Source organism: Ictidomys tridecemlineatus, chromosome 2 (genome assembly GCF_052094955.1).
Source record: "Ictidomys tridecemlineatus isolate mIctTri1 chromosome 2, mIctTri1.hap1, whole genome shotgun sequence".
In the NCBI taxonomy this organism is placed as follows: Eukaryota; Metazoa; Chordata; class Mammalia; order Rodentia; family Sciuridae; genus Ictidomys; species Ictidomys tridecemlineatus.
Genome location: NC_135478.1, coordinates 80,597,527 through 80,741,705, shown reverse-complemented (window position 1 = coordinate 80,741,705; position 144,179 = coordinate 80,597,527). Strand labels below are relative to the sequence as shown.

The following is a 144,179-nucleotide window of genomic DNA, read 5'->3' as shown; positions in this document are numbered from 1 at the left end:
ATGTCCTCACGATTAGCTGCAGGTGTGTATCACGGGCAGAAATCCTATAGCTGTGACTCTTTGACGCCTGACGGAGCATTTGTATTTTATCCTTAATCTCCTGAGAGCTGTCAGTTTTATTAGTCTTATAAATTATATTCATCTTTGTAAAGGCAGTGTAATTGTTGGCTTTATTAACACTAAATATTTGGTTTTGGGGCTGGGGCTCAGTGGTAGAGCACTTGCCTAGCACGTGTGAGGCACTGAGTTCAATCCTCAGCACCACATGTAAATAAATAAATAAAGGTCCATCAACAACTAATAAAATTTTTTTTAAAATTCAATATTTGGTTTTTAAATTGTATTCAATAGTTCTAATGCTTCCTTCTATGTTTTTTGTGGATTTATTTTTTAATTTTTTTGTGGTTGTAGATGGGTTGCATGCCTTTATTATTTTTTTTTTTACCTTTATTTGTTTGTTTTTATGTGGTGCCTGGAATTGAGCCCAGTGCCTTGCACATGCTAGGCAAGCACTCTACCACTGAGCTACAACCCCAGCCCTTTTTGTAATTCAATTTTTTTTTTCATGATTTTTGTTTTGGTTTTTGGTGGTGCCCAGGTTAAAACCAGGGCCTTAGATTCGCTAGGCAAGTGCTGGCTCTGCCACTAAGCTGTCCCCAGCCCTGATTTGCTTTTCCTTTCCACCTTCCTAGGCTGGCTGCCGTTGATTGCTTTTGTTCTCTTTTCTAATAAATGAGTTAAAAGTTCCACATTTCTTTCTAAGTGTGACTTTCCCTTTATCTCACAAATTTCAAATGTCATATATTCTTTTTTTTTTTAAATATATATTTATTTATTTATTTTTAGTTTTCGGTGGACACAACATCTTTATTTTTTTATTTTTATGTGGTGCTGAGGATCGAACCCAGTGCCCCGAGCATGCCAGGCTAGCACTTTACCACTTGAGCCACATCCCCAGCCCTGTCATATATTCTTTATGACTTGGTTTTCTGGGTTCCATATACTTTCTCCTGTTTTAGTTATTTAGAGGACTTTAGGTATTTTTTGTTACTGATTTTTTAAAAATTATGATGAAATTGATCACACACACCTGTCATCCCAGCAGCTCGAGTGGCTGAAGCAAGAGGATCAAGTTCAAAGTCAGCCTCAGCAATGGCGAGGCCCTAAGCAATATAGGCACTGAGCAATTTAGAGGCCCTGTCTCTAAATAAAATACACAATAGGGCTGGGGATGTGGCCCAGTGGTCAAGTGTCCCTGAGTTCAATCCCTGGTAACCGCCCCCACCCCAAAAAAGTTATATATATATGAAATAAATTTATATTAGTTGTAGTTGGACACAACACCTTTATTTTTATTTATTTTTATGTGGTGCTGAGGATGGAAATCAGTGCCCTGCACGTACCACAACCCCAGCCCTCAAGTTAAACTATTTCAAAGTGCCATTTAGTGGAATTTAGGACATTTACAATGTCTAATTTGTCAAAAGGGAATTATATACCCATGGTTACTAATGTCTACCTCGATTGCATTATGGACTAAAAACATTTTCTGCAGTATCTAAATTCTTCAAAATTCATTGAAATTCGCTTCAGGGGCCCAAGTTACTTTTCTGTGAAAAGTGAACATGTTTCAAAGATTTTTTTCCATGTTGGTACATATTGCTTAGTTCATTTGCTTTGATTGCTGCATGGTGTCCCCTCGTGTAAACATACCATATTGAGGTTATTTCCAGTTTTTCACTGTTCTAAACCATGGTGCAGTGAACATTCTGGAATGTGTCTCCTTGCTCATGAACTTCTCAGCATTTAAGTAGAAGTGGGCTCACTGTGCCGTAGGCGTCTGGCTTCTTTACCGGATATCGCTAAAGTGCCCTCCGGGCTGATTGGACCAGGAGGGGTCCCTCTGACAGTGTTCAAGACTGTCCCTACAGGTTTTCTGCAGTCTGGTGTGACTGCACATCGTCTCAGTGTTAGTTGACCATTCTGCGGGAATTGCCATCCGCGTCTTGTGTTTCTTCCTTACTGATTAGCAAGTGTCCATGGGTAGACCTGAACTCATTTCTCAGCTGTAGAGTTGCAAAAAGACCTAGAGTGTGGCTTTCCCTTTTTAAAATGTCTTTTTATATGGGAATGTTGACTTAAAAAATTGTTTTACAAGTTTTTCTGTGCGCTGCAAATGTTTCAAATACACGTTTCATGGTTAAAAAGGTCAGTCACCTTATTGGGGGTGGTCTGGGGGTATCCTTCCAGACCTTTCCTGTGGATCTACGAGCATCTCATTTATGAGCCCCCTGCAACAGGACCAGAGGACCAGTACGATATTACTCGGCTCCCTGTTTTCTACTTACATTTTTCTGCGTCAGTGTGTTCTAATAACAGATTCTTTTTAACTGTCTCGAAACCCTCAGTGGTATGGCTGCGCCTTCAGTTCTGCCAACTTGCTCTCCAGTGTCCACTCCCACCAGCTGCAGGGACTCCCCAGTCCCACATCTTCTCCAACACCAGACGTTATCAGGTGATGCTGTTTGGCTCTTGAGTGTCCCCCAAGGGCCCACATGTTAAAGGCCTGGTCCCCAGGTTGGTGCTCTTGGGAGGTGAGGGGGCCCAGTGAGGGGTCACTGGAGGTGTGCCTTCACTGGGGACTGGGCCCCACCCCTCTCTTTTCTGCTCTTTGGCATAAGGTGACTACAGGCCCCTGCCTTGCCACAGGCCCAGAAGCAATGGCATCTATAAAGCCAGGAACCAAAATCTCTGAAATTTTGTGAGTCAAAATAAGCCTTTTTTGTTTTGTTTTTGTTTTTGGTACCAGGGACTGAACCCGAGGGCACTTTAGCACTGAGCCCCATCCCTGGCCCTTTTTATTTTGAGAGAGGGTCTCCCCATGCTGCCGGCCTGCCTTGGCCCCTCGAGTTGCCAGGATCACAGACACGGGCAGCGCCCAGCTATTACACTTGGGCTTCTTTTGTCATGTGATCTTCTCTTCTCCACTCCCCATTTCCTGTTGTTCTTTTTCTTTCTTTGGGCCATTGGTTAGAGACATTGGATTTTCTTATTTTTAAAGGTATGCACACTAATTGTATTCTTCTGGTGATTGTGTCTTAAATCAGTGCTTGTGAGTTTTTTTTTTTCCTACCAGTTTATTTGAATTATGTCTGTCTTTTCCCAGGAAGAAAAGAAACCCGCCATGCCCTCACCTTCTGTTTGTTGGTCTCCCCGTCTCCAGCCATGTTCAGAGCCAGGGTTTGGTTCAGGGTGGGTGGGTGTTTCTTCTCCCTCTCAATCCCAATAAACTACTAAGATACCTTCTTTATTTCTCACATGTCTCTATATTTCCTGAACTTATTTACATTCTTACTCAAGTACTTTATTCATGATTGTTTAATGGAGGTCTTTTTGTACAGTGATATTCTAAAGGCTCAGAATCTTTTTTTAAAAGTCCATATTTATTGACTCATTCACATTTTTTGGATATTTATGAACATCAGTAACTCAATAGATTTTCCTGAGGTAGCTGTATGGATTTATTAAAATATATAATTGTATCTGTGTATATACTCAATCATATAAAAATCATATTGGGCTGGGTGGTGGCTCAGTGGTAGAGCCCTTGCCTGGCACCAGTGAGGCACTAGGTTCGATCCTCAGCACCACAAAAAAATAAAGGTATTGTGTCCATCTACAATGAAAAAAACAATTTTTTTAAATTATATTAATGGTTTTCCTTAATGTGGTGAAATCCCCCAGACTCCCAGAGATATCCTTGTAGGCCAGGCACAGTGGTGCTGAAAGAGTAAAAGAAACTGAAGTTAAAATGTAAAGGACCCGGTATTGTTAAGTTTCTAAGCTACATTCAAAGCTCAAAATTCCTGTAGCTGTTAAGACAATTCCCGGGATGCCCATTAGATATGTGTAGGAATCCCCCCTGACCACTTAGTTGCTTAACAACTTGGACCCAGTGCAGCTCAGCACGTAGGCACCTCAGGGCCTAAACCAATCAGTTTGAATGTATGCCTCGCCTTAGGACTGACCTATCAACCCCGCCCGACATGTTCCCGCCAATGAATGTACTAATCATGTTTGAGAGTTGTTGTTTGATTTTCCCGTGGTACATGGTGATTTGTTAAAGGGGACTATGATGTATGTAAAGTCCCTGCCCTTTCTAAACAAATGTATATAAACCCTGCTCAAGTTGTTCTCGGGGCTCTTGGCCACTCTCCCTTCTTGAGTGAGTACGGAGCCCCAGCACACTGGATCTGCAATAAACCCCCTTTTGCTGTTGCATGAATCGGTCTCTTGGTGGTCTCTTCCTCCGTCATTCGCCGGTCCCTTACAGTGCTTGCCTATAATCTCCACCACTTGGGAGGCTGGGACAGGAAGATTGTAAATTCAAGGCCAGCTTGGGCAACTTAATGAGACTGCGACAAAATAAAATAGAAAAAACCTGAAGAGGTAGCTCCATGGTGAGCACCCGTGGGTTTAATCCCTAGTACTATTTAAAAAAAAAAAAAGAAAAAAGATACACGTATGTGACTAGATTTCTATATGCATATAGAAATGATTTTATGTTTTATATATAATCATATATATATGATTTTATATTTATGTTCCATCAACAGATATATTTGTGTATGGTGTATATGCAAATATTTATCAAACAGGGCCTACTTTTACCCAGGAGGCCACAGGGACTCAGCCTAGCATTGATTGCCTTGGAGACGCTGATTCAGAATATCTGATTGTCTTCTGGTTTCATTATTGGGAAGGCTGATATCATCCTAGTTTTTTTCAGCCCGAGTTTTATCTTTGATGGTTTTGGTGCCTGGAGTTGGAGTTTTCATTGTTTGGTCTTTTTTTTTTTTCTTTTGAGGGAGGCACAGGGGATTGAACCCAGGGGTGCTTAACCACTGAGCCACATCCTCAGCTGCTCCTTTTTATTATTTACTTCGTTATATACATTTTATTAGTTGTCGTTGGACCTTTATTTATTTTCATGTGGTGCTGAGGATGGAACCCAGCGCCTCACATGTGCTAGGCGAGTGCTCTACTGCTGAGCCACAACCCAGCCTCCCAGGCCTTATTTTTCATTTCGAGGTAGGGTCTCACTAAGCTGCTGAGGCTGCCCTTGAACTTGTGATCCTTCTGCCTCGACCTCCCGAGTTGCTGGGATGACAGACAGGCACCTTTGTCTTTATCTGTCTTTAGTTTTGTTATATTCTTGGGTTTTACTTCTTTCAATATTTTCTCTCTCTGTCCATTTCCCTTGGTAGACACTATTGTGTGGATGTTGACATTCAAATTCTAGCTCTTTGTTTTACAGTGCCTCAGGGGAGACTGGTTCCACCCAGGCCTCCTAGGTCACTGGTTTAGGTCACTTGTTTTCCTCTGGCTGTCCTGTGACACTGTTGATCCAGTCTGGTGTGCTCTTTATTTTCAACTCTTCTATTCCCAGTTCAGTGTTTTCACTCAGTTCTTCCCTGTGATAGTGGGTACGGCGAGCCCTTGATCTGGCCCTGTCACCCTGGTTCACTTCAGGGGGTCGGCTGGTCATCTCTGCTCCTGCTCAGTCAGTCACCTTTCCTGGTGGTGTCGGCGATGGTACAGTGCACATTGTCCCTGCCAGGCTTAAAGGGGGGAGGTTCTCCCCAAGGTGGGGTGGGCTCAGGAGCAGTGTAACCAGCCTTGAGGAGCCCCAGCCACAGAGGGAGGCTTGTCTCGGGCTGGAGGCCCCCCGCGTCTGCCCCTCACTGAGCCGCCCTCTGCGCACCCCTTTCAGATGAACTACCCCCTATAGGCAACCCCAGAAGTTGGCCAGTGCAGAAGGGAGAGTGTGGGCCCACAGTCTGCACCTGTTCTTTTTAAATTGTGTTAAAATTTGTATAACTTAAAATGTCCTGTTTCGGCCATTTTTTAAGTGTGACTTTCCGCGGTATGAAGTACACACTGTGGCGCTGCTGCCTTCTCTCTCCAGAACATTCTCATTTCCCCAGACAGAAACTGTGTCCACAAACTAACTCCCCATCCTCCTCCTCCTCCCTGGCCTCCACCGTTCTGTTTTCAGTCTCTGTGGATTCAGTGACTCTAGGTATCTCGATAATAATCATGTTGTTATCGTGTGTGTGTGTGTGTGTGTGTGTGTGTGTGTGTGTGTGTGAGACCGGCTTATTTCACTTAACACTCTTTGGAGGGGAGGGGAGGGCAGTCTGGGAATCAAACCCAGAGCCTCACCCATGCTAGGCAAGTGCTCTACCATCAGCTACTTAATGTTATAACATTTCATCTATGTTGTAGCGGTCAGAAGTTCCTTCCTTTTTAGGGCTGAGTAATATTCTTTGTATAGACACACCACATTCTGTTTATCTAGTTGCCACTGGCAGCACACAAGTGTTTCAATGTCTCCACATCCTTGCTAATGCTTGCTATTTTCTTTCTTTTAATATTTATTTTTTTAGCTGGGCACAATACCTGTATTTATTTTTATGTGGTGCTGAGGATCGAACCCAGGGCCTCTCACTTGCCAGGCAGGTGCTCTACCACTGAGCCCCAGCCTCAGCCCTGCTATTTTTTTTCCTTAAAAATAATTTAAAAAAAAAATTTGGGCTGGGGTTGTGGCTCAGTGGTAGAGTGCTTGTCTAGAATGCATGGGGCACTGTGTTCGATCCTCAGCACCATATAAAAATAAAGATACAGTGTCCACCTAAAACTAAAAATAAATATTAAAAAAATATTTTTTGAGGGCTGTGGCTGTGGCTCAGCAGCTCAATGGTAGCGCACTTGCCTGACATGTGTGAGGCACTGGGTTCGATTCTCAGCATCACATATAAATAAATAAAATAAATGTCTATCAACAACTAAAAAAATAAAATAAAATAAATTTTTGAGACAGGGTCTTATTAAGTTGTCCAGGCTGGCCTTGAATTTGGGACCTTCCTGAGTTGCTGAGATTCTAGGTGTGCACCACTGTGTCTGGCTAAGACTTGTTATTTTCTTTGTTGTCTGTTTTAAGAATAGCCATCCTAATGGGTGTCAAGTGATAATTCATGATTTTTTTTAAACTGGGGATTGAACCCAGGGGTGCTCTACCACTGACCTACATCCCAGCTCTTTTTGTTTTTATTTTTTAAATTTATTTTTTAACACCTTTATTTCACTTGTTTATTATTATTTATTTTTATGTGGTGCTGAGGATCGAACCCAGGGTCTCTCATATGTGAGGCAAGTACTCTACTGCTGAGCCCCAGCCCCTGTTTTTATTTTAATAGAGTCTTGCTGAGTTGTCCAGGCTGACCTTGAACTCTCAATCTTTCTGCTTCAGCTCCTGTATTACAGGTGTGTGCAACGAAGTTCAGCATTTTTTTTTTTTACTATATAGTTTTTTTTTGTTGTTGTTTGTTTTTTATGGTGCAAGGGGGGGGAACCCAGGGCCTCACATGCCACTCTTATCTACTGGTCACCTGGGCGTTTCCTGGCAGCGCCCTGCGGTTTGGCTTGGCTCGCTGTTTCCTGGTGCTCTGGTGGTGAAGGGGCAGCTCATCAGCCACCTACAGCAGTGTGACCAGGAGATAAGAAAATTACTTGCCTCAAGTGTTGTAGCTTTTCCAAGTGGACAACCTATTGAAAAACCAGAAAGCTCTTCACCATAACCAGGTGCGCACCCAGGAATAAAAACACAAACTCACGATGTTATCAACAAGAGGCAATTTTTATCAAATGGGTGATCTCGGGTTTCCCCCAAGATGCCAGCAAACAGTACGGGCGATACCCTCTCTCAGCCAAGCCTCGAGTGCAGCGGAAATTACAGGAGACTATATGGATTTAAAGGGAGGTGAGGCTGGGCCAGAGGAGCCATCCTATATCCCCAGCTGCTTGGGAGGCCGAAGCAGGATGGCAAGTCCAGGCAGCCTGGCAGCTTGGCCCACGCCAAAAAAGGTGGGGGGATGGGACAGGGTGTGGCTCAGTGGTCAAGCACTCCCAGGTTCAAGCCCCAGTATCAGAAAACAAAATAAAACAAAAAATCTCTCAGGTGAAGATTGTTAAGAAAATTCTAGAGGAGAAGGCGATGGAGGATCAAGCACGGCAGCCCAGGGCGGGCGGGTCCGGGCACCAGGAGGTGCCCCAGGGTCCTGTGCTCATCCTACTTCAGCAACCCACTAGGAGATGGATGTCACCTGCTTGCAGGACACGTCGGAACCTAGGACCAGCTGGGAAGGATGTTTAGAGGCAGAATCCAGGGGGTCAAGGGCAGGACCTCTTCAAGGGTTCCACAAAAATGTGTTTTCTTTCCAACTGTGACCCACAGAGTTGTGAGACGTCTCAGGCCAGAGAAACCCACTCGGGTTTGGAAACCAGTTTAAGAAGATGGTTCAGTAGGCATGTTCTTTCTGTGTGATCAGCCATGATAAATTAACTGTAGGACTTTATTTATTGTCAATGGATCTTTATTTTTATTATTTGTATGTGGTGCTGAGAATTGAACCCAGTGCCTCACACATGCCAGGCAAGCGCTCTATTGCTCAGCCCCAGCCCCAGCCCCGGCCCCGGCCCCGGCCCAGGCCCCAGCCCACTGTAGAACCTTGGAACAGCAGATACACACGATTCCTAATCTTTACATTGAGCCTCTGATACCTGACACCCTGTGGCATGTCCTGATGCCCAAGGCCCACAGCCTAAAATCGTCTGAGCAGTAACTGTGAGTATTCCGGGGGTTGGGTTCTTAACGCTTGTCATGGTCAGAACCCTGGCTTCAGGACCCCTGGACATCAGCTGAGAGGGAGTAACCAGGTTGCTTGCAACAGAAACCCCGAGGAAGAACTTTGGGCTTTGCTTTTATTTCTCTCTTAAAACTGTTTATAAAACCATCTGTGCCAGAAGCCCTTTTTTTTAATTTAAAAAGAAATTGAGCAAGGTACATACATTTTAAGTGTGCTGCTTTAGTGATTTCCCCCACACAACTGTGCTTGAATAAGAATCCTCCATATCAGAATAGGAAATCCCTGGTGCCTCCTCTCAGCCAGTAGCCCCCAAAGTAACCACTAATTTTTTTTTCTGATGCTAGGATTGAACCCAGGCCCTTGCACGTGCTAGGCAAGTGCAGTCCCCTGGAGCTGCACCTCTATTCTGATTCCTATGGCCATAGACATGTTTTGTCTGCATTTGAGCCTCACATAAACAAGGATATAAATTTGTGTGAGACTCTTGTGAGTCTCAAATTTTTTGATTGATATTGTTTGTGAAATTTATTCACATTATCAAAATATGGTCACTAGTTCATTTTTTCATAGCTGTATATTCATTGTACAAATGTGCTATTTTTTAAATTCCGTGTTTTTTATTTGTTGATGGACACAATACCATTATTTTATTTATTCATGTTTATGCAGTGCTGAGAATCGAACCCAGTGCCTCACACATGCTAGGCAAGCTCTCTGCTGCTGAGCCCCAGCCCCAAATGTGCTGTTTTACTTATTCTTTTGAGGGATCCAGGGTTCTTTCCAGCTTCTCTCAATACAGGTGAAGCAGAGAACACTCTTGTCCTTATCTTCTGGTGGACACAAGGCTTCTGTTTTGATGAACATATTTCTAGGGATGGACTTGCTGCTGTTCATAGGGTATGCAGCACCCAAGATTTCCATAGTGGTTGTACCCACTTATCCTACGAGAGAGAATTATACTTGCCCCACTGTGACACTTTTTTTGAGGTTCCTTTTTTTTTTTTTTTTTTTTTTAACCCTGGGTGCTTAACTACTGAGCCACATCCCAGACCTTTTAATTTTTCACTTTGAGACACAGCCTCGCTAAATTGCTTAGGGCTTTGCCAAGTTGCTGAAGCTGGCCTTGAACTTGTGATCCTCCTGTCTCAGCCTCCCGAGCCACTGGGATTGCAGGTGAGTGCCACCACACCTGGCTGAGGTTCCTTTTATGGAGGGCAGATTTTTTAACTGCTTTCTCAATCTGTTCTAGACTGGTTTTTTAAAATATCTTCTGTAGGATCAATTGTGTTAATTTCTTTTTCTAGAGAAGAGGCCACTTATATAGATATTAAACCTCACTAGCACAAGCATTATATAAGTTTTATGCTATAGCATTTAATTTTATATTTTTTCTTCAAACGTACAAAGATTAAATAGAACTGGGGAGGTAGTTCAGTGGTAGAATGCTTGCCTAGCATGTGTGAGGCCCTGGGTTCAATCCTCAGTACTGCCAAAAAGTATATATATACATATGTGTGTGTTCAGTGTTGACTTTACTATGACCATATCGATGACGTCATAGCTGAGCCATAGAGTAGATATTTTTTTTCTTTCTTTCTTAACAATGTTGTTTCTTCCTGGAGTTAATTTTTTTGCCGAGTTCTATGTACTTGTCTTGGATTTTTCTAATTTCCTCCGAGTGGATAAAACCCTTTTGATTATCTCTCTATCTTTGGTACTAAGGATGGAACCCAGGGGTGCTTTGCCCTTGAGCCACATCCCTAGCTCTTTTAGACAGGCCTTCCTAAATTATTGAGGCTGGTCTTGGACTTGGGATCCTCCTGCCCCAGCCTTCCGAGTGAACGGGGTTGCAGGTGTGTGTGCCCGTGCCCTGCTCTGATTGTTTTCTCCATGTGCACAGACGTCCCACGAGCTCCATGTTTTTCTTGGTGCCATTCCACAGGAGGCCTCCTAGGCCTTTCAGATACGATGCCAGGATTCAGTGAATGGGGAGCCATTAGGGAAATCTCTGTGTGAGGGGGATTAGGGGAGAGCCATCAGACTGGGATGCGAGGACACCAAGAGGGACAGCGTGAGGAGGGGAGGGTGGAGGGACAGTCCTGACTGCTGCACTGTAGGGAGTCCCCGGAGCAGGCTGGACCCTGGGTTTCTCAGGAGGTGACTTGTGGTGGGGCACCTTGGCTAGGACAGATGTCAACTCTGCTGCGGGGACTCCTGCGGGTCCTGCTCCCTGCAGGGCGTCTGAGAGGCACGTTTTCAGAAGTTCTCTCAGCCCTTCTTCTGAGGCCCTTCTTCCCTGGGAAGCTGGGAGGCAGCTAGAGGGTGAACTACAGCCTCTTTCTCCGCCCTTGACCTTGGGATTGCCGGCTCTCTTCAGGCATTTTTTTTCTCTGTTCTAAATTCCTCTTGTGCCCAGCACCTCACCTGGTGGAGTGACCCAAACTCTTGATTTGGAAGGGCCTGAACGCTGCTGATCATCACCCCCTGTCTGTGGTCGCTGCACATGTCCACCCAAGGTCACAAAGGAGGTATCCAGGCAGACGACCTGGGATTCTACCTGTAGGAACGATCCTGTCTTCTCCTGATCAATTGCTTCCACCAACTATGATTCCTCCTTTCCTCTGGCTGGTCCTTGGGCTGCGGCACGCTAGCTTACGAGGATTCTTGCTGGTCCCTTTGCTGATCAGGATGTCCAACCCCTTGGTGCTCAGACTTGGGGCATAAGAAACGCAAGCTGGGGGCAGGGTTCGTGGCCTAGTGGTGGAGCACACGTCTAGCACCGTGAGGCCCTGAGTTGGGCCCTCAGCACCATGGAAAAATAAATACATAAAGTAAAGGAATTGTGTCCATATACAGCTAGAAATATATATATTTTTAAAAACCTCACCCGTTGTTCCTATGGTGCATAGAACAAGATAGACAGCCTTGATTTCATAAACACGGTGTCGGGTGGACAGCACCTGTCCTTTCGGGTCACTTCCTCAGCTGGCATTTCAGCTGTGCCTTTAGAGGGCCATTCCAACTAAATGCCAACTACCCTGATCTCTCCCATTGCATGCATGTGTCACACTAGCACCCTGTACCCATGAGTGTGTACTACTGTATCAACTCCACAACATAGAGTCAGGTGCAGTGGTGGGCACCTGAATTCCTGGCTACTCCAGAAGCTGAGACAGGGGGATTGCAAATGGGAGCCTAGTCTTGGCAACAGAGTTCGAGCCCCTCTCAAAACAAAAAACCCCCAAAACGAAACAATCAGGAATAAGTGTGGATGTAAACGTCTATGTGTTCACACATATTTAAATGTACATATGCACGATTATACGCTCATATATTTCCTTTGATGAGGGGTCCTGGAAGCAATAGCACCCCAATAGCAATAAATAGGACTAGCACCAAATAAAAATTTGTGTCCATATGTACATACGAATACATATATGTGAATATCTGTGTATTCATATAACACATGCTTCATGATTTGTGTTCACTCTGTGCAGAGACCCTGGTGATCATTCTGGGTTTGTTCCAATTTTAGTAAATGTGCTGCCCCAGAGAGCACTCGGTTCCTTTTCTGCCTTTTTAAAAAAATTAACACATATTTTACACATTAGTGGGGTTCAGGGCCATGATGGCCATGCTGTTCACGGAGGCCTTTTGCCAGGGCAGGGTGACACCTGTGGGGACTTCCTGCCACCTGGTGCTGAGGCCTGTCCCTGGTGGGCATCTGGGGGTTCAGGGCTCTCCCTGCACCCTGCTCAGCAGTGGTGGTTAGGGTCCTTGCGCTCACCTGTTGTTCTACAATGTGAATTTTCTGCTCAGTGATGTTAAGGAAGTTGAGCGAAAGGTCTTTTACATTTAATCCACATGTTCCCAATTGCAGGTGCACTGGTTATCTGTTGTAAAACATATTACCCTGTAATTTAGTGACTTAAATCAACAAACCACATGTATTGTCTTGCACAGTTTCTTTGGGCCAGGAATTCAGAATTGACCTTGCCGGGTGACCCTGGCTCATGGTTTTTGTGAAATTGGAGTCACTGATGGTTGGGGCTGTGGTCACTTGAAGGCTTGACTCTGGCTTGAGGGCCTGACTTGCTGGCTCCAGTGTCTACATGTGGACCCCCAGACAGCTGCTGAGTGTCCTCATGACCTGGCATCTGACCTCCCACCATCATCTAAGACAGGAAGACGTGTCATTCTTTTTTCCTGGTAAATCAAGACATAATTCACATATCACAAAATTCACCCTATTAAAGTGTACAATTCAGTGGATTTTTTTTTTTAGTATGTTCACAAGTTATAATCACTATTGACTAAATTGAATTTTTTTTTGAGGTGCAAGGGATCAAACCAAGGGCTTTGCACATGCTAGGTAAGCCCCCCACCACTGAAGGGTATCCCCAGTTAATTCTGGAATATTTTAGTTACCCCAGAGAGAGAACCTGTGAGCAGCTACTCCCCCCCCTCCCCCACCTTGCAGCACTGTTTCTTTTCTGTCTCTAGGGGATTTGTGTTTCCTGGACATTTTATGTAAATGACTTAGGGGCTCCTTTTACTCATATTGTCTCTTGGATACATAAGTAACTATGAGTGGACTTGCTGGCTTTGGAGGTAACCATGTTACTTTTTGTGCAAATGCCAACTTGTTTTCTAAAATAACTGCAACATTTTATAATCCCACAGGCAATGCCATGAGGTTCTAATCTCTCTACATTCTTCTGACTCTTGTCTTTTTGAAAAAAATTAATGTCATGCAAGTGGGTGTGACGTTGTACCTCTTGTGATTTTGATTTGCATCTCCCTGGAGAGAGATGGTATTGAGCATCTTTTCGTTTCCTGCTTGGATATTTGTATGTTGTCTTTGGAGAAATTTCCATTCAGATCTTTTGCCTACTTTACTAATTGGATTTTTTAAAAAATAATTTTTAGTTGCTGATAGATCTGTATTTTTTTAATACGTGGTGATGAGAATTGAACCCAGTGCCTCACAAATACCAGGCACGTGTACTACCACTGAGCCCCAGCCCCCTAATTGGATTTTAAAACGATTTTAAAAAAATATTTTTTAGTTGTTGATGGACCTTTATTTTATTTATTTATATGTGGTGCTGAGACTCCCACCCAGGGCCTCACGCATGCTAGGAAAGCGCTCTGCCACTGAGCCACAACCCAGCCCTAATTGGATTTTTAAATTGTTGAAAGAGTTCTTCATTCTGGATACTAAATCCTTATCAATATAGTTTACAAATGTTTTCTCCCATTTTTTGGTCTACTTGTGGCAGTTTCTTTTATGACCTGGTCCTGGAAATCATCCCATATTGCTGCTGCTGCTGTTATTACTCCTCCTCCTCCAAGGACCTTACAAATGCTAGGCAAGTGCTCTACCACTGAGCTACGTCCCCAGCCCTTTTATTCTTTTAAATTTTATTTTGAGGAAGGATCTGATAAGTTTTCCAGACTGGCCTTGAGCTTACAATCCTCCTGCCTTAGCCTCTTGAGTACCATATTATTCTGTCACATGCTTGTGGTCACACAGGCCAGTCTGATAATGACATGGGAGGCAACCGTGTCTTGTACTGCCTTCCCCTGGAAGATGATCACCAGGGAGTGTTTTGATATTACTAGACTGATGGTCTTATTTTGTGTGTGTGTGTGTGTGTGTGTGTATGTGTGATGAGGGATAGAAGCCTGGGATGCTTCACTCCTTAGCTACTCCCCAGCCTTTTTTATTTTTTTAATTTCTAATTTTGAGACAGGATCTCACTAAGTTGATCAAGATGGCCTTGCACTTTCGATCTTCCTGCCTCAGCCTCCCGGGTGGTTGGGAAATAAGCCCAAATAAGCCTGGCTGTTTTATTTCTTTTTGTGACTCTGAATTCTTGTTTGGGGTCATTTTCCTTGAGTCTAAAGAACTTATCTCCAGTGGTTCTTGTCATGCAGATCTGCTCCCAGTAAGTCCTCTTAGTTTTAGTTTTTCTGAAAATGGTAATATTTCGCTTTCATTTTTGAAGGATTATTTTTGCTCCATATCCAGATGTGGGGCGATGTTTATTTCTCGTAGTTTTAAAGGTGCCATCCCATTGTCTTCTGCTTGGAGATTTGAATGTGTAGAGAGTCATGTAACTGCATCGTGTTCCCCTGTGCAATGTGACCTTTTTTTCTTGTTCTTTTTGAAATTTTCTGTTTTTAGTTTGGAGACTAACTTTAGTGTTTTCTTCTCTTGATTCTGCTTGGGGCTTGCTGTGCTTTAAAACTCTTTCTCCAGATTGTCCTCCATCCTCCTCCTTCTCCTCCTCCTCATCATCATCATATTTAAAATTAGTACCTGTTGAGAGCCGCCCGTGGTCCATGGTGGACTGTGTTGTGCTTTGCAGTCTAATGAGGGGCTAGGTCTGGCACTGGGACCCTCTGGTGACCCCCACCCCAGGGATGCAGGTGAACTTGCCCCTCAGGCTCTGCCAAAGATCCCTCACAGTATCCGAGAAGGGTGTGACCTGCCAAGATGTCACTCGACCTTCTGACTGCAGGACATCACAAGCAGGATTCTGCCCTGGAAGCCTTATCCCTGCCTTCCATGTACCCCTTAAATAAGCCACTGGAGCCATCTTTCCTTTGTCTAGTCCAGCCCCCAGGCGGACTAGATCTGTCAGGGGCTTTGCTTTTGTAAATATATTTCTGACTATTTGTGTTTTGTTCTTCACTAATTATTTGAGATTTTAAGTTTTCTGGTGGCTTACACCCTCCTCGGCAGGAAGAAGAACCCCCAGTTAAGAACCCCCTGTTAAGTACCTCTTCCTGGACTGGCCTCTTCTCATTATTTTGGTTATGAAATCAATGGTTTTCAGTTCTGTCTCAAATTCCCTTCTTCCCAATCATTTGTTGTTATCCACCTGTGCACGTGTATATTTGCCTTTATACTTTTATTGGTGCATCATTGTTATACATAATAGTTGGTTCCATCTTTTTTCTTTTTCTTTGGTACAGGGATTGAACTTGGGGCACTCGAACCCTGAGCCATACCCCCAGCCCTGTTTTGTGTTTTATTTAGAGACAGGGTCTCACTGAATTGCTTAGCGCCTCATTTTTGCTGAGGCTGACTTTGAACTTGAGATCCTCCTGCCTCAGCCTCTCAAGTTGCTGGGATGACAGGTGTGCACCACCGCACCAGTTACTTGGCTTCATTTTGATAAAATCCTATCTGCATGGAATTAGATATACTCCACTTCAGTCCAGGTGCCCCGCCTCACCCTTCCCCCTCCTTCAATCTCTCTCCCTCCCTCGTCTTATTCCTCTTTCTCTATTCTACTGGTCTAGAACTTCTCAGTTCTAGAGGAAATTATATATTTGGTTCTCTTTGTAATATTTCTGCTAGCAATTTCTACTGGTCATTATTATTATTAAAAAATATTTCTAGTTGTAGATGGACACAGTGCCTTTATTTTTATGTATTTATTTATTTATGTGGTGATACGTTTTGAACCCAGGGCCTCCCATGTGCTGGGCAAGTGCTCCTCCACTGAGCTCCAGCCCAGCCCTTGTTTACTTCAAGACATTTTCTGCCCCATTCTTTCTTCATTCTGCATCTCCAGCCGTTTCTGGGTTACACTGCTTAACACCGTCCCACAGGTAACTGAGGCTCTGGTCATTGGCCCCATCTCTCTCATCTCAGTTCTGCAGCTTTGACGAAGTCTGTGGGTGTATTTCAGGGCTTGGGAACAGCCCTCCCCAGGCTGACTCTTTGTATCCCTCTCCGTCTGTTAGGGTCGCCCTCACTCTGTAGTGGCAGAAAGGAGTAGCTGGTGAAAATTTTGACCCACGAAACTGAAACTATTTACTCTGATCCTTTAGGGAAGAGGTTTACTAACATTGGCTCTGTTTCATAAGCTTGCTGATTTTAAAGTCTGTGATCTTCAATGTGCTGTTAATCTTATCCAGTGAATTTGTTTAGAATTGACATGTGATAATTGTGATTTTGGGGGGTACGGAGTGGTGATTTAATACGTGTATTCAATGTATGATGATCAAATCAGGGTGCCTGGCTTTAGCATCTCTTTAAACATCTATCATTTCTTTGTACTGGGAATCTTCAAGCTTCTCTCTTCTAGATTTTTATAAACCCATCTGAATTTACTTCAAATATGGTACTTCTCAGTTCTAGAATAAATTCTATATTTGATTCTCTGTAAAATTTCTGCTAGCAGTTCCTATTTGTTCATTCACCATGTTCATTCATATATTCCTTTATACCTTTGGGTGTAGTTATAATAGTTACTTTAAAAGTCTTGAATGCTACTACACAGTGGTGGATGCCTGTGGTCATAGCTACTCAGGAGGCTGAGGCAGGAGAATCACTTGAGCACAGGAGTTTGAAACCACCTGGGCACCACAGTGAGATTAACTCATGTAAAAAATCTTGAATGTCGGTTCTAACATTTCAAAGTTGGTTTCCATAAATTGCCTTTTCTCTTGAGCACAGATTTCATGTCTTCCTCTTGGTACAGTGGATTGAATCCAGGGGTCCTCTAGTTCTAACTCCGAGCTACATCCCAGGACTTTTAATTTTGAGAAAGGATCTTGCTAAATTGTCCTGGCTGGCGTTCACTCTTTTTAAACAACAACAACAACAAAAACCCCCGAGGGATTCAACCCAGGGGTGCCTAACCACTGAGCAATGTATCTAAACCTTTTTTATTTTTTAGAGACAGGTTCTCACTAAGTTGCTGAGGCTGGCTTTGAACTTGTGGTCCTCCTGCCTCAGCCTCCTGAGCTGCTGGGATGACAGGTGTGCTCCACTGTGCCTGGCTGGGATTTTGTTTTTGTGCTCACATATATGTATAATTATGAATTGAATTTTAGGTCTCATGAATAATACTGTGTAGAAATTATGAAGAAGTGTGTGGTGTTTTTGTTTGTTTGTTTGTTTTGTGCTGAGGATTGAACCCAGGGCCTTGTGCATGTGAGACAAGCACTCTACCAAGTGAGCTATGTCCCCAGCCCAGGAAAGTGTTTTGTTTTGTTTTTTAAGCATGAATTTAACTTGCCTGAAAACTGATTCCTCTGTATGGGCAGCAGCTGAAATTTCTCTCTTTCTTTCATTCTTTCCTGGGCTGCTTGGAGTCTGGGCATTCTGGGGATCAGGGATTTGGGCCCAGCTTACCCAGAATGTGAGGCTTCTTTCCTTTCTGGGATTTATCCCCTTACATATTAAGTGCTTTCTTTTGGTACTTGAAGCCAGTGATACTGTGTGTTTTTTCTTTTTTTTTTTTTAATATTTTTTTCTTTTGGTAGTTGTAGATAGGCACGCCTTTATTTTATTTGCTTGTTTTTGTATGTGGTGCTGAGGATGGAACCCAGAGCCTCACTCATGCTAGGCAAGTGCTCTGCCACTGAGCCCGAGCCCCAGCCCAATACAATGGTTTTCTGTGCAAGTTTGAATCACACCACCAGGTGCCACCAGGGCTTGTCCTCAGGCAAAAAGCCACACAAATGGGAAACTCGGCCAGCCCATTCCCTCCAGCTGCAGCTCCCTCCCCTGTGCCTCCTGTCTGGTCATTCTTCACCACCTCAGGTAGTGGTCTGTTTATTTTGTTGAGAATTTATAGTTGTCATTTGCAGGAGGTTTGGATGGACAGGAGCTCCTCCGCTATCACCAGAGGCAGATCCCTCTTTGCTGCCATTCAGAATATGTGCTCTGCATTTCACCCATATTTTGCCAGGGTTAGCAGGAAGACTGGAGATAGAACCGCTATTGATGGTGGCTTTCATGTCTGCAATTCAGACACTGAAATTTGCTTTGAAAACCTCACAGATTCTGCTTGTCTAGTTTTGGCTTGGCGGGAGGCATGTATTCAGGTCCCTCCCCCTCGAGGCTCCCATTAGTAGGTAGTGGTCAACTGTGTTGCAGAAATCCTGGAGAGGAAGGTCTCTCTGGACAACAGCTTAGTGGGCACAGAGTCCGGGCGGCCCAAACCCCAGCTCTTCTCTGCCCCTTCTAACAGGGTGAGTGGTGTCCCACCCCAAAGGCATCACTTGCACAGGCCTTCCCTGTCGACAGAGACCCCCATGGCCATCTGGGGATGCTGATCAAGGCATGTGACCACCTTCTCCTCGTGTGGCCAGGAGGCTCACTGGAGGCAGGAAGAACAGGGACAAAGGAGCTGATGGTGAAACCCAGTTTTTTTGATTGATGCCTCCATTTGCTGTAGGCAGTGGATGGATTTAAAGTTTGAAGCCGACGGCCTTACCCTGTAGCTTGTAAGAACTCTGAATGTTTCCAGGTAGTTCTGATGATGGTTAGTACATATTGTGGATGATTAAAATTGACATATTTTGGTTTCAAAAAAAATAAAATAAAAGGAAAAATTTGGAGCTGGGCATAGGCCACGGAGCCATTACAGTGTTTAGTGACTGACCTGTGCTTTGGGGGGTGGAGGTCATTTGTAATTCTGTGATGAAGTAATTCAATGGTTAAGGACCCAGGCTGGTGATCAGAGTTTATTCTGCCGCTTTCCACTGATGACCTGGAAGGTTGGTGAGTCCTCTGTATATTGGTGACAGAAATAGCACCTACCTCAAAGGACTCTTGAAGGTGTTACTAGTATCTGGTCGGTGGCTACCATTTGCCCAGACTCTCCATCAAATTTCTCCAGGTGTAATTCTGTCCTAGCTCCTAGGCTGCCAGCTTCTCCTTAAAAATATCTTTGTTGGTGCTGGGGACAGAACCACTGAGCCACGCGCCCAGCCCCAAAGCTTACTCTGGATCATGGCTGTGTCCTCCCTCCTTTCTTCAGATCTTCTTCTTGTGTGCTCACAGTTGTTTTCAGCTAAATTATTGAGTGTTGGACGGGCCAGGCTGAGGACAAAGCCCAGGGACATCTGTCCAGGTTAACATCAGGTTTTAGAGAGGTTCATTCAGTCAGTTTTTCTTTTTAACTTTATTATTTTTTATTTTTTAGTTGTTGATAGAACTTTATTTTATTTATTGATATGTGATGCTGAGAACTGAACCCAATGCCTTACACATGCCAGGTGAGCCACTGAGCCACTACCCCAGCCCACTCATTCAGCTGGTTTTTAATCCACTTCATTGAAGGATCCCTTGACCCAACGTCTTCCCTTTGTCCCAGAGGTGGAGGGCCCTCCAGGTGCTCTGTTGGCTCACCCTTGCCTTCCATGAAGTCTACTCCTTTCCTCTTCTGTGGATGGACAAGCTTGAGCCAAGTGGCTGGGATGGCACAGCTTTTATCTTAACATAGGCCTGGAGTCGGCTCATTGAGTCTTCTCTTCCAAGGTGTTAACAAAACAACAGAACAGAACAGAACAAACCTCTTGGAAGTTCTGAATTCTAACACAAATGACTAGCAGGGAGGTGGCTTCACGGTCCGGCAGCTCTTTCTGTTCTTCAGAAACAACATCAGGGTTTTAAGATCCACTGAAGTAGATGAAGCCACAAAAAGCGTTTACTGTGAAAGAAAATTTTAAAAAGTTTAGAAAACTGAAAGCATTAGTTTGTTTGCCACTCTGGTTCCAGGATGATACCTGGGCGTCTGCAGCCAAAATGCGAAGGGTCCATGAGGTGGGTCCCATCCCACTTGAGTCACTTCGGGAGTCAGCTGGGGGCCTTTTGCAGCCCTAGCTCTGTACCGGGCAGGTTAGGCCTCTGCTGTGAGCATTCTTCTCTGTGTTAGTTGCAAAACACACACAGCCTCATCTAGCCTGTTCCTTAAGCATGACAGGGTGAAGGCCACATCTAATGTTCCCTGAGGGACTGTGGCAGAGGAGGGCTGCTTGGACATCCAGGGACATGGTTCCATGACAGGCTCACCCGTCCTCCCTCCTGTCAGGTCCTGTGGCGGCAGGAAGCCTTAGCCTTCCACCGGCCCAGGCTCGGGTCCAGACATATGATCTGTTCAGGATTCACGATTGGAAACCTGGATTAGGACTCGAGCCAGCTCTGCCCTCAGCCCTCAGCCACGGAGAGGAACCAGCTTTCATGAATGGAAGCGCTACAGGGAGCCGTGGCACTTGAAGAATCAGCGTATGGATCTGCTTGAATGTGGTCACTTTGTCTCTGACTCTCCGAGGACTTCGGACTGTGCGTGGAGGGTGTGAGACCCGGGACCAGAGCAGGGGCTGAGGAATGCTTCAATTAAGGCACCGTCATCCCTCTTCAGATTGCGGAACGACCACACAGGGGGCTCTGTCACTAACCCAGGGCCTCAGGGGGCTGGACGAGGGGTGAGCGCTGATGGGCACCTCCATCACGCGGTCCCTCCTGCCTGTCACTGGAGATACCCTGCAGGTTCCCTAGGGCTCCAGATGCCGTTTCCATGCCTGCGACTCGCAGTTCTTAAGTTTCATCTGTTCTACTGCCTAAAACAGAATGCTTCTAGCCCCACTTTTTTCTTAATCTCAGTTTTGACAACTAATTGTTCAAGTAAAAAAACAAAACAAAACAAAAACAGTGGAGCCACCTGAATTCCCACCTTCTGCCTCCAACTTAGCAGCAAGTCCTGTTAGTGCTTCCAGTTGCCCCAGTCCACCGCCATCTCTCCAGGACCACCCAGGTCAAGTGTCTGGGCTGCCAAGGGAGGGCCTGTTGGCAACAGAGCCCCAGGAGGGCGGCATGGGGACCACAGGGTGTCCAGGACAGACTCTGAGAAGCTGGCAGCAGGGTGCAGGGGCTGTGGAGAGGCCAGGGCCAAGGCATGTGGGTGTGGGACTCCAGGCAGGCGTGGCACGGCCACTCAGTCCTGGTTCAGCCTGCTGACCATGAGGCCACCTGCCAGGGACACCCACAGAAGGCTCTATCACTAGCACCTCGCCAGGGCTGCTCCCCAGGTTCTGGCCAATCTTCAAACTCATTTTCTGAAACTGGGTTCCTGTCCTCTCCCTGCCGTGGGATGGCTACCCAGGACGTGCCCAGGAGGGAAATCAAGGTGTATCGCACCGGTGTGGGGTGAGGACTTGCTGCCTCCAATGGCAGAGGTTCATTGACTAAAGCTGGAATGAGGCTCATGCCAGCCCCAGACTCGGGTGGGCAGAGCAAATCTCTCATTTGGAAGCTGATGGTCTTTTGCTGGCGAGGCAGAGAACTGGCAGAGTCCCTAGAAGCTCCCGTCACCTTCTCTGAGTCTCAGCGTGGGCTGCACAAACCCTTGGGCTCATCTATTTCAGGCCCCTAGGCGAGGCTCTTGCCTGCAAACCAGTGGCAGGTTGTACAAGTTCCACCAGACAGGGAGGAACCTCACAGCCAGAACACAAACGAAAGGAACCACAGATGAGGCCCAAGTTGCACCTGAGTTCGCCATCACCCAAACATCAGAGACCCCACGACGCATCCGTGTGACCTTTAGTAAGCGCTGCATGGTCACAATGGCCACGAGCTCCTTGCAGGAGGTTAGATGGAGCTGTTGCTAAATGGTGACCTCCAAACCCTGTTGTGACTCAAGACCAGCATACCAGGTGCTACACAGGGCTTGGCTCTTCTTGGGCCATTTATACCCTGGGCACTCGCTGGTCTGTGCCATCAGGAGCCCCGGGCTCCTGCACTCACCTGTCTTCAGCCTTCTCTTGGCCAGTCCTGCAGTGAGGGAGTCCTGCCCGGGCTTCACTGTTACATAAGGCCCAGGTCACAGCAGAGAACTGTGGCACCCACTCCTGAACTCAGTGTGGTACCAATGTGTGATCTCGTGCATGGGGACAGCTGCCACCTCATTCTGCCCACAGATCAATCAAAGTGAGCCACAGCAGCCCGTGCATAACCTATGAAAGCAGGGGACCAGGGTGTGGTGCTTGGTTCATTCAAGCATCCAGGGCCTGTCACGGCCCTGGCACTGCGCGTGACTGAACATCCTCTAATGACAGGAGAGGGCTTTGGGTTTCCAAGAGAAGGTGAGGAAGAAACAAAGTGTGACTGAAATGAGTCGAGGAGAGTGCGCGGCTCCCCTTGGGAGGTGGGGGTGGGAACTGTGGGGAGCTGCAAGTAGAGGAGGCTCTGGACATTGCCAGGTGTGGAAGTGACCCTGATCAGTCTTACCTGGCGCATCCTGTCCAGCAGACGGCGGAGGCCTGAGCGCTCTCACAGGGATTTGCTGCAATGAGGCCAACTCCGGGGAGAAGCCACTGTTCCTGAAGTGCTGTCCCTGCTGGGAAAGTGCCAGAATGGGCTCAGTGATGAGGCTGTCCCAACCACCAGTAGGGACGTGGGGAAGGAGGACTGCTGCCTGGGCGTCCTGAGGAGCAGATGCATGCTCACATGGAACTGCTCCCCAGGCTACAGGGAGGGCGGGGCGGGGGCTTATAAGATGGCAGTGTCCCTGCACAGCACTGCAGGAGGTGGTCAGAGGCGAGGAGCTGCTGTGGAGGAGTGCCTCGGCGCTTCGCCAGGCCTTTCTCCCCCGCCGCCTTACAGAGGACCAGTCCTTCACCTCTTCCTGGCAGACCCCACTGTCCCTGTCCCCTGACCGGGGGTGGGGGGGCCCACTTCCCATGTTCCCAAGGGGCGCTCAGCAAAGGCACGTGCTGTGACGACAGGAATGTGGGCAAACCATGTCGCGTCTTCACCCGCTCAAATGGGAAAACCGTCATCACTGTGAGTTCGTTCCCATGTGGCCCTTTCTTTGGGGCCAGGGGGAACCTCGGGACTCTTGAGGAAGGAAGGGACAGGGTCTATGCGGGAACTGCAGACATGCCGTGAGGACTTCCGGACCCCCCTCACTCCCACAGCATCTCAGAAACCACCAAGAACAGAACAAGGACAGATCAGGAGAGGGAGGACGGAGGACCAGCAGAGAAAGCTAAGGGACGTTCTTCCCGTACAGCCCACTGCCATCTCCATCAAAAGGCATGACTTTGAGAACTAGAGGAAACTACTGTCTACCATGATTATTTAGAACAAGTATTTGCAGTTTCTCTGAATTCTTTTTTGGGGGGTGCTGGGGATTGAACTTGGGGGCACTTGACCGCTGAGCCACATCCCCATCCCTATTCTGTATTTAGAGACAGGTCTCACTGAGCTGCTCAGGGCCTCACTGTTGCTGAGTCTGGCTTTGAACCCAGGATCTCCTGCCTCAGCCTCTGGAGCCAGGCGTGTGCCACTGTGCCTGGCCTCTGTCACAGTCTTAAGGACTTTGAAGATTAGCAAGTGGAATCCAAGTGTCAGTCCTGAGTGCCATGCAGATATTCCTTACCCCAAACCTGCAGAGAAGCGAGGATGGCCAAAAAGTTACATTCCTTCTGTCTAGAACTTGATTTTTTAACTGACAACAAAGTCAAAGTGACAGCCAGGATGATATTTCTACCCCTTACAGGCTCATGTCCTCAATCTGAATCCTTAGAGGGCTGCCCGCCCTGTGGAGCCACATGGATCCTTGAGGGCCCAGGACGCCGCAGCTGATGAACACACAAGCACGTCTATTCTTGACGTCCACGAGTGGCTTGAGTGCTGTGCACAATCGCTATGACCAAACCAGAGCCCCAGGTGAGCAATTCTGGAGAAAGACAAGGTCTTCCCATTGGCCTTTTGGAAGAGGCGGAGCAATAGGAAGTGATGGGACGCATCTGCTTGGTACCAGCCACCAAAAGTGAAGATGATGTGACAAAGGCTAGAAAGGAGTCATTTATTAAAAACAAAACAAAACAAAACACTCCAAACCCCTCAGCAGGATTTGAAGAAAACAGAAGAACCCAGCGCCCTGACTGCGGGAGTCCCACCCAGTAACTGTATGCCACAGAGATGACGGCACACCAGTTCAGTGCACGGGGAGGACAGGCAGGCCACAGAGGGGACACTCTACGGAAGGAACTGGGGTGTGTGGGCCCTTCTCCAGCCTCTGTCGTCGGGTCTTTTCAGGACAATGCCAAGCTGAGGGTCACCGAGGTAAAGCACGCGTTGCACCAGGTACCACCAGAGCGAAGACCCCGCGCAGGGCTGGCTCCTGAAGGCAAGGACGTCCTGTTCTTTCTCTGGTTCCTGGAATTTTGGGTCCGTCTCAGACGGCATTTGTTCCCAATACCCAGTTGTCACCACAGGTAAGTCAAGACTATAATCACAACAGCAAGGACAGGATTATGTTGCTTTTTTCCTTTTTTTTTTTTCTTAAGGGAGTGAGGGCATGGAAAATACAGCACACCAATGAAACAAAATGCCAAAAAAAGAAAAAAATACAAAAAAATACAAAATAGAAAAATGTATTTACAGGTAGTACATTACTATGATCAGAAAGCACAAAGACACCTGCTGCTATATTACATGCACTGGTTCAGGAAGAAACTACTAAAAACCCTGCAGGGAGAAGCCTGTAAAAAGAAAAGGACTTTGTTTTAACTTTTCATCCCTAATTTGCTACACTGATCAAACCAAGTTAAGAGTCCCCCAAAGCCCACAGTCTGTCAGTCCAAATGCTATCCTGGTTGGTAACTGCAGGGTCAGTTGTGACGGGGAGATGGCAGCTTATACAAGGAAGCCACAGTAAACTGCTCTACATGCTCAAAATCACAGCAAGCCCCTGTCTGCTACACAGCATGATCTTAGCAGGTTTTAATTTTGTTTATTTGTATATATCTATGTGCGCATGTGTGTATATATATATATGTACGTATGTATAAAAACCGTGCCCTTGTTCACCGCCAATACGACATCTGGGTGGACATGAACTCATTACAACAAATCCTTATGTGTATGTTGTAAGAAGTCACTCAATGTCTGTGGATTTAATAAGTCACTTCACACCACAGAAAATATTTAATAAATCCAAAAAAAGGAAAGAAGAAAATAATGACAGAAGAGCTTCTGTCTCAGTTCTCTGAAACTGAGTCCCCCACAGGAAACTGGTCCCAAAGTTCTGGAGGGTTCACTGAAGAAACTTCGGTTTGCTAATTTTTTTTTTTAATCCTTTTAGTGTTCAAAAAGTTCTAAAACGACTCCTTGCCGTTTGCAGTTTTTAAATAGTCAAATCTCCATCTCCCTGCACGTAACAGTCCGGTGCAGATCCCCAAAAATGGGAGGGAGGGCCTATTACTCTGAAAGGCTCCACCCTACCACTGCAGGAGGACCAGCAGGGCCAGCACCCTTCCCTGCCAACCGGCTTCCTCAGGTGCAGATTCCAGTCACATGCCTGTTCCTTAAACAGGTGACTTCTGAGTACCAGGCCAGCTCTAAGAAGAGGAAACAAAACCACGCGGTGAGAGAAAAGGATGACACCGGCCATCCTGGTCACTTCCCGTGGGATCCATCATACTTCCAGGAACCGGGAGCTACTGGACTTGGAGTGGAATGGCTCAGACCACATCCGCCGTAGGTCACCCTGGGAACGAAGGGACACAGTCAATCCGAGTTAGATTTAGACAGAGGCACACAAAGCCACAAGTCCTTTCTGATTCTCAATCTCAGATTAAACTGCTTCTGTGGGGGCCAGAGAGCAGTCAATAGCTGTGAGAGTGATCTGGCTGTGACATCTGTTACCTGATTGCCAGGGTTGATCTGGCTGATCTGTCTGGCTAGATGGGTGTGTCCCTCCTGAAGCTGCACATTCAGTCCTTGATAAAGGAGGACCGTTCTTCCATCAAGGGCATTCAAGTAGCTGCATCGCCCCCCCCGAACCTCCAAACAGGCTCTCAAAGAGCATTAAACCAAACATAACTTGATTTTAAGGAGAACCTGCTAGAAGAGATGATCTCAGGCTCCTTGAGCAAGAAAGATTTTTAAGAACTCTGTTCCAATTCTAGCCCGATACAGGTTCTAGCCCTGATAGTAACGGCCTTAGGCAGGTTAAGGAACCTTGGCCTGTTTCCTAGCTATAAAAATGAGATGGTGATTCAAATTTGGAAAATGAAGTAATGTGCTCTCTGAATTTAGTTTTTACCATATACTGCTTCAATTCTATTAAATCCTTTTTAATTCTTCCCAAGCCTTAATGCAAGATGATTTAAAAAAGATGTTAGAGTACTAGGGGACTGTTCTTCTTTTCCTTCTGGTTCTGGGGATCAAACCCAGAGCCTCACCGAGCTACACTCCTAGCCCTAGGTACTGCTTTAAGAGAAGTAGTAGGAAGTCCCTGTAGTTGGGCTCTTGGAATTTCAGTCAGTCAATTCATGACCAGCTGGTATAATGGTCTAATCAATCCCATTTTCTACTAATGGCTCTAAGAATCCAGAGAAGTTCACCAATGCCAGGCCAGCGCCCATGACAGTCGAGATCAGGGGCTCAAGCAGAACCCCCTCCAGTGAGGAGAGTATGTGCACAAACCCAAGGTCAGTGCCAAGTTACTGCTTTTGCAGGTTTACATCCACTTCTCTCACCTCATGCCCTGTCCTGGGGATCAAAACCCAGGCATGTGCTGGGAAGACCCTCTACACTGAGCTACAGTCTTAGCCCTCCTCTCACCTTTAAATAGGCCATGGTGAGGAGTGGCAATAAGGTAAATGGCACCAGGTACAGGAGGGCAGGCTGGGCAGCTCGGTGGATGCGAGACGCCACAGTAGCAGTGAGCAGACCTGGAAGGAAAGACATTGGTAAGTGATCCTGAAAGAAGGGAGGCCCTGTCACCTGGGAAACAGGATGTGACACAGTCCAGTCCACAGATAGGGTATGAAATGCCCAGCTCCAGCAGTTAAATGTGGAGCAACTCCAAGGACATGTGACTGGCCCAAGTCCCACTCCTCGCTCAGTGCCTGGTTCAACCCTCCCTTCCACCCTGACTGGGGCTGTTCTCCCTCTGCCTCCTGTGGTGTGTGATGCTGGACTTGAAGGCAGAGCCCTGGGTTCAGGTTCCAACTTTACTATACTTACATGAGCTGTGTAAGGCTGGGGAGGAATTCCCCCTCTGAGCCTCCTATACTGCCTCACGGGAGTAATGCCACTTGCCTTGTCCCTGTCAGGGTTTCTGCCTGGAAGTGAACCCATGTGCACGCAGTGCTGCAGGTGAGCACAGTGCTGATGTTGGGAGGCTTGGGAGAGGTGCTCTTCCCTATCCAATCTACTGTAACGGTCACGGGCATGGAACTGGGCTGTCAGTAGGGGAGCTGGCTGGAGAAACACTGAGCCTGGGGAGAGTCTGAGGTCAGGGGTGACAGAAATATTGACCAAATCAAGGTAAATCTCTGCCATTTACTAAATTCTGTGGTGATTTATGCTGAGCTCAGGGTGCGATCTTGTGTACTGCGTCTGTGGCTCTCAGCTGTGCTGTTCAGTGGGGAGCTGGTCCCACAGCAGAGACGGTGTGCATCATCTCACAGGCTGGGCGGGGTCCTTTTTAGTTATCTGAACAGATAACAGAGTTCCTGCTCTCTAGGTCAGCACCTGCACTTGGAAGACCTGATGTGATCCCAAAGATTGGAGGCCAGCCAGCGAGAGGAGCAGCAGCTCCCAGCACTCTTACCTACAAAGTATCCAATGAGGGTGCAGTGGAAGTAGGAGACCTTCTGCATGCGCCCGGAGATGTTGGCGGGTCCAGAGGCACCACAGGAGTCACCGCTGGCTTGTTTTTTATAGTTGTCATAGCGAAGGACAAAGCACAACAGCAGACCGGGCATCACAATGTCTCCAATGCCCAACATAGAGAAGTGACTGCCCGTGGAGCTGAAATGTGGAGCACATGTTAGGAATGCCACACTCAATCCAATTTCTACTACTGTATAAAGTCTTTTTTTGTGTGGTTGTAGGTGGACAGAATGCCTTTATTTTGTTTATTTCTATTCAGTGCTGAGGATTGAACCCAGTGCCTCACGCATGCTAGGCAAGTGCTCTGCCACTGAGCTCCAGCCCCAGTCTGTCAGCTTTTAAGTAGTCAAAGAACTCATCCAGAGGGCAGAGAGCAATCTCTACTGGTGGACACTAGTTTTACAGTTTAAAGATTAAAAGCCCCTTAGGAACTGGCAGTAGAGGTCTCCAATCCGGGGCCTCAGTGTTTCAGGACAGCAGCTTGTCATGACTGCTGAAGTGATGTGCCCAACACTACCTCCTCTGGAATGTCGGGCAAAGCATGATTTGAGATAGATGCTTATTTGCAGTGTCAATAGTGACCGACTACTCCCAGACACAGGAGATAAAAGCAGCACATTAATTTTGCCATGATTATATTTCCAGGAAATGTTCAATTTTACTATTGGAACATTTATATGAGTGTCTTAAAAGTAAAAATGATCCTGATTCTATTAATATTAGCCAACTTTAGAAAGTGGGAACAAGCTGGGGACAGTGGCACATGCCTATAATTGCAGTGACGTGGGAGGCTGAGACAGGAGGATCGCCAAGTTCAAAGCTAGCTTCAGAAACTTAGGCCCTAAGCGACTCAAATCCTGTCTCAAAAAGGACTGTGATGTGGCTCAGTTGTTAAGGGTCCCTGGGTTCAATCCCCAGGACTAAAAAATTAATAAAACAGGACTAGCAATGATGTTCAGGTGTTTAGTAACATCGATCAAATATAAAACACAACATCCATATCACTCGGTGATGCATCTTGGAAAGTCAAGTCGGTATTCTCAACCTCACTTTTTAGAGACAGTGGCCTCCTAGCTCTTTTCAGTTTAGGGCCAGAATGCTGAAGAGAAGACACACAACCGAGGAAGGAAACGGGATGAGGCCCAACAGCCCAGTCCTACCTTGGGAAGACCAATTTTCCAGGCAGAGACAGGCGAGGAACATCACGCCCAACATTTGGCCCCAGGTGGAGCTTCCGGGATAGAACGTCAAGGGGGTTATCGGCCGGCTGTGTGGCCACCTTCACCATGACATTGCTATTGAAGATGTAGGCTGAGAAAAATACCTGCCAGGGTGGAGAGGTGCCTTTAGTGAAGGGGGCTGCAAGCAACTCGCTTTCAGTATCATCCTTTCTGTTCTCAGAGCAGAGCTCATCAATACTTTCTTTGACTGCATGCTTTGAAGAAAATCTTTGCTCTTCAAGTGTGCCTCCAGGTTTCCCAATGTCTCTCGTGCCCGGAGACTCCCCAACAGTAGAACTGGGTGCTCCCACGCAGGGAAGCTCGTTTGCTGGCTGCCTCCTCCACCCTGAGCTACTGTACCACAGCTCTACGGGGAGAAAGCTCAACCAGCTGTCAGCACCCTGTGAACATGCGCAGGGCTGCAGGGAGTGGCCCAGGGAGCAGGCTCTGGGTACTTGGAGTGGACGGCTTTCAGCAGTGAATGCGTCAACTGCACATGAGGAGAGCAGGGGCTTTCAGGAAACAGATGCTTACCCAAAAGACATCGTAGATGAGAAGCCCTGAGAGGAGCAGGCAGGAAACCTTGAGGCTAGGCAGCCGAACAAAGGCGATCATGGCGACACAGAGACCCATGGCCAGAGCTGGGGAGGAGAGAGCAGTCAGGTTTGTGACTCTTTCCACAAGCTCTTCGGCTTATCCACCCAACAGTCTGTGGTTCCTTCTGAAGTCTGGGGGCCCTGAACTATAATTTTAGGCACTTATACCCACACTCTTGTTGCTGGGCCCCGAGAAGCATCCTGTCTCCCGCTAGATATGGTGCTGGACCATACAGCGGCAGGTCAGGCTCAGTTGAGACCTCCTTGCTTTCATTCCTGGCCATCCCCTGTTGCTGTGGCTGCACTGTCCTTGCTCTAGAGTCAACTGTGCCCTAGACTACATCCCCTTTCCTCCACTCAGGATATCCTTCCAGCCAGTCACTCTTCTCTCTTTACAGGATTTTCCTTTATTAGAAATATTACACATTCGCATTGTATTTTAACACTCACATAAAGATCCCTCCTCAACAAAAAGGTCCTCTGAGCTGTCTCCAAATCCTTCTATTTTCCTTAATACTTACTACAAAAGCAGTAGCTACATTATAGAAATATAGAAAACTAGAGAACACTGTTAAGGTTTCAAAACCTACATTGCCACTCTCCAGAGATAAATGGTGTAAAACATCTTCCCAGAATTTTTTTACACATGTATTTTTATACAGAAAATAAATTTTATTTCTCGGTAGGGAGACTGAAAAGTACAATGTGCTGTCATCTGTCAAGGATTATTTTGCTGTATTGTAACATGGAGGGCATTACACGGTGAGCAAGCCATGTGTATTTTTAAAATACGAGATCACAAAATCATCTTTCCGTTTGGTACTGTGGATTAAACCCAGGGTGCCCTGCCTATCACATAGCTACACCCCCAGACCTTTTTATTTTGAGAGATGTAGTGGCCAAGGCCAGCTTCAAACTTTCGATCCTCCTGCTTCAGTCTCCTGAGTAGCTGGGACTACAGAGGTGCATCACTGCTCCTGGCTAAAAAATTTTTTTTATATACTAGGGATTAGTCCAGGGGTGTTATATTCTCTAGCCTTCTATATTTTTTTGAGACAGGATCTTGCTAAGTTGCTGAGGCTGGCTTAAAACTTGCAATCCTCCTGTCTCAGCCTCTCAAGTTACTGGAATTTCGAGCACCTGCCACCACATTCAGCTAAAATCTGCTTTAAAGCCAACAATTATGAGTTTCCATTTCAATGAATTTTCATCTCAATCAAACGTCTCTAATAGACTCCAGAGTGTCTCTTATATACAGTTTGTCTAAGCCAGTATCCAGTTCAGGATCTTTATGTTTTTTAAATCTTTTTCAATCAGCAGGTTTTTTTTTAAAAAATATATTTTTAGCTATAGTTGGACACAATACCTTTATTATTTTTATATGGTGCTGAGGATCGAACCCAGGGCCTTCCACGTGCTAGGCGAGTGCTCTACCGCTGAGCCACAACACCAGCCCCCAATCAGCGGTCTTTTTAATGAGATGGGAGCTAAGATGGGAACTATGTGTCCTACAGTATGTTTTACTTTCCTGGTTTTCCCCTTATTGTGGTAGTTGGTTATTTCCCCTCTTCCACTCGCTTTCTGAAAGTCAGACATTATTACCTGAAGATTGACTAGATCATATTCACCTCTTTCACCCGTTCCTCAAAGGCTTCATCTCTGCTACTTCAGAGTTTCTTGGGGCTGCTAAGGACCCTCCTGTTGTTAAGCGCAGCAAGGAACCCTTGTGCTCATCTCAGCTGATCTGTACATGACCATCGATGGCTTCCGGCTCCCTTTTCACATGGCTTTCAGGAAAGTGCACACTCCTGGTTCCTCTCCTGTATCTGCTTTTTAGGTTTTGCTGTAGCTCTTCCTCAGTTCCCAGACCCTGAACCTGCCCTCTCAATTTTGCTCTTACCTCTGCTTCACTTCCTTGATCATCTCCTCCAATCTCAGTCTATCACACATTTTTATTTCCAGTCTGTATCTCAACTTTCAACTTCTGATTCATACAGACTAGGGCTAAGTGAAATACTTCCTTGAATGTCCAACAGGCCTCTCACATTTAATCTATCACAAGTTCTTCTCCAAATTGGTTCCCACCAGAGTAGAGTGTCTATATTTATTCTCTTAGTTGTGCAGACCAAAATCTGTGGGTCATTTTGGAATACTCTCTTATAACACTTGGTACAAGCTACGCTATCTCTAGCCTGGACTGCTACAGTAACCACCTGGTCTCTCTGCCTCTACCTGGCCCTACATAGTCTCTTCACACAGCAGAGGTTCTTAAACTTGAGCACCAAGAGAAGCTCCTTGAGGACAAGGTTCACTGCACACATATATCTATAGTTTTTCAACAACCGCAGCACTGGCTTTTCCAGATATAATAAAGAAGCTCCATATTGTTTGAAAACTTCCCAAGACTCCCTGATAGCTGAAAGTTAAGTTTATTTGTAAAGCTAAGTGTAAATTAACCAAAAGTGTTAGGGAAGTAAATTATAAATTGTAGTTATTTAGGTAGTCATTTTAAATTAATTACTGACATCTCTGTATCACCTTGTCTTCCACAACGAGGAAGGTCAGGGGTAAAGACAATGATATGTTAAACTGAGCTACAAGTGTTCTCAACAAGGAATATACAATCTGTGGGGTCTTAAGCAGTGCCCCTGTTCTTAGAGGACCTTGAGATATCCATACCTATGCAGACTAAGCACCAGAGTCTAGCATTTTAAAATAAAATAAATAAAAATATCAACTTTTCGATTCCTAGCACTAAACATTTCTTGGCGATAGGGTAGTAGCAACTGCTTTAAAATGAGGGGCTGGATTAGATATGTATCAAGATTCTGTTAGTCCCTAAACTGGTCAGGGGATGCACACAGTGAACCTGGTTCAACAATCCTTGAAACACTAAGTTGTGTGGACTCAAGATTCATCAGCTACACGTCTGTAATCCCAGTAGCTCAAGAGGCTGAGGCAGGAGGATTTCAAGTTCAAAGCCAGTCTATACAACTTAGTGAGGACCTAAGCAACTCAGTGAGACCCTGTCTCTAAATAAAACATACAAAAAAGGTTGGGGATGTGGCTCAGTGGTTAAGTGCCCCTGGTTTCAAACCCCAGTACCAAAACAAACAAACAAACAAAACATCAGCTTGGGCTGGGGTATAGTTCAGTGGTATAGCGCTTGCCTGGGGCATTCTAGGCCCTGGGTTTGATTCCTAGCACCTCAACAGACAACCTATCAGCTTTTAGCCAACAGACCACCATGGACTAGTCAAATAATTCCAAGCTTTCCCAAATTTAAAAGGTTAATTTGCCACATGAAACTGAGAGTAGATGAAGAGTAGATGAAGTTCTAGGTTTCAGTTTAAGAAAATGCTCAAGTCCACTTTTAGTATGAAAACTTCATATAGCACTGCAAAACATCTATCAGCCTATTTCCACTACACATTAACTTCAAAGGATAGCTGTTAACTAAAAATGCTCATTTAAAAAACCTCACTCCCAAATCTCACTTGTCCACAAGATAAACTGATTCTGCAGAGGATCCTTGGAAATTTAATTTCCATGCTGACAGCAACCTATTTCAGGATGTTACAGATCAGGGCAAGAAGCTACACTCTTGTAGTAGCAGAAAAGAAGACAAACACGTATCAAATACTAATCCGAGAAACAAAAACCTCAAAGGCTTTCTTAAAAATTCTACTCACAAAAGCAGCTTAGTGTAAACTGGTTAAAAAAAAACAGGTTCTTGTACAAATAGAGGGAAATTGCAGCAACAATTGAAAATGCAGAAAAAAATCTACTGGGTAGGCCAATTAGGGCCTAAAAAATAAATTTATAATCCCTTTTATCAGGTTCTGTCCAAATTTGATCATGAACAGAACATCTTTGGTTTTGAATAAATTCTGATAGTTGATGCAAGTGTTTTAAACAAATCATAAATATAAAAACACCTAACCCCCAATATCCTACTCAGCACACGTAAGGTCCATCATAGAAAGCAGACAGATCCTATCAGCGTAACTTAGTCACTCCTGAACTTGAGGCCTGGATGGCAGGTATCACTTTGGGTGGTTCTGTGCTTAGAGACCCTGAATGACAACTCATGGTAACTGGCAGAGTACAGGCTTGGCAGCTGGATTAACCTCGCGGTTGCTTGGAATGAAAACAGGAGTAGATGCCATCCATACCTGTAGTTTTCTGATTTTCAAATTCCTTCATTAAAAATTCTTTAGATAGTATTACAAGTAAGTATAAAGCTGATTATATTTAACCTGCTTCCCTTCTCAACCACCAAAGGAAAGGAAAAGGTGAGCAGATTTTATGAGACAGACAAGAGTCATTAGAAGTTTCTTGAGATTAAGAAAGTGAACTGAGAAAAACGACAGCAGGGTCTTAAAGTTTTCTAATGTTACCAGAATGACTTGAAGAAGGATAAGAGATTTTTGGAAAGGTATTTTCAAGGTGGTTTGGTAGTTAAGTAAGAAATATACACAGAAGCTCTGTAACTTAGAGTCTAAGTCACTTGTCCGAACACAGTTACCTCATATGCAAACTGGGAACCATAACTGTTCCAACTTCCGAGAGTTATATTAAGGATTACATGAGGTAATTCAGTGGAGCACCCAGTGCATAAAAAACACTCAATGAATTTTAGTTGTTATTATCATTATTTCATCATCATCATCATCATCATCAATGAAGGGGAATTCTCATATGCTGTGCACAGGAGCCTAAACTGCTATGGCTTTTCAAAACCCATATGTTATAGTAACTCCACGTCTAGGAATTCATCTTTAAAAAATTAGCTAGGTTGGGGATGGGGATATAGTTCAGGGGCAGATAATGTATTAGGTCCTCAGGTTAATACCCAGTAGAGCAGGGGAAGCGGGGGGAGAATCTAAGTGATCTGAAATATACAAGAGGTAGAACAAGTATTTTTACCTCAGGATTATTTATAACAGGAAAAGATTAAAAAACAATCTAAAGATAACAGCAATAATAAAATAATTCACACATTATTCATTAACAGCACAAAACAGGGGAAATAACTGATGAATGAATTAAAAAACTCTGGTAATGGAATAATATTCAGTCATAAAAAAAAGAGCACCCATACAGGTTATGAAATATTTACAACTTAGAAAACATGTTGCTAAGTGGAAGAAGTCAGACAAAGAAGGCCATGTAAGTGTCCAAAATAGAGAAATTCAGACAGAAAATAAGATGCCTGGGGCTATGGAGGGGTGGAGTCTGACAGCTGTGAGTATAGGTTTTAGGGTATGAGGAATAAAAATGCTCCACAACTGACTGCAATGATGGTTCTGCAACTGCACAAACTTAAGTTATCCACAAAATCATGTTAAGTCAAATCAGTCTGTTTACATTTAGTTACTTACCATCCATGAGAAGCCAGTGGCCAGTGAGAACCCAGATGAGGACAAGCATGACAGACAAAGAGAAGGACAGTAACTCAGCAGCAGTGAAACGCCCGCAGCAACCAAAGGAAATCCTGGAAAACACACAGCATTTACTAGAGGGGCAGGCACACTGCATTCAGCACCCTGGCGCTTCATGATCAGAAATAAGGATGGCTGGATGAGAATAGTAGGCAACACCTCGATACCTGGAAATCTAAAAGACCCAAGGGTGAACTATGAAAACTCAAGAGGAACTGTACTTTTCCGATTTGATAATATTATTATTATTTGGTACTGGGATTGATTGAACTCAATCACTGAGCCATATCCCCAGTCCTATTTTGTATTTAGAGGCAGGGTCTCACTGACTTGCTTAGGGCCTCGCCACTGCTGAGGCTGGTTTTCAACCTGTGATCCTCCTGACTCCGCCTCCCAAGCTGCTGGGATGACAGGCATGTGCACCACTGTGCCGGGTGATAATGTACTTTTGAGACCAAATTATCAACATGGGAGTTTAAGAGTTGTGACAAGCTAGGCATAGTGGCACATGCCTGTAATTTCAATGACTCAATGACTTGAGAGGCTGAGGCAGAAAGATCTTGAGTTCAAGGCCAATCTCAGCAACTCAAAATATAAATGAATACTGACTGGGGATGGAGTCAGTGGTAGAGCACATCTGGGTTTAATCTTCAGTAGTATAATAAACAAGAACTCTGGAGAAGCTAAGAGGGAAAATTCTATTCTTAAGTGGAAAACAAACTGAAGAATGCCAACAGTTCAATTCATTTAATAAAGGCAAATAAATATCTGTATGATGATAAATATATTTGGTTATCACTAAATATAAATATATCACTAAAATAAATATATTTGGTTATCATCTGGTTATCCTGGGAAAATCAGCTGCTCCCAGTGAACATTTCCACGTGCACACATAATACACCACATCCCCATTAGCATAAACTTAGTTCCCACAAGCAATGATTTTAGGAGCTGAGGTGTGAATGCTATCATTATGCCAAAGGGCACCCAAAAGGAAAGGCAAAGAATATCTGAATTGAACCACTATGCTCACACCCGTTAGGTCACCAGTAAAGGAATGGAAGTGTTCACCAAAAGAAAACTGCTCCTCTTTCAAAATCTAAGCAGGGGCATAACTGCAAGGACTCCTAATTTCTAAGATTTGTTTTTATTTTCTTTGCCATGAAAAGGTACAAAAGGAAGTACTATATTCTAGTTTTAAAAGATCAAACATCTGGCTTCTCAATCTCTTGATATTACTATGCTTTGGTCAACACTAGAAATTTAAAACTCCTAATAGTGCTACCAAGCATGAAAGAAAAACACAAATTTATAACTAAGAGCAAAGTTCCAAGTCCTTACTTGTTCTGAGGTGAACAGGGTCTTGTTAAATACTGGCACATCGGGAGAAGAAGAAAAGCGAAAGCTATCGTTGCAAGAACTAGAGAAAGAAAGGGTATGGTTAATTTTTGTTTAAAGAAATCTATTATTTAAAAAATGGCATTTTTAGAAACAGTCATTTCCCAAAACAAGTGGAAATGATTTAATTGACCAGAGAATCTTTCTTTACTATTGAACAAATAACTTCCTTAAAACAAAAATACCTGGTTTGAATTAGGGATAATATGACTAGATTTTCTCATTCTCTCCTAACTCAGTAAGAAAAGATAAATAATGGTTTGGGGGATGGCCTAATAAGTCTTGCATTTTTTTTTTTTTTTTTTGGTATTTCCATCATCTCTTAGCTTGAAAACAGATCAGAGAGTTGACCCTTTAATTATTTTAATTAGCTAGCAATGTTTTTATCTACAGAAGCATTTGTAGAGGCTGCCAATGATCGCTACACCAAACTGGACCTTCTGGTAACCAAACCAATACTGTTCTGGTGTCATAAAGCTCATGAATATTCAAATCCCTAGCATTTTTTTCAGACTGTGTTGACAGGTCTGAATATCAGGTGGTTCATGAAGGAGGTCTAAAGGGTGTAAAAAACTGAAATATAATGAAGAAAAACTTGCATAATTTTTGAACAATTATCTTTAAAAAGGTGAATTTTTTTCCCCCTTTCAGTGTGCTAAGAACAGACAGAGAAACTAACTTACCTGCTGTACATATTGTAAAAACTACTTGAACTGAGTCAAAGAAGAAAAACATTACTAGGAGAGAGACGGATGCTCCAATTGGAAGAAACAGAGCCTGGGTAGAGTCAATTGTTTGGATACCTGAAAGACAGAAAACAGGACACGTTAACCACTTACTACACTATGCTCTTGCATTTTATGTGTAACATGCACTATGCCCTTGCATTATATATACATTAACTCATTAAAGTATGGTTCTTGGGATAACTACCTCATGTATGGACTACCGAGGCCCCAGTGAGATTAGGAGCTCTCTGCTCTCCTCGGCACCTTCCCTGTAGGGATGCCCAGGAAACACTTGTTGAATTACACAGTATTACAGGATGCAAAAACAAAACCAAACAAAAATCCCAGAATCAAGAACATTAATAGGCAGTGCTGGGAACAGTGGTATATACGTGTGATCCCTGTTACTGAATCTGAGGTAGGTGGATTACAAATAAGAAAGACTCTGTCTCAAAATGAAAATATCTAGGGATAGAGCTCAGGTGAAGTTCCTGGTTCAATCCCCAAGGGGAGAAGGAGGTACCATTAAGAGGTAGTAAAAATCCAGTTTAGTCCATTTGAGTGTATTTGTGGTTCTGCGTACAGGTTTGGTTAAAAGAGGTGATTTTAACCCAGTGACTAAAGTAATCTATGGATTTAATATACTTATATTTACTCTGGTGGGGAGGATGACGAACAAGACTTTGCTGTAAACAGTGAATCAGAAAAATTATTTTCTAAGAACACTTTAAGGTACTAGAATGGGAGATTAATGGGGGACAATGTCTTGGGATAGAACAGGATTTAGCCCAGTGGTTCTCAAATTTTGGCTGCTGCTCACTGAAATAACTTGGAGAGGTTTTTTTTTTTTTTTTTTTTTTTTTTTTTTTTAAATCAAAATGCCCAGGTTCAACCTCAGACCAAATAAACTGAAACCTCTGGGGATTACACCCAGCTGAAACACTCCCCAGAAAACTTTAATTTGCATCCAGGCTTAAGAACCACTAATAAAGTACTTGGTAGAGAAGGAAAACACGGGAAAATATGATAATCACTGAACGAAGAGGAAACACTATGGGTTTTGTCTTATATGCTGCCTACTTCCAAATTAACTGTCTTGATGTCATCAAGAAAAGTGTATGAAAGGGACCTAAGAAATAGCCATATGACTATTACAATAGAAATATTAGAAATAGCAGTTTCTCTTCAATAAATTAAGGCTACAAATAAAATATGCAACAGGGATGAACATAAGTAGATATGAAAGGTTGCAATGATGAACCAACGTTTAAAAACTATTCTGGGACTGGGGTTATGGCTCAGCAGTAAAGCACTTGCCCAGCAAGTGAAGCCCTAGGTTCAATCCTCAGCACCACATAAAAATATATTAATTACTTAAAGATAGTGTATCCAACTACAACTAAAAAATAAATATTAAAAACAAACTATCCTGAAGCATTTAAACTTGTCTGTTCCCCAAAAGCTACTTAGGGATTTTTGTGAAATAAAATACTAAATATTTCTTGGCAGTTAGATAAATGAGTCAAACAATTCATTTAGGGATGAGGCAGTTCAATTTAGGAAAAGTGATCTAGGTGTCATGACAAACAGAACTGATCTGGGAAATGGTTTGTCCTGAGCACAAGTTTGGCTTGTGTGCCACACTTGGGCTGGGATGGGGGTGCTCTTAATAGTAGTTCAAAGAGGAACTAGAGGAAACTACAGATTTTCAGATGCCTTTCACAACAGAAAATAATGTTCCACAAAAGATCATTTACTACAAGAAACAAATTGTTTTATAAGAATCCATACATTTAAAAACACATACCCATATCTGCCTCTTTTGTAAAACAAAGCATCTTATAATCTACAGATAAACTATATTAGTTCAAAATATGAACAGAAAAATTAATTTCCTGGTAGAATATAAAGATTATAGTGACTAGGGTATATAAGGTATGCTTACAATCTAAATTTTAGTCTATAATCAATATGTAAAACTAAATACAAAGAAAGAACCTTTCTAGAATGTTAAAAAAATGCAGATTTTCATTTCTGAAAACAAATTTAAACCAGGAGGCAATGTTACAAAGCAAATAAAGCTCCTTTAGTTGCTGACAATATGCCACTTAAAATAATATACATGACTTCAATACTGAACTTCATAAAGGATAGGAGACAATGGTACTGAAACGGAAAGAGTGAATTAATCAAAAATTCTAGCCACACTCGTTGACTTAAAAAACAAACAAAACAGAGCAAAGTTAAACAGAGCAGCCATCACTGGGAAGACTTCCAAAGTCCAACTATGTTATTTTTAAAGTCCAAAATCAACTTAAGTGGGTGTGGTGATGGAATTAAAAATTATATATGGCGGGCTGGGGCTGGGGCTCAGTGGTAGAGCACTTGCATAGCATGTGTGAGGCTCTGGGTTTGATTCTCAGCACCACATATAAATAAATAAAATAAAAGTCCACTGACAACTAAAAAAACTTTTTAAAAAATTATATGTGGCAACATTATTTTTAGTATCCAATGGAATAAATTACTAATTTTATACCTTTTACCAAACACTTCTTATACATTAAGCAACAGGCGGGATTAAAAAAAAACCTTTCTAGATCTTATGGAATTTACAGTCTAAGTGGAAAAATTAAACAGATGTATGCCTACTCATGAAGAGAATTTCAATTGTACATTTCCATCAATCTTCATAGTTCAAATATAAGTGAAGTAAAGGACCTTAAGATGTCACATAATGTGGGGTACGTGGCCTTTTCTTAAATGAAGGAATGACATGCTGGGGGAAAACTATACAGGCCTCTTGGGGCAGATGCAGGAGTTAGAACAAGTCAGCGGAAATCAGGAAGGACCTGGAGGGAAGTCCCTCCCTGCTGCAACTTTCTGTTTTTATTTTAACACTCACAGATAAGTGAAAAAAACCCAGGGACCTGAGTGGATCATCACATACCTAATACCAACCCTGGGAGCCTTTGTGGTATCCCTCCTGTCACCACCCTCTCTCTTTCCCCCAAAGGGAACTGCTGTACTGACTTTTGATAATCTCTTCTTGCTTTGTTTTCCACCCAAGCAGGAACACTTAAATATATTCATGTTTATTTTGCCTGTTTTTTTAAGCTTCATATATACTAGATCTGTAGTATGTATTTTTGTGTCTGGCTTATTTCATGCAACATTATTTCTGACAATCATGCATGCTGTTGTATCAGCTCAATTTCATTGTATGAATGTTAAAATTTATCTATAAATGTTTAACATTTGAGTTGTTTCCAATTTTTTGGCCTATTATAAACTGTGCTGCTTTTGAGTGTTCTGGTTATGGTTTTGGTGCACATGTGCTTATATTTGCAGGTATATAATTAAAAATGGGGCTGGGGCTGTAGCTCAGTGGTAGAGCGCTTGCCTAGCGTGTGTGAGGCACTGGGTTTGATCCTTAGCACCACATAAAAAACAAATAAAATCAAGGCATTCTGTCCATCTGTAACTACAAAAACAAACAAAAAATTTAGGAGCAACACTGCTATGTCAAAATGTATTTATTTATTTATTAATTTTTAAAGGGAGGACAAAGGGCTTTTTTCTTTTGGTGCTAGGGATTGAACCCAAGGCCTCATGCATGATAGACAAGTGCTCTTCCATTGAGCTAAATCCCCAAGCACCCCTGGATGCTTATATTTTTTCCTTTAGTAGATAATGTCAAAATGTTTTTTCAAAGAGATTGAGCCAATGTATATTCTCATTAGTAGTTCAAGAGGGTTCTCATTCTATATCCTAACATTTGGTGAGATCAGGGTTTAATTTTAGATATTCTGGTGTGTGTGTAGCACTATTTCATTATGGGTGTAATTTCGGGTTTTTTAAGGAGCTGAGTGGTGCCTTGTTCTCCTCTCTCCCTGACTTCCCTGTTGAGCTGCCTAGAGGGGTGACGTATTTCTATAACATGAAGTAGTAATTCCCCAGTCTGGTCCTGCACTCTAGGGAACCCTGTAGGGATCAATATGAAGTAATATGACCTCCATTTTGTTAGTTCTGATAGGAATCACATGGTCCATCTAATCCATCAAGTCATCATTAACACTTCTTCTTCTAGCTTGTTTTATAATCAAGGCCAATTGAATCATTTCTGATATAGCCATAGCATGTGACCTACACATAAACCTTCAACCTCGACTCTCCACCAATGATGCCGTCCTACACTTCTACTTTTCCTTACTCTCAAGCTTTTTTCACTCTTGAGTGGGCAACTGCAATGTTTTAAAGAAAACTCTCTATGTGGTCACTTTGTCCTCCAACAAGTCTGAAATACTCTCAGGAAAAAAAAAATTGCTGAGGCTGGCCTTGAACTTACAATCACTGCTGCCTCAGCCTCTGGAGTTGCTGAGATTACAGGCATGTGCCACCATGCTCAACTCTTAGAAAAATCTTAACACCAACACACCTTCCTTTTTTTAGAAACTTCCCACCAATTCTTCTGTGTTGTCAATCATTTTGGATTCCAATTTCCTTAGCAATCTCTTGTGTTTCTCTGTTCATTTTCTGGTTGCTATCTTATTTCTTTTGATTCTTGATAAATGTGACCAGTTTTCCATGCTATCCCTTCAATCTGGAATGTTATATTCCATAATCAAGTATTGACATTCTTTGCAAGGGCTAATTCTTTCATAATGTTACTGATTATGCGGAAGTAGATGGCATTTTTATCCTAATCTGTCCTTATCCCTTATGAAGGTATAAGTGGTTGGAGTAGGTACTAAGGAAATCTGTGTCATCAGAGATAATTTAGTACAATACAGAAGGAAGATCTAAGAAAATGACTATTTAAAAAAGAAGTGTCCTATTCTATTTAGACTCTGATTTATAAAGAAAAAAAAAAAAGCAATGATACCCAGGTAACTTGTTTCCAATGCAAGTTGAAAATAAAATTGTACTTAGATATATACTACTTATCTCTCAGGTTTCTGTGATGCAATGTACAACAGATCTATACTCTGGTTTAACTACATATCTGCATATATGCTATATAACATAGGTCTTTTAAGAATAGTTTCATGAGCATAAAGTGATTTGGCTTGAAATGTTGATAGAAGGTATGCTACTAGGTAGTAATTTAATTACAATGGGTTTAACCTTGTTCCAAGTTAAGTTATTGGTATATAATGATTTGGGTCAAAAGAAAAGACTCGCTATATTTAAATGATTCTACTGACTGTCTTTATCACACCCACTCTATACTGCTTGGGACAATGAAACACATTCAACTGAGTTAAAACTAAACAAGTATAATTTGTTGACAGGGTAATACTAAACACTAAATACCATGGATATTAAGTGATCTTTTTCAACTTAATCCATTCATATTCTACCTGAATTTTAGTAGACTTACAGTGTTTCTTCCCCATTAGGTGGTGACTTTAACCTGTCATGCTCACTTTCCTCTCTGTGCCTGTAATTATATGCTCCTGTCTCCAGCAAGCCAAGTTCATTGTTTCAAATCAAGCTCATCCTTCTCCTGGAAAGAGACCTCACCTGAGCCAGTGTTTCTCTCCTGACTTGGCCCTTTACTCTTCGTACATGGATGTTGAAATGATTTCACCTCTAGAGCTTACTCTGACCCAGTAAGTGGCTTGTTCAGAAGAATTCTGAGGATCAGTGAAAAAGAAAACCACAAAACACCTGACCTGGGTATGGAAGGTGAAGTGGTATTTGCCCTCTTAGCACTTTAAAAAACACTTTGAAAAGAGCTGCTCTTATACTTTTGCATCTTTCAAAATATTTAATAGAATACTGAGTACTCAATACAAACCTGTCATTATCAAATCAGGTGCTCTCCCTGTTTCCTTCCCTTGGGATCAAATCCAGGACCTCACACACGGTGGGCAAGTAGTCTATCCAAGGAGCTCCACCCCCAACCCCAAATCTCCTTATTTCTAATTTAATTCTTTCCATAATAAACATCATACCTTTTCTATATCTATTGAGGTATAATTTATCTTATTTTTTTATTGAAAAAAAATTTTTTAGTTGTTGATAGACCTTTATTTATTTATATATGGTGCTGAGAATTGAACCCAGTGCCTCATCCATGTAAGGCAAGTGCACGCTGAACCACAGCCTCAGCTCAAGGTATAATTTATATACCATAAAATTCACCCGATTTGTATAATGTGTATAATTCGATTTCTGAGGGGTGGGGTAGATTTTTCAACAGTGAACCCATCACCACAAACTAGTTTTTGAATATTTTCATCACCCCAATAAGACTCCTCAGTTTACAGTTACTTCTCCTTCCTATCTCTAGTCCCAGGCAAATCACTAATCTACTGTCTAAATCTATTTGCTATTTTTGAAAATTCACATACATGGACTCACACAATAGTTATGTCTGGCTTCTTTCACATAACATTTTGAAGTTCATCTCCACTGTAGCAAGTATTAGCATCTCACTCTTTTTTTTTTTTAAATGCTACATAACATTCCACTGTATGGATAGACCATATTTTGTTCATAAATTCATTGGTTTATGGACCTTTGGGTTGTTTTATTTTGGGGTTACTAATAAGGCTAATTGGGTTGGAGTAGTGGCTCAGTGGTAAAGAGCTTGCCTGGCATGTGTGAGGTTCAATTCTCAGCACCACATATTAATAAATAAAATAAAGGTCCATTGAGAGACAGACACACACAAATAAATAAATAAATATAATGCTGCTTATCATTTGTCATACAGCCCACTTTTTTTTAAAAGCAAATATTCTCATAAGATCTTAAATCTCAGGAGAGATACACAAAATCATACTTATTTTCTTTTTGTAACTTTGTAAGTTACAAAAGAGTTAAATGATAAAGCCTTCAAAAAATAACATACTTATTGTCTTATTTATCTTAATCATTGTGTATTTGTTTGCCTTAAACTGTGGATATTATAAAATATCGATTAATTTGTAAAATAAGCATTTGGTGACTTTTTCAGCTCATTACGTACTTCAAGTAAACATCTTTGTTTGTTCTTTTTAGGTATACATGACAGTGCAATGTATTTTAAAGGCAGACATCTTTTAAGAGTAACTGAATGAACTTATGATTAACACAAAATTATCAATCTCATCAAAGCATCTAAATGAAGTCATATGCTGCGTGTAGTGGTGCATCCTTGTAATCCCACTGACTGGAGAGGTTAAGGCAGGAGGCCAGCCTGGGCAACTTAGTGAGACCCTTGGCAATTTAGCAACACCATTTCTCAAAATAAAAAGGGGATGTAGCTCAGTGGTAAAGCGGTCCCAGGTCCATCTCCAGTACCCCCTACCCATGCCCGGCCAAAAAAATCTACCCTGCACTAATCTCTCCTGCTTATTTTTAACAAAGACTCTCAGCAGCAAGCTTTAAGGAATGAGTTTCTTGCATGCAAGAAATCAGTAGTTCAAACTCAGAACATAAAAATTTAACAGATTATAGCACAGAGTTTAGATTTTATTACAGTACCAAATCCTGACCAGTGAATGATTAACTGAGGGTTTAGAAAGAATCAAGGTAATTACATGGATGAAAATTAACTGATATAAAATGTCTTACTATTATTGGTGCTGTTGCCATTGAAAGACCCAGAAGAACTGTTATTGTCTTTCTCCTTATCTTGATTTTCAAAGTCCATATTAAGGGACCTGTGGAAAAAATTTTTATAGGTAAGTTTCAGTTTTGGTTTACAAAGTAGCAGGTCAGAAAATCAACAGAGACAATATTTTAAAATGCATAGGCATTAGAAAAGAAAAGAAAGATCTCTTCTTTTAAATGTGGCAACTAGTTCTTGTTGCCACATTTAAAAAAATAACCTTCATTCCTTCCAATGTCAGCTCAAGAGTTTTCCTGACTGCACACAAAAGCATTCCCAAGTGGGTGAATCTCCTAGCAATGTTTTTGTTCACATCCTTAATTATTTCCTTATGATAAAAACCTGGAAAGAGAATGTTAGGTCAAAGGGCAAGCACAATTTTGAGACTTTTAACATATCACACAAATGCTTCCAGAAAGGGTGCACCCAACTGACATTCCATAGCAGCATATGAGAACACTTCTTTTTCTGTCTCTAACTTGTCAGTGTGGATTCAACAACAAAGACTGAATTTCTTCTATTATCTGAAACTGTTCTAGTACTTATACACAGGATAGCACTATTAAATTTTTAACAAAAGAATTTGTACATTCAAAGGAGGAAAAAGATGATATGTAAGAAAAATAAATTACATATATGAGAAATTAATAGCATGTGTTGAGGAGAAAAAAGGAAGAAACAAAGAATTTGAAATAAAGTCAGATAATAACTCGGTATGGCCAAGGATATACAACTGGGACCTTCATACACTGCTTGTGGTAACATAAATTAATGTAGTCACTTTGGAAGACAGATCTGATTTCTAGCAACCAAAACTCTGAGAAAGTAAATTTCTGCCGTTTAAGCTATCCATTCTATGGTATTTTGTTATGGCAGCCTACACTAAGAGAGATTAGAGATCATACTTCATATATGGAGACTTGTTTTATGCTCCCAAGTGTGTTCTATATTAGTAAATATTCCATGAACACTTAAGAATAATGTGTTCTGTTGGGGTGTTTTATAAATGTCAATTAGGTCACACTGATTAAGAATATTGTTGGAGGGGCTGGGGTTGTGGCTCAGTGGTAGAGTGCTCACTTAGCATGCACAAGGCACTGGGTTCGATCTTCAGTACCACATAAATGTAAAATAAAGATATTGTGTCCACCTAAAACTTAAAAAAGCTTTGTCTGATATTAATATAACCACTCCAGCTTTCTATTGATAAGTACAAGCAATATATTTTCTCCTGATCTTTTGTTTTGGCTTTATATTTGTAGTATGCTTCTTATAAGCAGCATGTAATTGGGTTTTATGTTTTTATTCAATCTCAACAACTGCTGTCTTTTCATTTGGTTGTTTAAACCAATTTCATTTAATGTGATTACTGATATGATTAGGTTTTAAGACTATGATCTATTATTTGTTTTCTACCTGTCCTTTTCTTCGTTTCCCTTTACCAGTTTTTAGGATTAATACAATATTTTTAAAATTTCATTTGACCTTCCTTGTTATTATATTGTTCTGTGTCTCTGCTTCTTATTTTAGGGGCTAATGAGGGGTTCATGGCATCCACCTTTAACTATGGTCTTTGAGTTATACGACTTCATGTATAACAAACCTTACAATAGTTCACATTTTCCCCTTGCAAACTTTCTACTATTTTGCAAAGCATTTTTTATTACTTTTACATGTTATGAACTTCAAATTATTTTTGTTTATATAATCAATTTTCTTTTAAATAAGAAAAAAGTCATATTTATTAATGTGCTTGTTTCTAGTGATCTATGTTCCTTTGTGTAGATAACTGATTTCCAACCAACACCACTTTAATTTTGCTGGAAGGACTTCCGTTAATATTTCTTATAGTGCAAACTGGCTGGTGATGAATTCATCCAGATTGTGTATGTCTGAAAACATCTTTATTTTAGATTTCATCTTCTGAAAGATATTTTTGCCACAGAATCCTATAGTAATATACATTTTGAAGCTGTTGTTCCACTGTCTTTTCACTATTTACTTATTTTTGGTGGGGGGAAGTGTAGGGGAAACAGGGGATTGAACCCAGAGGCGCTGAACCACTGAGCCACATACTCAGCCAGCCCTTCTTATGTAAATTAGAATTTTTTAAAAAATTCAAGACATGGTCTCACTAAGTTGCTTAGGACCTTGCTAAGGCTGGCCTCAAAAGCATGATCTTCCTGGCCCAGTCTCCTGAGGCACTGGGATTTGTGAGCCACCATGCCTGGCTCACTTGTATTGTTTGTTTTTAATGATAGGTCTGATGTCATCCTTACCTATTTACCCCCCAAGTCCCTGCTGCTTTCGGATTTTTCTCTTTTTTCAAATATTTTTTAGTTGTAGATGAACACAGTACCTTTATTTTATTTATTTTTATATAGTGCTGAGGATCAAACCCAGTGCCACACACATGCCAGTTAAGTGCTCTACCACTCCAGCCCCAGGATTTTTCTTTTATCACTGGTTTTGAGCTACTGATAATGATATACCTTGGTGTAATTTTCTTCAGATTTCTTGTGCCTGGGGTTTATTGAGTTTTTTGGATATGTGGGTTAGTTTTCAATAAATTTAGAAAAAGTTGGCCATTATTTCTTTGAATATTTTCCTGTCTCTCCCTTTTCTCTTCACTTTCAGGAATTATAATAACCCATGTATTAGGCCACTGATAATTTCTCTTTTCTGTTTCATTCTCTTTATTTCCTTTTGGATAGTTTCTTTTGCTAGGTTTTCAAATTCACCAATCTTTTTTCTGTAATGTCTAATTGCAAAAAAATTGTTAAAATTCGTTATTAATTATTAATTCCACCAGTGTATTTAAAAAAACTCAGATATTTTCATCTTCATTTCTATATATTTCATTTAGAGCTTTTAAAATATCATCCATATAACTAACTTCTATTGTACATGTGGAATATAGTTATATGTTTTTAAAAAATATTTATTTTTTAGTTGTAGTCGGATACAACACCATTTATTTATCTATCTATCTATCTATCTATCTGTCTATCTATTCTCATCATGGATCGCATCTTCCTTCCTCTTTGCTTGTCTGACAATGTCTGGTTATACCAGATATTGTGCATTTTACCTTGCCTCGATATTTTTATGTTTATATTGGCTGCTTAATATTTTAATACTTCTGTAAATTCTGAGCTATCATCTGAGATGCTGTTATTAGGAAATACCTTTATTTGTTCAGGTTTATCTTTTATGATTTAAGTGATTCCAAAAAAGTGCTTAGTAAAGGGTAATTAATCTCTATCAATGAGGCAAGGTCTGAATCAAATCAATGCCATGTAAATCATAAGTTTTTCCAATGTAGCTAATGGGAATAGGCATTCTTCCCTCTCATTTTCTCAAATTATTTTTCTTTCACTATAGGTAATTTGCTCACATGCACACACTGATCAATACTATGGTAAGTGCTCAAAGGATTTTTTGGCAGACCTCTGGGATTTTCTTTCTTTCTTTTGTACTCTACACTTTTATAAGCTCTAGTAGCTTCGGTCATTCTCGACTCTCCTTGACTTATAGAATCTGCCTGCCTCCATGATCTAGAAACTGTCTTGAGATAGCAAACCAGGAAATTATTGTTTCATGTATTATATATGGTAATTTTTTGTGACGGGAGGTTGTTGCAGGTGGCATGATAATCCAGTTCCTGTTACTATATCTTGGCTGGAAGCAGACGTGCCATTTAGGTAGTTCTTTTAAACATGATCCAAATTGAGCTGACTTTGAGTGAAGGAGAGGCCTCTTTTCACTTCTTGTTCATGCCTTTAACAGTCTCTGGGGTACTGGAACACTGATGAGTTGTATCCTTCTCTTCAGAAAAGTAAAGAATGTTATCCTGAAGAGGTCACAATCTGTCCTGGGACTTTTAGCCAAACTACTGGGCTAAGGCTACACTGATAATGTGCTTGACTCTACAGTGTGCCACCCCTCTCACCCCAAATCTTTTGATGAATTCAAGAGATCTGTCCCATTACTCTCATAGCCTGACTTCACCTGCCACTTGGTTTCATATACATGGTAAAACTCTTTTATTTGTTATTGGTATTGAAGAAGCCCCAGTTGACATGCCTGTAATTAGAGGGTAAACTGAGCCAGGCAAGGTGGTACCCCCAGGTACTTGGGAGGCCGAGGCAGGAGAATCATGAGTTTCAGCTTGAGATCAGCCTGGGCAACTTGGGAAGAACTTGTCTCAAAAAGTGTGCAGAATACAGATTGGTTAGGTATGCTTCACACTGGTCCCTCAATAAATTTGACTAATCAGTTATTTGACAAACTGACCTGCTAGAGGGCAGTCCCCATGGATGACAATTCCTCAAAAGGACTGAAGGAGAAATTTTGGTAGATGTGGCCAACTTCCTAAACCATGGCAGAAATATGGTTAAGACAACTCTACTAGAATATGGTCCGGACTCTGATGTGTTAGCTTCCCTGGGGTTTTAAAACGATGAGGATAAAAAACAGTTTTGGATTATTTCTCTACCCATCAGAGGAAGATACTTTGGCAGGGAATAAAAACATACTAATTGCTTCTACCTCATTTAGTCCTAGAGCAATTGTTATAGTGACTGGCAAGGGAGGAAAAAAAAATTTCTCCTGTCAATTTTGATTAGTTCCAGATACAGATTTTGCATATATTTCCCTTGCCAAGACACCTGTGGGGTTTCAGTGCATGGTTTCATTTCTATGGCCTTTTAAACTTTATTTCATGTGTTCTCATGGCAGAGCTCAACATCTGTGGAAACTAAAGTCTAGGACTGGTGATTCATTTAATTAGAACATGTCTGAAGTCAATGGACATGAAGATTGCTTCTTCCCTTTGGAAAGATAAGTATTAATTTAAATTGAGTTTTCCAAATTCATTTATGAATAAAAATAATAACAACAACAATAACAACTATACTTGTTATGCCTACTCAGCTTCTCAGAATCTGGTGACAGCTTGGTAAATTTACAAGATTCTTTATGCACAGCTCTACTCTGGGGGCGACCTACTACAGATCATTAACTTCCCCTATTCTAGAATTTTTAAAAAATATTTTTAATAATTTTAATATTATTATATTATAATATTTAATAATATTTTTAATAATAGTTTTCGACGGACACAACATCTTTGTTTGTATGTGGTGCTGAGGATCAAACCCGGGCCGCATGCATGCCAGGCGAGTGAGCTACCGCTTGAGCCACATCCCCAGCCCAACTTCCCCTATTCTTCTTGTTGGCATTATGTTGATATTCCGGACTAGAAAGTTGTCAGTCCTCTCTGCTTTTACCCAAGGCACAGCTTTTATACACTCTCCTTCATAAGACTGGATGAATGAGGCTGAGTGGAAATGGCAAGGCAGCCTAGGCTGAAGGGTCATACAACTCCAATTCAATTTATTACCTGACGACTACTAATAACTCTTGGTTATTTTGAGGCAAGGGTTTCCGCCTTTTCAAATACTAGGTAGTTGTGCTTAACCTAAAACCTGTTTTAGCTGGTCCACTTTCTTAAAACCTAGTTGGTAAGAAGTGCTACAGAGATAGGAAAGCCTTATTATGTAGGACAATGAGGTTCTACAGGGCAAGAGAGCATTCTTTTTATTACTGGTCTTTCAGTAACTGAAAGCTGACTCTGAATTTCTCATCACTTGAACAAGCTTAAACCAAGCTTCGTCTGATTATTAGAAGTAAACATGGGTCACCATTACCAAAAACTGACATCTGGCAAATGATAAAGTGGGGTTCCACATATTAGTTGAACCTGGGAAGAGTCAAATCTCCCAGCTCTACAAAATAAGATCAAACAGTGGGAATAGGTTTAGTAGATCCCTGGCTACTGTTACCCACACTGACAGCTAATAGCCAACTTAAGTTGTTTAAATATCTTTGCAGAAGATTCTGTCTTCAGGACCAATTTTATTACAGGTCTTTATCCCAACTTACTTGGTAATTTATTAACTCTACAACATCAAACTGCTTGGCTGGACCTGGAACAATTTGTTCTATCTTCAGAGATGATTACCCATCATCCTCCCTGCCAACCTCACCATCATAGTTTTTATTACTGCTATACAATGACATATAGTATGACGATACATCACAATGTTATTACTACACATTCTACCCAAATTGCAACCTGGTTATTTGCTTAGTAAACAAGTCTGGGTTACTAACATGAATGATTAAATGACAAAAAAAAAAAAAAAAAAAAAAAAAAAAAAGGACTTGAGGTATGGCTGTTTCATTACAGATAACCATTTAACACTGTTAAGGAAAAAAAAGATCCATCCAATTACAGCGTACTTGTTTTTCCTGTCATTTACTATGACTGAATGGAAGTAGTTGTGGGTCGTTACAGAACATAAACAAATTTCCAATTATTGATACATAAATATAAAACCTCCAATGAGAATTAGCTACTGGTCAAAACATGGTAAGTAGGCTTCCTTTGTAGCATTAGACCAGTGGCTGCATACTATTCAAAAATAATATTTTAATGTTGCAGGATTCAATGGGGTTCATGCAAGATAATACAAAAAATATATAAGAATGAAGATGTGGGCTGGGGATGTGGCTCAACTGGTAGCGCGCTCGCCTGGTATGCGTGCGGCCCGGGTTCGATCCTCAGCACCACATACCAACAAAGATGTTGTGTCCGCCAAGAACTAAAAAATAAATATTAAAAAAAAAAAAGAATGAAGATGTAAAGTAAGGCATTAAGAAGGCTTCTTGAGAACCTTCATAATGACAGGGTGTTTCACATTTGAGAGAGTACTGGGCCTGATCATGAGGTCTGAAGACCAGTGGATAAAACAAAAACAGAAGGATCAATTCTGCCTTGAATCACATCTGAAAAAAGATTATTCAGAAAAGAAAATAAAGGAGAATGGGTCAAGAAGTAATCAAGTAGTTGCAATCTGTGGATGTAGCTGTCCTTTTATGAAGCTGGTTAAACCTGAAACATAGGCTTTAAATATTGTGCTATGAGCACTGTTATGAGGTCTATTTTCAGCAGGCAACAAAGTACATGTCCAGAGTGCTTGCCATTCATATTTATCAAGGGCCAACATTCAGGAATAGCCAGTTGAAGAATTAACAACTCATTCACTTCTCCAGATATTGTAAAATATAACCTCAGGACATACTTAGCAGTGAGCTGACCATCTGGACTACAATTCCCTGCTACCTGCTGTACACCTCCAATTTTGGTGAAACTGATTTTGCTGAGATACATTTTTGTTCAATACTACCAGCTTATATTAAAGGATATCACAATTCATTCAACAGACATTTACTTGAATGCCTACTATATGTGGCCTCTTCATGTGGGTGTTTGAGATAAATGTTTATCTAATCTTAAGACCAAGAACAGTTATGGTTCACCTGCACAACTGGGTTCAGGTTCTATTTACTGAAGGACACTGAAAGTTTTAAATTTCTTTCTTAAAGTTGGCTGCTAAAGTTTACCATGGTATTTGTGAAACACCAGTATTAATAGTGTGGGCATGTGATTTTAGGGTCATTTTTGGCTCTATTTTGTCTCTACTTATACTTTTCTTTAGCTCCATGTTAATTTAGCTTATCCTCTCACTTAATGAAACTTGGTAAAAGGTCTGAAATCCTTTTTAACAGGGTAGAACAAAAATGAACAATTGCAGGAAGCAAAATGGAGGTGAAAACACATTAATTTGTTCCAAGTTATACTTGTTCATTCATTTTAATTCTGATAACTGAGTATAATACTGGAAGTGAACATCATGAAGGGGAGAATTCACTGGCCAAAGTAAACATTACAAGGCTGAACTTAATTTTGAGTTAAATATGTGTTCCCAGAAAACTTACAGTAGGTTTTTAAAATTAAACATTTTTAAAATACATTGAAAATAAATTGTTAAATATATAAAGAACTTGTTCATATACATCATAATGGATATAATCATTCCCTACATCATCTAACAAATTAAATGATATTTTTTTATGCATGACAGATTATGAAATGACAAAGAGCAGCTCCAAAGACAGTAAACATATTGCACACCATTAGATCATCATGACATTAATGAACAACAGTGACTTCTTTTGAATAACCTAGCCTATTATGATTATATGCATTTAGTATGGAGGGAAGTAAAAGCAGATAAAGTACAGCTTTAATTATCTCTGAAGTCTTATTAATCTGATGACACCATATCCCACAGAGTTTTGAGTATAAGCAAATAAATTTTCCTCACCATTAAAGAATGTAAAGGTAGAAAATGCTTTCCTTAAAAAAAAAAGTGTATTTACACTGAAGTTATAAAAGTCTTATCATTCTGTAATACAGCAGCTTAAAAATAAATACACAGAGGGTGTTAAGGGAGACAAGGTATGAGGGAGAGGGGAAAGAAAGGGAGGAAGCATGAAGTACACCTTTCTTTTGGATTTATTTCAAAACTGTTATTTCTTGTCAGAGACTCCTGCTGGGACAGAATATCAAGTCTTAAGTTAGTTACAAGCTAAGAAACACCAAACCACCTTCATATCTGCATAAAGTATATTTTTTCTTTTAATTTCCTTTTGGATTTATTTCAAGCTTTGTCGTTTCTTTGTCTGAGACTCTAGTTCTCGGTGGACACAACATCTTTGTTGGTATGTGGTGCTGAGGATCCAACCTGGGCCGCACGCATGCCAGGCGAGCGCGCTACCTCTTGAGCCATATCCCCAGCCCCTTGTCTGAGACTCTAAATGGAACAGAATGTCAAGTGTCTTGGCAGTTACAAGGTAAGAAATTCCAAACCAGATTCACCTTGTAATTCTTTGGCCAACCTGATTGTAATAGTTCGTCCTATTGTATTACTTTTATTTTTCTGTTCAGTTAGTTTTTTGTTTTTCTTTCTGTTAACAGTCTCCTGTAGATTTGTCACACTCTTCAAGAACATGCTGATTATGATAAATTATTCCACATATATATCCACCCCATCAACTGGAAAGATTAAGAGGCAGAAGTGAGCTTCAAGTAATACAGGAAGACTTGCAAAGCTCAGCCAAGGGATGGCAAATGTATTAACAGAAGGAAATTTATACTAGTTTTAAATGTATACATAAAAAGGAAAAGGTTTCAAAATCAATAACTTGAATTTCTACCTTAAGGAATTAGAAAAACAAGTAGAAATAAAATCCAAAACAAGCAGAAGGGAATAAAAAGATTAATTAATGAAAACAAAACAGAAAAAAAAATCAGTAAAAACAAAAGCTGCTTTTTTGAAGTGATCAACAAAACTGATAAACCTTTTTACACCAAAGACATATATGACTAAAATTTAAAAAAAAAATGAAAGAAGAAACATCACTACCTACATTAGAAATTAAATGAATTATAGCTGGACATGATGGTGCACACCTATTGTACTAGCTGCTTGGGAAGCTGAAACAGTAGGATCACAAGTTTGACGACAACCTGGGCCACTTAGTGAAACCCCGTATCAAAGTTTCAAAATAAGAAGGGCTGGGGATATAGCTCAGTGATAGTGCTTCTGGGTTCAAGACCCAGTATTCGAGGGGGAAATGATAAAGAACACACAAATGCCAACAATTTAAGACACTTCAGAGGAATTGAACAAATTTGATAAAGACACAAATTAGCAATATTGATGAAGGAAGAAATTGGAAATCTAGCCTTTCAAGAAGAAACGGAATTAGAAGTTAAAAATCTTCCCATATGCAACCATAAGAGACTTGGAATGGAGGCTGGGGATATGGCTCAAGCAGTAACTAGCTTGCTTGGAATGCGCGGGGTGCTGGGTTCGATCCTCAGCACCACATAAAATAAAATAAAGATGTTGTGTCCATGGAAAACTGAAAAAAAATATTAAAAAATTCTCTCTCTCTCTCTCTCTCAAAAAAAAAGAGACTTGGAATGAGCATAGTAATATCAGATAGTAAGACAGATATTGTTACTAGAGGTAAATAGAAACATTTTTAAAGGCCAGTCCATCAGTATAACAATTATAAATATAAAGAAAGTGAAAAACCAAACCTAAAGATTGAAAGAAATTTTTTGCAAGCATTTATCTGGTAAAGAACTTGTCTTCAAAGTATAAAGAACTCTTTAAAATTCAACAATAAAGAGGAGAACCAAATTTACAAATGGGCAAAATATCTGAATAGACACGTAACCAAACAAAGTACACAGATAGTAAATAAACACTTGTAAAGGTGCTTTGACAGTGTTAGTCACTAGGGGAAATGCAAATCAAAGCCATAATGAGATACCACTTCATACCCACTATAACAGAATAGTTACAGTCAAAAAGACATAATATCAAGTGTTGGTGTGGATTTGGAGAAACTGGAATCTTCATACATCACTGCTGGGGATGTGAAATGATGTAGCTACTTTGGCAAACAGTAGAACTTCTTAAAATGTTAAACATGGGAGTTACCATATGACCTAGCAACTTTCCAAAAAGAAATGAAAAACTGTACATAAACTCACAGAATTTATGTAGATAAATTATATAAAATATATATATTCATAAATGCACAGAATTATTAAAAATAGCCCCAAAGTAGAAATAACTCAAAGAGCGTATTACTCATCAATAAAAAGAAATTAAATAACCATAAATGACATATTCTTGACATAATGTCAAGAAAGCATTATGTCAAGTGAAAGCAGCCAGTCACAAAAAAGTTACTATATGTAATATTCCACTTATGAAATGTCCAAAATAGGCAAGTCTACAGAGACAAAGTAGACTAGTGGCTTCTGGGGTAAAAGGAATGAGGAATTGCGGCTAATGGGATGATACTAATGTCTAAATTGGATTATGCACTATGACTGCACAACTTTGTAAATATACTAAAAACTGAACTGCGTTAGTTTAAACAGGTGAACTTTATGATATGTATTGCATATCTCAATAAAATAACTAAAAAAGGAACAAAACAGTGAGCCAAGAAGGGAAATCAAGCCAAACCAAAAAATGTCCCACAAAGAAAAGGCTAGCATTACATAGTTTCACTACTGAATTCTATCAACTAGTTAAAGAAAGAAACGAACAACAATAACAACAAAAAACAACAATGCAATTCTCTACAATATTTTCCAGAAAATAGATTTACTCTATTTCCTAACTTATTCCATGTACTAAAACTTTAAGACATAACAATAAAGCTGTATATTCCTCATGATTGCAGACACACAAAATCTTTAACAAAATGCCAGAAAACCAAATGCAGCACCATGTAAAAATAAAGATTACTTACCTTGACCAAGTAGCATTCATTGCAGGAAGGCAAGGTGGACTTACCATCCAATAATCTGTTAATGTGTCATACTAATTGAGTAAGGACACAACCCATATGATCATCTCAATAGATGAATAAAAAACATGTAACAAAATCCAACACACATTTATGAAAACAATTCTCTAAAACCTAACGAGGAAACTTCCTCAACTTGGTAAAGGACACTTATGAAAAACAATCTGCTAACATCATACTTAATGATAAATGCTTTCCCCTAACACTGCGAACAAGGCAAGTGAAGATATGTGTCCTTGTCACTTCTAGTCAACACAACTGGAAAAGCTAGCCTGTACAATAAGGGTGTGGTGGGAGGAATTAAAGGCTTTCAGATTGAAAGGAAAAAGCGGAGCTGTTGTTATTTGCAGACCACATAATCCTGCATGTAAAAACTCCTAAGGAATCCAACACACAAACAAAAAACTTACCAGCACCAATAAGTTCTTCAAAGCAATAGTATACAACATTAATATACAAAAACCAATTGCATTTCTATATTCTCAGCAATAAACAACCCAAAAATTAAATCAAGGAAAAAATTCCATCAAAAATAAGATCAAGAGGCTAGGGATGTAGCTCAGTGGCAGGATGTAGCTTAGTGGTAGCTTAACATTCACAAGGCCCTGAGTTCTATCACCAGTACCACATAAAAACCCAAACCAAAAAGAATAAAATACTTGGGAATAAATTTAACAAGAGAGGTGCAAGCCTTGTATAATGAACATTACAAAACTACGAAGAGAAATTAAAGATCTAAATAAATTCAAGCCCATGGATTCTAAAGAGTATTATTAAGAAAACAATTTTGCTCTAATTACTGGTCTACAGACCCACTGCACCAAGCAAAATCCCAGCAGGGTTTGTCTGTTCTGGTAGAAACTGACCAGATAAACCTACAATTCCTGTTTAAAAAAAAAAAAAAAAGATTCATAGTAGTCAGTCTTAAACTACTCAATTTCAACAAGCTATAGTAATCAAGACACTATGATACTAGCATAAGAAGAGATATAAAGACTAACAACAGGAATGGGAAGTCTGGTGACTAATCCTTACTTTTACAGTTAATGATTTTTGACAACTGTGGCAAATTAATTCAATGGGGGCAAAGGATAGTCATTTTTAACAAATGGTGCTGCAACAACTAGATAGCTATATTCATGAAACTGAATTTAGATTTGTAGGTAACAATATACACAAATATTAATTCAAAATGAATCATAGTCTTAATATAATATAACAATGAGCAAAATGAGAGAATTTCTTAGTAGAAAATCTTTGTGCCTGGAGTAGAGGGTATTGATTTAACATTGGAGCAGCCATCTTAAATGTTAACCACCATCTTATGAGTTAAGTTTCGCTTTCCTATACTTCCTCTTACTGGAACTCCCCCACTCCCATTAGTGACCTACCCCATGGTGTCATCAGCCAAGCCAATCCCATGCTATTCCCATCAGCCTAGCTCTGATGCAAGGACCCTGAGCCTATCCCATAGCGCTACAAGTACAATTCCAAACCCCTACCCCACAAAAGCTGAACTCCGAAACATCTCAGGGCCTCTCTCCTCTGTCTACAGAGGGATGGCCTTTATTTGTCAGCTCCCTTTTCATGGAGATTAGGCAAAGAGCTCTTTGGTACAATCAATACCAAAAGCATGATCCACAAAACAAGAAATTGGAAAAGTTGGACTTGACCAAAATTAAAAATGTTTGACCTTAAGAAACACCATTAAGAAAACAAAAAGGCAAGCCAGAGAACAGGAAAATATTTGCAAATCATAGGCCTGGGAGAGTTTTTGAATGAACATTTCACCAAAGAAGAAAACAAATGGTCATTAAGGAAAAGATTCTCAAACTCTTTTTAACATCCCTACTTCAGGGAAATGCAGTGAAAACATTATAAAAATACCACTTCACACCCTACTAGAATGGCTATAATGACTATAATAAAAAGATGTTCAACAGCAGACACTAAAGAAAATCCTCACTGCCACTGAACTGTACGTTTAAAAAGTTTAAATGGTACATTTTATGTATCACATTTTGTTTACCACAATTATAAAAGCAAAAACAAAGCTAGGGACAGTGTTACATGCCTGTAATGACAGCAACCTGGGAGGCTTAAAAAGGAGAATCGAAAAGTTTGAGTCCAATCTCAGCAACTTAGCAGGACCTTCTCTCAAAAATAAACAGGGTTAGGGTGGTGGCTCAGTGGTACAGTGCTCGCCTAGCATGTGCAAGGCCCTGAGTTCAATCCTCAGCATCACATAAAAATAAAGGTATTGTGTCCAATTACAACTAAAAAATAAATAAATAATAAATAAATAAAAAATGGCTAGAGATGTAGCTCAGTGGTAGAACATACCTGGATTCAATTTCCAACACTGAAATTTTATATATATACACACACATACTATAGACATATATACATGTATATGAAAATAAAATTTCAGTGTGTATACACATATATGTCTATATCTCACATACATATGTCCCACAAAGAAAGCCTAGCTTTATATGGCTTTGCCAGTAAATTCTATCAAAACTTTAAAGAATAACAATTTCACATAATCTGTTCTGGAAAACAGAAGAGGAGAAAACACCAACTTATTCTATGAGTTCAATTTACACATGCACTTAAAGGCATCATTATTTTTAGAAAATGCATTATATTTAAGTATAGAAGACATAAAGTACTAGGACCTTGAGAACTGTTCCAATTCAGACTTTGTTACCAACTAGTTGTGTCATCTCTGTCAAGTTACATCATCTTCTTGGGCTTCATTTAGTCTTCTCATTTGTAAACAGGGACGTACATCAAAGAAATCTTTTCAGCAATATATACTAAGAGTCCATCCATACGCTGGTGAATCATGTCCACTTTTGGATATTTATCTCAAGCATATCATCCAATCAAAGTGAAAAAAACACATATGATGATGGTCACTTTAACAACCCATATGTCCAGCAAGAGTGAAATATCATACACATCTTTTCTATTTATAATTTCAAACTTTCATAAAGTATATCAGGAATTTCATAAAAAAATGTTTTCAGTGAATTATTCTTTTTTGCTATGGTAAGTCATTAAATATAGCATTTACTCTTACAAATGGAAATGTCTGAACATCTAGAATATTGACATATTTCAACTTGCAGTCCCCTTTATGTTTTTTTGGACTGGGTATGTCAACCAACATTATTCTGAATGGTATTAAGTGATGACTCAGAAGAGAAATTCTTTGAAATTATATAATATTTATTCATAATGATCAATTAAATTATTTGCTTAGAAAACTGACTACTGTGCACAACTCTTTCTCAATTTGTATTGTGACTTTGAATTTGACATGAGTTGACAAGAGAGAGTCTGAGTCTACCTGTGGAATATGTTGGTTTATTTTCAGTACTTGAAAAACATGCAAAGATAACTGGTTTGGGAAGTTACTATAAAATTTTTAAGTAAACATGCATGCTGTAAATGTGTTTTTATGTTTCAATAAAGAGGAATTTTTTTTGGGGGGGGAGATATTAATACAAAGAAACATCAAAATTAATAAAAGCTAGTATGAAAATAACTACAGAAAATATTTTTTAGGTGAAAGAACCAGAATATAATTAATTTGTATTCTGAAAATGTACACATTATATCAGTATATGTCAAACAGGCAATTTGCATGAATGAAAGTCGTATTAGGGTTGTGAATCTAAACTGTTTTATTCTGAAATGTTGATACATATTATTATACATATGTATTCCCCACCTACCCAGTGTGGAAAATAATATACAAAATATCAAGGGTAGATATTCCAGATATAATATTAGAGAGGTCAAAAATCCTTAAGTCTATTTAATTGATCATCCTCATTCCCCTTGAGGTGCTCAATATTTCTCAACCTTTATTTTTAAGTGTGTCAATCACAAAACTACTATTTGAATTGTACAACCACTAAAGCTTCTCTCAATTAAGAATAGTGGTGTGAAGAGTGTGTCTAGTTTCTTGGTTTTTCTTCCTATTCCTATGGACGCCTGATAAATGAGAATTTCACCAGGATCCAGTCTTAGTATTTATGAAGTGAGCACAACTCTAATAAAAGTAGGTTGGACCCTATGAAATTATTTGCAGGTCAAAAAAGTTCATCAGCAATTTCATATGGTTCAACCTATGTCAATATCTTTGTATTAAAAAAAAAAAAAACAAGGAAAATTTCCTAAGGATATAATTTACTTGCTTAAAGGCATTTTATGGTGAAATAAAAAACTTCATGAGCTTCTTAGATACAGTTTTATTTTGGTTTCCCTGGCCTTTTTAAGTCTTCTAAAGCTTTGTGGCTATGCTTTTTAGGTTGGGGGGGGGGAAACATGAAATTTTCTTTATCATATATTTTATTACAGGAATATCTAGTAATTTTTTTTTGTATGCTGGAGTGTCCTTCTATGTATTTTTTTCCCTTTCGAGACTCTAGAACTCAAGAACTCTTTTCATAACTTTCCCAACAGTGAGTACTCTTAAATCAGTTGTTTTCATAATTTTAAGCAACTAGTTTTTGCCTGTTTGCATTAGTAAGATAAAGTCATAAGCAAAACCAAGTGTTTAATATTGGCCAACTAAAGAATATTAACATCACCCTGTTCTAACTCAAATTCTGCTGAAGTCTTGTTTCTCTTCATAAAAAAATGAAGTTTTGGTGTCAACACTTCTAGAACAATGCTCCTTCCACATCCAATTGAAATCAGCCCCATTTTGAGAACATCTTACCTGAAACTACCATAGACTATAAGAAGAATGGATATCAGAAACGTAGACACTTGACTGGAATCCACCAGGGAATAGGCCCTAGAGAAATAAAGAGGGAAAAAAATTAAGTTATATGCAGCAAATCCTCATGAAGCTTACAATCTGTGGTCTTCAAGATGACAAATATATGCAAATTAAAACTAGCAAAATAACATTAAAATTAAAGTGTGATTTGCTAGTTTCACATGAGGAATAAATAGTAAGTTCATAGCTATTATAGTTAACATTCACAGGATATTAAGTGATAGATATGTAAGTAAAAATTCCATCTCTTTATGATATACAATGTATTTGTAACATCCATTCTCAATTTTAAAGGTATCCAAATATCTACCAAATATATGCCGACAGAAAACTCCATTTACACTGGAATCACTAGTAGCTAAAACCATAGCCTTTTTTTTCTTTCTTTCTTTTAAATTGCTGATAGACTTTTATTTATTTATACGAAGTGCTGAGAATCAGACCCAGTGCCTCACATGTGCCAGGTAAGAGTACTCTGCCGAACCCTAGCCCTAGCCCTAGCCCCATTCCTCTAGGCCCACTTTTTAAATTTTGCGCCAGAGTCTCAGTAAGTTGGCCATACTGGCCTCCAAACTGAGATCCTCCTGCCTCAGCCTCCTGAGTCACTTACAGGCGTGCATTTTTCCTGTTGCCTTGTGCTTTGACTTACTGCCCCTTTGCTGCAAAAATTCAGACCCAGAAAACTTCATGATACAGAAAGAACTCCTTTCTTTGTGTTAATTAAAACTTCTGGTTTTAATGAACACAACTTTCAACCTCATTCTTGATATTCTCATTTTCTGAGTTACTAACTACAGCAGTATTTCCCAATGATTCATACTTGTTCATCTTATTTGACTTGAACTTTTTGAATTAGGAGTGAAATAGAAATAAATGGATGCCTTTACTCTTGCTTTTGATTAAAGATTTAATGAATAAAGGAACATTTGAAACAATCTTTTATCACAGGTAAACCACGGGATCTCACAGGTAAATATTACACATGCCATGCCAATTGAATATTCAAGACTTCTCTGAAAACAGCATTAGGAAGAAATGCATTTTGCAATTTTGGCAGATACACTTTAATAACTTCTATCTAGCCTAAAGGAATCATAAAAACATTGATATTTTACATTTTAAGTGTGCAGAGAAACCATTCCTAGAAAATAACAACTGCCTGGCAAATGTGAATACGTTAGCACAAACATTCTGCTATCCTGCAACAACTTTATATGTTTCTTTCCCCCTATTTACCAGGGAACTGTCAGACACTTAAATTCTCTAAGTTTAGCGGCTTCTTGGCATCGATGCATTACATTTTCTGAATCACCCAAGCTGATTTCTTTAGTGGTTGCTCATAAGTTCAAGTAGAAATATATATACTTTCCTATTGGGTCTTTTAAAAGTTCTGGAGACAAAGAAACTATTAGCTGATGCTAAGCTAATAGTTAGCCTAGGAGGTACTTAGAAACACAAGTTGTTCCCTTCACATTGACTTTCTTAGCTAGTAGTAATTTTTTCAGTCATTTTTATAGTAGGGGAGATAATTACAAAAAATAGCAAAACTGGATTCTGAATGGAATACGAACTCAAGTGAATTACAAAGAGCTATGTTGTCCAACACTGTAGTCACCAGCCTCACGTAGCTATTTAAATTAAATAAAATGAAAAGTTCAGTCTGGCAGTTGCAATAGATAAATTTCAGCTGTTCAAAAGCTGGTGGGTACTGTACTGGACAGCCAGGGAAAGAACATTTCCATCACTGCAAAAATTTCTAGTGGACAGCACCGACATACACAGGAAGACAGACATGTTATATTTCAAAACTGAGGTTCTGGAGCTTTACTGGTGGTAACACCAAAAATACTTAACATTTTTAAAAATTATTTTAAGGAAATCTTTTTTTAAATTTTTAGTTTTAGGTGGACACAATATCTTTATTTTATTTTTATATGGTGCTGAGAATCGAACCCAGTGCCTCACACATGCTAGGCGAGCTCACTACCACTTGAGGCACATCCCCAGCCCCAATACTTAACATTTTACTGAGCATTTAATTCTTACACCATTCTACAAGGGAAGTACTACACTTTGTTTAGGTAAGAGATTGTACCTAAATCCTTATCTAAACAAAGAACCTTGAGAACAGATGTGTATAAGAACTAAAATAATAATAATTTTTTTGATTTTATAAAGAAAATGGGCTGAGGTTGTGGCTGGAGCAGTAATCTGTAATAACATTATTAATAAATAATAATTAATAAAGATCATAAATAGCCTTATTAGTTTAAGTCAGGTTTTGTTGAAAATTAATTACAAAAAAATTCTTTTTGAGTTTTTATAGTTATGGGTTTAGAGAATTACCCTTCTGTTTTCTGAAGATCTGGAGCAGGATGCAGTTCTGAATGTAGGCAGCCTAACTCCAGAGTCTCCCAAACTGATTTCCATCAAATTTGGAGTCAGAAAATGTGTGAGTTTCTATCTTTAATTAACACCATAACTCGTGGTCTAAATTATCTTTTGGCCCCAAGGAAATGAAGGCCTAATTAATTTTTATTTTCAAGGGTCCAAGTTTTTACATTGTAATTTTCTTCCAAAACCCAGAAATGTTACCAGGTTTACCTTCTCTTTCATTTTTCTGGTCACTCATTAAATCAGCTCCAATAAAGATGACACTGTTTCCTTGCTATTAAAAATTGGCATTTTAAAAACCATCCAATATTTATAGATGTAAAACAGCTTATATAAATTCTACGTTATACCAGCAGAGAGAGATGAATATGGGGGAAAAGTATGAAGTATTTGGTTGGTTTAGTCAATTCATGGGAAATTCTTCTCTTTGGTCACCTTTAAAAAGAGAGTTTTTTATTTGTTTGTTTGTTTGCCAGCTATATAGTCTAACCTACAAGCTTCTCACCCTGTACCAAATAGTTTGCTTTGATATTTGGATATAACCTTGGTCTCCTGGAGTAGGCTTTTTTTTTTTTTTTTTTTAAACTCTACAGGCTCATAAAAAGAATAGCTGTTTCAAATGTCTAAGGTTTTTTCTTTTTAATTTTTTAGTTGTAGTTGAATACAATATTTTTATTTATTTATTTTTAATGTGGTATTGGGGATCGAACCCAGGGCCTCGCCTGTGCTAGGCAAGCGCACTACTGCTGAGCCAAACCCCAGCCCCATAAGGGTTTTGTTTTGTTTTTAATATTTATTTTTTAGTTGTAGTTGGACACAATGCCTTTATTTTATTTCTTTATTTTTACGTGATGCTGAGGATTGAACCCAGGGCCTTGCACGTGCTAGGTGAGCACTCTACGGCTGAGCCCCAGCCCTAGCCCCTGTCTTAAGGGTTTTCTTGCTGGTAAGAATGGGGAGTAAAAGGGCCCCTCTGTTACCTGTCTCTATTCTTTTCATCCATACAAATAATTGAAGTAAGGGTCATTAGCACTTTAGAAGTACTCATAAGTTTTAGGACTTTTACTACAGGAATCAAAATCTGGGGTCTGGATTCTGAGCCCTGTGGTAAGACTAAGATAGATGGGGTAGATGGGGAGGAAAAGGAAGGTAGTCTAAGGAAAAGGATGAGCAATCTGTCCAAGTCTAGGATTCAAGAAAAGCCTAATAATTGTATTTCACACCTTCTTTATTCTACACTTTAGACTCTACCAAAGCATCAACAGAAATGGGCTATTCTTCAGATGCTCCTACTGAGGTTGTCTATTCTCAGAAACTCTGAATGCATATTAAAAACAGGAACAAATGCTATTTTCTGAAATAAAAAAAAATCCTTACTGAAACGTAAAAAGAAACTAAATACATGCATTACAGACATACCAAAACCAGTTAGCCAAATGTACTTTAAACCGACTTGAAGACTTTGTCAAATGATGTATCGGTATAGGTTGAATGTTGAAGTGTTTTAAGTGGTCATTATGGAAATCCCAATTTTTTACTATATTCCCCCAAGCTTTACCTTAATAGACAAATTCAAAAAGCTACCAGAAAGTCCTCTCATATCCAAAACTATACTATACACCCTATGATTTTTAGAACCAGGCTGGATTTTAGTAATGCTACAGTCAAACATCTATTTCTAGCTGTTTTACCAGCAAGTGCTTATAAAACATATCCTGCTAAAAATCATGCCAAACTGAGACAGACAAAGTACTGTTTTAGAACATGTTCTATGTGTCAGTCTTCCAGCTATACAATGAAGGCATTATTGTCCACTCAACAAACCAAGCTACTACTATTCCAACCCTGCACAGATATTGCCCTTGACCAGCACTCCTCAAACTTTTTGGCTGTGGAAAAACTGAGACACCCTAAGAGCTTTTGTTCATGTGAGTTACAGTCAGTGATATTTACCATTTAAAAAATTCAAACTAAAAAAATTTAAAGATATTTGTTAACTTATTTATTTACAATAAAACTACTGTTAACATAATACTTCTAAAGGAAAAATAATCACACTTAAAAAAATAGATAAGCATAGAATTCTTTTATAGTTCTGCAAACTTTGAAAAATTTTTAGTTGTATAGACACAATACTTTTATTTATTATTTAAAAAAAATTTTTTTTGTCATCCATGGACATCTATTTATTTATTTATTTATTTATTTATGGTGTTGAGAATCAACTAGTGCCTCATACATGCTACACAAGTGTTCTACCACTGAGCTACACCCCCAGGTCTGCAAACTTCTTTAATATCTGATTCTATATTCAACCTGTTGTCATGTTGCTCAGGTGAAACTTTATGAGGTAAAATATGGCCTTACAATTATGGACAGTGGAAAACAGAGTATTTTAATAACACTTTCAACTAACTAAGGATATTCTTTGATACTACACTAAAATCCAAAAAGGGATAATTTCTTAAAGGTGGAATCTGTGGAATCTGAAACCATATGACTAGATTTTTAAAAATCATATTACATTAAAATCCACTGGACTATTCTGTACTTTATATGATACTTTCACCCAGGAATGATTCCATAACATTGTACATTGGTAATCTGGAAGCAAATGGTTCACTGAATCATTCAGCTCTTCTAGGTGTTGTCACTTTTCACTATATAATATCTGGAAAATCACATTTGTTAATCTCGTTCCGTTGGTTCATGGGAGCAGATTTAAATTTTCCAAAATTTTAATTTTCATTTGAGCTCAAATTTTCCCACTGGCAAAAAATAATTTTTCCCCCTTGAAGCGATAGGCATACTTTATTCATTTTTGAGAAACGAACTGCTAAATACCCAAGTCTGACTAACTCTAGCTTGTCCCCCAGTCATTTCAGAGAAAATGGTGTCCAACCCCTGCCTCCTATATATATAGATGCAGCTGTTTCTAGCTCAGTCAGCATCGAGTAACTACACAAGTATTTTCCTCAAGGTTCTTAAGGTAACCCGAAGGTACTTTGGCATACACAGAAATCTTTGTGGAAACTTTTCATTTTATCATAAAAATGTGTGCTTTAGAGTTGAGAATTTAAATAAAACAAACTTACTGCTTCATCAAGAACATTCTCAGTGAAACTGGACGGCCTATTTATTTATTTGTACTGGGGACTGAAACCAGAGGAGCTTTACCACTGAGCCACATCCCAACCCTTTTTGTTTTTTTGAGACAAGGTTTCACAAAGTTGCTTAGGGCCTTCCTAAGTTGCTAAGGCTGGCCTCAAACTCATGATCCTCCTGCCTCAGCCTCCCAGGTTGCTAGAATTACAGGTGTCATCATACCTGGCTTGAAACTGGCCTTAAAACAAACAAACAAACAAACAAAAAAACTGTACTTGGTGATGAATACCATGATCACTAGTACAGAGTGATACACTGCCATGACTCACTGATAATACATCAGTGTTTATACAACCAATGCCTTTTTATCATGAGCAAAAAAATGCCAAGATGAGGTGTTTGGGGATGTGGGTCAGTGATAGGGTGCTTATTTAGCATTCACAAGGCCCAGGGTTTGGTCCCTAGCACCAAAATGGAAGTCAACATGAGAAAGACAAATAACTTTATTAATATTATCAAAATAGTTTGATCTCATGTACCCACTAAAAGGATCCCAGGAATACCCAGGGATTCACACTGGCCAAAATATCTACTATCTGAACCTCTACAGGAAAAGTTTGCCAACCCTGTTATAACACACTTTGAGAATTGCTGCCTTACACCTTTACCTATAAACCCTGGAAAACTTCTAGCATGTCCTCCAATGTAATCTTTACACAAACACATCACAAAATACCAAAAAGTAGTTGTAATTATTCTGCTATCTAAGATTTTTGGATTCAAATGTTAAGTGCAGAAAATAATTTGTATTTCAGGCCTAAAGAAATGCTAGTTTTCCCATTATGGGAATATGCTGAAATAGGATTCAATTTTGTATTTTTAACTAAAAAAGTTAATAACATAATGTGCACAATAATTCTCTTCCACATCTTTCCATATTTTAAGGAGAAAAATAAAATATGACTCATGATGTGTCACATAAAGATATTTTGGTCAACAATGATGGCCTAAATATGGGTGGTCCCATAAGATTATATTGTCTAGTGATACTGTAGTCAGTTTATGTAAGTATCTATAATGTTCACACAATACCAAAATTACCTAACAACATATTTCTTGGAACACATCTCTTATTGTTAAGCAACCATGACTATATTCTAATCTTAATACAATAGGTACCTTATCAAATGAAAATTTAAGAAATTAAATTCAATTGTTTATGTGCAAGATACCAAAAAAAGTCACAATTCTATAAGAAGGACACAACATATAAGGTGGCAGAATGAAGTTTTTACCAGGGAAATAACATGCTCTGGGAAATGCCATGAACTGCTACAAACCAGGAACCAGCAAACAATGGTCTACTGCTATAAACACAGCCAAACTCAGTTCTTTAGGTATTATCTATGGCTGCTCTAGCACATTAACATTTAAGTATTTGTGACAGAGAACTATGGCTCTCAAAAGCCAAAATATCTACTATCTGAACCTCTACAGGAAAAGTTTGCCAACCCTGTTATATACTATTGTTTTGGGTTTTTTTTTTTTTTTTTTTTTGTACTGGGGATTGAACATGGGGCATTCAACCACTGAGCCACATCCCCAGCCCTAGTTTGTATTTTATTTAGAGATAGTCTCATTGAATTGCTTAGCTCCTCGCTTTTGCTGAAGTTGGCACTGAACTCACAATCCTCCTACCTCAGCCTCCTGAGTTGCTGGGATTACAGATATGCACAACTGTGCCCAGCCTAAAAAATGTTTTATTAGTACATTATAGTTATACATGATATACATTATGATTTGACATAATCATTCATGCATGGAATATAATTTGCTCCATTTCAGTCTCCCAGTACTTCCTCTTTCCTTCCCCCATCCACTATCCCCCCCCCCTTCCTGTATTCTAACTGGTCTTTTTTCTGTTTACTTATTTTTTTAAAAAAATATTTATTTATTTATTTTTTAAATTTTCGGCGGACATGACATCTTTGCTTTGTATGTGGTGCTGCACACATGCCAGGCGAGTGCACTACCGCTTAATTTTAATTTTAGGTGGACATAACATCTTTGTTTTGTATGTGGGCTGCATGCGTGGCAAGTGAGCGCACTACCGCTTGAGCCACATCCCTAGGCCATATTTACTTATTTTTAATTGGTACTTTATAGATATAAAGGTGAAATTCACTGTGGTATAATCATATGCGAAGGTAGAATATTTTTGTCTACTTCATTCCACAATTACTCCCTTTTCCAGTCCTTGCTCCTTCCACTCCATTGATCTCCCTTCTCTTTTCATGGGATTCTCCCATCTCTCCCCTCTATTTTGCTGTAGCTTTTGCATATGAGAGAAAACATTTAATCTTTGACTTTCTGGTTCTGGCTTATTTCACTTAGCACGAAGGTCTCCATTTCCATATATACTATTGCTTACTGCACAACGGTACCTGGCTAAGAGGGCCAGTGAGTGTTAAAGTACAGTCCACCTCCTTCCTCCTAGAGGATGCATATTTATCAGTGTGCCCATGTTTGGTGATCAGAGTCATGTCTTAGAAGATAGGTATAGTCAACTGAAGGGAGGGGTAACTTTCCATTCATAAAGATGGCATTTATGAATTGTGAGTCCACCTGGCCAGAGGACCCCATTTCCTACTGTGCACAAAGGTGTGTGTGTGTGTGGTGTGTTTAAGCTATCAATATTCTTCGGCATCTTAAGAGCCACACCATAAAGATGGGTGAATTTTTCAAACATCAAAATATTAATATCCCTTCATTAGAATCAAATATTTTATTTTTCCTTCATTAGTATAATGTTTTATGAAAAGAACAAATATGAAATGCTCCATATGTTAATAGCTATATTTTACCAAGACTGGTATAGTGAAAAATGATTATTTCTATCAGTGATACTGATGACTGAGCAAATTCATATAAAAGAACAGTATTAGCCTCCAAGGCAATAAAGATGATCTATAATTACTTTATCTTACATTTTTTATTGCCTATGAAAGACAGGATGAATTTAAAGGGTGGGGAAACAGAAGACCCCTTATTTAAAGGTTTCCATGGCAACATGCTTTAACTCCTTCCCATGAATGACATTCTCATCTCAAGATTTTTTCAAAAGCATGTGCATTTTATTGTGATTTGAATGTTCATCCAGCAATGTTAACTGCAATTCCTGTGTTAAAACACCAGAAGCCAGACACAGCCCTATTAAGAGACATATCTCCAAGGCACAGGGAAATATTAGTCAATTGTTTTCCTCAAAGTAGACAAATAGCTACGAGCTATTTGTCTACTTTGAGGAAGTTTAGTTTACTAAACTTCCTTTTGAGGAAGTTTAGTTTACATACTAGTTTATGGCCAAAGGACTATGTATGGGGAAGAGGGATATATGTGTGTGTGATATATGTAGATATGTATTTAGATATATATGTAATGCAGTTTTTAAAAACATCTTAGTTATCATTATCAAAACCTGCTTTAGAACTGAAAACAATCCAAATGCCTATCAGCTAGTGAATGAATAAACAAATTGTGGTATCTTTACATTAGAGAAAAAAAAACACAGGTTACCAAGATACAATACAATAGCTGACTCTCAAATGCATGTATCTAAGTAAAAGAAGGCAGATTCAAAAGATTACAAATATGATCCCATTTGTGTGACATTCTGGAAAAAGGAAATTACAGATAGCATCAAGTCCTATACAGTGTACTATGATTTTTCAATACGTACATGACTATGATAAAGTTCAATTTTTAAATTAGACACAGTAGATTACCAAGTTAATAATAAAATATAACAATATGCTACAATAAAAGATATACAGATATGTTATCCCTTAAAATATCTTATTGTACGTACCCATTTGACTGTGGGAAAGTAAAACTACCAAAATCAAAATCAAAAGCTCCAATAAGGAGACACTATTGTAAAATGTTTGTGAAACTGGTTATCAAAAAGGAAGGCAGAACCAAATAACATATTGTTCTAAACTCAGATGAAATTTTCATTTCTGTATATGAAACTACACTTAACACTCATCTCTATGACTTATTAAATACCATAAGCATGTGCTCCTCGCTGAACAATAACTTTAATTATTTCTCATTCCAGAAATCTGTACAAGTTTATTTGTTATAGTGTAATAGATTATCAAGAATTCTGCCAAAAAAATCTGGGACCTAACTTTTGACTCACTCTACTGCCACTCTCACAATGAAATGAAGCTTAACATTTCATAGGCAGAAATCAATCAATCTCTCTCTCTCTCTCTCTCTCTCTCTCACACACACACACACACACACACACACACACACACACTTTTTGGTATTGTAGATTGAATCCAGGGGCACTTAATCACTGAGTCACATCCTAGCCACTGTTATTTATTTTTTAAACTTTTGAGACAGGGCCTTACTAAATTGCTGAGGCTGGCCTTGAATTTGCTTTTTTCTGCCTCAGTTTCTAGAGTCCCTGAGATTACACGCATGTGCCATCACAACGGGCTCACAGGCAGAAAAATCGTAAGAGAAAATGCTTTCTAGTTTCAATTCCTCAGCTGAAAAGAGTCTTTCTTTTCTTCTTTTCTCTCTTAAACAGTCTCTTCTGTGAAGTTGAAAATACCATGAAAAACAATATCCTTATGCCTTACCTAAAACACTGAATGTCAAGAGGCAAATCTGTGTGGTCCCTTAAAGTTAGTATTATAGAAATCTTGAACTATGTATACAAGGCCCCTGCTCTTTTAAGAGCACAAGAAATGGTCAGTCTGGGAAAAAGAAAAGGAGGTGAACCATTCCTAACATCTTAAGAGCCACTTCAAGCAACCATTTGTTCTGTAAATACCACACGCCCCTGGGGAATCCTTAGATTTGGCTGATAACTTGAACTCTGGCAACTTGCCTTGCAGCAGAACTGCTATATTTGAAACTGGCATTAGCGAAGAAAAAAAAAGATACCACTTTATCATGTTCAACTTGGTCTCCTCTTTTTTTTTTTTTTTTTGAAACTGGGTCTTGCTACGTTGCCCAGGTTAGTCTTAAACTCTTGGACTCAAGGAATCTTCCCCTCCTTGGCCTTCCCATGCTGGGACTACAGAAATGTGCCATACTTTGTGTTTTGTATGGAATTCAAACTACTACAGATTTAAAAACTGAAGGTAACATTTACAACAGAACCAAGCAGACACATGTACCATCACTCATATATTCAACTATCTTGTCTTAAGTGGCAACACGAAAGAGAGAAGCCCTTTACATGAGAGGAGCCACGAGAGACATTTAAGATGCCCAAGCCAAAAGCAAGTACAAAGGCTCAGTCATGTCAACAAGACTATCTTGGATCCTCCATTCCCAGGAGAGTCCAGCAGATATCACGCAGAACAAAGATAAACCATCCCAACTGAGGCCTGCCCCAACTGCAGATTCACAAACTCATGGGGAAAAGAAAAAATAACATTGTGTGTGCATGTATATATGTTACATTTCTGAAAGAAGAAAACATTAGAAATGGCAGAAAGATTCCCAATTGCCAGGGGTTAGAGATCAGAGTGAGAATGGATGGAGGTCAGCACCAGGAGGGAGGTGGGTGGGCTTACAAAATGGCAACTCAAAGGATACTTTCAATGCTAGTTCTGTTTATATCTCCACTGTGGTACTGGATATACACACATAGGAATAAAAATATATATACTTAGCACATGTGCACACACAAGTGGTAAGTAACTGGGGAACTCTTAATAAAATCAGTAGTTTGTATCAACACCAACATCCTGGTAGTGATAACATTGCAAAATGTTATTCACCAGCGGGAGGAACTAAGCAAAGGGTGTGTAAACTACAATTATTTAAAAATTTCAATTAAATATAATAAATTAAAATTACTAGGTTTTGAAACAGTCTGTTATACACAATAGATAATTGATATTGATCAGTATCAATTCTCCATTTTCCAGTAGTTATTCCTTCAAATGGCTGGAGAAGCAGGAGACAAAAGCCAATCATGGAATAGGTTGGCTTTTGTCACCTACTATGAAAGACATGCCTTCCCCAACACTGTAACAACTCTGAAATTAGAATGCAATTTACAACTGGCAGCATTTTTACTTAGTGGCTCAAAAATGAATGTTCATTCAAATTGAAATCAATTAGTAGAAATACATATTAAAATCTCAGTCCTTTTTTTAGTCCAAATATGTATTTAGCTGCATTTCAAGAAAGATTTTTGGGGGCTGGGGTTGTGGCTCAGCGGTAGAGCGCTTGCCTGGTGCGTGCAAGGCCCTGGGTTCGATTCTCAGCACCACATAAAAATAGAGGCATTGTGTACAATTAAAATAAATAAAAATTTAAAAAAGAAAGATTTTTAATTTTGAGGGGGAATTCTTTGCTATATAATCACTAAAAGTGAGAATCAGCTCATATTTGAACTCACGCTTTAATTTATACAGTAATTTTCCATTTACTGTCAAGAGGGAATGGGATTCCTACAAGTCAACAGAAAACTCAAATTATCACAATCTATTAAACAACCTGCCTATTTATCATTTGCCAAATACCTAGAACATAACGATATAATATCTTTGTTTTACAAAGGAAGAATAAAAACTATAATATGAAAGAGATTGCAAACTTCCTTCCAAAATATATTATACTTGGTAACAAACTCTTGATTTGTGAGTGTTTGTGTGCACCCATGTGTATGTTGGGGATTGATTCTAAGATCTTGTGCATGCTAGGCAAGCACTCAACCATGCAGCTATATCCCAGCTCCACTGATTTTTTTTTTTAATGTATCTCCCAACTTTTCTTGCAGTTATATGTTGCAAGGTGACGAAGTTTTGACAATATGAAGACAGTCCAGTAGAAACTGTACTGTATGAGACTTAACAGGAAGTCTCCTCAAAAGAAAGCATGCCTTTCTTTTCCCTTTCCTTCTGCACAGAATATACAAACAATGCACTGAACTTGGCCCCTTGAGGATGAGGGAATACAGTAAGGATAGTGGATTATCAGGATAGGATCCTGAGTCATTAATGGTAATGAGGCATTATACCATGTTGCCTACTTCTAGCCACATTTTATATAAGAAAAATGAACTACTTTAAGTGGCTGTTGTCCTGGATTTTCCTCATTATATAAAATTAAACCTATTCCAGGTTACTAACATATAGGGCCTACAACAGTGTCTAAAATGTATACCATGGAATCTTATTTTTTCAAATGTCCCTTTTCTTGGGGAAAAGACTTCTATCATTAAAATAGCAGGGGAAAAAAAAACCACTAACGCATTTAAACCTAAATTCCTTAAAGTCTATAAAATCACTTTCCTACAACCTTTGGAAATGCAAGACAAAAAAAAAAAATCTTTCTAGGCACACTGCTGGAAATATTTTTTAGGTTACCTAAATGTTTCTAAATAAAATGTTAAATGCCCAACGTTTTCACTAATTCTGCTTTCTAGATATTATAAAATCCTTGTAAAAGTGGATATGTAAACTAATTAGTTTGTTAAGTTTTAGATGATCAGAGTAAGATACTTTACACAAGAGGCTAGTATTAAGAATTACCATGCAAATCAGCAAATGTCTTCAGATACTAAGAGGAGCTGAACACAATATTACTCAGTGGTAGCAATAAATATCATTTATTAATTTTATCTGAACTTTATTTTTGTACTGGGAGTTGAACTCAGAGGTACTTAACCACTGAACCACTGTTCGACTTGGTCCCCCTTTTTTTTTAAACTGGGTCTTGAACTCCTGGACTCAAGAATCTTCCCCTCCTCAGCTTTCCCAATGCTGAGACTACAGAAATGTGCCATCCTTTGTGTTTTGTATGGAATTCAAACTACTTCAGATTTAAAAACTGAAGGTAACATTTACAACTGATCCAAGCAGACACATGTGCCATCACTCATATGATTCAACTATCCCCAACCCTTTTTTATATTTTATTTAGAGATAGGGTCTCACTGAGTTGCTTATGGCCTTGATATGTTGCTGAGGCTGGCTTTGAACTCACCATCTTCTGGCCTCATCCTTCGGAACAGCTGGGATTACAGGCATGTGCCTACGTGCCCAGTGAACATTAATGGTTTTAATCAGGTTTTTAATATTTATTTTTTTTGTTTTACGTTGACACAATATCTTTATTTATTTTTATGTGGTGCTGAGGATCAAACCCAGTGCCTCGCACATGCCAGGCCAGCGCGCTATCACTTGAGCCACATCCCCAGCCTCTTAATCAGGTTATTAAAGTGTGACCAATTATACTCTTCCATAATCTTAATTTATTCAGTCTAAGGAGAAAACTGTTTTTGTCACACAGTCTTATGTACCTTTATTCTTACAACCATACACATAGCTAAGTAATATTCCCAATTCTTTACTACCTGCCTTATTAGAGGTATGCACAAATGTTCACTGTTGTGTGATTTTGCAATGCCTCCCACTGTGGGAACAATGTATTCCCTGGTTATGTGACTTGGTGATATTACTGACTTTCACTAATAAAACTGGGGGGAAATTCAGTGTGCAAGTTGCAAGCTAAAGTCATAAGATACACTGTATGTTTCCCACTCATTCTTCTTCTAATCCTGTGATCCTATGTGAGAAGACATGCCCAGGTAGCCACAGCCTTTCAACCTAAGCTCCAGCAAAAAATTATAAAATAGAGTTGACCTAGTCCAAAAGTTTAAAGTCCTGCCTGGCCTAGCTCAACAGAACTGCACCAACCTGCAGGCTCATATGAAATTGTTGGCTTGTGATTCACTGAGATTTTGAGATTGTCTGTTGTGCAGCTTGGAAAAAAAAAAAGAAATAAATTAAAATGCATTTTAGCAGATATACAGAGAAAGTCACTACAGTGGACAATTCAGACAGTACATATGATATGTAGAAATTCACTTAATGCTTATCTATATTCTTCTTATTAATGCCCAAAGAATATTTAAACCCCCTTTTGTATACTCCTTTGCCCTGTTACTTATTAGAATGAATTAGAAGAGTCACATACAGATGCCACTTCAGACAAAATCCAGGTTGTACTAAAAACCCAACCCTTTTATTTATCGAGCAAGGGACTATCGCTGAGCAAAAATAAAACATTCTTAACTGTGACAGTCTTTTTAGTATTAGTGATTATAAACACAGCCTACCCTTATCACTTGAAACAAAGGAAACATTTTTAACCAAGTTATAAAATACTTTGCCAAAACAAGTACTTCAGTATAAAAAGGCACAGACATATAAAGGATCCTCAGGAAAATTTAGAAAAAGAAAGGGTTGATATCTAGAGAAAATCACTAGGTTATCAGATTCAGACTTAAGTACAGTGAGTATTATTTTCCTTTATCAGCTCTACAACAGGAGAGGTGTGACTCTGGAGTAGACTGTTGTTAGATTTCTCTCTCCAGCGTACACTTCTCCTTCTTCTACTAGCAGTACCCTAACTTGGATTGCATCTGTTCTCAGCAGCACTAGCTTATCTCAAACCTTGACAAAGATAAGCACACATCCTATGGCAGACCAATCAGGTCCAGTAATATTTGATTTGGGGGTTTCTATTTAAGACATCAAGGAACCCTGTCCTATTTAAAGTGAAGATCAGTCTCGCCTAAACCAAGGTCAGCTTGGTCAACTTAGTGAGATTTAGTCTCAAAAGATAAAATACATAAAAAAGATAGGGCTAGGGTATGGCTCAGTGAGAAGGCATCCCCAGGTTCAATACCCAGTGCTAGGGTTGGGAACCTGTTACTCATATGAAATTAAAGTTTCTTTGTTTTTGTGGTACCAGGGATTGAACACAGGGGCACTTAACCCCTGAGTCACATCCCCAGCCCTTTTTATTTTTTATTTTAAGACAGAGTCTCACTAAGTTGCTTGGGGACTCACTCAATTGCTAAGACTGACTTTGAACTCCTGCTGGTGTGATCTTCCTGCTTCACCTTCCTGAGCTGCTGGAATTACAGGTGTGCTACCATGCCCGGCTTAAGAGTCTCTTTAAATAACCAAAGGAGGAAAAGAACATATTAAAATCTCTAGTTATGTGGCTAAGTGATTTTTTCAGTATGTGATATGTCCTGTTCGGTGAACTAGTCAACAATTATATTATTCAAGAAACAGTAAGATGGACTGTTCAATGATAGCTGTTTTGGAAAACAGTCTGGCAGTTCCTTAAAACATGAAAACACAGGACCAGGGTTGTGGCTCAGAGGAAAAGTACTTGCCTGGCACCTGTAAGGCACTGGGTTCAATTCTCAGCACCACATATAAATAAGGAAAACAATGGTATCAAGTCCATCTACAACTAAAAATATTTTTTAAAAAATAAACAGAATTACATATGACCCCAGCAATTCTACTCCTATGTATAGTTAAAAAAGGAAAAAGAAAGAAAAAAAAAAAAACCCTGAAAACCTATGGTCTCACACACACACAAACACATATTTGTAAAATAGCAGTATTCATGATAACCCAAAGGTGAGAACAACCCAAATGTCTACCAATGAAGAATGGATAAACACATTATGGTATATTCATCTGATAAGAATATTCTGGACCATTAAAAGGAATGAAGTACTGACGTGTAATAAAACATGAATATACTCTGAAAACATTATGCTAAGTGAAAGAAGTCAGATACAAAAGGCTGCATATTATTCATTTATATGAAATGTCCAGAATAGGCAAATGAACAGAAAGAAAGTAGATCAGCTGTTGCTTAGGACAGGGGTAGAAGGATGAGGGAATGCAAAGTGACTATTAGCATATACGGGCTTCTCCTTACAGGATTAATCAGATAACGATGATGGTTGTACAACTAAAAGCAAAGAAATTGTATACGATAAAAGAGAATCTTAGGGCATGTGGAAAGCTGTTGTTATAAGAAGAAACAATAAGACAAAGCTTTAAACTATTCAAATCTTCATTATTCACTTTTTGGGGGAGTGGGGTAGGCTACTGGGTTTTGAACTCAGGGGTGCTTTCCCACTAAGCTACATTCCCCAGCCCTCTTTAAATTTTGAGACAGGGCCTTGCTAAATTGCTGGGGCTAGCCTTAAATTTGTAATCTTCCTGCCTCAGCCTCCCCTAGTCCCTGGGAGCACAGACCTATACCACCTGCCCCAGTTTATTCACTGGTTTTGTTAGTGTACTTTTAAGTGGAAGGAATAGTTCATATGCAAAATATTTGGGATGTTGCCATTTCTACTCAATTTTTATTATGGATTCTTAAAACCCTTATTTTATAGGGGGATGAGACATTCAAGGCCAAGTTACATATTTTCCCTAAAAGAGTGAAAAGAGAAACAACTCCAGTTTGTTCCTTCATGTAAACTAGGTTAAATTGCTTGACTGTGTAAGTTAGAAATTCTGGAGTATGAAACAAAATGTATTAATTGGGCAAGACCCAGTCTGTGCTTTATACAATCAGCCCAATGTTATAAAAACAAGTATCCCTTGTTATCCAAATCTATTCAGTTTCTGAGTTTGGGAAGTGAAAAGGTCAGACACAAAGTGATAACTGAATTTTCTTCTGGTTACAGAAGCTCAGTATCTGACTAGTTAGCTAATGTTCTCCTATAAAGTAAAATTAAGTATCACTATAACGTGGTTTTCTGTTTTTACCACTGATCAACAGACTGAATCACAGAATTAATGGCTCGTACACTTAAATGTGCACCATTGCATTTAGGAAAGAAGTATTTAACAACTTATGTTCAAAGCTTCTATCATACCACAGTTCATTCTTATTATCTGGAACTAGTATATCTGAGGATTAGCAGGCTGAACTAATTTTGATCACAAACATAGATGGTCTTCATACAGCAGTTCAGAGAAAATAAAGCACAGTTAAAAATCATGATGGCAAGAATAAAAAAGGGGTTTGATTTTTGCATCTATGGTCCAGAAGCACACAGGAAACTGATACTGTTAAGGTAGAGTATGAAGAGAGAAAAATAGTTATAAAAGTCCCTTGATACTCTACTTGATTAATGAAAGTTAGTTACTAAGGTCAATAGGCATTATGAAATGAAAGAAACCCACAAATGCTAGAAACTTTGCTCATCAATCTAAGATAATGGTAGAATATTATACTATATACCAGGAAGCTACAGATAAGAGGAATAAAGGTTTACTGAAAGCTTAAGTTACTATAAAATAATGTTCCTGAAGGAATTATTTTCAAAAATAGTGCAAAGGGAAAACAGTGTCTTAGACTGTTTAGACTGATAAAACAACTTAGAACTGGATAATTCATGAACAACAGAAATTTACTTCTTATAGTTCTAGAGGCCTGGAAGACCAAGATTCTGTTTGGTGAGGGCTCATGCTCTGGTTCAGAGATGGCACCTTCTTAGTCTGTCTTCCTCACCTGGTAGAAGCAGCTCACTAGCTCCTTGGGGACTCTCTCATAAAGGCACTAAACCCATTCATCACAACTCTGCCTTCCTTATTTAATCACCTCCCCAAAGGCCCTACTTCTTTTATTTATTTATTTGCACCAGGGTTTGAATCCAGGGGCACTTAGCCACTGAACCATATCCCCAGTCTTTTTTATATTTTATTTTGAGACAGGGTCTTGCTAAGTTGCTTAGGGCCTCACTAAGTTGCTAAACTTGGAATCCTTCCTACCTCAGCTTCCCAAGCTGATGGGATTATAGTGTGCCACAAATCTCAGCAAGGCCCTTCATCTTAATACCACCACACATGGGATTAGATTCCAACATATGAATCTGGGAAGAGGAGGTAGACCACAAATATTGAGGTCATAGCACAGAGTATTAGAAAGAACCTTAAACACTACAGCTGATAGGGAAAATACCAAAGAAGACAATTTTTTAAATGCAGAAAAACCTGCTAATCTATTACTTGGAAGCTACAGTGAGTTGTTCTCTCTCCCCACCATCTCCATCTCTTTCTCACAAACTTACACATTTTACATCATTTCTAGCTTGAAATAGATTAAATTATAGCCTCAAAGTAGTAGAGTGAGTCTCTTACCACACTCCCAGGAAGGCAGATACACGAAAGACTCCCTGCCTACGTTCCATTCACCCCAGCTGCTGGAATTATAGGTGTTCAACACAGCGTCCGGCTTCTTCTTCTTCTTCTAACCAGAGAAACTTGGTTTGTTTATTTGCAGTGGTGAGGGTTGAACCCATAGCCTCATGCACACTAGGCAAACAATCTAGCACTGAGCCACATTCTTGGCCCCTCTGCTGCTTAACCTTAAAATCTATCTATAGCCCTAACCTCTCTCTGGAACTCCAGAATTACATATTCAATTGCTACTCTGATTTCTCTAATCAGTTTTCTAATAACGGTTATCTTAAACTTAAAATGGACAAATACAGGGCTGGGGTTGTGGCTGGGTGGGGTGGTAGAGTATTTGCTTAGCATGTGTAAGGGCACTGGGTTCGATCCTTGGCACTACATAAAAAAAAATTCAAATAAAGGTATTATGTCCACCTACAATTAAAAAAATATTTAAAAAATGGACAAATGCAACTCCTGATTTTCCTCTTTGTATGGATGACTCTTTGTTACACAGACATCAGCATAAATGTCACCTAAGGTGTTTCCTGCCTAGCCAATCTCAGAGCCACTCCACTATATCACCTATTTGAATTCTCTCCTTAGAATTCATTATTATTGTTGTTGTTGTTTATTTTTTAGTTGTAGTTGGACACAATACATTTATTTTATTTGTTTATTTTTATGTGGTGCTAAGGATCTAGCCCAGGGCCTCACATGTGCTAGGCGAGCACTCTACCGTTGAGCCACAACCCCAACCCTGATTATTTTCTACTTCTCCCTACAACATCAACAGGTAAACTCCACAGGAGTAGGTGGTCTGAAGCCTTGTTCACTGCCATATCCTCAGCAGCTAGAACAGTGTCTCACACATAACAAGAGTCCAGTAAATATTTTAAATGACTGATAAAGAAATGTAGAGAGGGGCTGGGGATGTGGCTCAAGCGGCAGCGCGCTCGCCTGGCATGCGTGCGGCCCGGGTTCGATCCTCAGCACCACATACAAAGATGTTGTCTGCCGAAAACTAACTAAATAAATAATATTAAAAAAATAATAAATGTAGAGACACTGTAAGGAGATAAATAAAATAAATTTCTAATTTTATAAATTCATTTCAAATACATGCACAGGATGGCACATTTGTTTAGTGTACATTTAACTTTATCAAAGACACATGCTGAATTCTTCAAATACATCTTTAATTATTTTAATGAATGCCTGACAAGAAAAAAAACAATGGAGTAATATTTGGCTTACACAGATGATAGCTATTTCAATTTAAAATCGTTGTCTTCAGGTTCTAAAGCCTGAACATGTTTTGTTCCATAGTGGCTATGGAGAGTAAAATCAAGAGATAGGGATGTTGTTTTTTTTTTAGTGTAGGTTACTTAAAACTGGAAAGAGAAGTCTTAAAGTTGGAGTTTTTAAAACTTGCAACAAATTAGATAATATTTTTTATATAGTAATAAAGTACTCAAGAAAACAAGCAGTTTTTCTTTTCCCTTTTTTAAATAAGTAGCTTGGAGAAAGTGGCAAAATGGAATGGAAACAGTAGAGTTTGGAGCATTTTTTGTAGACATTCACAAAATTTCTAAACTAGTTTCACAGAAGCTCTTGGAACAGATTCCTGTTTCTGTTTGCCAGACAGAGGGCAGGAACAGAAAGCCCAAGGGAGTTTGTGGAGGTGGGGGTGGAGGCTTCTTTCAGGCCCTCAACTTGGGTATGATTTTGTGACAGAAACTCTGTGGTTAAGTTTGGGCTGTAATTAAATAGTGTGTTTATTATAACTTAAACCTCCACAGACTTTTAAGATTTCCTCTAAGGCTAAAGAAGAAGAAAAATAGCACTCTGACTCAATAAACACAAATAAGTGAAGTTTTATGTTACAAATTTCTGCACTAATAGTCTCAAGCTTCATCATATACAGAACCAAACATAAGCAGAAGAGGAGACTCAAACAAAATAAATGGAAAGGAAGATGTAACATTGACTTCAACACTAACTAGAGAGGGAGGTAGGGAAAGAGGGAAAAAAATAGGTCTCTCTGGGGAGCCTGGAAATATGAATTAGGTTGGTTTTTAAGGTAATCATTGAACTGACTTTTAATCTAATAAGAAACAGTGCTGACATTCATAATTAATATTCCCCAATAGAGCACTGTCTTTCTGTTCTCTTGGACCTGGGTACCATAACTACCTTAAGGATGTCCCCTTACTTTTAAAATGCTGCAGTGAATATGAGCTGTGTTCATCTTCACTACTGAGATAAAGAGGATGGCTCTTTATCACTGGCTTAGGTAGGAAGTGATTTTTGCAAGCAGTTAAATAGTGACAGAAAAAAGAGAAGTATGGCATTAAGCAAAATTTAAACAATTAGTTTTGAGATGAAAAAATGGTGTACATACACAAATGAGAACAGATCCTGTCCTAGACTACTACTCCTGATAAGCTAAGCAGTCAGGACCTATTACAGGAAAAGTATCAGAAGTATAAGTATGTGAACAATAAAGAAAAATATTTTTGAAAAAATGTGTGAATAAACTACTCTTTATCACTACTATGGGTAATAACAATGATCAATGAGGGAGACAGATGATTTGTGTGACATTCAACTGTTGTTTCTAAATACTTTTCAGGGTCTGGGACATAAAAGGAAATTGATTAATGTGTAACTGTTTTGGTAGTACTAAAACTAAAGACACATATAGATTCTTTCCCTCTAACAGTTACCAGAGATTGGATCATTAACTCTAAAAAACATTATTGTACATTAAAGCTTTCTAAAGGTAAAAAATAATTTAATTGGTATTGCAAATTGGTGTATACAAAGTTATAGTCAACTAGTAGGACAGTCTGCTAAACTATTAAGTAGTTATTAATGAACTAAGGAGTCCTCACAAAGGCAGGTGAAATAGAATAATCTGTCTATACTAGAAACAGATGAAAAAATCCTGGAGAGTTAGGTAACCAATAAAAGCAAAAACAGGTAAAATCATGGATTTTACTTAAAATCCAAATAGCTCAATAAAAACAACAAAACCCCAAGATCAACCTGATCTTGTGATTTTTGCATAAGGCACCGGAGAATCATATCCAAGAAAATGTCTAGCTTGCATGAGGCATACCAGTTAGCTCATATAATCGAACTAGCTTGACTAATGAATAATACATGTCATCTCTACTTTTGGGATTAGGAAAATCCTATTTAGCTGAGATTCCAGAAAAATCACTCTGGGTTATAGGTTCTTGTTCTTAATGTAACTATTCTAAAGTTTACATGACCGTACTTCTTTAGGACAGCTGCAGCTTTATATATAATCTGTATTCAACTGTGAAATATTTTTAGTTGAAAATCTAGGACTGGAAGGCCCATGACAAGGATGCCTCAGAGAATACACAGATAAATACCTGCAGACCCGGGTCTGATGCTTTCCTCTGCAGAATCACCAGGCCATGGAGAACCTCAAGTTTGCACCTCAGAGAGGTTTTAACTACTGCCCTCTGGTGTGAAAATATAAAGCACATTAGGCTTCAAGAAACTTTTAAAACAACTTGCCTGGCAAAGCCACATTTGGAAATATGATGGATAATCAGTGAAGGACAGCTCTACCACAGGGATTCAGTTCCAGGAACTCTTTCCATAAAATTAAGCCCCCAGACACTCATCTAAGATATTCCAAAGGTTTGTGAGTTCTTTTCAATGCCCCTTTCTAATCTAATTACTTTCTCAAAAGTCTCTAGAGCCATCTGAGAGTTAAGGCCAAAGGAAAGTTCAACATGTCCACACCACAGAAGTTAATGCCACACTGCAGGGAAGTCTAAAAATCCAAATGCTGCTAACCCAGACTTCACACTACAAAAAAGAATGTTGGGTCTTGACAACAGATTAATAGTTTCTCAAAGAAACTTTCCTTTTCCAATTTGAAGAACACCCTGTATTATTTTCTTATTGTTGCTATAAGTGCGCGCGCGCGCGCGCACACACACACACACAGACTTAAAACAACACCAGTTTATTCTCTTCCAGTCCTGGAGGTCATGAGTCTGTAAGAGTCTTACAGAGCTGGTTCTACCAAGAGATTCTGAAGGAAGAACACATCTCCTTGTCTTTTTCAACCTCTAGAGGGCCATGGCTCACATGCACATTGAAACATCACTTCAATTGCCATTATCAAATCTACTAACGTTGATTTCCTGCTTACTTCCTCTATGGGTCTTCTGATTTTTTCTGGCCCACTTATATGATATCCCCTGTGCCCAAGTGAGTTTGCTAGTGCATCCAGCCAGTTACTTGAATCTACGGGCTTACTCTTTTCATTATGACCTATACACTCCAATTCTAATAAAAGTGTGCTCTTTGAATGCAAAGTGCATAGCTGTGCATCTAAACAAAAAGCTAAAACAAATTAATTTCAAATAGAGAAATCCCAGTTTGTTATTGCCTGCCTATTTTATATTTTCTAGTGACAATATATTCTTTACTACCACTTGTTTAGTCATCCACTATTTTCTCCTGAGGAAGGCAAAGAGATGAAGGAAAATGTCTGTCCGTAGTGTTTCACTTATTAAGTCTAGGACCATATTACATCTGCAAGCAGAGAATTTGTATGCTGGACAAATAAAACACATTGACATTTTTATCTGCCCAAAGGAAGTGCATTTACTTTTTAAAAGTCACATTCACTGGGCTGGGGTTGTGGCTCAGGGTTCAAGTGCTTGCCTCACATGTGTGAGCACTGGATTCAATCTTCAGCACCACATAAAAATAAACAAAAAATAAAAATTAAAAAACAAAATAAGGGTTTCTATAACTAAAAACAAAAAGTCAAATTTACTCATTAAAATGACAAACCTCTGACACCAAATATATTATATATATATATTTATATATATATATGTATATATATTCCATTAACTTTCAAAAGGTACACAATAGTAGCATAGCAAGAAACTATTCATTTTAAGGTTAAGGTTAGCAAGGAAAATATGATGCAAACCAAAGTAGGTAAAAAATTTCAGAGTTTAAAATAAAAAAGTTTCACAGTTTGTCCAAAATGATGGAAATTCGTGGGTCTTCTAGATCAGTGGTTCTCAAAGTTAATGGTACATCAGAATCACCTGCAGGTTTCATTAAAACAAATTGCTGGCTCCACCCCAGAGTTTCTGGCTCAGTGTATCTGGGGGCAGAGCATTTCTAAAAAATTCCCAGGCAATGCAGATATCTCCCAGGACCATAAAATTTACATTTTTATAGCAATTCAGAAAAATTACTCAGTGTATTATGAAAGCTGGTGAGAAGACTTTATACCTGAAATAGCAAAACAAAATACAAAAAGAAAAATGAAATCAAAACAATAAACAAGGGGAAAAACCCCAAAGAAAACAGTAAAAGTTCTTCACTCAGAATAGAAATGAACTACTCATGGTTTGTGCAACTTATCAACTTACCCCTCATTTACTGCTCTGTGAGAATTAAATGTGGTAATATGCCACTGTGAGATAGGTGGGCAGAGAAAACAAAAACTCAGAAAAGTCCAGGGTTCACCATGAAGTGCCCGAAAAATTCTAAATATTCAGTGGGAGGGTGTAAAATTTGGAAACATGCTCTGTAAAATGGTTTGTAAACTGTTTTAGGATGCTGAAGAAACTAGGAAATTTTGGTGATGTTGACAAATTGTATACTCTAACAGTTAGATGTAAGTTAATCTAGTCTTGCTGATATAAAATGGAGAAGCAATCATCACCTTTTTTTTTTCTTTTTAAATCCGGGACTATGTGCTGTGGTCACTTACCTTTTCAAAGCCAACATCTCCAGCAGTCAACCAGTAACTGGTGGACAGGAGTCTGAAGTGCTATCAAAGCTCTAACAAACAAATTTTTAATTTCATTCTGTATGTTTTATAAAGGCAAAAAAATTCTAAATGTACTAAAAATATTTTCTGAAGGTCTCATAATAGCTGTTGAGTCCATCTAAAATTTAGTCAGTCTCAATGCCACCAAGTCAAGGCATCATTACATTACAGAACTTTGCAAAAAGGTTAATAATAAAGAGCTGGACTTCCTGTTATTTCTTTCAAATAATAGCCATTATCATGTGTTTGAAAAGCAGGGCATTTTGTTTTTAGTATAATCAATTGAGAGAAAAGGTTCAAAAGTAAGAACATTCTTATATTTATGATATTCAGGATATTTACTAGAGCTTATGGCAAGCCAGTATTTGCAATATTCATGCAAGTTACTGGTGACAACTCTGCAAGGGGATGGGAAGGGAGAGGGCAGAAAGAAGAATGCAGAACTTGCCTGAACTTACTGCTACTATAAAGGAAAGATGAGAGGAAATCATTACCCTTCCAGCCACTGTTACTTCTAGGTTCATTAGACCCCAGAGTGCAAGTATAACGAAAAAAATAAATAGAACTATAGATGATTATTACCCTTTTTTTCCTGCCACATGAAGAACAATAGAAGAGGAAAAAACAATAATTAGTTTATGGAAAGCCCTAGAACAGTTCTACCCATATCCATATTCATAGCACTAATAATTTATGAAGTAGACCACCCAATATAGGGACTTCCAAATAGCACAACAATAAACAGAAATAACATACTTACTGACACTTTTCAACGACTCATTTAGATACTGACAAATGTATACAAAACAATTTTTGTCAGGTAAATCACAGCCCCTGTTATTTAGCATTATGACTTTAAAGTTTAATTTCTAAATGAATCTACTGGTCTTGCTTCACAAATGCCTTAGGTATTCTTTTTGGGTAGTGAAATATGTAGCTCATGTAAAGGAATGGCAGTGTGATTCAAAGCCCAACAGCCATACAAAAGAAATCTCATTGTCAGATACTGTGCCTGTTCACCATGTGGATGTCTCCGGAAACTATAAATTAACCAAAATAATCCACTTTGGGGGGACGGTTATCAGGGATTGAACCCAGGGGCGCTTAACCACTGGGCCACATCCCCAGCCCCCCTCTTTTTATATTCTATTTAGAGACAAGGTTTTACTGAGTTGCTAAGTGCCTCACTAAGTTGCTGAGGCTGGCTCTGAACTTGTGATCCTCCTGCTTCAGCCTCCTGAGTTGCAAGGATTATAGGCATGCGCCATGGGGCCTGCAAGAATCCAGTCCTAAAGTGAGACTGTAATTCTGAGAAGACCCAGGGATGAACCATGATTAATGTAAGCCAGCACTATCCAAGAGAACCTTCTGTGGCTATTGAGCACTTGAAATGTGGTTGAGTGTGGCTGAGGAAATGAATCTGTAGTTGTATTTAATTTTAATGAATTTAAATTTAAGTAGCCTCATGTGGCTGAGGTTACCTTACTGGACAGCACAGATCTAAACCAATCCTGGAGATTCTAGTCTGCTTGGTAGTGATTTGCACAAGCTTATGATGCAATAATTCTGGCCAATGAGATAGGAGTAAATGGTTTCCTTTGATTTGAAAAAAAAAAAAAAAGACACCAGCAAGGGAAAAAAAGGTTCATTTCTCTACTTTTGGATGTGGTCTTTAGGATATGATGTCTAGGATGTGTTGCATCCATCCTGCAAATAGCAGGACAGGGAGTCTACAGATGGAGCCAGTATGCTACAGAAAGCAGAGCAAGAGAATGGAAAGAACAGGACCCGGGATGCCCTCAATGTCTTTTATTTTCATGTTTTATTCAGATTTTTTTTTTAAGATGGGTCTTAATAAATTGCCCAGGTTATTCTCAAACTTAAGGATCCTCCGGCCTCAGCCTCCCTCCTTGCAGGAAGTTTGGATTACAGGTGTGCCACCACACCCAGCTATTTAGATAGTTTTGATTGTTCAGCCTTTTTTTTTTTTTTAAACCTGTGATTGAACACAGGGATGCTTTACCACTGAGCCACATCCCCACCCTTTTTTGGTATTTTATTTAGAGGCAGGGTCTCACTGAGCTGCTAAGTGCCTCCACAATCTGCTGAAGCTGGCTTTGAAAGAGATCCTCCTGCCTCAGCCTCCCAAGTTGCTGGCATTACAGGCGTGCAGCCACGCACCCAGCAGATATTTTTATTCAAATAGTTCCTAAGCACTGACTGGGAATACAACAACAAACAACAGACAAAATTCACAAATTAAACAAGTTCTTATTGTTTAAGTCAGGAGTTTTTTATTACCTGCAGCTGAAGGTGCAATAGGAAGCGAAACAGAAGTGGACAAAGTAATAAATTTTCCTTGGAATGGAAGTGAAATAAACCTAGGCATTTACAGAATAGATATTGATGACAATCCCAAAGGAAGTACTTGTGGAACAAATATAACATAATAAGGAGTCATAAGGACTTAGGTAAAAATCATTTATTAACATATAGTAAGGCCAGACTACTAAGATAAATAAGTACGGTTTATAGTAAAACTGACCATCTGCACTGTCATCCAAGAACTCATTTAAAAAATTGTCATTAAAGTTTAGATATGTACACACATTTTTCCCTTAATTTCTTGTCTATTTACCTCCTTCACATTATGAACTTTCTTTAATTATATACACAGACTAAATCATGTTACTAAAGTAAAAATAATTCAAACCTGTCTGCTACTCCTAATGGACTGAAAAAGTATATTACACAAGAACTTTTCCATTATACTATGTGCACATTTGAAATAAAAATAAAAACACTATCATGTTCAATTTTTACCATGTTTTTGCCTTTTTTTTTTTTTTTGTACTGGGGAATGAACTCAGGGGCACTTAACCACAGAGCCACATCCTCAGCCCTTTAATTATTTTTTTGAGTCAGAATCTCACTGAATTGTTTAGAGCCTTGCTAAATTGCTTAGGCTGGCTTTGAACTTGTAATCCTCCTGCCTCAGCCTCCCCAGCTGAGCCTGAAAGAAGTTTTGCATATTCCAACTTATGGACTGTAGCTATCCAAAGGGAGGGAGTAATCTGGACCCTGTACATTCAAAGCTAACCACCTGAAGCTCCTTTCCAGGATAAAGTTGTACAACTGAGGAGAAACTATTGAGAACAGAATCTAAATGATGTAGAACAGACAGGAGATGAAATGGAGAAGGCCCAGATCAAGGATGGAGAGAAGACATGATCAGAAGACGTCTAAAAGTCCAAGGGTGACCACCATTTCCACCAGAATTCAAAAGGAGCTCTAGAAGCAGGAAGCTAGAAAAGCTTTCCTGATTCACCTCACTCTTCTAATAGTTCAGGAAAATTAATTCCACTTAAAATAATTAACAGGAAAACACTGTCGTTATATCACAAAGTCACTAAAAGTTTTTAAAGAGAAAGATTAAGAGGAATACAGAATCCCTAAAAAACAATGGAAGTCAAACCTTAAAATTAGATGAAAACTATAATGAAATATTATCTCAAAATTAGCTAAAAATTTTAAGAATATGACATAATATGAAGGGGCAGCATAATCAGAGCACGAATTAGAAAAACTCAAAAGGGGTGACAGAACTCAGGAAACAATTAGAAATAAAAACTAATTTGGAAATAAAAATTAAAATAAAAAAAGAATGTAACATGTAACACAATGTCTTAAGAACACTTAAAAACTTAACATCAAAAAGAAATAAATAAAAAGATCTTTTCTAAAGAAAGGTTAAAAAGGGTTGCAATCTATAAATATAGGAAAGGAAGATCCAACCTGTGTATAATAGAAGTCACTAAAGAAGAACATCAAAGTAAGGGACATAAATACTAAAAAGCATAATATAAACCAATTTAAGGTGAAAAAAGTAAATCAATTGAAATTACATATTGAATCAATCTAATGATCAATTCTGAAAAAATTCTAGTAAAAGTGCTAGAAGGTTTTTGTTGTTTTTTTTTAAAGGAGGTAAAGAGAAAAGCAAGAAGTTCTAGTATCTAGGCAAAACAAAACAAAAAACCCCAAATCACTTGTAATGAATGGAAAAACTCTCATTTTTTCATTTTTAGTCTTTGCAAGCAACATAATGGAAGAAGGCGACCCAAATGTAAGCCAAGAAGTAACAGGGAGCCAAATCAGGAAGGAAACTACAGGGTCAAGTGGTAATTTGCTTAACTTTTGAAGAATCTATGTCTTTAACTTGTTTGTGTTTCTTTTACTCTACTTGGGGTCTTTTTAATAAGTAGTTATGTTTTCATTTTTTATTGTCTCATCATATTGTTGGAGGCACAGTAAAAAAGTTTTCTGTGGAGAGATTTTATATACAAAGATAATTTATAGTGTGCTGTAAGTGAAATATAGAAATAAGTGTTAAGGGGCTGTGGTTGTGGCTCAGTGTGAGGCATATGTGAGGCACTGGGTTTGATCCTTAGTACCCCATAAAAATAAATAAATAAAATAAAGAAATTGTGTTCATCTACAACAAAAAAAAATGAAAAATAAGTGAAGGTATTGTATTCATATACAACTAAAATTTTTTTTTAAAAAAAGAAGTGTTAACATTCCTAAACAAGGTAAAGATTGCCAAATCCACATAAATTGTTTCTTTTCTTTCCTTCCTAGAACTTTATTACTAGAGCTATATCCCCAGCCCTTTTAAAATATATATTTTTAAAATATGGTCTTGCAGTGCAGGGCTGACTTCCAATTTGTAATCTTCCTGCCTCAGCCTCCCACGAACCCAAAATACAGGCATGTATCATTATGCCCAGGTAATCAGTCACTTTTCAAGTAATATATGAGGTAAGATTTGAGATACGAGTGTATGTACTCACTGGTTTAATGGAACAGTATTTGAAACAGAAAGCCTACAGGAACCATTAATTCTTTTTGAGCACATATCTATAGCTACATTGTCCCCATCAATAGGGGAGTGATGCTAAGTCTAAACAAAAGGAAAACCACAAGAGTCAAAAAGTCTATTTAGTCACTGAAGAAGATACTTGAAGTAACAAAGAACACAGTACACTATTCAGGAAGAGCTTTGCTCACTGGAAGATTCACATCACTGACAAGTGTGTATCTTCAAAATATTTGGTAGATGCAATAAAAAAATACACCACATCTACAAAAATACTTGCAGGAAAAAGGTGAACAAGCTCTACAAATATAAGTTTTCTAGTCATAAAATGCATACAAGAACAGAGGTATTCCAAGTGTAGTTGAGTATGGTGTTGGTTCATAAACAATTGGCAACTGATCCTATCAAAGTAGGTACAAAAATTGAGAATAAATGTCAGAAATCTTAAAAGCAATTCAGTAAATTTCATGTTAGCTATAAAAAATTGAGTGCATCATTTTTATGGTAATTTATTTTATTGGCTTATTTCATACAAACACCACTCCAGCAAAACTTGTTCATGATAAATGGGGAGAATAGAGGAAGGAGGAACTGGTACTTTACCATAAATAGTATATAAAGAAGTTGGCAAACTTTTTCTGTAAAAGGGTAAACAGTAAATATTTTAGGCATTTTAAGTCATACGGTCTCTCTTGCAACTACTTATTACGGCATGAAAGCAGCCACAGATTGAATGTAAACAAATGGGCACTGGCTGTGTTATAATAAAAGTTTACTTACAAAAACAGAGTTGGCTTGCAGGCCAGTTTGCTTATTCTTACACTACAACATTCAAGAAAAACAGAAAAAGGGGACACAGAATTCTCTAAAATAATAAAACCTTAAAAACAGTGCTGGTAACAGAAGACCAAAAGGGTAAGATTTTTTAGAATTCAATCCTGAAGATATTGTTACCTATATAATCTAGATTTCATCCAATTACCCTGGCAACCACCATTCTAATTATATGGTAACCAGAAGTGGTGAATCCTTGCTTAATTAATATCAACTACAGTGCCCTTTGTGACAATACACAAGATGTTTTCATTTATATACATCATAGCAAAGTTTATTTAGCAGGAAAGGACACTAATACAGTCACATCTCTGGCAGATTTATTTATTTATTTTTTAAAAGAGATACATTTCTTCTTTTTTTTTTTTTTAACCTTTATTTATTTTTATGTGGTGCTGAGGATCGAATCCAGGGTCTCACATGTGCTTAGGCGATGGCTCTACCACTGAGCCACAGCCCCAGAACCTCTGGCAGATTTAAAAAAAAAAAAAAACAAAAAACCCTTCCTTGAAATCTTATTACAATTAAAAGAAAATCTAATCTACTAACAGGATTAATTTCTGCTAGAACTTTGATTAAAGGTATAAATATAAAATTTTGCCTTTAAAAGTTATATCCTAATGATGAAAATATAATATATCCACAAATAATGAAAATGCAGGGCAAAAATGACATTACTTTGGGCTGGGGATATAGCTCAGTTGGTAGAGTGCTTGCCTTGCATGCACAAAACCTTGGGTTCAATCCCTGGCACCACAAAATTTAAAATTAAAATAAAAAATGTTATTTACAAATGTTTTAAAAAATGATATTACCTCTCTTACTAGACCCTAAATTACCTGAGATTAAGATTTATGCCTGAAGGGACTTGGGGATGTGGCTTAGTGGTTGAGTGTCTCTGAGTTCAATCCCAAGTAACCACTCTCCCCCAAAAAAGATTTATGCCTGATTTTTCCCTTTTCATCTTTTACATATTTAAACATTTTTTGCTATTTGCTGAATGAGCAAAGATATAATGGTAGGGAATTACTGTCTGCTTTTCACAGATGCAGAAACAAAGGAAAATAAAAAGTTTCATAGGTGGTTAAAAGCAGATTTAAGATCACAGTTCAGATTTCCTAACCTCAATTATTCAGGATTTCCCACCAGGCTAAGACATCTCATTATATACTATACATAAAGAACAAAACACCACCAACAGTCAGATCATCTGAAACAAAACTATATAACTTAAAAGACACCCAAAATGGAGTGATGGTAGGGATAGATCTCAGAAGCTAAGTGTGTGCATGAGGTCATGGGTTCAAAGGCCAGGTCTGCAAAAATAAAGTAAAACACCCCAAATCCCTCTGAAGAACAATCTCTCAATTTTAAATTGAAGGTCAATAACCATACTATAGGAAAAAAAGGATAACAGACCTGTGGCTGACAAGGAAGAGTAGGAATACATTCTGGATCCCTGATACTTAGTTCTGAGATACCAGAAACAGAACATACATTGTAAAACACAAAGGAATAAGAAAGAAAACTCCAGCTGGGCTTGGTGGGACATACCTGTAATTTGAACAACTCAGGAGACTGAGGCAGGAAGATCACAAGTTCAAGATTAGCCTCACAACTGAGCAAGATCCTGTCTTAAGATAAAAGGGGGTGGGGATATAGGTGGGGATGAAGCCCCACTGGGTTTGATCTCTAGGACCTCAAAAATGGAAAAAGTAAATGAAAACTCAAAGGATTGAGAACACTGTTTTGAACAGATACTCTCAACATCTTCATATTTACCACATGGTTTCAATTTTAGGCAATATACTTGAAGCGATTAAAACCAAAAACAACATAAATGAATTAACAGCAATTACAATACCACTTATAATACAGAAAAATATGTACAGAGTGTCTACAGAAGAGGTTCTCAAACTTTTTGGATTATGGACTCTTACTGAGAACTCCTTTGCTTCTGTTTGTGTAGATTACATCTGTTGACAGTTACCATATCAGAAATTAAAACAGAGGGCATTAAAAATGTATTCATTTAAAAACAATAAATCAACTATTCATAACTATACACACTACCATGATCTGTTTTGATTCATAACATTTCTTTTTCATTTTTTATTTCTTATTTTGAGACAGGATCTTGCTAAGTTATCTAAGGCCTCACTAAGTTGCTGGTACTAGTCTTGAATTTGTGTTCCTCCTGCCTCAGTCTCCAGAGTAAATGGGATTACAGGCGTGCAGCACCCTGCATGGCTGATTCATAACATTTCTAACACCAAATGTGTGGAGTTTTCCAACCAACAACCAAGGATCCAACTCCCCAGATAATAAGTGGATGTTTAATGATTTAATTCAATTCTGATGCTAGCTATACCAGTTATTAGCACAGACTCCACAGATTAAGGGCTCAGTCCTACAAGACTGTCTACTTTACATCCCAGCTGTAAACAGGGTGCCCATGCTACTCACACTTCTACCAGGCTATCTACAAATTCAGGGGATCCAACAACATTCCTCCCCTCAGGTTCAATAATTTGCTAGAATAACTCAAAACCCTCAGGAACTCACTTTGTTTACATACCAGTTAATTATAAAGGGTACAACTCAGGATCAGCCAAATGGAAGAGAAGCACAGGGCAAGGCAAGGTGGATGAGGCTGGAGCTCCCAAGCCTGTGCCAAGTGGGACATCTTAATAAAAATACATGATTAAATTTTGTCCTTTCTCTGAAAATATGTCTTGGTAACCTGTCTTCTTGAGGACAGAAGAAAAATTTTTCTTCCCTGATATTGTCTATGAACTCATCTAAAATATACATTGAAAAGTGAAAGTACTAGATTATCATCAAAACAATTCTGAAAAAGATAAAAATCAAGAGGACCCATATTACCCACTGTAAAGCTTTAGTATAAAGATGCAGTAATCAGGACAGGTTGGTCCTGGTAAGGGGATAAACAGATCAACGGAGCAGACAACATAGCAAAGACTCAAATACAGTCAACATATTTTTGACAAAGGTACAAATGCAATGGAACCAAGAAAGGACAATGTTCTAGGACTTAAACTGGGAATAACTGGTAGATTCTGAGTAGAGGAGAAGTAAAACATTATTAGGTATTTTTGATTTGCTTTGCTTTTAAAAGACTCACTCTGGATCATTGATGGAGAAAAATTGTAATACAGTAAAGGTAGGCATGAGAAAAATGCATGCTACTGTAATTATTTATAAGGAAAATGATGGTGGCTTGGACTAGAGATGTAACAGTGGCAATAGTAAGATGTGATCAGTCTAGAGATGTATTTTCAAGATAGAGCCTAAAGAAGGAATTAGAGTGTGAGGTATAAGGGACATACAGGAGTCAAGGAAAATTTCTACATTTCTATTCTGAGTACCTGGAAGAAAAGCAGCATGGTGGTTTCTTGTAACTTTGATAAGCTGTTTTGGTGCAATGGACTAAAAAGAATGGGAGGAGACTGAGTATAGACAACTCTTGGAGGAGAGTGGAGATGATGGGGTGGTAGCTAAAGAATGCATACGTAAGGAAAGCATTTTTTTAAGGGGTAGTGGGGATTAAATCCAGGCAGGGATGCTTAACCTGAGCCACATCCCCAACACTCTTTTTATTATTATTATTATTAGAGACAGGGTCTTGCTGAGTTGCTAGGTGCCTCACTAAATTGCTGAGGCTGGCTTTGAACTTGGGATCCTCCTGACTCAGCCTCCCGAGCCACTGGGATTACAAGCATGTGTCACGGTGCCTAAGGGAAGCACTTTTAAAAGAATATTCCAGTATGTTTATATTGGAATAATCGAGTAGCTAGGGGAAATGGATGATGCAGGAGAGGAAGAAAAGTCAATCACAGGTGTGAGTAGAGATGGATTCAGGGACAGGAAACAGCCTTAGGAGCAGGAGCAGTTCACATTAGAGGCACACACACAGATGTGGGTGGGCAGATACAGGGAGTAAAAGAATAAAGTGATCTTTTTACATTGTGTCAGAGAATCATTCCAATTTTGTAAAATAATAAAAATATTATAAGCAGAAAAAATCTAATTTTATAAGTCATCTTTGAGTTATAGATTACTAGGAATTTTCTCCTTCAGATTCTAAATTTCTGCAGTACTTGGCTTTTCTACAATGAACATCTATTACTTCAGAAAGTAAAGAGGAAAAAATCTTTTTATTTTTGAAAGATATGGATCAGAATTGTTATAATACTGAAAAACCGGAAGCCACTAACTGTTGTACAACAAAGAATTTTTTTCAAAACCTCACAAATAGAAAAAAAGTACTAAGTATGAACAATGAAGAAACTTAAATATTATGTTGTAGAAGGCTTAAGTATTCAGAAAATCAAGTAACAGAAATGATACATAGAGAACACAGTGTTATAGGTATCATGACAATGTGTGTGTGTGTATGTATGTATGTATGTATATATACATACATACACACTCATACATACACACAAAAAAGATTAAGCATATTTAGGGGCAAATGTTATCTCTGTATAGTTAATATTTGTAATTTATTCTTGTCTTTCTGTACTATGAGTACTTTTTTTTAAATTTTTAATTAAAAAATGGATGTCAGGAAAGAAAACTGGTTAAAACCCCTGTAAACATTTCACAAGTGGAATGGTTATGACATCAAGTCCGAGAATGGTCCTAGCTGCTTGCTTATTTTATTTTATGGTGTGGTGGCGAAGGGTTCATAAATCCAGGAAGGCTGATTTATATAAGTGCAAGTGGAAAATGGACACAGAGGCTCTGGCCAGAACCACCTGACATCCTGCTAGTGCAGTAATGAATGCTACACCCCTGGAGCTTCTGGGATGAAGCAACTCCTGGGGAAAAAACATGTTTTTATTTCAAGTGTTAAGCTCTGGCTTTGGGATCCCCAGATGACAAGTTTAGGATACCAGGACTTATGCTTTTACTGAGAACAACTTTGGGCACCTCCTCCTCACCCCAAGAGAACCAGGCCTTGCAAAGGCTGCTGACAGTGGGGGGCTGAGACTGAAGCAGGGACCTCCTTCCTCCCTGGAGTCTCCCCAGGCCCCGCTGACCCACGCTCCTCAGGGGATCTCTGATCATGTGGGCCCCACCTGAAACCACAGGGCAGCTGGTGGCTTAGGATGAAGTCCTTGTGTGTTAACCAGGCTCACAAGCCCCAGAAGGTCTCACTGATGTCCACCCTCGGGCCTCATCTCTCCCACACTTGCCCCACAACTTCTCTGTAGTCCAGGTGGCCCTTTGGGCTGCCAACCTCCCTCCAGCTTCAGGCCCTTGAACGCACTGCTCCTCCCTGCACATCCCCTCAGCCCAGCTCCCTGCTCTCCTGGCTCCTCCAGTGTGACTTCTAGAAAAGCCTCCCAGACGCCCAGGCTAGAGCAGAGCCCCCAGCAATGGCCTCCCTCTCCTTTGTTGCCTCTGGCACAACTGTAATCACCTCTGGTGTGCTTTCTTGTTCAAGGGCTGCCTCTCCCTGAGGATAGAGCATGTGTGACTAGTTCCCCTCCATGTCCTTAGTACCTACATGGGGACTATTATATCAAGAAGGTGCTCAATAAATGTTGGGGGAAAAAAAAGTGACTAAGAGGCGGGGCACAAACTCTGAAGCCCATCCTCTAAATGGCCCAAGCACCTTGGCAGGAAAAAGTCAAGTCAGTACTGGGACTCCCCTTGAAAAGATCCCTAGGGAAGTGCATCTGTACCTGGCACTCACTCAGGGCCTGGTCCACAGCAAATGCTCAGAGAAACCTGTGAGCTGAATAAGCATTTCCTCTTCCATCTGCCCGTACTCCTCCCTCAGTGGTGATCACATCCCATCCCATGGTTTTAAATGTCATCTATAAGCTGATGACCCCTCCCCCCAAATTAGAGCTCTTGCCTGGAACTCCTTCCTAGAACTCATATATCCAACAGGGTATTTGACACTTCCACTTGGAATGTCTAAGGGGCACCTCAAACTAAACATGGCCAAAACAGAACTTTTTGTTTCTCCTGCCAGCCTTCCCGTCTCAATCTCTGTGTGTTTGTGTGTTGCTGGGGACTAAACTCAGGGCTCTGTACATGCAAGACAAGCACTCTACCAACTATATCCCCTGCCCTCAATCTACTCTTATTGTTCACGCCACGCCATTCCACACTGTCTAGAGCCATCCTTAATTGTTCTCATCCATTCCCATGTATTCTGCATCCAATTCATTAGCAAGCCTATCAGTTCCACCTTTAGAATACAGTCAGGCCCTGACCATCTCTGCTACTACTGTCCTGGTCAAGGCTACCATCACCTTCCTTGGATTGTTGCAATAACTTCTAACTGATCTCACTGCTTCCCAGATTGCAGCCTCTACCAATTAGCCAGGTTATCACATTTTGATTCAAATGTAGCCTCTGCTTTCTGAAATTTTTATTTAAACAAGACTCCTCACCCTGTCACCTTGATTCTCTTTATTTTTATCCACTGAACTTTATCAGAGTCTCAATTTTTGCCAATTTGTTATCTTTACTCTCCTGCTAGAATATGAGCTTCAGGAAGAAGGGACTGGATACTTTTTCTCCTTTGTATCCCCACACCATATACAGTTCTCTCTCTAAAATCTCTCAGACATCCTGAATGAATATCCAAAGGAACTCTTAAAGTTCTGGAGAGTCAAGATTTTCTCCCAATTGTGAATCAGAATGGAGATCAGAAAGCAATGCTAACCTCAGTCCCTTTGTTTGAAGCCCTAGAGTAATTGAGAGTTAAGTCAGGACCACTCTTCATACAACCAAATAGTGGACAATGAGGTCACCTGAGTCATAGAAGAGTTCTTAACTCCTAAAACACAGTTCTTGGCTTGTGGTATACACTGGAGCCAGTCTGACCTATAATTTCTAGACATTCCACCCCTTGATCTCTAAGTAGGGAAGCCTTTTGGTATCCTTTATGTGGGGCTGTGAGTGTGAAATCTGTAGGTCCAGACTGGGTGGTGGTTCTCAACTAGGGGTGAGTAATTTATTTCATTCCCTAGAGGACAATTTTTGTTGTGGATACTGAGGGTACAGCACAACTGACATCTAGTGGGGTAGAGGTCAGAGAGGGTATTAAATGTTATTAAGTAAATTACAGAAGGTCATTGTTTTGAACAGTGTACCTGTACTAACAGACCAGAATCAAAATAAAAACACAATCACTCATACTAAAGTTCCACTTCACCAAATTAACTTATTCTCTGACTTTCCTAAAAGTCAGCAGATAACAACCAAATTTCCCCAAAAGTCCAGTTTCAATGGGCATGAAAATATGAAAATGAAGTTCCCTCTACTTTAATCTTTACAAAAAAGTAATATGAAGTAATGTGAAGTTAACCAATCAGTTATTTTTCTATTGTTCTGTTTCCCTGCCCATCACCTTAAAAGAAACGTAAACTTTGAAATGACCAATCTGGTTTTTGTACTTTGTTTCTGCTTCCTTCAGTCTCTTTCTTTCTATAAAACTACCTCCTCTGTTCAGCTTATTGGAACACTCATTCTGTTTTATGTAACGAAATGCTAATCTCAGAATTGCAAAAAAAAAAAATTGAGATTGTTAAATTAAATTTGTGATATTCTGTCCTTTGACAATATCCTCTAATGCACACAACAGTACACTACAACAACAAAACATCCTGTTCCAAAGTGTTAACAGGACCAAGCCAGGCTTGGTTATTGGCCAGATTAGAAGTTCTTCCTCACCCTGTCTGGCCTCACTCTGCACTGCAGTAAAATCCTGGACTCCAAAGTTCAGTTTCCCTGACAGCCCCTTTTCCTGGGATCAACTCCACACACGGGAAACAACCTCCAGGGAAGTTCTTAGTGGTGTCCATGAATGGATTTCAAATGTTTCACAAGTCCGCTAGAAATTTACACAAAAATGTGTGCAGTGCTTACAAACATTTTTTTTTCAGGGAAAGAATCCTTAGTTTCCGTCAGATTCATGGAGAGACTCCAAACCCAGAAAGGATTAAAAATCCCTCTTCTAAGAGAAATTCAGAATCCTGGAATGCAATTTTGTTGGCTTCACCAGATGCCACTGCATTGACCTACCATGCCCCTTGGCAACTCACTTTGTTCAAATACTTTAAGGTTACCTTCTATTTAGGGCAAGTGAGACTAGTATTCCATTTATGGCAATGAGATAATTTTGTCTTTAAAAAATGTGCTTATTTTTAAAATAAAGGGGGTTTAAAGAAAACAACAAACATTATATAAATACTATCAACATTTTATATTAATTTGTAACATCATAAAACTATAAGTAATAATAATAATAAATTAATAATGGTAGGGGTAGTATAAGGACTAGAAAAGTCAGGAGGTTGATTTAGGAAATCTCTCTGGCATTTCTACTTGGTAGAATCACAGAGGCTTTACAGTACTTCCCAGAGGACCCTAGAAATGACCTATTCTTAGTTTCTCTGAATCTGATGGAATAAGTCTCATTAAACAAAAATAGAAGGCTTCTGAGCCTTCACTTTCTTTTTTTCCCATGCAATCCCCCTACTGCCCACAACGAATGGAACCACCCTGGTGCCAATCAACACAATGCCAGATATAGACTTGCAAGGCATTCTGATGCTGTACCTATTTTTTTTTCACAATTTATTAAGAAAATACCATGTGTCAACTAGTGTAGTCCACACTCCACTCACTCTCAGAAGGTATTCAGTACCCAAGGTTAAGTCAAATTGTGTGATGCACAATTTCTGCACAGATTTGGAGTCAAACTGAATTTAAAGATTACAAACTACAAGCCTGTTTGCCATAGACTATAAAATGATTTTAAAAATTTTCCATTTTAAAATGAGGATATTTACCATAAAACAACACAGATTTCTCATCTCTCTTTAAAATCAGAAGTAATAACACTGGGCCAACATTTTTAAATGGCAACATCTGCTTGGTACCTTTAAAGGGACTTCTCCATTTGTCATACTCCCTACCACTCCCTAGTGTGCCACCTATCTTGCTCTGCTCACTGTTACCCACTAAGTCCTTGTATTCCTAAAATCCCTTTAAGCCCTCCAACCTATGATGGTACTAGCAGGATTAGCTTATTGTGACTAGAACCTTTTTGAGGATAGGCACAAATTTCATGCATCCAAATGTTCTACAGTACTTTTCTCTGATAATCAGGGGATATTTATTTTCTGCCCCATTTGGAATAACTAGAGGCAATGAACAGATCCTGCAGAAATGAGTGACAAAGGAATGAAAAAGGCAGAAAGGTTTTTTTTAATTCCTAAAAACAATAACCCCAAAAAGGTCTTTGAGGGATAAACATAGACCTGAAAGGCACTGGTGCCTGATAGCATCTTTTTTCACATTTAAATAATTCAGATTGACAGGAATACAAAGACAGGAGATGCCAGGGAATATACGGAGGAAAACCTACTATACTCATTATTTGTTAGAAAACCTTAACATCATTCCATTTCAAAATTCTGTTCTGCTGGGGCTGGGGATATGGCTCAAGTAGTAGCGCGCTAGCCTGGCATGTGTGAGGCACTGGGTTAGATCCTCAGCACCACATAAAAATAATATAAAGATATTGTATCCACCTAAAGCTAAAAAATAAATATTTTTTAAAAAATTCTGTTCTTCAAAGTTTCAAGAAAAAAAGCAAACTGACTACTCAGATATATGTACAAAAGTCACACTGAGATTGAGAGAATGACAGTAGGTTCATTCAGACCTGAAATTGATTCATGTCCTTGGGAAAAGCAATCTTTCTAATTGGTAAAATTGGGACATAAGACCTGGTAAGTTTAACTCAATTAATACTTATTTAGTACCTATTTACTGTGCCAGACACTGAATTTGATGCTGAAGATACAGTTGTGAACAAAACAGGAAGGGGCAAAGAAATAATAACCAATCAAATCAATACATGAGATAATTCCTCTGAAGGAATAAATGAGGCAAATACAATGGAGGAAAACAACATGTTGTAGATAGTTACTGAAGGGTGATGGTGGAGAAGTAGAGAGGGAGATTCAGGGAAGTTGACATTTAAGCTGAAGTCCACATGAGGAGACAACTTTGCCAAGAGGGCAGTAAAAGGAAAAAGGTCTCAGGCAGAGCTGCTGTGCAAGGGGCTGCACTCGGTGCTAAGCAGCCACTCAGTGAACAGCTGCGATTATTACCTCATTCATGTTAAACACGCCCACCTCCTCTACTTGAAGAAGGCAAAGTTGGTCCAGCCATAGATGAGAGGGAGATCCCCACACAAATCGCCCAAGAGAGGCCCAGGTTCTGGCATCATCAACAGATTCCACCGCTCACAGGCCCAAGATGGGAGGGGCACTAACCCAGCCTCACTTGTCAACCCGTTCCTTCCTCAGGACAGACACTATATCGAAATATTCTCAAATTCATAATCCCACCATTAGAAACATAAAGCTGAAAAGAAAAGGCTTTTGATTTGATTTGACTGATGCACATTTGTTGTACCTGAGGAAGGCCTCATTTTTCCTGTTTTTCCTATCATTTGTGAGAGCAGGTGGTCAAGAGAAAAAGCAAGAAATGTAAATAGGAAGCTCCCAGTTACATGATCAACCTAAGATGCATGGAGCTTCAAAAATACACAGAGACTCTGATGTGGCCTATAAGATAGTCCCGTAAGTGACCATTATTGGTAAGATTTATTTACTATATGCCACATGTTGTGCTGAGAACTTTACATTAGTTCATTTCATACTCCCAACAAACCTATGCAACTTCACATTTATTCACTTTACAGATTAAAAAACCTGAGATTCAGGGGAGGAAAGAGAGGGGAAAGAGGACACAATGGGGACTAAATGGAGCAAATGATATTCCATGGTTGTATGATTATGTCAAAATGAAACCTACTGTGGATATGTATAACCACACTGCATGAATAAAAACATTTTTAAAAAAAACCCAAGGTTCAAAAAGCTAACAAGTGACTCTGCCCCTGAAGCCCCAGCACCTTCTTTGATTTAGCCACTTAGTTATCAGTTTCTCTAAGCCAGAGATACCTCTGAGGACCACTTTCTGGTTTATTAAAGTAACTTTCCCCAAGGGATAAATCCCCAATCAAAAAACTTGGGGGGGGGCTCGGGCTGTGGTTCAGCAGTAGAGCGCTCACCTAGCATGTCTGAGGCCCTGGGTTCAATCCTCAGCACCACATTAAATAAAGAAATAAATAAATGTATAGTGTCCAACTACAACTAAAAAATAAATATTAGAAAAAAGATGGGCTGGGGATGTGGCTCAAGCGGTAGCGCTCGCCTGACATGCGTGCGGCCTGGGTTCGATCCTCAGCACCACATACAAACAAAGATGTTGTGTCCGCCAATAACTGAAAAATAAATGTTAAAGTTCTCTCTCTCTCCCCCCCCCTCTCTCTGCCTCTCTCTCTCTTTAAAAAAAAAAAAAAGAAAAAAGAAACTCACACAGGAAAGACTACCTTACCTGAGCAAGAAGCCCAACCTAGATACACCAGGTGCTCAACACTCCCAAATCTACCTGGCTGTCCTGTCTGACAAGAGACCCCACTCTTGGGAAGTGAATCCCCCTTCTTTCCTGAAACTTTTCTATCCGTGCTGTTTCAGGGTAGGAGCAGCTACCCAGGGGATCCCTATTAACAACTAGGAATTTCAGGAGTAAGGCAGCAGAGCCTGAAACCCAGCTTGTATGATTTCACTGGTGGCTTGCCCAAGAAGCCAGCCCCTGCTTCAGAGATGCCCTTTCAGTGAAGAAAGAGTTTATGATCAGTCAAAATCCATAAATCCTTCTAATAACAGGGTGGTGGTAGTCACCTAACTTCTCAGACAGTCATTTGACAACATGCCCTGGAACAATCTTAGTGGACTGAGAATTAATTTCCAGATAGCTGAGTGGTCCTCACAACCTAACCCCAGCTCCACCTTCCAGATGCTTGGGCTTCACCATGCTGGAGGCACTGGGTCTTGCAACAAAAAGCAGGAGAAAGATCCTGAGAGAACCATTGAGAGTCCACAGACAAATTGGAGAATTCTGGGGGTTGTGTTAAGCCAACAGACTTCTCTGTGGGGGCGAGGCAAGGCTGGCGGGGGAGGCTGGCGGGGGAGCAGGGCCGGGCCAGGCTACTAGGCAGCAGGGGCTACTGGCGTTTTTCACACTGAATTTGATGTGTGGCTAAGTCTGCCTAACTTTTCACCTCACATTGTCTCTTAAAGGATTACCTTTGACCCCCTCCTACAGGATAACCTAGAAAAAAAAATTAACACAGATATCATAATGCCTAATGACCTTAAGGTGAGGGAAATAGGGAAAAGTTGTTCCTAACAACTTCTAGACTTCCTAAATGGTATAGAATAGCACCACTGAGATATGTGGAGGGCTGGGGTTTTAGCTCAGCAGTGGAGACTGTCTAGCATGCGTGAGGCACTGGGTTCGATTCTTAACACTGCGTACAAACAAAGGTCCATCAACAATAAAAAAAAAATTTTAAAAAAGATGTGGAAAGAGAGCCATTTAAATTATCATTAAGGATAACATTTGGCCAGTTGTCAGATCCTGCTTCCGATATTTTTTAAAATATTTTTTTTAGTTGTAGGTGGACACCACATCTTTATTTATTTATTTATTTTCATATTGTGCTGAGGCTCAAATCCAGCGCCTCACACATGCTAGGCAAGCACTCTACCACTGAGCTACAACCCTAGCCCCCCAACATTCTTTTTATAGGAACAGTGAAGTATTTAAGTGTCTTGCTCCCTTAAATTTAAACTTTGATACCAAGCTGTTTAATTTAGATGCTAGCTGAACTAACTGAAAGTGTGGGATTATTTGGTTTTTTTGTGTTTGCTTTTGGTGGAAGTGCTGGGATTTGAACAGAGTGTTTCACTCATGCTAAGCAAGTACATTTACAACTAAGCTATGCTCACAGCCCGAAGTCATCTTTGCAGTATTGTAGAAGTGCAGATTAAGGTTTGGGGGATGAAAAATGGGGACAAATGAGGTATTACATCAAATTTTTACCCCCCTCTTTTTTTTAATATTTGTGTTCATTACAAACATAGTAGGATAGTTTTGTTTTGTTTACACAGAAGAACATGATAAGGTTTGGGGTTGTGGCTCAGCAGTAGAGTGCTCACCTAGCACTTGCGAGGCCCTGGGTTCGATCCTCAGCACCACATAAAAATAAATAAAGGTACTGTGTCCAACTACAACTTAAAAAAAAAAAAGCTAAAGTAAATAAAGAAAGAAAGAAAGAAATAAGGTACTGACAACTACAACTAAAAAATAAATATATAAGAATGAACATGATAAACCGTGACTGTTGGTGTCACCTGCTGTCAGCAATAGAATATCATACAAGACAAAAAGGTGCAATTATAAATAAGTGCCCTATCTTTGAGGCTGACTTTTCTGCCTTTGGTCACCTCTGTCCCCATTTCCATCTTAGCCCTAACTGCAAACATGTTTACATTAGTGCACTATGTGTAGGAAACTCAAAGCCAGGGAATATTATTTGATTCTAAGAATTTGCAGATACTAACCATCTTCTTTTCTGTCCTTACAGGCTAAGGCTTATCCAAGAGGTAAACGCTGACCTCTCTGGTTTAGTATTAAAATTCTAGTGTTTTCCTTGTATTTTAGTGTGCATATATGTGTGAGATTTCTTTCTTTCTCAGGAGTTTGGCTTTATAATCATACCTGTCCTTCCTGGCACTGAAAAGAACTGCTCATGGTAGGAACATGTAATGGGCTTACTGAAGGACTAGAGGGGAGTATGTTCCTAATGGAACAAGAAATCGTGTCAGTTTATAAAACCAAAGACACATTTCTAAGCCAAAAATCACTGTCAATGAGGCATTTAAAGCCATTTAACAGAATGTCTCCCCATCTCTAGAGGACCCACTTCATGGTCCTCAACTGTTTCTTACTTGTCCCTAATTAAAATATATAATATATATAATATGTCCCTAATTAAAATATATATATATATATATATATATATAGTAATCTTTTAACCAAAACACAACACTGCAGGTGGAAAATGAACCCTGTTGCTGTTGCTGAGGTTTGACAGCTGACATAGGTGTTCTCAGGATGTTACTACTTACTGGGTGGTCTTTAGTTTCCTTGAATACATCACTGGTTCACTGTAGACATGGTATGTCCTGTTTTTCACTGTTTTTATATATGTATAAGTGTAAGAAAATGACTGCTTATCAGCTGTGTATAAATTCAGAGTCAAGAATGATGGTGATGCTTGGGCTGGGGATGTGGCTCAAGTGGTAGCGCACTCACCTGGCATGCGTGCAGCCCGGCTTCGATCCTCAGCACCACATACAAAGATGTTGTGTCTGCTGAGAACTGAAAAATAAATATTAAAAATCTCTCTCTCTCTCTCTTCTCAAAAAAAAAAAAAAAGAATGATGGTGATGCTAAACCACAAGCTGTCACGTAGGTGGCTAAGGTAGTGATAACCTTTGCTTTCTGAGGGTTCAGTGTGAACAAACTTTGTTTTGTGCACAAATTTATTAAGAATATTTTATGAAATTGCCTTCAGGCTGAGTTAGGTATATATGAAACAGAAACTAATTTCATTCTTAGACCTGGATCCCACCTCCACAATATCATTATACACACAATTATTCCAAAATTTTAAAATATCCAAAATCTCAAACACTTCTGGTACCCAACACTTGGGGTAAGGGATATGATCTGTGAAAGTTCCTATAATTTTTTAAAGTCCCTTTATTATCTTGAGATCATATTCATTGATTACCTATTCACATAATTTAAAAAAATCATTACAATGCCCTACCTTTAGTTTGAAGACAGAAAATTCATAATATTAAAACACTTTTTATATGTGAAAACTTGAGCATCCATACACTACATTATTATAGTAAGATGTTCACACCAATATGAAGAATCACCATAAATGTGAGGGTTACAAAGGCAGACTCAATCAGGTGTGCTGAATAGTGACTAAAATACCAAGAGGAATACTGACGTAATAGCAAATTCTTGTGAAAGCTTAAGTGAAATGTCTTTACTCACCCCAATGTACATAGCAAATTGCATTTCCAGAAAATATAATGCATCACACAAGAAATATTTTGTTTTTACAGAATTACTTCAGGCCAGTTGCAGTGCTGCACACCTGAAATCCTTAGCTACTCAGAGGCTGAGCCAGGAGGAACACAAGTTAGAGGGCAGGGATAGCTCACTGGTAGCACGTCCCTGGGTTCGATCTCTAGAACCATGATAACAACAAAAAATTTCAAACTTGGGTAGTTAAAGGAGCTCCAAATGATAAACGAGACAAATTATTTACTATACAGCACTATAGTGTACACTGCAAGGCATCTAGTAAACCTAGCCCCTTCCTATTAAATGTCTGTAACAACCTCCACTACGGTGACAATCAAAAATGCCCCCTAGATAATGGTACCACTCAAGCTGAGAACCACTGAGTGAAGTGAAATGTGTGTGTGTGTATGTGTGTTTGTGTGTGTGTGTGTGTATATATATATATATATATATATATATATAATACAACTACACTAGAATATTTAAAATCACTGGCATGCTCCTGCACACCCAAATTACATTTTCGTATTTCTTTGAAGCTGCAATTCACCATAATGGATCAACATAGAAGTAATTATGAAAATAGAAACACAACATGTAAGCATACTATAAATATATACTTAAGCATGATTCAAGTTCAAAAATGGGGAAAATATATGTATTACAACAAAAGAATTTTGAATGTGATTTCAAAAAAGCAGCTAAGAAAAAAATGGGATTACTTGAAAACTAGATTTTACTAGAATAGGAAAACTGCTCACAATCAGTACATTGTCCTAAGTGAAAAATCTGTTAGTGACAAAAAGCCACTGAATCCTTTATACTGTTCTCAACAAATGTAACCCAACAATGTCAAACTAGTTTACTACAAAAATATTTAAGAATTATTTTAAAAGCAATAAAATGATAAATGATTAGAACTTCAGAGTAAACTACAAACATCAATTTTAGGACATATAAAAGAAGCATTCTACTTTAAGTTATTCCATGGGACTACTGTTCAGTATGATGAGTAGAGATTAACAAACATACTGCACGTTTCAAATATCTAGGAGAAAGGATTCTGAAAGCTTCCACCATAAAGAAAAGGTAAATGCTTGAGTAGATAAACATGTCTAATCCGATTTAAACATTACAATACACTGCATGCATATATCAAATATTACATTGGTTCCCCATTAGTATGGGGACCAGTATGTACAACTTTTATGTTTTTTTTTGTATTTCAGAATTCAAAATTAATTATTCTATTAACAAAAAAGAACACAGATTCAGAATAATAGCAAAGTAACAATCTTTTCTTTAAAAAAATCAGAAGCAAAGATAAAGCTGGAAAGAACTGAAAGCAAGCACAGAACACAACCCAAGGGTCTCAATGAAGATATAACATAGTGAAAGCTGAGGCAGCTAGAATTTATAGGACAAGGGTACTTGGAGAGGAAGGAGCTGCATGCACAGTGAGGTCTGTAGAGGGGTGGGTTCCCTTGAGTATCCAATTTTCAAGGGTGAAAAAAGAAACCTCCAAGGTCAGAGAACAAACTGCTGAAAGCAATAGGCCCAACAATTCCCAGAGCTCATAAATGGTTGGGAATCATCTGCGATCCATTGGTCAGAAAGAAGAAATCACAGAGTCCAACCATTGTCTCTATAAGGATCATAAATTAGTAGTAGGGCTAAATCAACCCTAGGACAATGTTAACAAGGATCAAACTGATCCCAAAGTTACTTAAATGTGTAACAGAATAAATCTGACCATCTTTAAAGGAATATGGCAAAATCCAGTGTCCAGCAATACAAAATTCACAAAGTCCAGGCATGCAAAGCAGGAAAAATGACTCATCTGTAAGAAAAATTGATAGAAACACAAATGATAGAAATAATGGAATTAGAACAAAAAGATATTAAAAACAGACATCAGAAATACAGTTCATATGAATGTTACATAGAAAAGAACCCAAACAGAACTTGGAGGGGTTTAAAGAATACCTCAAATGAAAAAAATACACTGGGTAAAAATAACAGCAGATGAGATTTGAAAACATCACTGAACACAAACTATCCACGGCAAAAAAGACTAGAGTTAAACAACAACAAAAAAAGCAGCCTCAGTAACCTACGGGAGACTATCAAGTGGTCAACAAGGTTAACTGGGCTCCGAGAAGGGCAGAAGGGAGAGAAAAAGTGTGTTATTCCAATATAGATGTGTATTTTCTTCACACAGAAAAAAAATAATGAAAAAGAAAAATTGGATATACAAAAAGAAATGAAGAGTGAAATGTAGTAAATACATAAATATAAAAGACATTCTTAAAACAAAAATACTGTGGCATTTATAAAGATGGGTGGATATGGTCAATTTCATTTCCCAAAGACAGCTTCCTAACTGAACCCACTACTCTGTGCTTCCAATGTGACATCAATTTTTCCAACAAGATGTGTGTGATGGGGGGAGGATTCTCTTTCCTTGAATCTGCAGGGCAGATCTTTGTAACTGCCCCATCTAAAAATATAGTGGAAGCGATGCTGGTCAAGACGAGGTCACAAATGGCAATACAACTTCTATTTAGCTCTCATCTATTTAGCTCTCATCTCACTTGGCTTTGGAACTCAATTACCAGACTCAGAAAATGTGGACCACGATAGGGGCTGGGTTGGGGCTCAGAATGCTTGCCTTGCATTCATGGGGCATTGGGTTCGATCCTCAGCACCACATAAATAAATAAAACAAAGGTATTGCATCCATCTACAACACCAAAAAATATTTTTTTAAGGATTATAAAAAGAAAAATGTGAGCCACAATAAAGAGGCTCTGTGTATGGGTTCTGCTGACAAACTAATCTAAGCTCTAAGCCAGCATCGGCTGCAGAATATGTAGGTAGGCAAATCTTCAGATAATTCCAGACCCGAGCTATGAGCTACCTCAATAGAGACCTCAGAGATCATGGAATAAAAACAGACCATCTCTGTCTGCTGTGGCCAAATCAAATGCTTTACCCACAGAATAGGATGACAATAGTGTTATTTTAAGGCACTAAATTACTGTGGTTTCTTATGCCATAAAGCAACCAGAACAAGGAAAATACAAAATTTTTAAATTATAAGTACACCAATCTTTAAGTTACACTTTAAGTTATAGAAAAAGCAATATAACATTATTCCTGATGGTGATAAATTAAAGATGTATATACTGTATAACCTATTCTCAACCACTAAAAATCTAAAACAAAGGTGTGAAGTTAGTAAACCAAGAATGAAGATAAAATGGAATTATAAAGAAATCAACCTTTTTTTAAAGCAGTAAAAACAGGAAAAGAGGAAGAAAGAAAGAATGAATACAAAAAAAATTGCAAGAAGGAATCTTTAAACATAAGCACTTACATCAAATGTAAATGGTCTCCTATTTTGCCAATTAAAAGGTAAAGACTGGCGAAGGGTGTAGCTCACTGGTAGAACACATGCTTATTAGTATGTACACAGCCCTGGGTCCAGTCCCCAGCACCAAAGAAAGAAAAAAAGATTGTCAAATTGGACAAAAAGTAAGACTCAACACATGGTACGTACAAGAAACATTTAAAAATATAAAGACACAAATACCTTAAAATTAAAAAGACTGAAAAATATATATACATAATAGGCCATGCAAGCATTAAGCTGGAGTGATATAAACATCAATAAAGTAGACTTTGGAACAAGGAGTTTCAGGAGGAACACTATAAAATGATGTGAGAAGAAAATACTCTGACCTGAATGGAAATGTAATATTAACACTTATGAGATGCCAGCCAGGTGTGGTGACTGACACATGCCTGTAATCCCAGCAACTCAGAAGGCTGAAGCAGGAGGATCACAAATGCAAGGACAGCCCTGGCAATTTAGTCAGACCCTGTCTCAAAAATAAAAAGGGCGGGGGGGGGGTGTAGTTCAGTGCAGAATGCCCCTGGGTTCAATCCCCAGTATAACAGGGTGAAAACAAAATTACGAGAAATAGTTAAAGAACTGCTTAGAGGAAAACATAACTTTAAACATTACTGGAAAACAAGAAAGGTTTCAAATCAATGACCTAAAACTTCCACCTTAAACTAGAAAAAGAAAAGCAAATTAAAGGCAAAATAAGGAAGTAATATGGAAGCAGACAGAAAAATACTTGAGAAAAAAGCAACAAAACCAAAAGCAAGTCTTTGAAAAGAGAAAATAAACCTTGAGCTAGACAGATCAAGAAGGAAAATACAGGTGCTAGGGCTGTGGCTCAGTAGTAGAGCACTTGCCCAGCATGTGTGAGACACTGGGTTCGATTTTCAGCACCACATAAAAATAAATAAAGTTAGAGGGAAAAAAAGTCATCTTTGCCATATTTTTTTTAAAAAGAGGGAAAATACAAAGTTATCAGTATTAGAAATTAAACAAGAAACATCACGTTATAGACATTAAAAAGGTAGGAAGAAAGCATGATAAACAATTTATGCCAAATTAAGACTAAATTTGGTTAAATTACAAGAAATGGAAAGACACAAACTACCAATGTCAACAGTGATCAAGATGTACACTATAACCAAGTGCAGTGAGGCAAGCCTATAATTCCAGCTACTAGGGAGACTGAGGCAGGACAATCCCAAAATTGAGACCAGCTTAGGCAACTAAGCCAGACTCTGTCTCAAATCAAAGGGCTGAGGATAGAGCTCCATGGTACAGTGCTTGCCTAGCATGCGCAAGGCCCTGTGTTCCAATCTTATAGCAGGAGAGAGAGAGAGAGAGAGAGAGAGAGAGAGAGAGAGAGAGAGAGAGAGAGAGAGAGAGAGAGGGGGAGGGAGAGAGAGAGGGAGAGAGAGAGATCTTGTCCACATAGCAGAAGATCAATACTGGAAAGATGTCAATTCTCCCCAGAAGATTCACTACAATCCCCATCAGAATCCCAGCAGGTTCTACTAGAAATTGATAAGCTAACTCTAAAATGGAAAATTCAAATAATTTTAAAATAGCAGAACAAAGTTGGAAGACCCACATTAGACATTTTCTGACTTCTTTTGGGATTTGATGGTATAGCTCTCATATGCCAAAAACCCAGTATCACCGCAATGTAATACTGATATAAATATAAAGACACAAAAATCCACAAAACAGAGTCCACACATTTATAGTCAATTGATTTCTTTGATTTCTGACAAAGGTGCAGTATTTCAATGGGAAAAAGGATGTCCCCCCATAAAGGTGTGGGGAAAATTGGATATTCATATGAAAATTAAATAAAAACATGCTATTACCTCACAACATATGAAAAAATAACTAAAAAAATGGATGAAAGAGCATCCTATGAATCAAAATGTACTCCTTTGTCATGTATAACAAATCAGAATAAATTAATTAATTTTGTTTTAAAAAAATGGATGAAAGACCTAATCAAGAAGTGTAAACTTTCTAGAAGAAAACACAGAAAACATAACTTTAGTTTAGGCAAAGACTTCTCGGGACACAAAAAGCACAAGGGAGAGGGAGGAACCCTGCTAAACTGGATCACATCATAAAGTTTAAAAACCTTCACGGGGCTGAGGATGAGGCTCAAAGGGTAGCGCGCTCGCCTGACATGCGTGCGGCCCGGGTTCAATCCTCAGCACCACATACCAACAAAGATGTTGTGTCCGCCGAGAACTAAACAATAAAACATTAAAAATTCATTCATTCTCTCTCTCTCTCTCTCTCTCTCTCTCTCTCTCTCTCTCTCTCTCTCTCTCTCCTCTCTCTCTCTCTCTTTAAAAAAAAAAAAAAAAAAAAAAACCTTCTTCACTCTTCAAAAGATGCTGTTAAGAAAATGAAAAGGCAGGTCACAGAGAAAAATCTTTGCCTAGTACACAACTGACAAAGAATATAAAAGAAACTTTTACAACACAATAACAAGACAACAACCACCATAAAGAAATAGAGGATTTCAACAGGCATTCAACAAAGATATATTAATGGTAATTAAACATGTAAAAAGATACTCAACATTTGCCAGGCATGGTGGCACATGCCTATAATTCCTGCTACTTAGGAAACTGAGGCAGGAGGACTGCCAAGTTCAAAGCCAACCTCAGGAATTCAGTGAAGCCCTGAGGAACTTAGTTAGACCCTATCTCTAAATAAAATATAAAAAGGACTGAGGATGTAACTCAGTGGTAAAGTGCCCCTGGGATCAATCCCTGGTACCCCTTCACCCCCAAAAAAGGCTCAACATCAGTCATGATGGAAATACAAATTAAAACCCAATAGTGAGAGGTGGGGTTGTGGCTCAATAGCAAAGCACTTGCCTAGCATGTGTGAGGCACTGAGTTCGATTCTCGGCACCATATATAAATAAATGAATAAAATAAAGGTTCATCAAAATCTAAAAAATTTTTTAAAAACCCAACAGTAATCACAATCACTACACAATCATTACATGACTAAAATTAAAAACATTGACAATATCCAACAACGAGAATGAAGCAACTGGTATGAGAATGGAGTGACTGGAACTTCACCCACTGCTGGTGAGACATACTAACTAGACATTCCCTTATCATTATGCACCAAGCAAGCCTAGGGAAAATAAGATCATGTGGCCACTAGAAGATTTATACTTAAATGTGCCTAACAGTTTTATTTATAATAGCCCAAAATGAGAAACACTGTCCACCAACTGGTTGTGATACATCTATACAAGAAGTATTACCCAGCAATAAAAAGAAGACACTTCTGAGATACCCAACAACACGGATGACTTCAAAATCACCATTCTGGCTGAAAGAAGCCAGGTTCAAAAGACTACATTTAGTATGATTCAATTTATATAAATTCTAGAAGAGCAAAATTGTAATGACAAAAAGCAAATCAGTGGTTACTATGTGCCGAGAAGTGAGAAGAGAGCATTAAAGGAAAATATTTGGAATGATGGGGGAAATGTTCTATATCTTGATTGGTAGTTTCACAATAACATACATTTTCAAAAAAAAAAAAAACCTCATTAAATGCTGTATATGGTGATAAATACCTGTAATCCTAGCTACTGGGGAGGCTGGGACAGGAGAATTGAAAATTTGAGGTCAATCTCTGCAGCTTAGCAAGACTGTTTCAAAATGAAAAATAAAGAGTGCTGGGGTTGTAGCAGTAAAAGGCCCCTGAGTTCAATCCCCAGTACTGCAATGACTCATTAAATTATACACATAAAGTGAATGGATTTGACTGTTGGCAATTATATCTCAAAAGAAAACTACACCTTAAAATTACAATAATTTAGGTTGGGATATAGCTCAGTAATAGAACACTTTACCTAGCATGCACAATGTCCTGGATTCAATTCCCAGTACCCAGCTACTTGACCCCCAACAGAATGTAAATATTAAAAAGAAAAATCTCAAGGTTAGAAATGAGAAGGAATAAAAAGGCAAAATAAGAGAGAAATATTATTAGAGAATACAAGGAACATTCATATGTAATAAATTTAAAACTGAAGTTCAATACATAATATGCTATTATAATATTAAGCACCAAAACTGACACAAGAAAACATGAATCAACAAATTTATAACAGAAGACGCTACTGAAATTACAGAAACAAAGCAAATGCCAACCACTCTTTATTTACTCTCACAAGTGCACTAAAACCCAACAACTTTACACGGTAATTTAAATTCTTCTAACAAAAATACTGATCTAAGAATATTCTAGAGAAAATTTAGGTCTTAAAGTTGATTAAATTAAAAGAAAATTAATCTTTAATAAACTGAAGCAATTAAAAGGAATACCTCAAGAGATCTATTTAAAATGACTAAGTAAGCTGGGTATGATAGTACATGCCTGTAATCCTAGTGGTTCAGGAGACAGAGGCAGAAGGATTGCCAAGTTCAAAGCCAGCCTCAGCAATTTAGCAAGGCTCTAAGTAACTTAGTGAGACCCTCTCTCCAAATAAAAAACAAAAAGGGCAAGCCCTTTTCAGGATGTGGCTCAATTGAGCGCCCCTCGGTCTATCCCTAGCACTAAAATAAAACGACTAAATAGTTTTTATTCTAAGAATGCAAGGTTTTTTTTTTTTAAATAAAACTACTGATATACAACCTGTAAAAGATACATGTAAAATAAAATGACTTTATAGTAACAATTTCTGTGTTTTATAAAATTCAACCAATCCCATTTTTATAAAAAGAACTTTTTATTTTTGGATACTGAGGATTGAACCAGGGGTCCACAACCACTGAGTTATCCCCAGTCCTTTTTTATATTTTACTTAGAGACAGTCTTGCTGAGTTGCTAAGTGCCTCGCTAAGCTGCTGAAGCTGGCTTTGAACTCACAATCCTCCTGCCTCAGCCTCCCAAGCTGCTGGGATTACAGATATGTGCCACTGCACCTGGCCAAAAAAAAGACCTTTTTATTTTTTAACATATTAAAACAATCAATATCATAAATTTCAAGGTTAAACATAAGTAGTCTTCTGTTTCAAGGACAAAGGGACCCTAATTCGGGAACAAATAAGAATTACAAAAATTACTGAAAGACATATTACTTCTCAATGCTATATAATTATTAAGGAAAGATTCATTAGAATAATTAGTCTACTATAGTTGCTGAATATTTTAAAAAAAATCTACAAGAAAACATTAATGATGGGCTGGGGTTGTGGCTAAGTAGTAGCGCTCACCTCGTGTGGGAGGCCCTGGGTTTGATCCTCAGCACCACATAAAAATAATTAAATAAAGGTATTGTGTCCAACTACAACTAAAAAATAAATATTTTTTTAAAAAGGAAAACATCAATGATATTTCCACACATTACTAATAATCAACTAGAAAAACAATGGGAAATATCTCCATTAAAACAGCAACAGAGGGGCTGGGGTTGTGGTAGAGCTCTCAGTGGTAGAGCACTTACTTTGCATATATGAGGTGCTGGGTTCAATCCTCAGCACCACATAAAAATAAACAAATACAAATAAAGTTATCGTGTCCATCTACAACTAAAAAATATACTAAAAAGCAGCAACAGAAAGCATAAAATACTTGGTAATTAATGTAGTAAATACATTTTAAAAACTGAACTTTAATGGGGAAAAAGCTGCTTAGGTACAGAGAAGCAATATATCATGAAGAAGACAATCTTGTTCCAGTTAAATAACAGCTGTATTGTACTTTCAATTTAAACATTAACAAAACACTTTACAGAACTTTGAAAAATGGGCAAAAATATCAAAGAACTTTCTATAAAAACAATGATAGGTTTAGCCCTATGAATACTAAAAGCAATGTCTAATCAAAGGACTAGGTCTCAATTCAGTTGATAACTTTCTCTTACGACAGCTGTGCAAGTTGGCTGCTGAATCATTCATTTGCTGACCATCTCTGATACGTTTCTGTTCAGTATTTAAATAATACATCCATAACAGAGACAATCTTTCATTTCCTAAATCACAGTGTATATTATCTGTGGTACAGTTAAAATGAACAATTCATGACCAAGACACAACTTAAGAGCTCAGATGTAAGAAGAGTTGCTTGTCAAATGTTAGTTTTTCTTAAATATCTCTAAATGAGTGTCCTATCCACCTGTTGTACTACAAGCGAAGTTGTCAGATGGAATTTACCTTTGGGATTACCTCTTTGAGGCAAAAGTTGACATCTCCCCGACAAAAAGCTACACAACTGGTCTATGTCAGTTAGTCTATGGACTGATCTCTTCCTCACCAAGTTAGGATTTAATCTTGTGTCCTTAGATCTAATATAAGAAGCAGAACACAACTATAAGAGGCACTTCCAAAAATAGTGCTAAAGTAGAGTTGTATGGCTAAGGTGCCTAGGAATGCATCCCTTAGGCAAGTTAGTGTCTTTTAACATTTAAAACAAAATTAAATAGGTTTCTTTTTTACTATCCAACTTCTCAGACCTCATACTATGCTACTCCAAGAAAGGGATTTAATGCCTTGCCTTCCTCAAGCTTACTTTGATCAAAGGTTCTCTTTACTCTCAGAGAACCATTAATGGCAAAGTGTTCTAGCTTTGTAGTCAAAAATACCTGTGTTCAAATTCTAGCTCTGCCACTCATTAACTATAAAATCTTGTATGTGTAATCAATTTTTCAAATGTAGAAAATCATACCTATACTTCAGGGGATTGATTTAAGGATAAATTATATACACACAGTATATATACATTTTAACATTGTCCTGATAATTTCAAGCAAAGTGCATTCTGTCCTCCTGAGAGCAAAAGCTGATATTTATTCCCATACTCTCCCACTTCTTTTCTTTTCCCATCCCTGACTTTGTCTTTTCCATATTCATGCCTGAGTTTAACGTTTCTATTTGATTTTCTTTTAACTTTAGCAGTACGTTAAGGTAGACATTTAAAAGGTCTCATACACACTGACTCACACCATTCAATGGAATATGGAAGGACAGGATCAGAAGGAAAAGGTAGGGGCTGTAGTCACACTGTTGAGTGTAAAAAAAAAAACAAGATAACAGTATCACAGTGTGTACAGCCCATTATCATCCTATTAAAAAGTGATTACACGAAAGAATGAAGCTGGAACTTAGTATATATGAGTACAAACTCAAAATGGATCACAGACTTATACAACTTTTAAAATTTTTTAAGGGGAAAAGGAAAAAAGTATTATGATATTGTATTTCACGGACACCAGAAATACAGAAACAAAAAAAAAATAGACAAATTGGACTTTGTTAAAATTATAAACTTTTGTGCATCAGAGGTTACAAAATTAATTGGGGCTTAATATAAAAAAATACATAAAGAATTCTTACAACAAAAAAATCAACCCAACTAAAAAATGGTCACAGAACTTGAATCGATACTCTTCCAAAGATATACTAATAGTCAATAAGCACACAAAAACACATGCTCAACATTACTTATCACTACAGAAGTATAAATTAAAACCACAGAGACTTGAAATACTTCATATCCATTAGGATAGCTATTAAAAAGAGAAAATTAGTTAAAAATAATAAAAAAGAGAAAACTAGTGTTGGCAAGGATGTGGAAAAACTGAAACCCTTTATGCATACATGGTGGGAATGTAAAATATGCAACCACTATGAAAAATGGCATAGCAGTTATTCAGAATATTAAACATAGAATTACCATGTGAACCAGCAATCCCACTTGTGGGTATGCATTCAAAAGAACTGAAAGCAGAGACTTGAACAGTTATTTAAACAGTTATGCTCATAGAAGCATTATTTTCAAGAGTCAAAATGCAGAAGCAACCAGTGTCCACCTATAAATAAATGGATATGCAAAATGTGGTACACATTCATACACTTGAAATCTATTCACTCTTATTAAAAAGGAAATTCTGACATAGGTTACAATGAATGAACTGTGAGTACACTATACTGGGTGAAATAAATCAATCACAAAAGGATATCTGTGATTTCATCTGTATGAAGTACCTAGAATGGTCAAATTCACAGAGATGGAAAGTAGAAGAGAGGATTCAGGGCTTGTGGGGAGAAGGGAATGGGGAGTTCAGAGTTCAATGGATACAGAGTTTCAATTTGAGAAGATAAAGTTTTGGAATCACTATAATGATGATGGCTGCACAACAATGTGAATATGCTTTATGCTACTGGACTGTATATTTTATCACAATAAAAAGACAGATTACATAGAATTACATTACACTATATATATGCTTTCATGCACATTTTTTTTTTGGAAAGAAACCCAGTTTTAGGCTTTCTAGAAGAGAGAGACTAAGAAAATCAGAAATGAACAAGATAAAAATAGAGGTGCTGGGGCTGGGGTTGTGGCTCAGTGTAGAGTGCTTGCTAGCATGTGTGAGGTATTGGGTTCAATCCTCAGCACCACATACAAATAAATAAATAATAAAAGTACATCAACAACTAAAAAATATTTTTTAAAAACAGAGATACTGAATATAGTAGCCTACTATGTACCCACAAAAACTTGACTTATAAAATATTAAATTGTTAGGAAAGATATTCAAGATATCTTAAGTATAAAAGCATATAATAAAATACTATTTACAATTCTAACATGTTCATATATACATATGCAAGAAATAGTCTCAGAGGGGACATTAGAAATTACTGAGAAGGGATTAGTTAATAAATAATTCTGGGATAACTGGATTCCTAACTCACAATAAATATATCAAACATTCTAGAAAAGCAAAACATTAACCCTAACCTATGTTTACTTAGAGGGTCTCAAGCTAGAAAAGAATTTCTTAGGATACAAAAATACCATAAAAGACACTGATTGATTCCATCCTTAGGTATATATCCTACCTCCCACGAAAAGCAGGAAACCCATGAAAACCAGGAATATGTGCAAAAATGTTTACACAAGACCTCTTGCCTCAAACTATAACCCTAAATATTCATCAGCAAGAGAATAAATTATGGCATATTCATAGGATGTAGAACACTATATAGCACTGGAAATGAGTGCAACAAGTAAGACAAATCTTGGAAATAATGCTGACTGAAAAAAGCAAATTGTAGGACTAGGCTGTGGCTCAATGGTAGAGCACTTGCCTTGCACACGTGAGGCACTGGGTTCGATCCTCAGCACCACATAAAAATAAATAAATAGGGCTGGGGTTGTGGCTCAGTGGTAGAGCGCTACCTCTCATTCATGAAGCCCTGGGTTCAATCCTCAGCACCACATAAAAGTAAATAAACAAAAATAAAGATATTTAAATAAACAAATAGAGATATTGTGTCCATCTTTACCACTAAAAAAATTTTTTAAAAGCTAATTATAAAAGACAATACATAGTATTTTTGTAAAACCTCACCTTATTTAAAACAAACCAAAATTAAATATTATGAACAAATGCAAATGTAAAACTAGTTTTGTTTTGTGTTTTTTTAAAGAAAGGGAATGATAAGCACAAGATTTACAACAGCAGTTACCCTAATAGGAATAGGGGGCAGAGATAGGAGGGGACCAAGAAGTATAAGGGAGCTTCCAGATAATCAGTTACACTATAGTTCTCAAAAGATGAAGTTCATGAGTGTTCGTTATGCTTCATAACTTACATACCCAGAAGACATATTCTTCCATGGATACTAAAAATCACATAAAAATTTAAAAATAGTAAGAACCTACTCCAATTTTTGTGTTAAAAATGATCTATAGTTCTTGTATATAATTCTGAAAGAATAATATGAAATATTTCCATTAATTTAAATTTTAGGCAATTATAATTTTTCTTTTTTACTTCTAACTGGGATCTCTGATTTTCAACAATGAAATCGTATAGTGTAATTTTTTTAAAATAAAGTCACAAAAAATCCATTTTTTAAAACAACTTGAAGGATATACAATAAATTTAATAAAAGATTCCATTAGGTTGATACAATTATGGGAGGTTTTTTATTTCTTATGTTCATCCACATTTTCCAAAATTTCACCAATATACATTATAGCTCCAAAATCCCTTATCTTCCATCCTTGTGACTAGAAAGTTTCAGAATCCTGATTCCTCCTCCTCCTCTTTTTTTTATTTTTTAAAGAAAGGCAACAGGTATATACATTAGCACCGCCCTAACATTCCAAGAAGGATCTCAATCAGTAGACCATAATACAAGTGACTGAAAATTGGCCCCATGTATAGTAAATACATATAATAAGTAACTTCATGTAAGTTAAGGTCTTATTTTGTTGCCAAAAAAAGCCTAAATTAGGTTTTATCATCACAGGAGTAGAATTATTTAAATAAGGCTCCCAATTCTGACCCCATGTGTCCAACTAACTTAGAGCTTAGTCACTAAAGACTGTACACTCAGTTGAGAAATAAGCCTTAAATTAATATTTTATAACAACAACAAACCAAAGCATCTGAAACTCAAAAAAGAATAATAAAAGACAGTTTTTCTCAGTAAAGTTAAAGCTTTCAAGCACATTTCAAAAATAAACAAGTTAGCAGGTCCCAGCAGCTCAGGAAGCTAAGGCAGGAGGATTACAAGTTCAAAGCCAGCCTCATCAATTTAGCAAAGCCCTAAGCAACTTAGTGAGACCCTGTCTCTAAATTAAAAAATTTAATAAAGGGCTGAACATGTAGTTCAGTAGTTAAGCACCCCTGATTTCAATTCCCAATACAAAGAAAAAAAAGTAGTAATTAATGAACCAATATAAAAATAAAAATATTTATAAATTATCACAATCATAATGTATACCATAAATTCAACATAGCTACCAAATGAACTTAACTGAAAAGACAGTACCACTTTATGGTATTCTTTAACTCCACAATTGTGCATTGAGGACCTAAGACCCAGGATTTCATGTGGCCTTTAAATTTGAATCCATGAACTCAAAAATGGATCCTAGGTTCACACTAACACAAATGCCAAGAATTCGAAGACAAATGCAGTAGGATGTATCAGGTAAATTAAGTTGTCATATATATGACTCTTGTCACATTCATGGACCACAATCCAAAAGCTTATGATCCAAAAGCTTGGAGTAACTGTATGTCAGTGCTAAGAAAACCAGAATGACGGCTAATTAAACATTTCTTGTTAACACTAAGGTATTCAACAGTCAACATTACTTAATGCAATGGTCAAATATGGTGAAAGTCTTTGTATCTAAACATTCAAGTGTCCTAAGACAAGGTGTTTTGGTTTGTTTTTTTTTACTCCACTATCACTGGGGTTCTGATCAGTCATCTCCTTATCCTCAACCTATCCTTGAAGTAGTGACTACAATAGACTATGGGCACCAAGGAGTGACATGTATTAAAATTCTTTTTTCTCTATGTAAGATTTTCAGGTAAATAAAACTGGGGTTCAACTTCAGTACTGTATTTTTAAGAACATCTAACTTTTAAAACTATTGCTATTTTCCTTTAAAAACCCTAATTAAATAAAAACACACAAATAAAAGCCACAACAAGATACCACTTCATACCTACCAGGGTGGTTATAATTTTAAAAACAATGACAAGTTTTGGTGAAAATGTAGACAAATTAGAACTCAAATACATTGTTGCTAAGAATATAAAATGGTGCTGTCCCTTTGAAAAAGCTGGGCAGTTTGTTAACATGTTAAAAACTCTATGAGCCAGCAATTTTAAATTTTTAAATGAGTAAATTTCAAAGAATTTACTCAAAGTATTAACCCAGAAAAAAATGATATGCAAATGTTCATAGCAGTATTATTCATAACAGCACTAAAGTGGAAACAACTCAAATGTCCATCAACTGATGAATGGATACAATTTGGTATACACATACAAGGGGAAATTATTGGGAAATAAAAAGGAATTAAGCACTGATACATGCTCCAGCATGTATGAGCCTTACAAGACATTGTTAAGCAAAAGAAGTAAGATGCAAAAGACCACACAGTTGTAAGATTCCATTAATTTTGAAGCAGGCAAATCCAGTAAGACCATTAAGTGGCTGCCAGTGGCTGATGAGAAGGAATGGGGAATAATTGCTAATATGTATAGATTTTCTTTGGAGATGAAGAAGTTGTTCTAAAATTGATTGTGGTGATGTTTTGTGCAACTCTGTGAATATACCAAAACTCACTGAATTGTACACTTTAAATGTATGAATTACATGGTATATGAATTATATCTCAAAAGAACTATTTACAAAATATAAATATCAGAATGAAAACAAAATGCTATAGAAAGGGGGGCCTCTATGTTTTTTGCTTATATGAAATTTTTCATTTTAGAAAGAATGAAAAAATCTACCTTGACTGTGGTAGACTGCACTAGTGGCCCTAATTCCTCACTGCTCCCAGGATCTAGTACTTGGCAATGGGATTTTACAGTTCCTCCACTAAAGGAGTAAGATTTTTGTGGCTCCTTGTCCTTGATTTCAACCATATGAATTGTTTTTGTCAAAAGAGTGAAACAGAAATGGAAGTGTGCCAGTTCTGAGCCTGAATCATAAGAAATCCTACAATTTTCCCTTGTCTTCTCAAGTTCCTGTTAGTATCATTAGTGGAGTTTCACCTGGGTCATTACTTCCCATTTAGCCTGGGCTCCAAAATGAACACACATGAAGCATGAGCTGTCCCAATACACAGATCTGAAGAAGCAGAGTTGCACCAGCCAACCTACAGATCCACGAGAATATCTGATTATTTCAAGTCATGAGTTTTGGGGTAATCTGCTATGCAGTGTTACTGTGGCAACAGCTAACTGACACAGTAACTAACAGGCTACATAAATTAAATGATGATTATCAAAGTAGGTCCAGACTAATAAGTGTTACTTACTCAGCTTAAGATAGTCATCTATAATACAACACTTAGATATGTGGTATCTGTCCCTGTAAGCTCTCAAACTGAAGGCTGATAGCAACTTAAGATACTGTGTAATTTTCCACCTTAACTTAATATAATTTTACTTTTAGGATTATTGTGTTTTAAAATCAAATATGAAATAACATTTGAAAAAAAAATATGTGCAGAACCATGGAGGATAAACCTATGAACAAAACATAGTCCCTGTCCTCAAAACTTTATAAGGAACAATAATTAAAAGAGGTAAATACAGGGAACACAGAGACAGGTCATTCTGGAACAAAAATTTGGGGAAATGAAGAGGAGGCAAACTGTAAAAATAAAATTTTAAATATGGAGAGGGAGAGAGGGAGAGAGTGAAGGAGAAATGAACAGAAATTTACTAACTTATTTGATGAGAATCAAGGTCTCCAACCTCTGTGAAGCCCAAACAGGGTGCACTGAACAGCTACTGGAGCAGGCTAAGACTGCTCTGTCACTAAATGTTGACTCATTATCAACTTTGTAAATCTAAACTGAGCACAAAGTTGATTTTCTAAAGATGTTTAGGGCCATTTGTCCCTTTGCTTCATGATGACTCTGGTCAATTACCTATTTCCTAGTAGTGGCTGGCTCTATTTTTCATTTGCTATCCCAACCTAAAGCGTACTATGATCTATGATCTTTGCGTCTCCTCCTATTATCTGATTACATTTGCTAGTCACTGTTCTCCCCTACTTCTACTTATTCCCTTTTATTTCAAGATGGTTAATGTTAAGTCTTGACCTTTTTTTTTTCATAACTTTTGCTATCCATGAATTTCCAGACTAATAGATCATACATAGGCCTATAGGCTTTCACTACTGCAGAGAATGCAAAGGTTCAAAAACCAAAAATTAACAAACCCTCAAACTTCTGGTTTATGCCTATTCCAGATGATGTTGTTAGTTAATTCTAGCCTAAGACTGAGGCACTGTTATATCTATTAAATTTAAAATATGCAAACAGCAGGCCAAGAGATTTTTTAAAATTACCCATTCCAAATAAACACTATTAAACAAGAGAAAAGAAACAAGTTAAAAAGAGAACTTTTAGAAAGAAAAGGCTGACAGCCAAACAAGTTCCATTTTTTTCATTTGAATTGCTTTTAAATAAAAAGCTTAAATACAAAAAATATGAATTACTGAAATAGTAACCAAAAAAGAGAAATGTTAAATTGTTCAGAAGCTAGTTTCCAATACAATCCAATCTCAAAGGAAGCTTTCCTGTAAAATATTTCCACTTGAGCATATTATTGAAATTTTTTCTCTAAAATTGATTTTGGTTAATTCGAAAAAAACAAAAAAAAGACAGGGCTTTTACACTTTAGAAAAGTAATAATGTATGCCCCATAAGTGCCTGTTTGAGAGGAAAGAGTAGAAAAAAGTTGGTAACAGACTATGGTCCAGTTCAAAAAGACTGGAAATTAATGAGGATGTCCATTCTAAAGAATCTGTGATCTGGGGGCTGGGGCTGTAGCTCAGTGGCATGCGTGAGGCATTGGATTTGGTCCTCAGCACCACATAATAATAATTTTTAAAAAAAAAAGGCATTCTGTCCATCTACAACTACCAAAAAAAAAAAAAAAACAAATCCGTGATCCTTTGTAATCGGCTCCCTCAGTGTTCAGTTCCCAGGTTAAGCCACTTTCTTTTTTAGGTGCTATCGGAATGTTAGGAAGGTAGGTAAATCTGGCTGTAACACTTGAACCAACTTGACAGTAAGAATTTTACTTTTGTATTTAATTCAAAGAGCACTGAGAATGTTAGGTTAAGTATTCATGCCTCTTTTCTATGTGTCCTGTCATTATAGTTTAAGGAAAACATTCTAAAATCTATCATCTAGCAAATTTCACCTCTAAAACACCCTTATAAAAAAAAAATCAGGACAACTACTATGTGTAGGTCTTTATACCATAAAATGAATGGCTTTGATCCTATCCTTACAGAGTTCACTGTCAAGGTGGGACAACGGCCACATTAAATACATTCAATATAGCCAGGCACAATGATGCATGTCTGTAATGCCAGCTACTCAGAAGTCTGAAGCAGGAGGCTAGCAAATTTAAGGCCATCCACATCAATAGAGACCCTGTCTCAATCAATCAATCAAACACACACACACACACACACACACACACACACACACACACACACACACACGGCTAGGGATGTGGATACAGTGCTCCTGGGTTCAATTCTCAGTTCCACCAAAAAAGAAGAACAAAAAAAAGCCATAAGGTCAGAAAATCACAAGTGCTGTCCATATGACAGAAACAAATATAGAGCTATAACTATAGCAGAATATTTCTCCTGGGCCAATCAGAAGGTCCTGAAACAAGAGGACAGCATTTCAGCTTGAAAGACAAGTAAGATTAACATTATTTAGAGTCTTGGAAGAAGGACGAACCATGTAGAAGAGTGACCTAAAATAAATAGGGAGACAGTAATAATCTAGTTTGATGAAGTAACAAGTGTTTAAAGGAAATATGGGGAAGCCCAAACTGTTTTTAAAGTCAGGTTTTAAAAAGAGGTTAAATGTCAAAATTAAGATAATAATAATATCCAAATACAATGTAATTAGACTAGTGACAATATAAATACCAAACAAGACAAATACTGTACATACACATTTAACATTCTCCATTAAATTCTCTTCACAATTAGCTGTAATAATTTAAAAAAAAAAGATATCTCTAAACTTATAGTTAAAATAATAATCTTCTCAGGGGGTCAGGCTCGAGGCACTGGGTTCAATCCCAAGCACCACATAAAAAAATAAATAAATAAAAATAAACAATCTTATCTTTCCAAGATCAATTTCTTCTTTCCCCTATTTTCAAACACACATTTTTCTCCCTATTTAAAAAAAAAAATGGCAAAGTACCCCTTGGTTGATCTCCAATACTTAAAAAACAAACAAACAAAAACAAAAAGACAAAAAATAAAAAGACCTTTATGACCCCGCAGCCTACTAGAATCATTGGCCCCTCCCACTTAGGTCTTTTTTTAACATTTTCTCAAACAAATCCTCAGTGCCCAAGGATGCCTTTCTCTCTTCACTACTCATCCCTAATTTGGCTCTCACCTTCACTACTCTTATCTTTATTAGTGCACTTTCAACAATGACTTCCTTTACCAATTCAACAACCTATTTTTTCTTCATTCCCTCTGAACTCTGAAGCCTTTTTACACTCTAGACCCTAAAACTTTCTGTGCCTTTTCATTTTCTTGTGCCACTACACCTTCCTAATTATTCTACTTCTGTTGGGGTTTATTCTGACCCCTCTACCTCCTCCCATTTCTCAAGTGTGAGTTTCTCAGGCCTCAATTTCTACTCTTCCATTCTTTCCTTTGGTTAAGTAACCTTATCTTTAATCTTCAATTAACTCTAGCTAGCCCTGGCTTGCAGTCCCAGGCGACATTTCTAAAAATGTTTACACTAATCTATGGTAACAATAAGAGAATTTGTTCTTTCCAACTAATTTTTATTTCTAACAGTAATTTTTGTAAACATTTGTGAAAAATGAATTTAAATTTCTATTAAGTTTATAAAGTCAGAAACAAGCTACAGGTGTCAGCATAATATTTCCTTTTAAATAAAGGTTTACGACAACACAAAGTCAGGCACTATATTTAGGTCAAAATATCCATATGCCCAGGCTGAAGAAACAATGAACAAAACTTTACCTAACTTGTCCTAGTTAGGTCAAGAGTGAAGCCCAGGCCTGGGGCTCTCAGATGAAGGGAAGTGGGTGTGCCCCTCAGACTTGGTATGAAGTTAAGGAAATAGATAAGAAACTCCTCAGAGTCACTCCTTAGGCATTTTAGAATGGTGGAAAACTTTTCCTGTGAATTAAAAGGAAAACTAGGGAAAGATTTATCCACCTCACAGCTCTTTCTTGAGTAGATTAAGAAGGAAGCTATCTTTTATTTTTTTTAAGAGAGAGAGAAAGAGAGAGAGAAAGAATTTTTTAATATTTATTTTTTAGTTTTCGGCGGACACAACATCTTTGTATGTGGTGCTGAGGATCGAACCCGGGCCGCACGCATGCCAGGCGAGCGCGCTACCACTTGAGCCACATCCCCAGCACAGGGAGCTATCTTTTAAAAGATCAAAATAAAACTATCAAAAACAAAAGGTTAACTTTATTCAATTCAGTTTTCCTTTGTTTTGTGGAATGTAGTGATGGAATATGAATCTTGATACTTTTCAAAGAAACAATAAATCAATGACAAACTGCATGACAGATACATTGGCACATGCCAAAGTACCCCTAGGTTCAATCCCCAGTACCAAGAGGGGAAAAAACAATTTACAAACTATTCTATTTTTTTCCAAATGGTATTATTTGGCATTCTAAATAGAATGAAGATCTCAAACGTGCTAAACAGAATGGACATCTCAAAAATGCTGATTAAACTGTGAAACAAAAAAAAAAAATCATTTCTAGGCCAGGCGCAGTGGCACACACCTGTAATTCTAGTGGCTCAGGAGGCTGAGGCAGGAGGATCATGAGTTCAAAGCCCACTTCAGCAAAAGTGAAGTGCTAAGCAACTCAGGGAGACCCTGTCTCTAAATAAAAAACAAAATAGGGCTGGGGATGTGGCTCAGTGGTCTAGTGCCCCTGAGTTCAATCTCTGGTATGCGCCCCCCCCCCAAAAAAAGAAAAAGAATTTCTATAGCAAAGATTCTGTGTGAAACCTATTGGGATCTAACAAATAATGAAGACAACAAGTAGCATGTCTTTGTACAGTACTTAGCAATTTACACAGCATTCTACATACATCATCTCACTGAATCCTCACAACAACCTTATAGAGGACAGGCACAGCCACTGCACAAAATGCAAGACTGGAACTAAGGCATGGCTAGATGACAGTTAATGAGAGGTAAAGATTCACTCTCAAACTAGAGATTTCATGATATGAAACCAGTAAAGAATTTGGTACTCATATATCAGAATTTCAAATGAAAATTTAATGAAAAATGAATTTTTGAATGATTATTTACATTCAGTATAATTCAAAAACATGTAAAAATAACTACAGCATACTTCTATTTAAGAACACTACCTTAGTGGTTCTTCACTATCAATAAAACTCCAAAAGAGACATTATCTATAATTTTCCCACCAGGTTAAGGTAAACCCTATAAGCCAAAAAATAAGATTCTTCTATAAAATCTCTATTAGGCTAATGCATAGTTACTGGTGTAATACTTTAAATATAGTTACAAACAACTTTCTTAGGGGCTGTTGAATGTTTCATCTTAAACTGTGGCCTTAGTGAGACCTATTAAAAAGCTGAGTAGTAACAATTCAATACAAGGATCATGAGGACTAACCCTAGATTTCTCCCTATAAACTGCATTTGGCTACCTGAAGCCCCCCTAAAAACCTAAGTGGTTAAAATTCCAGAAGGAGAGCCCTCCACTTCTAAATCTTTAGGTGAGGATTAGAAAATATGCTACAGAAACTCCCAAATTCTAAACATTTCCTAATTTATACATGCAACACACAAAGCCAGTACTTTAATTCCTAAGAAGGAAAACTAAACTCCAGGTACATCAACAAGTAGATTATATATTTTAAAAATCAAGGGTTGGGAGACAGAGCTCAGTGGTAGAGCACTTGCTTAGCATGTGCAAAGCCCTGGGTTTGATCCCCGGTATCACAAATAAACAAACAAAAAAAGGAAAAAGATTTTAAAAATCAAAATGTATGCTCACTGGCTTTACTGCCAGGGAAAGTAATCACATTAAGTTTCAGATGCCAACAATACTCAACTAAAATAGCCCTTGGTCAGACACTATCTTTTTAGAACATTTTCTGATTTTTCATAAAATGGTTTGATAAAACAAGTAAGAATGACAAAAATTAATATTATTGATGTTAAAATAAATGTAACTATATGGAACTATGTAACATCTCACAATTCAATGGCATTGTCATCTCTAAAAAAAATGAACACAGAAATCTACTTCGAGAAATACATTAACTTTGGGCATTTAAATCTGTAGTACTACTTGATAATTACAGGCTGATATGGTTACAAACTCTTTAGCTTTTTTCTCCCCTAAAGGCTTCATAATAGACACTGAGAAAAACAATTTAAATACTGATTCATGGTGTTATCGTTTTGGCTAATTTTAGTTTAAATCATGCATCACCGAAACAATATTATCAAAGCACTTTAACTACAGGCAAAACATGTTTTTAAAATAATAAACAAATCTTCTAACATCTATAATTCTAGACATAAGTTTTCAACTAGTTTCTTTAAAAAAAAAAAACTTTCAGCAGCTACAATCAGGTATGATCATGTCAGATGCAATGATCACAACAATAATTCTCAATTAGAACTGCCTTCCATTAGTTCTGAAGATCTGCATTATTGTTCATTCTCGAGTTAGCACTATTTTGCAAATACGTGACATGAAAACGACCATTATCACAATAATATACCACCTCCATACAATTAAGCCCTGAAATTAGATTTTAAAATAGATGGCACAGGTAGACGCATTCTCACGCATTAATTCAGTACAATTTTATCAACCACCTATTGACAGACACTGGAGAGAGTGCCAAAACGGAAAGGGTCTCACCCTCATGTAGTTTATTTTGTTTACTGTCATCTTTTTTTTAAATTAATGTCATCATTTTATTTTGCTTTATTTTTTAATAAACAAAGTTATAGATGGACACAATATATTTATTTTGTTTATTTTCATGTGGTGCTGAGGATCAAACTCAGTGCCTCGCATGTATGAAGCAAGCGCTCTGCCACTGGACCACAACCCCAGCCCACTGTCTGTCATCTTTAAGAGATTAAAAACAAGGCCAAAACAGGAAGAACTGCACTAAGGAATTAGGACTTTATTCTAACTGGGCCCAAAAGCCACTGCAGAATTTTAAGCATAGGACTGCCATGATCTGGCTTAAGTTGTTAGAAGGCCACTCAGGAGAATGGCCATTGTGTAGAGACCGGAAGAAACCCAAGAGAAGGCTAACATAGGAACTTAAGCAAAAAATGGTTGGCTTAAAGTAATGACAGATTCAGTATCAGAATCTTAGTGTCAAACAGTCTTGACTTTGAGCCCTTTTACAAACATTTGTTTCCTTAGGCAAATTATTTATACTCTTGGAGCCTTATCTTCCTTATTTTGCAATGCTTGTGAAACCTTAGCATATACAAAACAAAGAATAAAATTATTATGATAATACTTTGCTAATGAACTCACTTGAAGGGTTTGGACAAATTGACTTCTTTCCCCCTTGCACAAACATTAACCTCAATATAATTTTTAGCAGGGTCCAAGTGCAATTATACAAGTACTGCATTGACATCCTCAAGAGACAAGCTCCTGTTTCTTCCAGAACTTACACTAAAACAAGTGCTCATGGGGCTGGGGATGTGGCTCAAGCGGTAGCGCCCTCGCCTAGCATGCTTGTGGCCCGGGTTCGATCCTCAGCACCACATACAAAGATGTTGTGTCGGCCAAAAACAAACTAAAAAAAAAAAAAAAAAGTAAATATTAAAAAATTCTCTCTTTCTCTCTCTTTAAAAAAAAAAAAAAAACAAGTGCTCATAAGAGTACACCTAGAAAGGTGTTTTTCTCAAATTAATAAAATAAGTCTAGTTTGCACGTTCTGTTTGTGTTTTCACTTGCATTCTTTTACTTCCTCAGTGTATGAGAAAAAAAGATATATGCAAAAAAGATATATGCAAAATCCTGTCATTACATCATGATAAAGATCCTGGTGTTACTACCAGTTACTTTAAGTTCTCCTTTTAATTCTCAATAGCTTTTATCTATAATATGGGATAGCATTCCTCATTCTTACAGCATTGGAACATCAGGAAATCCAATACCAAAAGTTCTTCTTTATAAGTACACAAATTATAAACATTCATCCTTTAGTAACCTCCCTCTGTATTTAATATTCTTTCAACAAAGGATAAGCCACCTTGAAAATTTACTATCATATTCACTCAAAATTTACTTCAAATTTAAAATTTACTCAAAATTTAACAGGGGCTATGTGCAAGACAATGTGCTAGGATCATGGGAGGACAAAGGTTAGTGTTTAATGAGGAGATTCAGTATTTACACAAGAACAGAAGGGAGTGATGCAGACAGAAATACAAGTATTAAAACTAGCTGAGCACAGTGGCACACACCTGTAGTCCCAGTGACTCAGGAGGCTGAGGCAGGAAGATTGCAATTTCAAGACCAGCCTTAGCAACTTAACCAAATCCTGTCTCAAAATAAAAAATAGGAAGGGCTGGGAATGTGGCTCAGTGGTTAAGTGCCTATATTCAAGCCCTGATAACCTCCCCACCAAAAAATCAACAGAACAAAATAATGAACGTCTGATGTACTCAACACTTAACTTCACTAATTACCAACTCCTGGCCAATCTTTTTTATAGCTTATATGTCCTATTACATGACAATCCTAAAGGAGTCTATTTTCATACATGTCTACATTCCTCACTAACTCCATTTTCAAGACAAATCTATAGTGCCACAGCAGTCTCCACAGGTTGATTTTTCCTGAAGGCCACATACAAGTAAGTAAAATGCAAGTCTTTTTTTTTTTTAATCAATTCTTGATTTTTTAGCACAAGCCAAGGGAAGAGTAACACAGATGCTACAAAACTACAGGTAATCTAAAAAATGAGTTTACATATATACTTTCTGAAATACATTTCTATATTTATATTTCAATTTAAACAGGCAAAATACAGAATTCATGTTAAACAAAAGAATGAATCACAGGTGAAATGCTCTGGCCATTTCTTCAATCTTCTGAGACTATTTTCTCTTATATAAAATAGGAAAATATGCTCTTAGGGACTTGGGAGAACTAAATTTAATTCTGAGTGCTAACTCAGAGAATGAACAATATATTAAATGTCATGTGTGTACAGCTCTTTATATTGTTATCTGGTTAACTCAGAAAGAACTAGGAAGCTGTCCAGTTTTCCAAACCTCTCCCCTGTATATCATCTTCTCTCAATATGAAGTTAAAAAAAAAAACTTTCTCCATCTCAAAACATGCTAGATGCGAGGGGTTAGCTAAACATCCTAATTTTTGAGGCGCTCCACTGCCTGTAACCTAAATAAAGGGAACTGAGATCTGAAGAATTTTCAAATAAAATTATCAAACTTCACAAAGTAACTCCCCTTTAACTAATAGACCCAACCCACATTACATGGAGGTGGTATGTAGCTAATCTACAGTAAAAACACTTTCCCCATTTCTCAACCACCCATGACTTCCATACAATACAGCAAGAACAAGGCAGCCATGAGAACTCTCATTTGGGCCAGAGTAGGAGCAGCTCTAGATGAGTTACCATGAAACATGACAGAATCACCTCCAGCTTCAGTTCTTATTCCATCCACAAGAATGCTTGAACTGAAACCTTGCGTTTCACACCACCTGCTCCTGAGATGCAGCTCAATGCTGCTCAAAACTATTAAATAATTTTGTCTTTTTAATACTATACAGTCACAACTCTAAAATTTTAATTCTTGAAGAGTTCCTTCTTTTCAATCTATTATTTTCTTGAAATTGTGTATACATTTTTAAGTTCCCTCTTGAATTATTATCTTCAATCACTAATAACCCTCTTTCCCCTATGTGAGGTTACAATGAGTTCTTGATTTATCATAACCCCAAACATTACAAATCATCCATTTGGTTAAAGCTTTCTACCCAAAACCATTCTTTATATTCAGACATTACCGTTTTTTCATGTTTTCCTGTGATAATTACAATTTAGTTATAATTATGGCACTTTGCAATTAAAAAGAGCACTTCATAAAGGTATTCATTTAATCCTTTTAACTTGTGAAAAAAGGCAATTCCCCTCTTTTATAGATGAGGAAAAGGGAATGAAGAACCCACTAGCTTGCCCAGTTACAAAACAAGTTAGAGGGTGAACCCGACCTCCAAATCAGGTCTTCCAACTCCAAATGTCGTACACTTCCCATTCTACTATGCTCTTTTCTAAGAAAGGAAGTCTGCCATTCTGTCCCAAACTGCATGTGCTTCAAAGAATAAAACATCTTCGAACAATCTCTCTACACTGCAACCAGAATTCCCATCCCCACACCTCCAATCATCTATTCCTTACCTCCTCACCCTCAAGCTATTACTTCCTTCCCACCACACAATTTCCACACTTCACTTCCTTCCTTCCACCCCTTCTGCAGATATTCTACCTTGGCACGCAAAAAGGAGGGCCTCTCTTCCCGTTTGCCCCTAACCCTGGCACTCCCTTATCAGGAAATGCATGCCCCTAAACTGCAAGGACGCATCGTTAAGACACGAAGGAGCTACTTGATAAAAGTCCCACACAAATGGGCATAACTTGCAGGTCCTCCATCTCGGTATATAGCCTGGGGCACAAGCACACCTAAAATCCCTAAGAACACAGGCGCAACCCTTACAAAGACGCTGCCCATACCCTACCGCCACCAGAAGGTGGTCATCCAAACAGGCCCCCCTTCCAACTCCTCTCTATCAGGGGCCCACTCCTGGGCCTCTGGCCACCTTACCAACTCCCCCTTAGCTCTGGATGCCAGAGCTGAACAGCAGCCCCACAGACAAGACGGCTGCTTCTCTCTCACAACTTGAAAGTTCTGCCTCTTATCACCTGTTCTCACGGAGCTCCCTCTCGGCCCGGTGGCCCACCTTTGCCCCGGCCCGCCTCTCTCCGCCTCTCGATCCCCGCAGCCCCGTGGCCACCCCAGGTCAGTTCCGGGGTGCCGGTCGGATTCAACTTCCTATCCGCAGAGATTCCCACTCCCAGGGTCACAATCCCCTTCTCCATCACCTGCTTCGCCCATGACCAAATGACATCCGCCGTGGCCGCCTCCATCCCCCTCCCCGGACGCCGGGTCCCCGCGGCCGCTCGCCGCGGTCCCCGCACGCCAGCCTCCCCTCTGCCGGGGGCAAAGGGGGCGTGCACCCCCAGCCCGCGGCCCAGCGCGCACCTGTTCCGCCTGCTCTCCCCCCCGCGCGGCGGCGCGCGACCCCCACCCACGCCGCGCCCCGGCCTCCTGGAGCCCCGCACTCACCACGAGTAGGTCTGCTCCGCCATGGCGCTGATGCTCGTGGGCTCCGCTGCAGGCAGTGGCCGGGCCCCGCGGCGGCGGGCTCGCTCGCTCGCTCGCGCAGGGAGCGGAAGGCGCAGCCGGGGCCCGGCGCTTGCTCGCTCGCTCGCTCGCTCGCTCGCGGGCCGGCTCGCACGGCGGGCCGGGAAGGCGACTGGCGGGGAGAGGCCGGGCTCTGAGGCGGCCCCGCTCCCTGGGCCCCGGGGCGGGGCGGGCTCCGCTCTCGGCCTCCCTCACCCGCGGCGGCGGCGGCGGCTCCGCTGCGGCTCTAAACCCAACATGGCGGCGGCGGCGGCGGCGGCGGCGGCGCGGAGAACAAGGGGGCCCCGGGGCGGGCGAGCGGCAGCACAGGCCCGCGCTCAGCGCGCTGCGGGCTGCGGGAGCGCCGCGCTCGGGCGGCGGCGGCGGCGGCCGGGGGACATGGCCGGCGGGCCGAGGCGGCGGCGGCGGCGGCTGAGGGGGGCGCTAGGCGATGAGGCGAGGCCGTTCGGATCACACCCGCCGATGGGAGGAGGGAGGAGGCGGGGGCGAGCCTGGGCCCCGCGCGGGTCACGTGCCCAAAACACGCTCACGTGACGCTCGCCCCGCCCCTCGCGCCCGGCCCATGCGCGGAGACGTCGGCTGTTGGTTCCAGGCGACTGGGGCTCCTACAGCCTCTGGCGGACGGACGCCTGCCGCCGCCGCGTGCGGCCGCCGCGCCCCCTCCAAGCGCAGCAGTCGCTCAGAGCCCCCCTTTTCCCGCCCCTTCCCGAGGTACTACAGCACCGGCCAATCAGGAACCGCGGTACGCGTCCGTTGACTGCCACTCAGCTGTCAACCTTCAATCAACAGCCTGCTGCCCGCGGGTCCCCAACTGTCAGGTAGCCTGTCAGGCGCAGGCTGAGCGCTGCCTTCGCCCCTTCCTAGTTCATTGGTTCCGTCATTCATTTAGCAAATGTACCAGGCAGCCAAACTTTATTGCGCCCAGGCTCGGTGCCAAGTAAAATACCCTAGGCTTGTCTTCATGTACCCAGTCAACAAATATTTATTGGGTGTCAACTATGTGTCAACTCATTCTTGGTCTCACCCTCCAGGTGATTATATTTGAGAGGAAGGGACACCATCCAAGCTGATGCATAAATGAGGACAATGAGTTTTAAGATGATACTACATTTTAGGTAATGGGTCAAAGAGTGACTACTTAGTAGATGAGGTGGTCAAGGAGGGCCTCGCTGAGGAGGGTACATTTGAGATGACATTTGAATGATGAGAACACCTAAGGATCCCAAGGAAGGAAGAGAGTTCTTGGCAGAAGGAATAGCAAGAGCAAAAGCTCAGGAAACTGCCCACCTGGAGGGCAGGAAGCAGGCACAGAAGTAAACATAACAGAACTAGACCCCAAACCAACAGTGAATCCTAGGATTAGGGGAAGAGAGAGAGGAGCCGTGAGTTGAGACTCCTGCATTGGGAAAAGTTTTCTCAGAAGTGAGTGGGGCAGGCCAGGTATGATGGATGGCATATGCTTGTAAACCCAGCAACTGGGGGAGGCTGAGGCAGGAGTATCACGAATTTGAGGCCAGCCTCAGCAACTAAGTGAGGCCCTGAGCAATTTAGTGAAACCCTGTCTCAAAAAAAAAAAAAAAAAAAAAAGATGGGTTCAATCTCTAGTCCCCTCCACCCAAAAGTGAGTGAAGCAGTCTGAAATCCTGAGAAGCTTACCAAGAAGAGACAAGGGCATGAGGCAAGGCTTACAGATGTGGAGGTTCATGGTTAGCTTGGTTCAGGCATGGGACAGATGATTTGTGCTATGAATTACTGAGAAAAGAAACAAAGTCTGGTGCATTAAGGCCAGACTTTGAAGGGCCTAGCCAAGTCTCCTTACTATTGTAAATGAGGGGAAAACAGACATGCTAGTCCTCTTGGACACCCCCACCCCTCCCTTAACAGAGAGCAAAGCTCACACACCTGAAACCTGCATACCCAAGTGCTTGCCCAACTTTAGGCCAGGATCTAGCTCTGCTCCAGTTTTCCAGGGCCTGCCCAAACTTAACCGGGACACCACACCCTGACTCTATCTCCAAATGGATCAGTTGGCCATTGCCCTGCAACTGCTGCTTGCCTGTCCCCCAGGGGAATCCTTTAGTGACAGAGCCAAGTACACTCTTCCTTCAGTTGCAAGCTCTCTGTCTTCCTCCTTCCCCAACTGCCAGGTGCCAGGACCAATCAGGTTCAATGTGTTTCCTATGAAGCTCCACCAGAGAGCCCTGGTAAATGGCCGGCTGATAAGATCAAGGTTCTAGGAGAGCTTGAAGTGAGGCCCCAAGAAAATACTTAACCATCAGGGACCCTTCCTCTCACCATTAACACAGAGATACCAGCCTGCAGAAACCTGCCCAGCCATAAAACTGCATGCTATGAGGAGACCAGAAGGAAAAGGACCTAAGTTCTTGACATTGATGGAGCTGGTACAATATTGCCAGTTTTCAGTCAACTGTGCTCTTGAACATGACATGTAGTCGTTCTAAGTCTTGAAGGGGCTGGAGTGAAGTTTTAGGTCCCATGGGAAAGACCTGCAGAAGCGCCTTCTCTGAGGAGCTAAGAACAAAACAGAGCAGACACGTCATTAATGAAACAAAAATGACACAGGGAGCCGGGGCAATTCACCTGGGCTTTGGTTCCCAGTGAGTCATAGAAAGTGAAGCCAAAGGACATGTTGGTATTGGGTGGATGCAACAGGAGAAAAAAATCTGGTGAAAGAAAGGAAGGAGAAGGTGTGGAGGAAAAGAAGGAACATTTTCTCCTCTCCATCTACACTAGAGACTCCCCAGGTGTCTCCTGGGGAAACAGAGGCTCCAGGGCCTGGTCAAGCTCTCTAAAAGTTTGCAGTTCCCTGAGAAAGCCAGGCTGGAATAAGACTGACCAACAGTTGGATCGGCAGCGGGTGGCACTGGTGGGAGAATTTTAGTCCTTCTGCCAGCCCCAGGCTGGAGCAGCCCCAGGTGTATTCGTGGCACTGCTGGGCCTCAGCAGACAGCCAGTGTGCCTGGCAGGAGATGTAGGCCTGGGCGCCCCCCCAGGAGGGGTGACCTGGTCTCTTCCTCCCCCACTCCCCAGGTGAGAGGGCCGCAGCTTGTGCATGTTTGTTGAAAGAGGCCCTGGAAGCGGCTCTAATTATCACGGTGGTAATTATAGGCTGGGTTCTTCTACCCAGGGTGTTCAAAAGAGACCTGGGGAGTCTCCCTGGGACACGTCACCTGCCTGAGGCAGACTCCCAGAAGGAGATGTTACCAGTTCTGGTTGGGCTACTTTGACACCGCTTCTGAGAGAGCTAAAGACTCAGGTTTGACCTAGACACCACCTGTCCCTCCAGCCCCCTCCCCTCTGTGCACCCCCTCTCCACATGCACAGGTGGGCTGCTTTGGTATTTTGGGGGGTTTTGTTTTTCTTTTGATTCCAGATCTCTGAATACATGCAAGAGGCTTTCCTATTGTGCCCCCTCTTTGTTCTTTTTAGATACCTGACAGTAGAGTTTATCTGGAGATATTAGACATACATGGAGTTTAACTTATTCTCATTAGGATCCCATTCTTGTGGTTGTACATAATGTGGAGTTTCACTGGTCATGTATTCAAATATGAGCATAGGAAAGTTATGTCCAATTTATTCTACTGTCTTTCCTTTCCCCATCCTCCCTCCCTTCCCTTCATTCCCCTTTGACTAATCCAATGAATTTTTATTCTTTCCTCTCCCCACCTTATTGTGTATTAGCATCCACGTACCAAAGAGAACATATGGCCTTTGGGTTTAGGGATCAGCATATTTCACTAAGTATGAGAGTCTCCAGTTCTATCCATTTACTGGCAAATGCCATAATTTCATTCTTCTTTATGGCTGAGTAATATTCCACTGTGTATATGTACCACAGTTTCTGTATCCATTCATCTATTTTTTAAAGACTGTTTTTTAGTTATAGATGGACACAATATCTTTATTTTATCCATTCATTTTTATGTGGTGCCAAGGATCATACCCAGTGCCTCACACATGCTAGGCAAGCGCTCTACTGCTGAGCCACAACCCCAGCCCTCCATTCATCTATTGAAGGGCACCTAGGTTGGTTCCATAGCTTGGCTATTGTGAATTGAGCTGCTATAAACATGGATGTGGCTGTGTCACTGTAGTATGCTGATTTTCAGTTCTTCAGTTGTAAGATGAGGGGGTGGGATAACCCAAATATTCCAAGTTTTCTGAGGACTCTCCATACTGCTTCCCATAGTGGTTGCACCAATTTGCAGTCCTATTGGCATCCTATTGCCTCTTAACTGGGGCTTGCCTTCAATGTCACCTCCTCCAGGAAGTGTGACTCAACTCAACCTAGGCTGAGTTAGATACTCCTCTCCTGTGCTCCTGTCCTGCCTCATAGCACTTAACACAGCAAACCATTGTTGTGTGTTTGCTTATCGTTTTCTCCCTCAGATTGTGAATGTTTGTGGGACAGGATGGTGGCTTGATGCCAGTTACCTCCCTGGTGTCCAGGATAGGACCCAGCTCAGAATAGAAACTCCAAATTTGTGGAATGAATGAGTGTGAGGGAGAAGGCAAACCAGGACGCAGAATAGCCACTTTCGCCTGAATTGTATTAAGTATCCGCTTTTGTCCCCAGCTCCCTCCCTGACTGAGAGAGAGAATCCTTTAGGACAGAGAAATCTCTCATTAGTGACATTATGGGAAGAGAGAAGATCAGAAGTAAGGTATGTGAGGAGCTTATTAGATATCAAGTTACTTGAATTCTTTGAGCATGGCTTTTTAAAAAAATGTTTTTTGAAAGCAGTTTTAGGCTTGCAGAAAAATCGATGGAAAAGTACAAAGAGTTCCTGTAGTCCCTCTCCTCCGACACACAATGTCCCCTATTATTTGCATCTAATATTAGTGTGGTACATTTGTTACAATCAATGATCCAATAATAATAGTTCACTCTTTGTGTAGCATAGCCAGTGGTTTAGACAAACGTGTAATGGTGTCATACAGATGTCATACAGATTAGTCTCATTGCCCTAAAAATCCTCTATGTAATAGAGTACTGTGGCACATGCCTGTAATCCCAGCAACTTGGGGTGCAGAAGGATCACAAGTTCGAGGCCAACCTCAGCAATTTAGCAAGGTCCTCAGCAATGTGGCAAGACCCTGTCTCAAAATCAAAAAAGGGCTGAGGATGTGGCTCAATAATAAAGCGCTCCTGAGTTCAATCCCAGTATCAAAGGAAAAAACCCACTTAGGTTTTGCCTATTCATCCCTTCCCCAAACCCTGGTAACCCCTGATCTTTTTATGGTCCATGTTTTGCCTTTTCCAGAATGTCATATAGTTGGAATCATATAGTATGTAGCCTTCTCAGATTGGCTTTTTTTCTCTTAGCAAAATACTTGAAAGTTTTCTCCAAGTCTATATGTCACTTAAATCTTTTTAAAAATTTATTTACCTACTCTAATTTGTTATACATGACAGCAGAATGCATTTCAATTCATAGTACACATATAGAGCACAATTTGTCCTGTCTCTGGTTTTTCACTAAGTAGAGTCACACCATTTGCGTCTTCATACATGTACTTAGGGTAATGATGTCCATCGCATTCCACCATATTTCCTATCCCTCAGTCCCCACTTCCTTCCCCTCCCTTCCCCTTTGCCCTATCTAAAGTTCCTCCATTCCTCCCATGCTCTCTACCCCACCCCAATCCCCATTATGGATTAGCATCCACATATCAGAGGAAACATTTGGCCTTTGGTTTGGGGGGATTGGCTTACTTCCCTTAACATGATATTCTCCAACTCCATCCATTTACCTGCAAATGCATGATTTTATTCTCTTTTAATGCTGAGTATTATTCCAGTGTGTGTGTGTGTGTGTGTGTGTGTGTGTGTGTGTGTGTGTGTGTGTGTGTACACCATATTTTCTTCATTCATTCATCTACTGAAGAGCATCTGGGTTGGTTCCACAGTCTAGCTATTGTGAATTAAGCTGCTATAAATATTGATGTGGCTGTGTCCCTGTAGTATGCTGTTTTTAAGTCCTTTGGACTTAAAAGGAATGGGATAGCTGGGTCAAATGGTGGTTCCATTCCAAGTTTTCCAAGGAATCTCCAAACTGCTTTCCATATTGGCTGCACCATCTTGCATTCCTACCAGAAATGTATGAGTGTACCTTTTCCCCCACATCCTCGCCAACACTTATTGTAGTTTGTCTTCATAATAGCTGCCATTCTGACTGGAGTGAGATGGTATCTTAGAATAGTTTTGATGTGCATTTCTCTAATTGCTAGAGATATTAGATATTTTTTCATATGTTTGTTGATTGATTGATATCTTCTGAGGAGTGTCTGTTCAGTTCCTCGGCCCATTTACTGACTGGGTTGTTTGATTTTTTGGTGTTAAGTATTTTGAATTCTGTATAGATCCTAGAGTTTAGTGCTCCATCTGATGTGCCAGTGGTAAAAATTTGTTCCCATTCTGTAGGCTCTCTATTCACCTCACTGATTGTTTCTTTTGTTGAGAAGAAGCTTTTCAGTTTGAATCCATCCCATTATTGATTCTTGATTTTATTTCTTGTACTATAGGAGTCTTATTAAGGAAGTCGGGGCCTAATCCCACGTGATGGAGATTTGGGCCTACTTTTTTCCTCTGTTAGGCACAGGGTCTCTAGTCTAATTCCTAGGCCCTTGATCCACTTTGAGTTGAATTTTGTGCATGGTGAGAGATAGAGGTTTAGTTTCATTTTGATGCATATGGATTTCCATTTTCCCAGCACCATTTGTTGAAGAGGCTATCTTTTCTCCAATGCACGTTTTTGGTGCCTTTGTATAGTATGAGATAACTTTTATGTAGGTTTGTCTCTGTGTCCTCGATTCTGTACTATTGGTCTACATGTCTATTTTGGTGCCAATACCATGCTGCTTTTGTTACTATTGCTCTGTACAGTTTAAGGTCTGGTATAGTGATGCCACCTGCTTCACTCTTCTTGCTAAGGATTGCTTTGGTTATTCTGGGTCTCATTTTTCCAGATGAATTTCGTGATTGCTTTTTCTATTTCTGTGAGAAATGTCATTGGGATTTTGATTGGAATTGCATTAAATCTGTATAGTGCTTTTGGTAGTATGGTCATTTTGACAATATTAATTCTGCCTGTCCAAGAACAAGGGAGATCTTTCCATCTTCTAAGGTCTTCTTTAGTTTCTTTCTTTAATGTTCTGTAGTTTTCATTGTAGAGGTCTTTCACCTCTTTCATCAAGTTGATTCTCAAGTTGTTGTTTTTTTTTTATGCTATTATAAATGGATTGGTTTTCCTAGTTTCTCTTTCAGAGGATTTGTCATTGCTATACAGAAATGTCTTTGATTTATGGGTGTTGATTTTATATCCTCTACTTTGATGAATTCATTTATTAGTCCTAGAAGTTTTCTGGTGGATTTTTTTGGATCCTCTAGGTATAGAATCATGTCATCAGCAAATAGTGATAGTTTGAGTTCTTCTTTTCCTATCCATATCCTTTTAATTTATTTCATCTGTCTAATTGCTCTGGCTGGAGTTTCAAGAGCTATGTTAAATAGAAGTGGTGACAGAGGGCATCCCTGTCTTGTTCCAGTTTTTAGAGGGAATGCTTTTAATTTTTCTCCATTTAGAATGATGTTGGCCTGAGGCTTAGCATAGATAGCTTTTACAATGTTGAGATACGTTCCTATTATCCCTAGTTTTTCTAGTGTTTTGAATATAAAGGGTGCTGTATTTTGTTGAATGCTTTTTTCTACATCTATTAAGATGATTATATGATTCTTATCTTTAAGTCTATTGATGTGATGAATCACATTTATTAATTTCCATATGTTGAACCAACCTTGCATTCCTGGGATGAATCTTACTTGATCATGGTGCATCAGGGAGAGGGCAAGGGGAGGTAGTAGAAAGTCAGATTGATTAAATTATCTTACATGCATGTATGAATATGCCACAGTGAAACCTACTATTCTATATGATAAATATGCACCAATAAAAATGTTTAAATTTTTACATCCTCTAGACAGCATATACGTGGCTCTTCTCTTCCCTGTCTGACAATTTCTGTGTTTCAATTAGGATGTTTAGTCTGTTTACATTTGGTGTAATTATTGACCTGTCTAGGCTTGTTTCTACAATTTTGTTGTTTGTTTTCTATTTGTTCCATCTTTTTTTGGGGGGTGGGTACCAGGGATTGAACTCAGGGGCACTTGGCCACTGAGCCCCAACCCCACTCCCTTTTAATATTTTATTTAGAGACAGGGTCTCACTGAGTTGCTTAGGACCTCGCCATTGCTGAGGCTGGCTTTGAGCTTGCGATCCTCCTGCCTCAGCCTCCAGAGTTACTGGGATTATAGACGTGCACCACTGCACCTGGTTGTTCCATCTTTAGTTGTATTGTTGTTCTGTTTCTCCTTTCCTAACCCTATTTTGGGCAATGACATTTTAATTCTTTTATTAGTTTTCTTTCTTTCTCTCTCTTTTTAGTTATATCCTCTTTAAACTGTTTTGTAGTTGGCTGCTGTAGTAAGAGCGAATATCATGAATGTTTAGCTCAACAAATTGATATTGGGCCATTTCATTTGAAGTATAGAAACTTTGAACTGGTATAGTGCCGTCTGTCTCCACTCCCACCTTTTTGGCCATTCTTATTCTATAAATCACATTGATCTTGCTATAAACTCCATAGTAGGGCTGGGGATGTGGCTCAAGCGGTAGCGCACTCACCTGGCATGTGTGCGGCCCGGATTCGATCCTCAGCACCACATACAAACAAAGATGTGTGTCTGCCGAAAACTAAAAAATAAATATTAAAATTCTCTATTCTCTCTCTCTTTAAAAAAAAAACCCACAGTACATCATGATTTTAGCCTTTGAATAGTCACATATCTCTTTATAAAATCAAGAGAAGAAAAAAAATGTGAAGTTTTAAAAATGTTTATTCACATATTTAGCATTTCGAGTGTTTTCCATTACATTTCATCAACCTGAATTTTCTTTTTTTTTTTTTAACTAGTTATACAAGATAGCAGAACGCGTTTTGCCTCATTGTGCACAAATGCGGCAGGACTCTTCAAGTCTCTGGTTGTGGGCGGTGGACAGTCCCACCACATGTGCAGTCACGGGTATCCCTAGGGTAATGATGTCTCAACCTGAGTTGTCACCTGGCGTCATTCCCCCTCAGCCAGATGAACTTCCTTGGTGTTTGTTTTATGCAGATCTTCTGGTGACAAATCAGTTTCTGCTTATCGCTAAGGTCTCTATTTTGGCTTCATTTTTGAAGGACAGTTTCCCTGGATGTAGCTATGATCTCTCTTGAGAGTTGGCCTTCCCCCGCCCCCACCTCAGTGTCAATCCAGTGGGTTCCAACCTTCATTGTTGGCAACAAGAAGCCAGCTGTCATTTGTCATTTTTCTGTTTATAATGAGTCATTTTTTTTTCTAGATGTTTTCAAGATCTTATTTTAGCGTCAGGAATCAAAAGCAGGATCTCATGCGAGCTACACCAACACTCGGCCACAGAGCTACAAGCCCTTCCGTTTTCAGGATTTTTCTATCTGGGGATTTCAGCAGTTTGACTAGGGCGTGCCTAGGCAAGGTTGGCTTTGTGTTTTTATCTGCTTGGGCTTCAGTGAGCTATGTGTGTGAGAGTGTGTGTGAGAGAGTGTGTGTGTGTGTGTGTGTGTGTGTGTGTGTGTGTGTGTGTTGCTGAGGATTGAACCCAGGACTTCACACATGCTGGCAAGGGCTCTACCACAGAGCCACATCCCTACCCCTTTTTAAGTTTTATTTTGAGACAAGGTCTCAGAGTTGCTTAGACTGGCCTTGAACTTGTGATCCTCCTGCCTCAGCCTCCTGAGTGGATGGGATTACCGGTGTGCGCCACTGCATCTAGCAATCACCAGGATCTCTGAGCTTACAAATTTGTCTGAAGAAATTGGAGAAATCAGTCAACACTTCAAATATTTTTGTGCTCCATTCTCTTCTAAAATTCAAACTGCATGTGGCGTGCAGATCTTTTAATGCTGCCTCACAAGCCCATAAGCTTGGTTTAACTATCTATTTTTTCTCCCTTTACTCTTTAAAATGAATCATTTCCACAGACCTGTCTTCACATTCACTCTTTGCCATCTTCATCCTACTATTTTGTGCATTTTTCATTTCAGGTTATTTTACTTTTCGGTTCTAGAATTTCCACCATTTTCTTCATAGTTTTTATTCTGAGGATCCACATCTGTTCTCCTTCATTTTGACTAAGTTTCCATTAAGGCCTTGAAGACGTTAAGAATTGTTTTAAAACCCTTGTTACT

At 39.1% G+C, this 144,179-nt stretch overlaps 1 protein-coding gene across 3 annotated transcripts; it reads right to left on the bottom strand.

The window, feature by feature from the left end:
- Window positions 1–24,314: 24,314 nt before the first annotated feature.
- On the bottom strand, window positions 24,315–134,385 carry Sppl3 (signal peptide peptidase like 3). 3 transcript variants are annotated; one of them, XM_078038989.1, is made up of 11 exons: window positions 133,812–134,385; window positions 61,187–61,264; window positions 45,105–45,193; window positions 37,494–37,613; window positions 36,754–36,832; window positions 35,350–35,462; window positions 29,904–30,010; window positions 29,310–29,473; window positions 28,088–28,287; window positions 27,094–27,203; window positions 24,315–26,014 (listed from the first exon to the last, which is right to left on the bottom strand). In XM_078038989.1, the coding sequence occupies exons 1-11, from the start codon at window positions 133,832–133,834 to the stop codon at window positions 25,943–25,945; spliced, it is 1,155 nt and encodes a 384-aa protein (XP_077895115.1). In that variant the 5' UTR covers window positions 133,835–134,385; the 3' UTR covers window positions 24,315–25,942. The 3 variants fall into 3 exon arrangements, with proteins under 3 accessions (XP_077895115.1, XP_077895116.1, XP_040145318.1); XM_078038990.1 differs by lacking the exon at window positions 61,187–61,264; XM_040289384.2 differs by lacking the exons at window positions 61,187–61,264; window positions 133,812–134,385 and adding an exon at window positions 59,130–59,334.
- Window positions 134,386–144,179: the final 9,794 nt, after the last annotated feature.

Coding starts and splice junctions, on each gene's coding strand:
- Sppl3 (XM_078038989.1), bottom strand. CDS start 133,834: ATGGCGGAGCAGACCTACTCGTG. Junction 61,265..133,811: donor GCGGAGCAGACCTACTCGTG/GTGAGTGCGGGG, acceptor TTATTTCTCTAG/GGCCTATTCCCTGGTGGATT. Junction 27,204..28,087: donor CCTCATTGGATACTTTGTAG/GTAAGAGTGCTG, acceptor CTTTCCTTCCAG/GTCTGCTCACTGCTACTGTG.